The sequence below is a fragment of the Amblyomma mixtum genome, chromosome 9 (assembly GCF_055824585.1).
Source record: "Amblyomma mixtum isolate Tamu chromosome 9, ASM5582458v1, whole genome shotgun sequence".
Classification (NCBI taxonomy): Eukaryota; Metazoa; Arthropoda; class Arachnida; order Ixodida; family Ixodidae; genus Amblyomma; species Amblyomma mixtum.
Genome location: NC_143020.1, coordinates 67,601,812 through 67,744,526, shown reverse-complemented (window position 1 = coordinate 67,744,526; position 142,715 = coordinate 67,601,812). Strand labels below are relative to the sequence as shown.

The window sequence follows — 142,715 nt, the reverse complement described above, 5'->3', positions numbered from 1 at the left end:
TAAGAGTGGCGGAGCAATAAGTACTTCGCTTTGACGCTGTTTCGCACACGCAAAGGCATTGTTCTCCGTGAGAACGGCATATTTGCTACTTCGTGATGAGAACCTATATCAGTATGGGCTGACTAAGTATTCCACTTTTATGGGTCTTTCACAATTATTTGAGCCGCAACGTACAGAAGACTATCAAAACAAAATCGGCAGTGGCTTAGCTCAGCTAGGTCCGGATATACGTAGCGAAAGCAATGTCGTGTAATGACATTTCAGTAGAGACACGCCGTCGTTGTCGTTCAGCACCTTGACGGCGTGTCTTTGCGAGACGTTCTTCGGGCGTCTCGGCCACCCGCTCAGCCTTTCTCTCCTCGGTTTCACGCGGTCGGCCGGCCTTGTACCATGGGACGACTTCTGGATCGGAAGACTCAATTCCACGCAGTCTTTACTGCTGCCGTGAAGAGCACGACCGCTCTCCTTCTCCCATGGTGGGCGTCTGAGGAGCGAGGGCATCGCTTCCGGCTTGTATCCCAGCTACGCGGTGCGACTCTGCACATGCGCAGTGAACCAGAGCGCCTGCGGCGCCACGGCTGCCATAGTACTGGCTGCCATGGTAACGGCGCATGCGCAGTAGTGGCCCTTGGCAGGCACCACAAAATGCGCTCCTGCTAGGCTAGTGTCGTTTCCGCTACAAAAACAAAAGTATTAATAGGTTGAACGTGGCTGCACAAAGCTTAGAAATCATTGTAAGCTGGACAGATGCATTCGTGATGATGACACTTTTTAGTGGTGTATGTGCGCCGGCATCGCCGTATTCGCGTAGGTGTCGCACTGCGTCTGGTGTGGCACCTTGACGTTGCGCAGAGCGTTCAGATCCAACCTAAGGTACGCATTTTAACATCCGAAGGCTCTTTTTGCATAATAGGGACATGGACGAACTTGTCCAGTAGCCACTCCAGCACAAACCAAGGCGGAGAGTTATTGATCCCAAAAGAGGCGATGAACGCATGCATGAATTTAGAGCTTTTAATTCTGGTAAATATATTTATAACATGCTCACAATGTCAAGCCACTTTCCTGTTTCTAATGTATGTCTATTACTCGTCGTCTGGGCTCTCACGGAACACTTTCATTATTAAAGGTTTATGAAATAAGAATTCCTTCTGTGCCAGTACTATTAGTTCAGTGCTGTAGACCCTAACCCATTAATTCCTTCAGGCTTCTGTCACTATCACTGGAGTTAACTCGGCTCCTTCTGCTGCTGTGTGTTCGCGGCTGCCTAACAGAAATAAATACACGTTGATGTGTAACCTCGGTTGTATTTTCAGACTCGGTCGCGGCGGTAGAATTTCGATGGAGGCGAAATTCTAGAGGCCCGTGTACTGTGCGACGTCAGTGCGCATTAAAGAACCCCAGGTGGTCGAAATTTCCGGAGCCCTTCACTACGGCGTGCCTCCCTCATAGCCTGCGTCGCTTTGAGACGAGAAATCCCATAAACCACAAACCACGTTTCACAAATCCACCTTGTTTTAGGGGCTTCGAACCCGGTTGACGAAAAAAGGGGAGTTCCGCCCTTGTACTGATAAAGGTGCAGGCTTCAGACTGTGGTCTCCGGGGCATTTTATCTCCTTCTACAATCATGTCTTCCACACTGTCAGTGAAACAAGGTTGCGGAAGAAACGGGACGACAGAAAGAGGTCACACCACGAGCGCTCGTGGTGTGTCCTCTTTCTTTCATCCCGTTTCTTGCGCTAGCTGTTTGCATGGATAACCAACAGGCCCACATTCACGCGTTCACGTTGTCAGCGTTCAAGCTGTGACAGGCAGCAAGCCCGGGACTATGCTATGAAGATATTTCTCTCACAACATGAGTCAGGCAGGTTCCTTCCTTCGTTCCATCTTCCTTCTTCTTCTGAGTCACCCAGACAATATCGGAGATTGCAGACTACAAAGTGCCGAAATCATTCACAAATATTTGGTTTGGTTTGTTGGTTTATTGGGGTTTAACGTCCCTAAGCAACTCAGGCTATGAGAGACGCCGTAGTGAAGGGCTCCGGAAATATCGACCACCTGGGGTTCTTTAACGTGCACTGACGTCGCACAGCACACGGGCCTCTAGAATTTCACCTTCATCGAAATCCGGCCGCCGCGGCCGGGATCGAACCTGCGTCTTTCGGGTCAGCAGGCGAGCGCCGTAACTACTGAGCCACCCCGGTGGGCATTCCCAAATATTTAGTATGGGGGTGACACAACTTTGCCGTCAGGGCACGGTGTGCAGAACTTTTCTTCCGTCGTCGTATCTGCTTCCTGCAGCATCCTCCGGCGCTTTTTCTTGCCCGCATATCCCGGGACGTGTTCTCGTCATCAGCGGATTAGTGGTTGCTCTGTCCATTCTTCCACCTTTAAGCTGTTGCTGCCCGCCGCATCGGCAGACGCATCCTTCGCACCAGGAAGCCAACGGGCTCTGGCGGTTATTAGAAACGTGGCGCTGTTTTGCAGAGTTGCCCAACTTGGGACACGGACTGGTGGTGCGAAGGAGCTTCGGAGAAGCGACGGACCATCAGTCGCGTTTCGCCCATTTGGTAAACGGCTGCTCCAGTCAGGCTGTGGCTCCTGGTTAGAACCTTGGACTAGGGAGCGCATTTTTCTTTACCAATGAAGTTTCTTGCGTTTGTTTCCTTTCCTTTGTCGTCATATTGCAGCGCTTGGGTGGATGGTGATGAGTGATTACTCCCTGATTAGTAGGATACGAACTGTGACCGCGTTGTCGCCTGTTGCATAGCTGGTTGCGTCTTTCTACAAGGTCACTTCCCTAATCAAAGCTTCGACCTCCACTTTGAGCCTCCGTGTTTTTAATTGACTTTCATTTCTTCTTTTTCCTTACGGTGAAGAATTTTCTTATGTTCTCGCTTATCAGCGACATTTTAATCATTTATGATCGATGCCAAATGCTTCTGGAGGGAATGTCGCATTAGTCAAGGTCACGTGCCAAGGTGGACTGCAGCAACCCCCCAAGCCACATACCGGGCTCGTTATGTATTCTGGCATGGTTAAATGAATATAGAACCAGTCGAATTAAACGTTAAGATCAAAGGGAGGTAACCTAAGTTCAAAAATGCCAGCGGTTCAACTCTGCCGAACCGAGTTTCACGCAGCGAAAGCTCGAAGCGGCTGGCCGCATTGCTCCAAGACGTAGTTCACTATGCGTGCGATCCTCAGCGCGCTGTCCTTCATCCATAGCGCGCAGCTGTCGCTATATATACTCAATACTTGGCGTCACAACTGTGAATTGAATCAAGGGCCACAACTTGATTACCACGTGGCTTTCTTGAAGCCTCTGCGCACTACTTGAAAGGTGATAATTCCATCTCAAAGTTCAAGCTCAAAGTTCAACTTAAAAGTTTAAGATCAAATATCATGGTGAAAGATCAAAGGTTGATGTCAAAGGTCGCGGTAAAAGTTGGAGGTCAATGTTCAAGGTGAAAGGTGGCCCACTAAGCGGACCATGCGTGGTTAGGTATACGTGCATAGCAACACTAGCCATGACTTAACTCGAGGTCGTTTCAACGCCATTCGGTGGCTCACTGAGACATATATAGCTATAGTAGAAGCTATAGCAGTGTAGCTTTCGCTACATAACTTAACATCGGTGTAGCTGGTCTGAAATTTGCAAGGCCCAAAAACTGCTGTCATGAATGCATATGGTCCACGCCGGCATGTCGTTTCAAGCGGCTAGTATTGCTTTACTTTAGGGCTCGCCGTTTACCGGTCTCTCTGTCAGAAAAACTTTATTATTGTTTTACGAATTGGAAAAACAGCGCAATGAAAGACGACACAAGAGAAGGACAAAACACCAGCGCTGGTGTTTTGTCCTTCTCTTGTGTCGTCTTTCATTGCGCTGTTTTTCCAATTCGGAAAACATGTACCAACCAGCCCGTATTTGCCCTCTTCTGGAATTTATTATTGTTACATACTTGAGGTATCCCGGAAATGGCCACCTCTCACAAGCACTAGTTGCGCTCTTCAGTACAGGAGCCCATTGGCGACCGCTGCGGCTCGGGCGCGCTCGACCAGGGCCTTCTCGCTCACCAGGTCGGAGCAGCCGAGCAGGGCTGCCTCCCAGTCCTGCCGGGTGGGGTTGGGTTTTGGGACGAAGTTCGGAGTTGAATGACATGCCCATACCATGTAGAAGATGTCCGAATACTTATCCGCACAGTACGGACACTTTCCTGTACATGCGGGACCAAAGTGCTTTAGAACTGCCGGGCACAGCAGTGTTTTCGTGTGAACACGGAGGAGTTTGCGTTCCTCCGTCATTGCAAGTGCGTTCCTCCGTCATTGCAAGGCCCTTTCAGGGCTTAGGATAAATTGCATGGCCGGATTGGCATAATTCATTAATTTGTCGAAAAGTGAATGCCGGATTGGGTTCAGGATCAGTTTCGCAAGGATCTAAAGGCTTTGCCCGGAGAGTGAGCGTGCGGTCGGCGGCATCTGCCGTTTCATTGCCTTTGAGGCCCATGTGAGCAGGAGCCCATACTATCGTTCGAGACGCGGGGGCCCCGTGGTAGTCGCTATTTTTAAGGATGCGATACGCAAAAAAAGGAATGTATCCCTCTAGAATATTTCTGCAGGCCCCTCTAGAGTCGGTAATGATGACTCGCGAGTCCTGATATGCGGCGTCTAGCGCAATGGTGACCTCCTCCGCATGTGTTATGTCTTGAGCCCGGAACGATAGGCCGTTCACCACGTCGTTTTGGTGGATGACTGCGGCCATGTACCACCCCCCATGGTGAGGGCCGGAGGCGTCCACGTAGAGGATTCCGCGTTTGTTTCTCTGGTGGCGGGTCAGTGCCTCGGTCCGCGCAAGGCACCTGCCACTGTGGTCGTCACGTGTCATGTTGGCTGGAAGAGGACGCACGTGCAGGGTGTTTCTGGAGACTTCGGGGATGCGTACGCGCTCTTCCGTCAGTGTTGGGTGGTGGATGTGTAGTCGGGTGTAATCGGTTCACCCAGTTCGAGTCGGCGAGTTGTGCCGCGTACTCTGCCGCTCATTGGGTGACCTCGGCCATGGAGTTACGATGCCTTTACCATGCGTTTACAATGCCTTTGCTTTCCAGTCATTTCACGCCAAAGGTTCCAGATGTTGCGCTGAACCATCTACGATTTGTTAAAAACATCACGAAAAGTTAGTAGAACGTTTGTAACCTAGGCCTTAAATGTTTTTGCCGAAAAAAATTTATTCATGAGGAGAGCGCAGTTCGGGACATTTAGGAAAGGTGTGACGCTTGGCAACGCACAATAACATATCAAAAATAATTTTTTTTCCACAATGCTTCATATCCATAAATAGCGTAATGACAGAGTTCGGCTTTAGATGTGATATAGGACATGTATGAACGGTCGTTTTTGGTTCAAACCTCACTTTTCTGCTACTTCAGTTGTATTTTATTAGCTCGACGAGCTCAGTTTCATCAGCTGTAACAATTCTCCAGGTAATAGACGTCCGGGGAAACCAAGCGGATGTTTTCTAATTTCTGAGAGCAATTTCATATTAACGAAAAAACGAAATGGTGTAAATTTTACATTTGCATACATTCTAAAAAATATTCAACGCGTATAAAAATACATGACTCGAATCTCAAAGAAAGCCAGAGTCTTTCCAATGCCATTAAAAATAACTATGGACTGTGCTGTAAAATTTTATTTTGTTTTTTTTTCAGTTACTGAGCGGTGCTTTATTTCACGTCATTTCGAAATGTTCAAGCTGCGCTCCCCTCAAGAATGAATTTTTTCCGGCAAAAATACTGCAGACTAACATTGCGCTCGTTGTGGTGAGTTTTCGTGCATTTTCTTTAACAGACAGACGAGGTCAGGCGCAACTTCCGGGTCGTTTTGGCGTGGAGTGATCCTATATTTTGACCATAACGTGAAAAAGAGTATCGGTACATGCACAACTATTAAAAGCTCAACTGTCATATTTTTCTGTGATTATTTATGGAGTTCTCTTTTCGAAAACGTATTGTGCAAAACCAAGCAATAAATATATATCAATAAAGCAATAGTCGTTCCCACTGCGCATGATCGAACTACTTATTAAAAGTTGAACTAGGAGCTGCTCGAGAAAAATGAAGTTGCTGCCAGGATTCGGGGCAACGCGATAAATAAGCTCTCGTGCGGTAGGCTTCTTTTTCTATCAGACCGCAATGAGGCACTGAGCCTTGACCGGAAAATTAAGCGCTCAGTATAACGAGAAGTGCTTTTAAAACTCCACTTCCTGCCAAACTTTTTGAGACACGAATGTTCGTCTCCTCCGAAAAACCGTACACTTGTTCCTGTTATTTCTCCACTGTGACAGGCTCATCCACAAAGGCTAAATCGGGAAAAAAATGAAGCTTGCAACCCCGTCAAATCAAAGCTTTTTATTTATTTTCATCACGACCAAACCGGTTACAAGCGAATGTTTACCTCCTGCTAAATTGCGCTTTCTGGTATACATACGCTGAAATACGTGGTACACTAAAGAAGAAAAACTAAAGAACGAACATAACGTGAATTTACTTTTTATTCTGCACTTTTTTCCTCCAGTTCGTTTCCCAAGTAAAAGGCAGCGTTTTGAAGCATCCCAGCTGTTTATTTTGTTACGCACCATCTATCCTCGTAAGCATTCAGTATCATTTCCGAGAAACATCTGTTTTCGCTGCACTGTGGCTGACGCGGGCCCAATTACAGAAGACTAGTCACCCAGTCAAACACATGAAACAAAAAACACTGCTTAAGAAAATAGCTAGATAAAAATCACTCTGTGCTTAGGACATTGCGTCACACGTTTCACTGGCAATTAATGCGATTTCTTCATATTAGACCTGACTAAAAGAAAAGAAGCGAACTGAACGCATGCACATCGTGAAAGAAATTGAATAGACGGACGAATTAGTCCATGATGGATGCGCTAAATATTAACAACAAACTGCTGAAAGCAAAACCTGTGGAAGGAATGGCTTGCATCAGACGCCTTCTGCCAGCGCGGCTCACGGCAGTACTTCCCACTTAATCGGAAGCTGGTCATCCACCACGAAGCCACTGAGCCTGAGAGTGCTAAGGCTAAACGAAGGATCAAGAAAATAAAACGATGAGTTACTTGGTGTTTCAGGCTTTTGCATGGGTGCAAATTCAAGGGGGGGTGTCTTAATTTCAATGAGACTCTGCCTCTCATCTTGTTGGTGTATTACGCCCAGCCGTACTTTGTGCTGGAATGGCCACTCAACAGCGCCGTCGTTGTCACCCTTATGCAAGGTGAGACCGGCATGCAGGCGGACAGAATCGCCATCCTTTCTCAGGGAGACTCTAGGTGTCATGCAGTAGCCACACATGTACACCGGGTCGGTTTCGTAGTAAGTACGGCCTTCTCTGAGCGCTAGTTCTTCGAGCGATTTGATGCCTCTGACATAGAAGATTGTATGCTCTGGTCGTAGTCTATCGGATCGAAGCAATGTTTTAATGCGGCCCAGAGTCCTCTCGCTATTATCCACAGTTTCAACTTTCATTTCAAGAATTGATGCTAGAATTCGCGAGCAATTGTCATAGCTCTGTCTCCTTGCAGTCGCCAAATCATATTTAATTGTTTTTTCCAGTCTGGTTAGGTTCCTCGAAAGGTCATCAGTACGCGTTATCAAGTGCTCTTTCAACTGCTCGTTACCACTGGCGGGTTCGCGCACACCCCTTGTCACATTCTCCTGGATTTGTCTTCTGGCTTGGGTGCCTTCATCTCTGAGCGCTTCTTTAAAAGTGTTTATCCCTTGTGAAATTTCGTTCAATCTATCGCCATGACATTTAACATCATTAATTAACTGCCCTAGATGCGCTGTTATTTCTCTCGCCTGCTCTTCTGTGATTCGTCTAAAAGCCGTTGAAAACGTTGCATCTTCCGTGTCGCTGGGCTGATCGCTGGGCTGATGCCCAGATTCTGGAGCAAGAGGCGTCGCCGGTGCTGCACACTCCGATCTCAGGTGTGAGCACACATCGCTGCAAAGAACCGAGGCCGAACACTTGCGGCACCGTGCAGAGTGGTGTCGACATTCCCGATGGAAATGCTCGCACACCATGGAAGCAGCCAGCACTGTCTCGCAGCCGTTGTCTTCGTTCCAACATTTAACCTGCAGTGAATAATACAAGGAAATGTAGAAAGTGCAACTTCCCCCGCGGTGCTGTCCCCTCTGCTATTCAACATTGCCATGATGCGCCTACCCGCCCTGCTTGGTGCGGTCGAAGGGGTCCAGCACGCGCTATACGCCGACGACATCACCATCTGGGCTACGCAAGGACGCCTGGGGGATATGGAGACTAGCCTGCAAACGGCCGCCAGCATAGTGGACCGCTATGCTCGAGACTGTGGTCTGCAATGCTCCCTGCAGAAATCGGAATTCGTGCATTTACGTCCCTCGCGCACATGCTCGACCCAAATCAATCTCTCGTTGCAAAGCGGTCCCATTCGCGAATCCAAGGAAATCAGAGTCCTTGGACTCTTCATACACAACCAGCGACGCTGCGACACAACACTCGCCAAGCTCGGGTAGGTGGGGGACCAGGTGGGCCGCATGGTCCGCCGGGTTTCCAACAAGCGCGGTGGGTTACGATGCAAAGACTCCTTGCGGCTGGCGAACACATTCGTGACCAGTCGAATCTTGAATTCGACTCCCTATCTCCACCTGCGGAAACAGGAGGACGATGCCCTCGAGGTCATCCTCCGCAAAATCATGAAACGAGCGCTGGACCTCCCGGTCTCTACCTCTACCAGCCGCCTTTTGGCACTGGGGATGGTTAACACATTTAGAAAGCTTCGGGAGGCCCACCTCAACAACCAATACACTCGTCTCACAAAGACAGGGTCGGGTCGCCGCCTTTTAGCCCGACTTCACATCCAGCACACTCAATTCACAGAGGAGAGATGCCGCCTTCCCGTACACTGGAGACGCGCCCTCCACGTGCGGCCTCTCCCCACCAATAGGTCCAAAGAAGATCATAATGGCAGGCGCCTGGCGCGGGCGGAAGCCTTGGACCGCCATTTTCGGAGCAAACCAGGAGTCTTCTACGTGGACGCGTCCGGCCCGGACCCTAGGGAATGGTACACGGCCGCGGTTGTCCACGAATGTAAAACAGTAGACGCCCTTACTTTCAAGGCCCAGTCAGCAATTCACGCAGAAGAGGTTGCCATCGCTTTGGCAGCCTCTCACACCTCCTCGAAATACATAATCACCAACTCGCGAGGGGCTTGCCGTAACGTCACGCAAGGGTGGGTTACTCCCCTAGCTTATCGCATTTACCAAAATTGTAGCCGAGACTCGGATCCCTCGCACCGATCTCTTGTTTGGGCTCCAGGTCACCAAGGCGTCCACGGAAATGAGGCAGCCGACGCCGCCGCCCGCGCGCTCTCTCTCCGGGCATTTCCCACGGGACCCGACGCCGACCAGGACACTGATTTCAATCCGATTTATACTTTTAAAGAAATATGCGAGTATTACAAATCCACGCACCAAACTCTTCCCACCCCGTGCAAAGGGCTGGGGAAGGTCAACGAGCGGGTACTCCTGCGCCTGCTCACCAACACGATGTTGTGCCCGGCAACTGTGCAACATTTCGATCCTCAATTCGACGGGCGGTGCTCACATTGTGGGGAGGTGTCTGACACTTGCCACATGGTGTGGGCCTGCCAGCAGAACCCATCCCTACCCCTATCCCAAACCCCACCCGAGAGGACTGGGAGGCGACCCTGTCCGGTTGCTGCACCCTCGAGGCCCAAAGGGCCTTAACGCAGCGCGCCCGGGCTGCGGCAAACGACAATGGCGTACCTGTCTAGGCATCCCACCTAGTGGTTGTAAGGGCGTGACCCTTCACGTCACGACCCCCAACACCTCTCCCTATGATTTAATAAATGTTGTCACCACCACCACCGCCCTACCAGCAGCTGATTTCGTTCACTCAAGCCACGGTTGAAAGAAGCACAATCATGGTGAGCAAATGCGCTGGTCACGTGATTTTTTTTATTTCCCGGCCTTTCTTTGCAGCTCGGAAAAAAGATACACGCGAGGCTTTCTTTATCGCAAATAAATGGAATGCGTGTCTCTGAAGGTGGTCTCTAACATTGCTATTCACATCTGCTGTTTCAAGCCCATATTTACGCATTTAAAAAATTATCTTAAGAAACGTGGAGGCTAACAAAGAGGGTTATGCTTAAGTTAAGGACAACGCAGAGAGCTATGGAAAGAAAAATGATGGCTGTAACGTTAAGAGATCGGAAGAGGGCGGAGTGGGTGAGGGAACAAACGCGGGTTAATGACATTGTAATCGAAATCAAGAGGAAGAAATGGACTTGGGCAGGGCATGTAATGCGAAGGCAAGACAACCGCTGGTCCTTAAGGGTAACGGAGTGGATTCCAAGAGAAGGCAAACGTAGCAGGGGACGGCAGTAAGTTAGGTGGGCGGATGAGGTACACAAGTTTGCGGGGATACAGTGGCCGCAACTGTCAAAGAACAGGGTTAATTGGAGAGACATGGGAGAGGCCTTTGCCCTGCATTGGGTGTAGTCAGGCTGATGATCTGAATTGTTAATTAATTACTTACAGAACAGAAATTAGCCTATGATACGCAAGCCGGCTGGTAGCTGTATGTAAGTGGTTTCCCTGGCCTACCTCAAATGTCTTACTTTTTAACCCTTGGTTAAATTCAGCGTGGACCTCCTCTATAAACGTTCGTAACATATCTGCGAGCAATTCAAGCATGATAGCACCAATTTATAACTTGCACTACGCCTGCTCCGCGCGTTGACGGAGCAGCATGTAAAGAGTGTCCCAGCTAACTTGGACCAAGATTTAAGAAAAACCTAAGCGTTCTTCAGAACAGAAACTGCATGGATGTTATAGGGGTTTATCTTAAGTTACAGTACCATTTTTTTAGCTTGTCCGAGTTGAATAATCTGTCGTGATAAACAAAGTAACTTTTTAAATATAGTTTGATACGTTCAGCTGTCAATAGGAAAGCTGTGGAGCTCCACAAATATTGTCCAAGACAGGCACTTCCAACGAGATACACTTACCGCTGCCGCTTTTATTTGGGATAATTGAAAGCCCGCGGAGTCTAAAAAATACCACGTGACAACGCGCTCCTTGCACCCGAATGCGCCGCGATTACAGCGCCCTCATCCGTGCTTTGTAAAAAACATCACTCTCTTCGCGTATTTCGTGCTGCCCAAGAGCTTCGAGTTGTGCTTGGTTTTAAGAAAAGCGCCAGTGGGTTCTGGCGGCAGTTCACAGAAAACGCGACTCCCGTTTCTGCGGCAATAATTGCGCTCTCAGGTTAGCGGAATGGATCAGTAGGAACGATGACAATTTCATGAGTTCGAGTTTGGGACCCCGATCCGAACAAGCAAAGACGCATATAACAAGCTTGATAATGTCGTGTAAATTACGCGGAAAAATGGGAGCCGCGCTTTCTTTCAACTGCCGCCGAACCCACTGGCGCTTAGCTTGGAACCAAGCACAACTTGAAGCTATGTCTTGGGCAGCACGAAACGCGTGAACGAGTAACGTTTTTTACAAAGCACGGATGAGAGCGCTGTAATCGCGACGCATGCGGGCGCACTGAGCGCGCTGTGACGTAGCATTTTTTAAAACTACGTGGTCTTTCGTTTTTCTCCAATCAAAATGGCCACGCTAAGTCCGTCTCGTTGGGAGTGCCTGGGTTGGGTATTATTTGTGGAGCTCCACAACTTTCCTATAGACGCCTGAACGTTTCAAACTATATTTAAAAAAGTTAATTTATTTATCTAGACAAATTATTCAAATAGGAGTAGCGAAAAAAAATGGTACTGTAACATAAGATAAACCGCAACAACATCCTCAAAATTTGAGTTCTGAAGAAAGCTTCGGTTTTGTTTTTAAATCTTTGTCCAAGTAAGTTGGGACACCCTGCATTTCTACAGGGTGTTTCATATACCACGAATAAATGATTAAAAAAAATTGCCACTGGCCTAGCTTAGCTATGCCAGGATATACGTAGCGAGAGCTACCTGGCGTGTCCGCTTCGGAAGACGTTCTTCGGTGCGATGTCAGTGCACGTTAAACAACCCCATTTGGTCGAAATTTCCGGAGCCCTTCACTACGGCGTCTCTCATAGCCTCAGTCGCATTAGGATGTTAAACCCCAATAAACCAAACCAAACCAATCTTTCCTCAGGCGTCTCCGCCGCGCATGCGTAGTCGGGCAGGCGAGGCTCCACGCGCGGCGGCGGTGGCGAAATTTGACGTCACGCGCTCCACACCTGCTACTCCTTCTAGTTTCGCGCATGCGCACTATCGGCTTCCCAGGCTCAGAGCGAAATGCTCGACTTGGTTGCGTTGTGTAGCTCTCACTACAAAAGTGGCTCACCGGAGCTAGGCGAAACCAACAACATATTGTTTCCAGTCATGTGGCGATAGTATATTTCAATTCCACTTAATTTGTTAATTACCTAAAATCAGTTATGCAAATTTTCTATTATTCATTTTAGCGTCCCGTGCGTTCCTTTACGGTGGAGAGGGAGTAAAGAAAAAAAATCGATCCAGTTTTTGCAGCAACGTATCTCCTATATGGTGCTTTTTTTCGTAGTTTAAAGAAAGCCAAGCCTCCGAAATATGAAAAATTGGGGGCTTAGCTTTAGCCTGGTAGGTTGCGAAAGCAAAAGCGCAGCGCCTCCAACTGAAGGAACGTTGTGCGCCGCGTCTACAGGCCGCGCGTGGCTACCGGCCGCCGCTGCGCGACGACTGGATTTGGTAGCCCATCTCTAACCCTAGTATGACGTCAGAGGTCATTCTAAAGGTAAAACGTGCCTACCGGCCGCCGCTATGCAAAGGCCGTTCATGAGCGTAGTATTGCTTTCGCAATAAAACTACAACGTACGTACATTGCTATAAAAAATTGGCAGAGGCTTTGCATGGTTAAGCCCGGTAGGTTGCGAAAGCTCGTTGTTTCTTCCTGGCTTCACACTGGCGAGCTGCCTTCTTCTGTTTGGCAGTAGACGGCATGGCAAACTATCTTTGTACACAGTGAGAAAGATCTACCATGACTACCAGCCTCGCTCTGCGAACGGGTCGAGCTGGGGGCCCTTTTTTATGCAGCTGGTATGACGTCTCCTCGACTGTAGCGCCACTGGTGAAAGGAGCGCGAGGCTCACCGCCGTGACTACCACCGCCCTCCGCCTACAGATCGAGCTGATCCAGATCATGAGAGGGAAATAACTAGAAGAATAAAAATGAGGTGGAGCGCATATGGCAGGTTATCTGAAATCATGAATGGCAGTTTACCAATATCCCTCAAGAGAAAAGTATACAAGAGGTGTATCTTACCGGTACTCACCTATGGGGAAGAAACGTAGAGGCTAACAAAGAGGGTTCAGCTTAAGTTAGGGACAACGCAGCGAGCTATGGAAAGAAAAATGATAGGTGTAACGTTGAGAGATCGGAAGCGGGCGGAGTGGGTGCGAGAACAAAGGCGGGTTAATGATATCCTAGTTGAAATCAAGAGGAAGAAGTGGGCTTGGACAGGGCATGTAATGCGAAGGCAAGATAATCGCTGGTCCTTAAAGGGACACTGAGGAGAAATTAAAGTTGACTTGCATCAACAGAATACCAGCTTCTGATTACAAAAACGCCATTCATACTGGCAACAAAGCTCCTGTAACGTAGAAAAGAGCAAGAACCAAAACACGGGTATCGCCGCCACAGGCCAAACTCGCAAGCTCCAGGACGTCATAGGACCAAACAGTCTTGCTAGAACCAATACTTCTAGCAACACTAGGCCACGAGAAGTTACGAATCACTGAGGCGCAGCAAATGCATGCGCAAATCTCCTTTACGTCGCCAGATGGCGCCACGTATCCGACAGCTACGCGCGCTCCTGCAGCGCCGGGACCAATCAGCGCTTGCTCTCAGCGGTATGGGGGCTCCCGGCATTCCGCTAAAGGCCGACTCACACGACGGACCGTTTGCCCGCGGCCCGCGCACTACGTGTACATGCGTCAGCACTTTGAGAGGCGCGCTGGATGCATGGATGGATGGCGTGTATACACGTTAAAGGCGTGTATTTGCGAGAACTTCGTTGACGACTTCGAGAACGGGATCCATTGTAACGCTGGCAAACGCCGGTGAATGTAATCGAAGCGACGGCCGCAATAGCCGATAGATGCCTTCAACGTGCGGCCGGCGGTAGCTTTCTTTTCAGCTGCTGCTGGGCCGCACCGCTGGCCGCCAGAAATCACGGGGTTGCGTTACGTCATGTGCACGTCATGTTTCACGTCACTTAGACCTGTGTCGTCATAGGAGAATCCCAAGTTTGAATCAGAGCGGCGGGAAAAACTTTTTCAACTTCGAATCCAAATTTCTTAGAAATAAATGCATCTTTCGCTGCCGGCCAACTGGCAACAAAGCCATGAAATGCCGAACTATCGGATGAAATGCCGAACTATCGGCGTAGTCAGGCTGATGATGATGATGATGTCACCTCGACTGTAGCGCCACTTGTGAGAGGAGCGCGAGGCTCACCGCCGTGACTAAGGCTGCCCTCCGCCGACGGATCGAGCTGCGGGCCCTATTTTTTGCAGCCCGTATGACGTCACCTCGACTGTAGCGCCACTGGTGAGAGGAGCGCCAGGCTCACCGCCGTGACTACGGCCGCCCTCCGCCGACGGATCGAGCTGGGAGCCCTTTTTTTCGCAGCTGGTATGACGTCACCTCGACTGTAGCGGCACAGGTGAGAAGAGCGCGAGGCTTACCACCGTGACTACGGCCGCCCACCGCCGACGGATCGAGCTGGGGGCCCATATTTTTCGCAGCTCGTATGACGTCACCTCGACTGTAGCGCCACTGGTGAGAGGAGCGCCCCGTTACTACGGCCGGCCTGCACCGACGGATCGAGCTGGGGGCCCTCTTTTTCGCAGCTGGTATGACGTCACCTCGACTGTAGCGGCACAGGTGAGAAGAGCGCGAGGCTTACCACCGTGACTACGGCCGCCCACCGCCGACGGATCGAGCTGGGGGCCCATATTTTTCGCAGCTCGTATGACGTCACCTCGACTGTAGCGCCACTGGTGAGAGGAGCGCCCCGTTACTACGGCCGGCCTGCACCGACGGATCGAGCTGGGGGCCCTCTTTTTCGCAGCTGGTATGACGTCACCCCGACTGTAGCGCCACTGGTGAGAGGAGCGCGAGGGTCACCGCCGTGACTACGGCCGCCCTCCGCCGACGGATCGAGCTGGGGGCCCTTTTTTCGCAGCTGGTATGACGTCACCTCAACTGTAGCGCCACTGGTGAGAGGAGCCCCCGGTTCCCCGCCGTGACTACGGCCGCCTTCCGCCGACGGATCGAGCTGGGGGCCCTTTCTTTCGCTGCTGGTATGACGTCACCTCGACTGTAGCGCCACTGGTGAGAGGAACGCGAAGCTCACCGCCGTGACTACCGCCGCCCTCCGCCGACGGATCGAGCTGGGGGCCCTTTTTTTCAGCTGGTATGACGTCACCTCAAGTGTAGCGCCACTTGTGAGAGGAGCGCCAGGCTCACCGCCATGACTACCGCCACCCTCCGCCGACGGATCGAGCTGGGGGCCCTTTTTTTCGCAGCTGGTATCACGTCACTCCGCTAAAGGTCACCGTAACTACCGCCGCGCCACGCTGAAGGCTCAAAACTTAGCGTAATATTGCTTTCTCAATAAAAATTTGTACCGGCTTAGCTCTGCCATAGCAGGTTATACGAAACTTGAGTTGAGGGCAAGGTGTCCACATCTCGGTGGACACCTGAATCATAGGGAAGGCGGGTAACTGCCCTCTTGGAACAGTGTACACCTCAAGCGTGCTTTAAGCTAAGTGGCGGTAGTGACAGGTGTGCGCTGCATGCGTTGGCCTTTACAACGTTGTGCCAGGAACGCGACGCTGAAGCCATAGGCCGTCTGCTACCCTCTGGAAAGCGCGCCAGCGCCGGTGCGTCTGCCACGTCTATGAATTTACGGTTCTGAAGTGCGCGGCGGCGCCTCCGGCGCAACAGCTGCTCAGCTGAGACCTCACTCGCTCCTCGCGAATGCGCAGCTTGGCTCATCCACGCTCACGCGAAACTGCTCATCCACGGCCAGTGTAGCTCACACTACAAAAAAAAAACTAATATGTAATGACCAACGCGTTAAACTAGTTCTAACGCCTACACAACCAAGGGCCGTGCATACCCAGAACACCCAGCCTACGCTGACATATTATAATCACGAAAAAACACACATAACTTTTGTTATTTTCATTTTCCGCGTTCAGAATGCTTTCATACGCAGCACGCGCTGATCTTACAGTGATGCTGTGCAATAAGTAACGTCGCAGGACAAATAGAGTAGGGAATAATTGATACACGAATGTAAGGCAAATGCTATGCAGAAGGCAGAGCATGGGAAAAATTTGGAACCGGAAGTAGCTGACAGATGATTTTCCCATGGTTCTTTGTGTTCACTTCGGAAACGCACCTTACCGCACCTGTTGAAAGGTATAAGAGGAAAGAGTGAAAGAACAGACGCGCTTCGCAACAATCGCGACCCCTGAAGCGTCGGCGCTGGATGTAGCAGATACCTCTATGCGACCATTCCCCCATGGCTCATTTATTAAGGCGGAAGCCTATAGTGCCTCATCGTTGTAAGCAGGAGCTGTAGACAGAAATGTCACGCTTTTCAATTGGTCGAAATGGTCGTGACGTCACAGTGCGTGAATTTCAAACGGAGTAAATTGTACTTTGGCTAGTAACCATGCAACCAATTAAAGGTATCGCATAGTGATCCTCCAACTAAGTGGGACTGAGTTTAGTTCATTGCTTAATTAACCAATTATTCTAATTAAGCTTTCTAGCCAGACCAGATCAATAAATAAAACAGAGTACGAAATTGGTCGAGTTGGGGTATCGAACCAGGGTCTCCGGAGTGCGAGACGAGCACGGTAAAAAATCCGCCATGCCAGCTCGATGGTTAGGAATGAACAAAGGCGCGTCTAGTGAATATGGTGTCTTCGTTCACTCCCATCTTCCTCCCTTCCCTTAAGGCGAGGTTCAAGTCTCCACGGAGATATGCGAGACAGATACAATTCCTTTCCTCAAACACTAATTTACCGAAGACGTAGAGCCGAATGGGCGATGTCGTTCTCAGGACTCACTGGCAGGCTGCAGGACGCTATCGAGTTCCATACTCAGAAGCGAAGCTTAACATAGTAACCACACATCAGTGACACTAGCAACAATACCGCGCTTACGGCTTTCGCCTCTCCGCGCTTTAGGCCCACAAAGCGCCCCCCTAAATTTTTCTTCTATAGCGCGCCCGTCCTCATTTTCATGCAAGAGGTGACGTCACAGCTCTGCAGCGCCGCTAGACGGCTTCAGCGAAAAGTAGAAGCTTCTGCACCTTTACAAACGACGTGCGCCGCCTCATGCTATCTTTCGCTCACAGCGTCTACGCCCACTGATCTCCACTAGGTGGCTGGATGCCGCATTCCCGCTTTCCGAGACGAGCGCGAGTGAAGTCACAGGAATTTGGACGGCTTGTCCCGGAAGTCGGGTGTCTTGTGTATTTCAATGCACCAAGGCGCGTCTTTCGCCCTTTCGTTCTCAGTTTTCTGGGTTGTTCCCGTGTAATGTCTGCTGTTATATGAAAGGAACAAGCAAGCTCAACGCGAGAAATGCGAGCATTCTACATAGAACCCTGTAATTTCAGAGAAACCGAAGAAAACAGGCATACAGGTCTCACCCAGCCACGCAAAGGAGTACGTTCATTAAACACTATGTTCGACCAACTATGTTCGTCGCGACCAAACTCCTCTCCGAACTCAAAAAACAAATTGATTTCGCTTTACACACGATTCCCTGGCGACAAATCGTGAACTATTTGAAACAGCGCTGTTCTAGTGAAAGATCTGTTGGGCAAACATTTCGGCTGTTTTCTCTGCTTCGCTTACCTCTCTCCGAAGCAGCTCTTCGGCAGGGAAGTCCACCAGAGCGATGTCCTCCTCCTCGTAGTGGTTGCCGTCCAGCGGACACGCATGCGAACCATCCCGCCCGCACTGCTCGTGGCAGCACTCGCACAACACGTGTGTGCACGGTAGCCAGGCCGTTGTCCTCCTCACCAGGCCGCAGGCACTGCATATCCGATACGGAGGCAGGGGTTCGCCGAACTTCAGGTCAATCCAGTCGAGCTCAGGGGAAAACCCCACTGTTGTGTACTGTGCGCTTGCAGCAGGCATAGTTCTTGACCTACGCTCGTTGCACTGAGTGTCGAAGAAATGCATATTCCGCCACCAAACAGATCGCAGTAACGTCTTTCCTTTATTTCCCTCCCCGGTTGCCAGGGCGACAATCGCAGGCTTATCGGCTGCCGCTTTTGCCGCGTATGCCGGAATGCGCGCAAAACGAAATCTGTCGCCGGTGGAAAGGTGTGTCACTCCTACGTGTTGATCCCGTACGCTGAAAAATATGCCAAAGGCTGATTGTTGTGGGATAGCTTTTGGTGCCGCTATCCGCCAAAACTCTTCCCACGCTGATGTGTCCAGGCACATCGCTAATTTAGAGCGAAAGCTATGCTATGACCTCAGGGGCGTGTTTCATTCGTTTGCGCATTCGCACTGCTTCAAATGATCAGCCCTGCTTAAAAACAGGCATTGGTCTTGATTCTCCTCTCTTGATAACATCACAAGGTTACTTGTTATAAGGAGGCTTTCTCGAATTCTTTTTCCCGTGAGTGACGTCATCACCAGGCAAGGTAGCAAGACCAGTTGTCTGACCAAGAACGCCATGCCTCAAGTAATGGCTGCGAACCCTAAGCTCTCATATGAATGTTAATTTTAGGTTAAATTCAGTTACTTTAACTTCGCCGTACAGAGTGCACCCGAGAGGGCAGGGTTCGAATAGAACAATATAGTATACATAAGTATCCGCTAAAGGAATTAAACTATTTCACACAAAGGATTCAGAACTTCGACTCTACGCCTTATGATGACAACGACGCAATACAAAGTACACGTCGGCGAAATATATGCACCGTTGCTTTTCATTATAACCGCACAGGATCAGTACTCGAGGAAAAAAATTCTTGAGATTAGAGGCATTCCTGAGGACGAAAACGAAAATTTGATGGATGTTCTGGGCAGGCTTGGTGATGCACTTGGTGAATGTATAACACAAGAAGATATTGAAATCTGCCAATGGGTTCCTGTGCGAAACACTGCTGCTGACCAGAAAGATGGCGACGACGATACTGTCGAAAAAAAGGCCGCAGCAAAAAACGAATAGTAACGGCAACATTGCAGTAGCATTCAGCAACCACGCTAAGTGCGATGCCATTCTTCGGGAAGCGCGAAAAATTCGGTGCGGTGCAGATGAACTGGGTTTCTCAGAGAAACAGTCTGTCTTTGTTGATGAGCGTCTGTGCCCAAAATGAGAAAGTTGCTTGGGATGACAGCTGGCAAGAAACGGGAGGTGGCCTGGCGTTACGCATGGGTCGGGAACGGCACGGTTTACGCACGGAAAACGGAAACGTCCCGAGTTATCCGAATTGATTGTGAGTCCGACCTTGATAAGATGCGCAATGTAGCCGCCTCTCCCTGAGTGCCTATGGCGTGCTCTTTTGTACTTGTATGATTATTTTTGATAGCTGCTCCTCACGATGTTACCTGTCCTTCTGGCAACAGTTATATCAGTGTTCTGCATTGCAACGCCCAAAGTGCGCGAAAGAAACACGACGAACTGGTTATGTTTCTTGCCGAATTCCGTTTCAAGTTTCAAGTTATTATGGTTACCGAAACGTGGTAATCTTCTACAGCTGATGTTTTGAATCTCCCGGGATGCGAGAGTGTTTTTTCTAAACAGGTCCCACCGACGTGGTGGCGGTGTACTACAGCTGGTATCAAAACAGTTTGCATGTGCTGTACAGCCAGACTTTACTGAAATTAATGCTGATTACGAGGTTATAACGACTCAAAGTGAAAATAAGTTGTTTGCTGTCATTTACCGACACCTAATGGGAACATAAACCGTTTCTTTTTAGTTTTTAGAAACGTTCTTGAATTTCATAATTACGAATAAGCTGCAAATCATTTTAGGCGGTGACTGTAACATTATTCTGTTGGGTAACACTGGTGCCTCACGTGAATTTCAAATTTTGCTTACTTCTTTATCTTGTGGCAATGTCATAAGAGAGCCAACACGAATCACCCATCATTCAGAGAGCCTTTTAGATTTATTTGTGGCTAGCAATATGAGTGACTGTGTTAAGTCGGCCTGAATAATTACGGGACTAAGTGATCACTTCCCAATCTACATGATCTACAAATGTAATACGTTTCTTAAAAGAAAGGTTAGCCACTCTGATTCGTACACTGTCAGAGATATAAGTTCCAGGACCGTAGAGGTGTTTAGGAATGAAATAAGCAGTTTAAACCGGAGTCGGATTTTTGCGTGCAAAACTGCTCAGCAAGCATATAAAATATTTCTCTCATTATTTAAGTCATGCTATCACATATGTTTTAGGTTAAAAATTATAAACAAATCTATAAAGTTACGCAAGCCTTGGATGACAGATGAGTGCTTTAAATTGATTAAAAGAAAGGAACAACTATACGCAAAGTTCGTGAAGACACGGAGCTTGGATGACCTCTTAGATTTCAAAAAATACAGAAATTTTGTCACAACCACTTTGCGTAAAACAAAAAATACGCATTTTGAAATGTTATTTAACAATTCAACTAGTCAGATTGATGTTCTATGGCGCGAACTTAACAAAATATTGAATACTAGCACACGCAACAATCAAGTACTTCAACTAATAGTAAGTGCTAAAACACTAAAAGGGAAGGACCTCGGGGAAGAGTTTAACAAATACTTTACAAATCTCTCTTCAGGAACACCTACACGAGACAGCGCTGAAAGTAAAATATATTTAGGTGCACCCAATTCTAAATCTGCCTTTTTTGAACCGAGAACTGATGAAGAAATTTACTCTATTTTTATGTTCCTAAAGAACAGTAAAGCCCGGGACATTGATGATCTTGAAATTTAACCCGTTATATACTTCTTAGACCTGCTGACTCCAGCTCTTTGTTAGATTTACAATACGTGTTTACATACTGGTACCTTTCCAGATATTATGCAGTGTGCAAGATAGGAGTTTATATAGATCAGGCGATAAAAATAACTTTTATAATAATCGACCGATCTCAGTGTTGCCCGTTTTTTCCAAAGGTCCAGAAAAAATAATATGCAAGCGAATCACCAGTTTCTGTGATAAGCACAAGCTTTTATGTCCACAGTAATTTGGGTTCCGTCGAGGCATGTCCACTGAATTAGCTTTGTTGACGCAGAAGGAATTAATACTTAGAGGGTTTGAAAATAACAAAATGACCCTAGGTATTCTGATCGATTTCTCGAAAGCATTCGACAGAATTGACCACAAAATTTATCTACAAAGTTAGAACATTATGGGTCTCGAGAAGTTTCTGGTAACCTTCTCAAGTCATATTTACACCACCGTAAGCAATGCGTCGTAATCAACGAAGCTCACTCTTCTCTATTAAATGTCACTTCAGGTGTGCCGCAAGGCAGTGTACTCGGACCGGTTTTATTTAATATTTACAAAAATGATATAGTAAAGACCAGCACACTTCCATCTTATACCATTTATGCAGACGACACAAACATTTTTTTCCAGTCAGCTAATATGGAAGAACTCACTGATTTCGCAAATGTTACACTTGAAAAATTGTCTCAATAGACTCAAATAAATAGTTTACAAGTTAACGTTGCTAAGACAAGAGCCATATTATTTACTCCTGTACAGAAGGTTTTTGGTCTGGATATCGACATAAAACTCGGTTCCGAACAAATAAAAGACGTTAAAAAAATAAAAACATTGGGTGTGACGTTCAGTAAACATCTAAATGCCCACGTTTAATGCGTGGAGGGAAGCCTGGCAAGAGCTTGTGCCGTATTGTGTAAGTTTTGGAAGAATGCTTCCGACTACAATTAAGTTAATTTTTTATAATTAAATTTTCGCTTCTCATATTAACTACTGCAGTCTTGTATGGACGGACACAACTGAATCCAACCATACCAAATTAATGCTATTACAAAAGAAAGCAATTCGTCATGTAGCAAATGCCTCATATGACGCCCAAACAAGAGAACTTTTTGCTTCGTGTATTGTACTACCCATACACCACTTACATAAACTTCCAAGAGAATTTTATTGGACCCCATGGTTACACGATAAGGGACCACAGTCCCTCAGAAAATACAAGAGTACAGTTCGCGACTAGTGTCACTCGATTACGGCAAAGCGATCACTCAAGACACGACGGCGACTCCTGTCGCCCTGCAAACAAAAGTCATTCACTGCACGTAATAATGTCCACAGTGTCCATAATGTCCGGATGCCGCGGGGGAAGCACGCTCCCTAACTAAATAAGAAACGCGCAACAACACCGCGCACTGCACACACTCAATAAGGCAGGAGCCGTATGGTCACGCGGCCCCTGTCGACGGCGATGAAGCGAGTGCTCCAACTTACATAAACTTAACCCTGTTATGAAGTACAAACACAGTGTTCAAACTAACAACGAAGCTGTCCTCAACTTATGTAGTTTACATGGACCTTTAGAAGTGCCCCACATATTCAGGAACAGAGAATACTGGTCTATACCCTCTTCCCGCACTAATCAGGGTCGACACATGCTGCAATACCACATGCCTACACATTTGAAGTTCCTACAAAATATAAATATAGATATAAATAACCTTAGCAAATACAAGTGGCTTATTCTTATTAACTCTTATTCTTTAAGACATATGGGTTTAATTATGTTTCATTTCTCCGACACAAACTGCTTTTGTACTGCGGATGTATTGTATCTTTTTGTCATCGTCTATTTTCCTGCTTCTATTACGTGATATTGTGTACACCCGATTGTATCTGGACCTTTGGAGCTGCTGACGAAATTTTTTTTGCGATTTTTTTTCTTTTTTCAAATTATGCATCTTACGAGGATCCTTAGTGTTATGTACGTTTAATTACACGATTCCATCAAGTTTGACAGAAATCCAACGGTTTTCCAACCATTCTGTGAGAATTTTCACTCTGCCGTGATGACTTCCGGTGGATGTGGCGTTACACCATTCCCGTGGCTATATCGACGTCCGCGCTATTTCGACGCAATTTTAACATTTTTCCAATAATTAATTAACTGACTACTCTAGAGTCATCAAACATGGCTTCGGCGTTCATATTTTCATCCTCTATCTGAAGCAAGAATTGCCTTTCATCTATCTTTTTTAGTTCCCTAGTTAAACGCGTGTGACACGCTTTGTTAGTGGACGGACGACAATATGAGCCATTATAGGCTTTCGCCTTAAAAATAAGCTGGCGTCATCAAGCGGCCGTGTGGCCCACAGAGCAAGACGCACACCCCGACTTCAAACAATGCTGTGCACGTTGTTCGTCTATATATATACCGGATGTCCCAGCTAAATGTAACCAAACTTTAAAAAAAGGCGCAGTGTCCTAGTCCAGTGAAACCAACTCAGGGTTATTCATGTTCGCGTGGCCTAGTCTTGAGTATTTTTTTCGCTCTTCAAGGTTAATTAATTAGATAAGTTTAATTAGCTAACTTTTTAATTATTAACTTCAGGAAGAAAATGTCAATGCAAAAGTTTTAGATGATCTCGAAAAACCGCTAGTAGTGCTGTTTCCGTCAAGTTACGACTTACGTAGCTTCATTTATCGGCTTTAAAAGAACGCTGTCACGTGACCAGCTGCTCGCTCACTCTGCCCCAATATGCACCCAAAGTCTCATCGAGGAGAGGACTTCAGAAAAAATAAATGTTAATCCTTAAGGCGCGTCTTGGGACGTTGAAGTGGCACAGTTGTCATCCGGAAGCTTTTTCTTATTGTGCGGGTTATGGTTAAAGGCGGGTAAAAAAACTACGTTACGTAAATGTTACTTTGCTGAAAATGTCTCAGTAAGCTGTTTCTCAAAGCGATCTACAACGTTTCCGTTGAAACATTGTTCCTCAAGTCAATAATTAAAAAGTTAGCTGATTAACGGTGGGGCTAAGAATTAACATGCAGAAAACCAAAGTAATGTCAAACAGCCTATCAAGGGAACAGCAGTTCGCAATCGCTAGCGAGGTGCTGGAAGTAGCAAGAGAATGTGTCTACTTAGGGCAGGTAGTGACCGCAGATTCGGATCATGAGAGGGAAATAACTAGAAGAATAAGAATGGGGTGGAGCGCATCTAGCAGGTTCTCTCAGATCATGGATGGTAGCTTACCAATATCCCTGAAGAGAAAAGTATACAACAGCTGTATCCTACCGGTACTCACCTATGGGGCAGAAACGTGGAGGCTAACAAAGAGGGTTCAGCTTAAGTTAAGAACAACGCAGCGAGCTATGGAAAAGAAAATGATAGGTGTAACGTTAAGAGATCGGATTAAGAGATTAACGTTAAGAGATTAACAAACGTGGGTTAATGACATCTTAGTTGAAATCAAGAGGAAGAAATGGCCTTGGGCAGGGCATGTAATGCGAAGGCAAGACAATCGCTGGTCCTTAAGGGTAACGGAGTGGATTCGAAGAGAAAGAAAACGTAGCAGGGGACGGAAGAAAGTAAGGTGGGTGAATGAGATTAAGAAGTTTGCGGTGATACAGTGGCGGCAACTGACAAAGGACGTGTTAATTGGAGAGACATGGGAGAGGCCTTTGCCCTACAGTGGGTGTAGTCAGGCTGATGATGATGATGATCAATTAGTCAACCTTGAAGAGCGAAACAAAACTGCAGACTAGGTCACGCGACTCTAAACAACCCTCATTTGGTTTCAGACGGCTAGGACACCCTGTTTTTTAAAAGCTTAGGTACATTTAGCTGGGACTCCTGGAATACTCGACACCAGTTTTCGCGAAATTCGTTCCAAAATTGTGGCGCAACATTTTGTCGTAAAATATTTCAGGTGGTGTCATACGATTTCTCGTTTCGTATATCTTAGATGTGCCTGTCAAGCTAGAGGCCAGCTTGAGGCAGGGATACGAACGTTGACATGTGCACGTTCGTATAAAGATTGTGATGCAACGGTTCGTCTTTTTTACTTATTATTTATTCAAGGACTATTGCAGCGCCCGAAGGCATAGTTGCAGGCGTGATGTACAAGGAAATGAAGCATTGCAAGTGCCATAGTCACATGATGGTACTATTTGAAGGACACATGGAACAGCCGTAGAAACATCAAAAACACGCAAACACACACGTACATTGAATTGTGGAATCTTAGCATAAAATCAGTTTATGAAATGAAACACTTCAACATTCGTGAGGTCAACAAAGTTTTTAGGCAGTTTGTTCCACAAAGATATGTAATGTGGAAAGCAAAAATTCTGAATTCTGATAAGCGTTATTTAGACAACTGCATTCTTGTATCTTAAAAGCGTGGGCACAACGTGCAGATGCAAAATGTGGCAGGAGAACACAGAGCTTTATCAATCCGAGTTTTATCGCACTAGATGGGTAGAACATTTCTAATTCACTGTACAGGTCCCTAGTATACTAAGAAGTTCCCAACCAAAAGATGCTTTCATTGCTGAAACGCTGTGCTGAAAATTGTCGTCACTGGCGACAGAACGAGCTGCACGGCACTGTACGCGTCCTAAAAGACCTTATAATGCAACCATACGCTTATCCCACTCCGCACTGGCATATTCAAGAACGGATCTAATGCACTTCAGGTGCAGCAGTTACTCTACATTTGCTGGGGCCTCCGGATAGAGACCCTTCAATTCCCCTATATCCTTTCCTGGGTCCACTCGGAAGCCTATGCCCCCCCCCCCCCTGCCTACTCTGCGACCCCTTCACTCACATCCTTTTCCAATGGCCGGCGGATCCTCCCCCCCCCCCCCTACCCGGCCCCCACACCGGGGAGCCTGGAACACCCGACCGGCTGGGCGGAGTGGGAGACCCTGTTGCGCTCTGCGGACACGAACACGAGGATTGCGACGGACCGGACCGCTGACGTCACGGACCACCATGAACGTCTGAGTGCAGTGAAGCGGTGCGGCGCCCTGGTGGGGCTTGCGTGTACTAACACCCTCCTCCTCGTTCCGGGTGGTGTCACACGCGAGTGTGTGTGCGTGTGCGTGTGGCTGGGAGAGGGTGCGTCGTACACCTCCGAAGGCAAATGCCGCACAGTCGATCACACGGTTTCATGCTTCCGCTTTCCCACTCGTAAGCAATCATATGTGTATGGGCCGATTTTTTTTTTTTCAGTTTCCAATGCAGTGGGCCTGCCGGGGTCTGGGATCAATGACTGCGCCTCTCAATGCACAGCAGGATGCCAAAGGTACTACAGCAATTAGGCAAGTCATTCAAAATACAGTCATAATCGCAGCAAAGATGCACAGAAAAAAAGTGGACACAATAATTTCCAAACCAGTGACAAAACGAGAATTGTAAGGATAGATCACTTTGGCTGAAGTCACAGCCCTGAAGCCTGTACAATACGTCCAGCATCCACCAGAAGACTTACGAAATATTTCTCCGAGTAGTGCCACTCTTTGCGAAAGCCTTCTTTCGACCTCCTCTCACTGCATCTGGCGGCAGCAGCTCCCACTTGACGTGAAGATTGTCGTTCTCAACGTAGCCCCGACGGAGAAGGTTGTCCAGGTTAAGCCATTCGCCATCTATGTAAGCGCTTGCGTTTTGCGATTCTTGCGGCTTCTCAAACCATTTCCCGTAACTCCCCATGACTTGGAAGCCCACCCTTGAGCAGTCCTTGGGGTGCACAACGCTCAGGCCGACTTTTTGCTTGAACGGCCACGGGACAAGGTCGTCCACGTCTCCTTTGTATAGAGCCAGGACCACATAAAGATTCACAGATCCGCCAACTTTTCTGAGGCAGATTCCAGGACACAGGCAATATCCACGCAGATACACCATATTGTGGTCATACTTAGCAACGCCTCCGAGCAGCGCTTCTTCTCTAAGTGCATTCACACCTGGTACAATAAAGTTGCAGACCGTTACTTGGAGCTGCGTATATCGCAATCCTTCTGTGATTCTATCGAGTGCCGTCTCGCTGTATTCTTTCAATTCGGCTTTAAACGAAGCAGCAATGTTCGTCACAGTTTCTCGGGTAGCTTTTGTCACATAAACCAGTGCGTCTCTCAGCGTTGCACTCGCAGGAAGATTTAGTGCATCAACCTGTGCTTTCAAACCATTCTGCTCTTCCTCATTGCAGACTGTCAGCTCACGAAGAAATGTATTTGAAACCTCTCCGTTTGGCTCGGTTTTAGCGGCCAGTTCCTCTTTCATTGTTTCTTTGAACTTATTTATGCCCTCTGAGATTTCGTTGAATCTATCACTGTGCGTGCGAATGTCAACGGCTATTTGTTCTACGCATCGTCTGATTTCTGCTACCTGATGTTGAAATGCTACTGGGAAAGAAGGCAGAAATTGTTTGTCCTTCTTGCTGCCTGTCCCTACTTGGTCTTCGGATTCAACTGCTTTCATTTGTGTAGAGCAGTCTGATGTCAGATGAGAGCACACGTCCACGCAAAGAACATTGGCTGAACACATGGGGCAAGGAACTGAGTGGTGTCCGCATTCGGTTTGAAAATGGCGGGAGATCTCCGAAGCAGACGTCACAGTCCCGCAGCCACATTCGTTGTTCCAGCAAGCCACCTGCAGGGATAATGGAGTCAGCGTTTTCATAAAAATCATATCTGCTGCTCTATGTGCTAAATTGCGTTCCTCTCGGCGTTTGGGGCTATTTTAAGCTGGGATTTAGGGAGCGGTTCGCCTGGGCGTTTAAAGCACGACGACAGTAGGAAGAGAGACAGGCAATCGCAACTGTGCACTCAGTGTGCACTCGGAGCGTCGTGTGCTGAACAAAGGAGATGCTCATTCATCTCGTTTCGCCAGAGCTTCGCAAGCATTTAGAGCAGCGGGTTCTTTGAGGCTGATAACGCGTTACATTCGCCAGCGTTGTGACAGTAAGAACATACTAACGAAAAAAGAGAATATTTCCTTACTTTTGTCTTTCGCGGAAATGGAAGCCGAGTAATATGGGATTTTTGTTTGTTGCGCACAAATAAAAGTTGGTATTACATTTGCAAGCGCCATATGCCTCACCTATTTGGAGCCCGCATCATGCTTACCTTATCAACGCGCTTGAAGTAGTACAAAACAGAGCAGCCAGATTCGTTCATTCTTCATATTCCTACGACATCAATGTGTCAGGGTTGACAGATAAATCAGGGTTATCACTCCTCTCAGTTCGTCGCCGCATCGCCAGCCTTTGCTTATTCTACAAATTTTACCACAGTTCACGTTCCTGCGCGCCCTACATCGTCCCGCCAACCCGCATATCTCATCGCACTTGTCATCCTTTCCAAGTTTCTCGACCACGTGCCCGCACGGTTACTTTTGCATCCTCATTTTTCCCCCGTACCATTGTGGACTGGAGCGACCTTCCCAGCGACATTGCAGCCATCATGTGCTTCGCGACATTTGCTGATAAACTTCATGCTCATTTGTCATCGTGTTAACACTTGCCGCCAACGAATATTGTACCCACCCCTTATGTAATGCCCACACCGGGCCTTTAAGGACAATAAATGAAATGAAATGAAAACTGACTTCTAGATAGCGTCTTGTGCCCGTGGACGACACCCCTTAATGCGCACCATCCCTTATGTTAGAATACTACTGACGGCTTCGAACAGAAGCATGAACATCGAGGCAGCGAGTAGGCCGAATTGAGCATCCAACTTCACGAAAATTCTGTGCCCCCGATTTAGTTTCAGCGACCTGCATAGTGGCTGATAAATCGTCTCGATCGCTAAAACTCTCAACAGGTTGAAGATTTGTACTCTTCTCCAACATTTACAAGTTTCACGCAGTAGAATGAGGGAGGGGGGGGGGGTGACCAGGCGTCAGCTACGAGGGCCAGAAACGAACTACCTAGCCTTGGGTATTAGTGAAAAAAAAAACCAAACCGTGATACCTGTTTGCCCAAACTCGAATAAACCATGCGACGATAGGCGAACAAAACCTAATTTTTATTCCCGTTCTTTCGCTTCACTACAGCGAGAACACGTAACAATTCACAGCATCGTGCGCTTTTAAACTGCTCGGCTCTCACACGTTTCAACGAGAGAATTCATTTCCTCTGCACGCTCACACTTTTATCCACTGGACACGAGCATCGGCCATGCAAAGCTTTTTATGTGCAAAGATGAAAATTGCAAACGAGAATAAGAAAAAAAAAATGTCAGCCGATTTAGGTAATTAGGCCAAATGCGGATATGTGAGCTAGCGTGATGTGTTTCGGTGCTGCGCCTCTCTGCTAGGTTAAGGTGGTTGTTGGCGTGTGTGTTCTTTCTTAAAAAAGTGAATGAAGCACATGGCAACACCTTCCACAGCACCTGCCTTGTGAAACTGTGCCACTGCTCACCTTCCCACCGGCTACACCTTGACAATTAAGCCCCCAGTGGGCAGGGGAGCAGTGGCACAGTGGCACAGGGCAGGTGCTGTGGAAGAAGTTGCGATCGGTTGGACTTTGGTTTCTTGGGTTGGGTTGCAACCCAGGTCGTCCTTCCCGAGCATCCTATCCCAATTAAATGGGCTGCTCACCTGACCCGGTTGGCAGGTTGTCCACCAGCCGTTAAGCAGGTGAGCATCCTGCTACAAAACCGGCTTCAGACAAACACACGTACAGAAAGACACACAACGCCCATATTCGGGGAATGGCTACTACAAGAGGTAGAGCACTAAAACAAGCCATCTCGGTGCGTCTTTTTCATATTCGCTCACCTCTGTTCTCAGCAGCTGATCGGCAGGGCATTCCTTCCAGTCGACGTCTCCATCCTGGCACTCGTACCCGTCGAGTGGAGGGACGTGCAGGCCGTCCTGGCCGCATCGCTCGTAGCAAGACTCGCACAGCACGTGCATGCAGGGAAGCCAAGCGGTGACCTTTCGCACGAGGCCACAGGTGCTGCATACTCGGTTTGGAGGAATGGGCTTGACGAATTTGAGCGGCTTCCAATCTAGTTCTGGAGAGAACCCAACGAGCGTGTACCAGAAACTTGCAGCATCCATTGCTCTTCACAGGCGCTCGCTGCAAAGTTCGATTAAAGAAATGCTTTTTTCGGTTACATGAAGCGCTGTTATATCGTTCTTTTATTTTTATCAACAGGCATCATGGCGATAATCGCAGTCACTCTGCAAGCTTTTGTCGAACATTTTACAGCGTCTGCGCGAGTGATGTACACAATCTATCTTTAAGGCTGACAGAGCATGCGATTTCGTTGCACGGTAATAATTCTCACGCTGTGACGTTGAAACTTCGCCTTGGAAGTTAGTGTTTGTTGATTGAAAACGAAAAATACGCTACTGAGGTTTGAGTTGACCGGCTCGGTCAATTCTTTGCTTGGTCATAGCCACCGGGGCCAGTATTCAATGGAAGCCGAACTCAAATATGCCTGCGATTGATCGGCTCTCTTGGTACAAGTTGACCGAAACTTGTACTGAGAGCGCAGTGCAATTTCGTCGCGTTCTGAGGTCTGGAATTAACGGATCGACGTCAAGCATGCCAGCGCCCTTGAAACCAATCACTCCCGATTCAGGCGACAGCTATAGGAACCCTGTTACATAGGAAACACACCCGCAAACACAGAGCGGTCTTAAGGCTGCTTTTCGTAACGTTACTGACATCCGTACAAGGTTTTCGCGACGTATCAGACTGCGAGGCGAATGATTCAGAACCCGTGCTTGCGTCTTGGAGTTATCTCCGTCGTCTGTTGTGCACTGTTAGAAAATTCTGTAAATCTACGGAAAAAGCTGAACGGAACTCGCCCCGCACGCCGGCACTATCGCCAAAGTATAGTTCTTGTTTCGAAACGGGAACTGCGACGCAATTTAGAAATGCGTAACTAAAGCGAAAAAGCCTTCGTATCTGCGTGCTATTATGTTCGGCGCTACGCAGAGCGACTGCACGCTTATTGGAGGCGTCACACACATGCAGGCTGTTCGCAGACGGAAATGGCGTTTTATATTATTGGGGACATTATTGTCCTGCGGAGTAATACCACCCCTGGAGCCGCTGTGCGCAGCGCGGAGTGCCACGAACGCGGCTGCTCATACGAAGTATAGTAGGGCGCGGAGAGGACATTGTCTGGAGGCGACTGCTAATACAAGCGCGCTGCAACTGTTTAGCAAGCAACGCAGCATCATTTGGCCGGACGACGGAGGTGCCGCTCGTTTTCAAGGTATGTATACATTCATCTCTTATCGGCGGTGCCATTATCGAGACGGCACTTTCAGTTTTGGCGGGAAACTCACTGTACGCATTGGCTGCGGCCACGGTGTAAGAATTGCGGCGAAAAGAAAACTAGTGCGCCAAAACCGTCCTCGCGTCGGCTTGTCGGTAACATGGCCAGCTCGGAATATCAAGGCTCTTTAGCGTACAGGCGCGGACAGAAGTAAACGGAGCACGCAACTGTCTTCGAATATTTTTCACGCGTCACCTAATTGAAATTTCCAGCAGTGGTGCGCGCATGCTGGTAGCGGAGGTTGGTGGGCTTTCTTGTAGATAGACAACGCTTCTTCATTGCCGATGGAGAAAGCGTGATTGCACTTCGAACGCAATAGCGTGCTCCGCTTACTTATGGCCGCGCCTGTACTACATGCGAGGCGCGGGCGCACGTGGTTTCGATTCGCGGCATTGAATTGTTAAGGTGATGGGCAGGTGGTAGACATATATTGTCGTCATGGTTTGTCGTCATGTATTGTCGTCACGGACGACATATATTGTCGTCTTCGCGCCTGGGAGGTAATCTGCTCCCTATCCAGTCTTTGACAGATAAGGCATCATCAACGTATTTTTGTTTTGTCTGTGCTTAATTTCGTGGATCCATCCACAAGTGAAACGAATTGACTAGTGAACTCAGCGAATTGAATATATGAACATGTCATTAAGTGCATCAAATAGCTGAAGCGAATTCATTATTTCAGTGATAAATTAATGCATTAAGAGAAGCACGTACTCGTCTCGGAGCAAAATGAATGCAAATATTGCCAGTAGCACTGAATTTATTCGCTGAGACTATCTTTCTTGTCTAAGCGCTATTTTTATTGTACTAGCCTAGTACCTTCATTGTACGTTGCGTATTTTTTATAGCAAGGTGTGATGTGTATGTCATTTGCCTCTTAATCCTGTATGATATGATGTTGCAATAATTTAATATATAGTCGGGTACAACTTAAGAAGGCAGCGGCTTTTCCCCGTCATAGGATCCCCCTTCCAGCCAATGGCGTCGGCTGATTCTAATGACCCTGCTAGCATCACAATGCAGGGAGCGGTGCCACAATGGAGAGAGGGGTCTATCCCCTTTCATCTGCCACTCCCTGCATTGTCACCCTAGCAGGACAATGAGAATCGGCCGACGCCATTGGCTGGAAGGGGGATCCTATGACGGGGAAAAGCCGCTGCCTTCTTAAGTTGTATCTGACTATACATGTGTTCATGATTACTGAGGAAACCTGTTCAGCATTGTTCTTGTGTATCACTTTGCAACCGCTCACTCCCCTCTCACTGCCTCTGCATGAGCCCCGAGGAAACTTGATAAATAAATTTTCATAGCTAATGCAGATTTTAACGAAATAGTTTAATCTGGTTCTATCTCATTAATTAAAATTAATGAATGAGGGTTGCCACATTTGTGTTACTGATTTATTGCCACTCAGAATTTCCAAGTGCTCAATTGTTTTGTGTTTGGAGCACTATACACTCAAGTTTCGATGACAGCCTCTACCACTGTTCTCGCCAGCAGAAGAAAACTTTAATGAGTACACATTTGAATTGTGTGTCCTGGACCCAAGTTCTCACTAAACATGTTCAAAACAAGTGGTCATCAGTTTATTTTAGCATGTAGCAGAGGCGCCAAAATGTATCCCCTTTATATGCCTCTTTATATATGATAGCACTGTCTGAACATTTTTGGTAGTGTAATTCTTCTGATGCACAAAGCGCACACCACCATGTTTTAGACATTTATGGTTCTGCAGGTGTAACATCATATTGTTCTTTTGTTTGGCAGATGTTAGTTAAAGTCTGGAGCCAAGATCGCAAAATTAAGAAACTTGTGGCCGTTGAGAGCTTTGAAGATATGAAGGAGAAGGCCACAAAGGAAGGAATATGCCCTGGCGTCCCAAGCAGCAATCTCAAGGCAAGTTTAAGTTTGTCTACTTTTGCTCAAGCATACAGCTTAAATCATAGCAGATAAAAGACGAGAAAAAAGCGTATGAAGTGCGGTGTTTCTTATTCGCACATCTAAAATGTGGCCAAACAAACCAGAACAGAAATTTGCATTGCAAGCAACACAGTGAGAAATGTAGATGCATTTTATGGATATCTTGTTTGATTATATTAGGGAAGTTCCATTTTGCATGAGACTGCTGAGAGTGCACTGGCACTTATCACTGGGCCTGCCACTTTCATGTGTCTTTTTGGTTATCTGAACTGATATATTTTCTTCCCTCAGCATGAAGTGTGTATAGAAGGTTCTGCTTAGTTTGAACATAATTTCAGTCCCGTTCAAGGTAAAATTACCGAGAGTAAGCATTGTCTCAGTTCACATGTGGGTGGTTTTTAATGACCTTCCTTGAAATTTGGTTGCATTAGGTGTTATGTACCAGAACTAAAAGATCTTGACTTGCTGACATGCCAAGGTAGCCATATTATTATTTTGATGCACATCATTTTTTCTACTTCTGTAGATCAGCTTGAAGCAAGTTTTTAAACTAGAATGTGGGCTAATCTGCATTGAGTATGTTTGAATTAATAGTCTACCTTGCTTCCCTGTTGAGTCTCAGAACAATAACTTTTACTCTCTCTCTCTCTCTTCAGTCTTGGGATGTGCCTTCTAATGCGTTAGTGAGTTCCAATATGCCCCTGGAGCAAGTTCATGGGGCATTCCTTTAGCCTGTTGCCTACAGAACTCCTGATCTGCTTGGAATGCAACCTGTTTCTGGGACATGGGATTGGTGACGTATAGTAATTCCCTCTCTATATTTTGTGCTATATAAAATACGGCACCCACACTTGTGAAGATATGCAATTGATGGGCTTTAGGAACATTGGTTTCACACTGGGAAAGTGGTTTTAGAAAATATTAGAGCCCATAGCAACAACTGATGGTGTGTTTCAGGCAGGCGTTAAAATGCAGGGTATTACAAAAAAGTAACAACGATATGAAAGATTTGCAGGCTTTATTAATATAAGTGTAGGCTGTACATTAACAATGCATCAGTGTGACATTTTATCGTAAGGCTGTTCTGTAATTTTTCCCCTATGTAGCATAGTTTCAGTCTTGTTTCATATCTTGTTGGTCACTTTAGAGGCTTGTCTGTTCGGCACATGACTTTTTTTAATGGTAGTTTCAGGAGTTGTCAAATAGCATCGTATTTTTTTCATCTACTCTTGCTATACTTTAACTTTAGACGCTGTCATTGAAATGATGAAAAAGATGCGAAAATTTCAATTTCTCAAAAATGGCTTATTCGGGTTCAATATACTTAAAGTACCTACCTACCAGGTCTCAAGATCTAATTTGACCTTTGCTAAGATGGGTGGACGGGCTTGTTGGTAATTCATCATGACAAAACAGCACAGACAAGACAAGACCAGCACCGACTTTCAGCAACGTTTATTTGAAAGCAAATCAAAATATATACATTGTGCCCTAAAAAAACAATGCACAAAGGATGCCTTGTCACATTCACAACTGGATGTGTTGAAATCAAAACAAAAATTGATTATGAAGCATTTAACAGCACGAACTAATACAGAAGTTGTGCTACCACAATGATTGTAGTTTCTGTGGCCTCTATTATCTCGCGCACCAACTTTTCCCTGTCCGTCTAGCACAATGCAGCGCATGAATCCTGGCAAACAGTGTTCAGGATCTAGCAGATGATAGCAATCGTGACAGCGAATTATTAAATTCCCCCTCACAACTTTGTTCACATGCTCTTTTAACCTCTCACCTGCATACCTGCATGTTTGAGCAATGTAAAAATATCCACATTTCAAGGTGGTTGAGTACACTATACCTTCTGTGCAATCTCCGAAGCGATTCTGATGGTTGATTGTAGAACCTTCGTTGCCTTGGTTATCTCGGCTGACATGCTTACACTGGGGCTGAAGCTTCTGAGGTGCGGAGAAAACAACCGTTTTCTTCGGATCACTCGAGGCTGGTGAACAGAGATTGCTAAACTTTGCTTCTAAAATGCCTTGATGAAATCCTGTGTACATGCCATGGCACCCAGTTTTGCCCAGCAAATATTATTAGCTGTTTTTCTACTGCTGGATACTCAGAACCTTTGTTGGTGTCTGTAGCCAAGTGCCTTAAGCACAAGTTGAAACAGGCATGTTACGCCCCCATTGAGACTGTAACTCTCAAAAGGAAGGTTGTGCCTGTCACCTACATCCACAATTTATCGCACCAATTAAATAAAATAGGCAGTTGAGTCGGCATTGATGTTCTTTTCTCCGCACCTCAGAAGCTTCAGCACCTGTGTGTGTCAACCAAGGTCGGCAAGACAATGAAGGTTCCATATTCAACCATCAGAATCGCGTTATTGAGTGCACTGAAGGCATAATGTACTCGATTCCTTTGAAATGTGGCTATATTTACATTGGCAAAACTGGCAGGTGAGCCAATGAAAGGTTAAAAGAGCACCCTTACGATGTAAACAAAGCTGTGAGGGGGGAATTTGATGATTAACTGCCGCGATTGCGATCATTTGATAGATCCTGAATGCTGTGTGCCAGAATTCATGTGCCGCATTGTGCTAGACAGACACTGGGAAAAGGTGGTGCTTGAGGTAATGGATGGCGCATAAATTTATGAAAACCAGAATCATTGTGTCAGTGCACCATCTGTATTGCTCTCTAAGAAAGAGGTCGTGCTGTTAAATGCTTCATAATGAATTTTCGTTTTGTTTTCAACACACCCAATGTGAATGTGACAAGGCATCCTTTGTTTGTTGTTTTTTTCAGGTCGTGATGTGTATATTTTGACGTGCTTTCCAGTAAACCGTGTCGAAAGTCAGTGCTTGTACCGGCGTATTCCTTTCTCATCCTTGTTTTGTCTGCGCTGTGTTGTCATGATAATTTGGCCTCTAGCTATCAAACTAAAAATGATATATTTGATGCCTCCAAAACACTGAAATGGCGATTTCGGAGCAAATTGAGGTAAAACCACATATCCAGTGGCCACCATTTTGCTCTTGTTTGAACATTGGTGCTCTTCCCTAATCTGGGTATTACTCACTATCATGAAGTTCTCCCGGAATTTCTGCATTGCGCCATTTTCTGAGGACTCAGATGGTTGGCATGTGCACACCTCAAATGCTGTTTTCTCCAATCCATGTTTTTTGCCAGTACCCTAGCAGAAGTTTTCATTACTTTTTTATTGGGCAATTTCAATTAAACTTATATTGTTGAGTTCAGAAATAACTGAACCATGGAGCTGTGCTATTTTTTTCTAGCTCGGTCGAACATATCAAATTCGTGAACAATACTGTCATCTAATAATTATATCGTAATTATGGTGTTTTGACAAAACTGATCATTATTATGCGATGTTGTACTCAATAACAATATATATAGCATTGCTCCGCATGGCAGGTATTTGGCTATAGCTGCACTCCAGTCGGAACCAAGAACTGTTGAGGGAAATTGAACAACCGTAAAAAAATTACCTAGTTAGGCTTCAGTTATTTTTCCATGATATGAGTACTGATTGAGATATACTGAAACTAATTATATTTTTGAAAAGAGAACGAAGTAATACATATCCACATCTAATTTCATTACGTTATTGTATTAAACATTTTCATTTTTAAGACCTACATCTTCCCTGGTGCCTCGAGGTGTTTGTTTAACCAGCTTGCTAGACTATAATGATCCTTGATTTAAAAATTCACATTCTAGAATGTCTTCTCTGCCCTAGGTATTTCTTGAAGACGGCACAGAGGTTGATGAGGAATGCTTTAAGTTCATGCAACAGAACTTTGGTGGCAGTTTGGGCTGCACATTCATACTTGGCTCCAATTTTTCCACTGCAGATGCTTCCAGTGCAGGTACGATGCTTTCAGTACATTAAATGCGTTGTTGATGTTTAGGCTATTGGTATGCGTGATACGTGCTCACCGAAATGCATGGAACACTCCGTCGCTATTCATAAGGAGATGCACCACCTATCTTGTGGCCAATATAAATTTCAAACCCTGATACTCAGAGGATGCCGTAGATGAGGCTGGCAACAACATTTCTAGAGTGTGCATTGAAATGTGTTATGACACAGTGCTTTACATTCATCAGGCTGATATGGCTTGTCATCCCGAAGCTGCACATGGGTTAAAGAAGATGCCATAGTGCAGGGCTCCTAGTTAATTTTAACCATTTGGGATTCTTTAACATGCAGGCACTGGCATCGCACAGCAGACAGGCCTTCTGCATCAGTAGAGTGATGCAAAGTTATGGGTCTGACCTGACTAATGTGCATATGTGCATTCTTATTATAACCTAATGTAGACAAAGAACAGGCATGTCAATTCTGAAGGAATTTAGATTTGCTATCATTAATTTAAAACTTGAAGCAGGCATTTATTTGCCTGAGCATAAAGTTCAGTCTAGGCTAACGATGGGGTCAAGTGATCAGCTGCATCTGTTAAGTGTGACTACAGTGGCTTGAATATTTACCATACTATGCCTACAAAGTGTTCTGCTTTAATAATTCTCTTCTCGTGACTGATAAATCTTGAAGCACACAAGTTGCATGCTAAAGATGCATTGCATTGCTCTATGCATTATTGTAGCCACTGCATGTAGTTATATTGGGTGATAAGATGCATGAGTTTTGATTAACAGTCCTGCTACTGTATTGTGGCACCAGGGCTCCCATGTGATGGTTGTACAGTCATGGACAAAAGTTTGCAGGATGCAGATTGGCCTAAAAAAAGTTTTCTGCATTAGCTCGCTAGAAAGTCAGATATTCATTCCAGCGAATGGAGCACGCATGTGTCATCATGCATCTGTACTTTTCATTGGCATCCTTTGCCTGACCATGCAGAAATACATTTTTTTTCATGAATATGCAACCCACACTCTTTTGTCTATTACTGTACGTGTGAACAAATAGTGCAAGCAAAACCACTAAAATTATAACAGCGCTAAAGTCAGGATACTTTTCTCTGGACCTAGACGTCTCTCGTTAGAAAAGATTTACAGGTGAAAAAAAAAGGAAAGACACTACAGTTTGATATATTGTCATCGGAAACTTGATTGTATCCTTTTTCATTTCGAAGAAATGGAAGTGCTGCAGAAATGACTGGAAGGCAGGCCGAATGTAACTAGAAATGCTTGTGTAGTCATGATCTGAAAAAGAGCTGGAGCAACTTCTGTCAACCAAAACTGGTACTCTAGCCGCCGCGGTGGCTCAGCGGTTATGGTGCTCGGCTGCTGTCCCGAAAGACGCGGGTTCGATCCCGGCCGTGGCGGCTAGAATTTTTCCTTCAAAGAAATTCTAGAGGCCCCTGTGCTGTGCGATGTCAGTGCACGTTAAAGAACCCCAGGTGGTCGAAATTATCCGGAGCCCTTCACTACGGCGTCTCTCATAGCCTTAGTCGCTTTGGGACGTTAAACCCCATAAACCAAACCAAACCAAAACTGGTACTAGCACGATATTATTTTGGTGTGGCTGTTGTTATTAGTGTTTTTCAAATGGCTGCACCTACTTGACATAAGACACAGTAAAGCAAAAGCAGCTACAAAAGGTAGAGAAGCCACATCCTTCACATGTTATTGATTTCTGTTGCCACTATGTTGGACGCAGCAAATCGCATGTCCTTGCTGCAGCAGCTGTTCATTACAAATATTTAAAGGCACCAAAATACACACACCCAAGAGAAGACAATGGGACGGAGCGCCACTCACAACTGTGTGAGTGGTTGTGAGTTGAGTGGCACTCCGTCCCATTGTCTTCTCTTGGGTGTGTGTGTGTGTTTTATCCCACCTTTAAATATTTACAATGAACAGCTACCATCTCGCGCAACAAGAAGTTCTCATAAGCAGCAGCTGTTGGCTGACAAAAATTCCAGTGTGAACAGTATATTTTTTCTTCAAACCTGCACTGATGTTGCCACCACTATGCACTTCTGGGGTGGCTGCTAACCTCCATTTCATACATGAGGTGCAAGTCTGCATGAGAAAATACAGAGAAGCATGTTATTCGTGCTAGTTTTCTGGTCGAGTGTTCAAAGGCACGAAGAAAGTGATAGCGTATGTCATCAGGAATAATAGCGCATTTGACCGAGCTCATGACAAATGCGTCATGCAATAAGGTTGCAGGCAAAGCATTTATTTTGCGCTCCACGAGGAACGCAGTACTTTTTTATCGCAGTTGCATGCAGTGCAAACAAGACCACTAGCTTTGACAGAGTTGCACCTGATGCATGAAACACAGTATATTGTCGTTTATTTCTATATTCACATTGATTTATGGCTTTTAACAAATTAAATTGTTTGCTAACCTCATCTTGCAGTTTTTTTCTTCACACGTCACTGTCCTATGCAAAAGTCATTTTTCTTTTGTTTACCAATGTAAAAATATATATTACTTGCCGTGGCAGTGCAGTGGCTATAGCATTTTGTTACTGAGAATGAGGTCAGAGGTTTGATTCCTGGCCATAGCTGTCAAATTTGAAAAGGGCAAAATAGAAAACCACCTGTTTACTGGACGATGCCAATAGACATTGAGGTTCCTTAGGTGGTCAGAAATGATGTGAAGCTCTCCACCACAATTTTTCTCATAGTTCAAGTGTAGGTTTGGAACAGTAAGGCCAAAAAGGCAGCATTATGGCTCAAAATAATATTTGCACCACATTAAGGTTAACTTGGCTACACACACAATTCTCAGGGTTATGTTCTGTTAAAATGCACAAATGCATATAGTATTGCTCCCTCTTGGCTAAAAGCATTTTTGTTTAAATTTGCAAGCATAGGTCAGAGTAACCCATCTTGTTCAAAGTGAAACACTTAGACTTGCCCAATTGTACATCCTGCTGCCACCCTGATAAACTGCCCATCTTGTATATGCAGTGTCTCGCAACCATTAGTGTATCAGATCTTGGAAGAACACTATTATCACCTTACTTCATAAGGAAGGGGCTATCAAGGAATTGAAGAATTGCAGACCAATCAGCCTACTATCTGTTTGCAAGGTATTGACTAAGGTCATCACTAATGGAATTAGATCAATCTTAGACCTAAGTCAACCAAAAGACAAAGCTGGTTTTTGTAAATGGTACTCTATAATGGACCATATTAACACTATGAATCAGACAACAGAGAATAGTGTAAAATATAACCAACTCCTATATTTAATCAACAAGAAAGCATTTGACCCAGTCAAAACCTCAGCAGTCATGCAGGCATCAGAGAACCAGCATGTAAGAGAGGCATATAAGCATACTGAAAAAATCTACAGCGGTTGCACAGCGACCATATTCCTTCACAGAGAAAGTGACAGAACACCATTAGTACGGGTGTGAGGCAGGGAGTGACACGATCTCTCTGGTACCATTCAACATATGTTTACAGATGATATTCAGAGATCCAGACTAAGAATAACTTAGTGTAGGAGTAATGGAGAATACGTTAGTAATTTGCGATTCGCTGATGACATCGCTTTACTAAGTAAACTCGGGGGTTGAATTACAGAGCATGATCAATGACCTAGACAGGCAAAGCAGAATAGTGGGTATAAAAATTAATATGCAGAATTGTGGCAAGGATTGGAGCTGTAAGGAATACACCCACATGGGACAGGTAATGACTACAGACCTGGATTACTAGAGTAAAATAACTGTGAGATTAAGAATGGGGTGGAGTGCATTTGGCAGGTGCTCTTAGGTGATGATTGGCAGTCTACAAGTACAGGTATGGCAGTGTACAAGTATATAACAGCTATATCTCTACTCACCTATGGGGAAGAAACATGGAGGCTAACAATAAAGGTTGAACTTATATTGAGAGCAATGCTGCAAGCTATGGAAAGGAAAACGATAGCTGAAACGTTAGGAGACAGAAAGAAAGCAGAGTGGATCTAGGAATAAATGCTAGTTAATGATACTTTAACCTAAATAAAAAAATAATGAGCATGAACAGGACATCTAATGGGAAGGGAAGATAACTTGCGTTTGTTAAGGGTAATGCTACAAGAGCAAGCATAGCAGGGGACGTCTTAGTCAGGAGGGCGGATGACATTAGGAAGTTTGCAGGGATGAAGTGTCCGCAGATGGCACAAGACAGGGTTAATTGGAGAGATGCGGGAGAGGCCTTTGTCCTGCAGTGGGCGTAGGTAGGCTGATGATGATGCATCATGCTAAAGACTATGTTACTTGATTAAAAATCTGTGGTGGCTCAGTGGATATGGCTCTTGAGTGCTTACCTGAAAGACAAGTTTGATCTCGGCTGCAGTGGTTGAATTTTTATGGAGGTGAAATTATAGAGGCCTATGTACTGTGCAATGTCATTGCACATTGTTCTCAATTTAAGATCAACCTTTATTTTTAGCCTCCATGTTTGTGCCTCAAAGAACTTCTTTTGGTCTAAATTTCTGGAGCCCTTCACTATGGTATCCCTCATAGCCTGAGTCAAGTTGGGACGTTCAAACCCCATAAACCCAAATATATGGGGCACAGGTTTAAATGACTGTAAATGCTATGCAATGAAACTCATCTCATAATTTTCTCAGCTGCTGTAAGTGCTAGTGTTGTTACCACTTTTCAACTCCTTTGCCAAGCTTGATTGCATTTGAATGTTGTTTACAGAAGAGCCTTCAACGTCGTCCTCCCAGCCATCACTGGAAGATTTTCAGTCATTATTGATTCCATGGAACTCCGTCTCATGAAGCTCTAGCACATCTGAGAGCATCAAACCCACTTGACCGAAGTAAATATCAAGAACTCTTGATGCGTGCCTATGCAGCAATTCAAGTGACTATCAACACCCAAGGCAAGCGAGCTTGTGATGTGCAGAAAGAGTGGCCCTTGCTGTCCACAGCAGCACTTCCTGGCCCATTTCAGAAGGTATGTATGCAACCTTACTTGAAAACGGCATTGTCAGTAAATTGAAATGCTGTTTGAGGTTTCACGAAAAATAACTGTTACTCAGTGTGGCTGCCGTATGTGCAAAGGTAAGCAATGTATTTGATTAAGGCACTTTTAGTGCCATGTTCTATGTCAAAGTTTTACTTCCCCAGGTGAAAATTCAAAGTGGTATTGCAAGTGGTACCACTTGCAACAAAGTGGTTCCACTTGGGAACCACTTTAATGTAAGTGGTACCAGTTGGCCTATTAAGTGGTTCCACTTAGGAACCACTTCAGTACAAGTGGTCACATCTGGTCTTCAAAGTGGTTTCACTTGAAAACCACTTTGGAGTGAGTGGTGCACAAGTGGTTCTAACTGCCCCTCAAGTGGTCAGTAGGAAACCACTTGGAAATTCCACTAGCCCCTTAAGTGGTCCTAGTCAGAAAACCACTTTGGGCCAAGTCAAGCTTTCTTGAGTAATATTGCACATACAGACTCATGTTGAGCTCACGCGACAACTTGACTGAGGCAGACCCACTGTTCTTAACAAAAAAAACAACGGCATGGGGGATCGGTGGTTGAATGGGTAAGTGCAAGAAGCACCTGAAGCAAAAGCATTGCTCTGGTGATCCTCCAGACTTGTAATTAAAATCACCACTCCTGCATACTTCTATTTTAATTTGGATGAGCGTTGTACAAGCTGTACCTGTGTTGTCACAACCAGTAATGCATGCCACACTAGAAGTTAGTGGTGGCTCTGCACTGGCTAAATTGCACATCTCTAAGGGACCCATTTTTTGACTTCTGATGACAATGATTATGAATTTTTGTGGTGCAAGGGCATCTATGGCCAAAAAGCGCCATGGCACAAGGTATTTTCGACTACTCAAGGTGGGGCGACTCCTGTTACCAGCAAAGAAAAAGTGTGCCCCTTTTCAGATCTAGAGGCTAGTTTATTTCCTGTGGTCAGAAAACTGGCGTGTGGTCCTGTCCGATTTCGATTTCCTTGTATTGCTGTGTGAATTAAGGTTTTCCAAGGATTCTGCCAACTTTTCCCGCACAGTTTCATCCGCGAGAACTGAGGCTAACTGAGTCGTCAGCGGCAGACCAACGAAATAGCTGCCTTCTGACGTTAAATCCCTTCGAGAATATTGTTCTCCACACACAGAACACGCCGGCGAGATGCCCTGTCTTGCTTGCAGGTTGCCTGTTGTAGTTTCGAGCAGTGTTTGACATGTTGGGCAATGGAAATGGAAAGCAATGTAATCGGGAAAAGCGCCTGCGAATTTCCGGAAAAGACATTTGCTGTCTGGAAGACTGCTTGTTCCCAAAAGCTTGTTTTGTAGTCTCAGCAATTTTTCTATGCTTGTCCATGATAGGCCTTCTTCAATAGCATAATACATTATTAAAACGAGAGAGTCTCCGACGGTGAGCGAAGTTCCGTTCCCTAGCGGGGTTGCAAATTCAATGAACTGTCTGCCAGAACCTGTTTGCGAACGGCCGGATCCAGAATTTCCAGTGTTATGGTGCTCGTCATGTGCACAGTCTAGAACGTGATCTGTATAGTCCACAGAATCCTCCGGTTCACTGAAGAGATCATGGTACGAATCGGCAGTACCACGAGTACCAGAAGCCGAAGCCTGCGTGCTCGAGGCTGTCGCACTGGTGCACTCTTCCGTCATAATCCTATGCGCCGTCGACCTCGGAATGGCCTCGTAATCCGCGGCGTTCGGCTCTAGGTACCGCTTCCGAGCCTTGTGTTTTTTTGCGCGGATCATTCTAAATAGCCTTCACAAAACCACGAGACAACAACAAAAGAAACTCCGAAGACAAATTTAGGCCCCAAAATACCCAAAATGCCACAAAAATACGTTCAAAAGAAGTCTGGATTGGATTGGATTGATGTAGCCTGATGAAAGATTGTAGTAGTTCGAGACTGATACGAGTATTTATTTTTTTTCAATTAAATCACTTTAGATTTTGTTTTTAAAACATAGTAAGTTACATTATGTGATCACATTTTAAAATATGAACAACAAAATCAAGCATTTGGTATTTTGAGTTAAATTGGCTGAATATCTGAAACGGCAGCCAAGACAAGACAAGCATTTGTTGTGAACACGCTTTTCTGTGCCCGCAGCGGCGTGCTCGCAGTTATATTGCAGCCTTGCTGTGCTTGCAGCCTTTCAACCGTTGTTGGAAATGTATGCCCTGGTGCGTTTTTTAAATGATCATGACGGTAAGGTGCACCGTGTCCCCGTCGTTGACATCAAGGAGTTCGAGCCAGCGGATGACGCGGACTTCGATCCGAAGTTCGTCTATTCAGCCTATTGGCATGACCCAGAAAAAGAAAACTCCGGCCACTATCCGGCACAAGTTTTGATGTTGGCAGGTTAGTGGATTTGTTTCCGTAAAATCGTTTCTGCTTATTTTACCACCTGAAGGTCGACACCAACTGCGGCATCGATTTTTTGCAGAGACTGAAGAAGGACTGCAGAAAAAGCAGCAATCAAAACGAGTTCGAAAAGCAAGAATTCCAGTATCGGAGTACGAAGTGGACAGTGACAGCGATCACGCGCCCCACTTGCGGAAGGAGAAGCGGGTATGTTTTAAACGCAATTTAGATAGCGGAAATATCTAATAGGGATTCACCGTGCTTCAGGAACAAAAGAATCAAAGAGTTGCAGCAGGCTGCTAAGAGCCAGGCCTATGCACACATTCTAAAGGAACAGCTTCAAAATGCGAAAAGGAAAAATAATGAAGCATCCAGCTGTCCTGCCGTAAGTACACCCGGCTACAAATGTCTTATGTTCTGTTCATAACAGCTTTTTTTTTTTTTCAGGCTCGAAAGAAACGCCGAGAATCGACATCCGGCAGCGATAGTGATGAATGTGTTGTGGCGGAGTCAGAGCTTGTGCTTGCTAAGCAGGATGCAACGCACTGGCGCCAGCGCTACAGGGATAAGTGTGAAGAGAATGCGAAGCTCCACAGCATAATTAGGTCGCTGAAAGAATGCATTGATGGAAAGCTTCTTGCAAGTAGGTTGGCATTAACTTGCTCACTTAACTGTGTTAGTTTGCTCTGAAGTGGCTTCTGGTTTTGTTTCTGTGGTGATAACCTGTGTGTGCACTTCAGTAGTGGAAGTTTATTGAGGCTTTTTTGGGGGGGATTCATCTTTCAATAAGTGTTTAGTTAAGCTGACTGTTATGTTTTAGTGCACAAGCTACTTGAGGAGCAAGCGCTGGGCAAGAAGCAATTGTGTGAGACTCGGGCAGTGAGTGCCCTGCCGTCGACCGGGGCTTGTTTCGACAGTGGTAAGTTGGTTCATCGATTTAGTTGCAAAATAAATATTAAACTAGTGGTACACATTTTATTAAAGCCTTGTTACTAACATGACCACCATGAAGGTACCTTTAACATCGCTGCTCTCCTTAAATGGTGACTTTTGCTCTTGCTACACCAGCAAGTTTTTAAAGAACTCCAGGAGGTCGAAATTTGCGGAGCCCTTCACTACGGCGTTCCTCATAGCCCGAGTCACTTTGGGATCATTAAAACGCCCATAAACCATAAAGCTCTTCGCTTAATTCAAGTTAAATAAAGTTTGCAAACTTCTGCTAAAGAAAAGGCTAAATAATTGTGCTAGGAGGAATGACGAGGCATTTGCTTCAGGAAGCTCAGTTGTATTAAAGTAATATAAGGGACAAAAACTGCTTAGCTACCCTGGACAGATATATTATGGCAGCTTAGGTATAGGTAGCCAGCCCCAATTCATTGATTCCTTCCTTATCACAGTGATGGAGTTAGTTTAAAATCAAAACATGCAAAGGCTTAGTAAATTTGCACATGATTTAAGAGCAAGCAACAGCAGTCAGCTAAAAGATACTGGTTCTGATTTGGAGCTAACAGTGCATTACATTTCAGATGTCATATCTGATTACGACAATGAGCGTGATTCGCCAGGAGGCTCGGATGTTGCCCAGAATGTTGGACCACTGCCCAGTGAGACAAAGCTCTTTCAAGAATGACTGTGCAGATTTAGTTTACTTTTAGTTTTTCCATGTGATGTTTAATATATATGTTGACATATGCAGGCGCTTCAAACGAAGTGCCAAGGGTTGCCCAGACTCCAGTGGCCAGAGACAACAACACGCTGTCGCAACAACAGCAGCCTCGTGCTCTTGGTAAGCGTAATACTTTGTTGGAGATAAAGGTTGAAGTGCTGCATGACACTTGTTGCTTGTTCCTCTAGATTTTAAATAGCCTTTTATTAAGTTCAAACGCTTTGAGAGAAACTTGTTGTGCCAGTCTGATTTAGTACCCTGTGCTACATCTAAGAACAAAGAAAACCTTGTACTAGAAATTACTTTCCCATGTTTGCAGTGTGCAGTCCTGAAAGGCCAATTTTTACTGAGTGTGGCAACGGAAGGGTAAGCGTACATTTTACTCTGCTTTACATTTTTTGGGGCAGTGGTGGAGTTTCGCTATTTTTGCAGTTTCACCTGAAGAGGGGAATCACCATAAGTGAGGCCCAAGGGAAGAAGATCTTCCAATCAAAAAACTTGAAGCCAAAGCTTGTCGTTAAGGACACGGCTCAGGCACTATGGGGCTCTGAAGGGCTGGCCTGTCGCACATATAGTGGCAGGGTGGCCCCCAAGGACAGAAAGAACCTTGGTGTTCAGCCCCGAAAGGAACTGACTCCAGAAAAAGTCAGCCTTGTGGTTGGTAAGTCGAGTTCAGGCCATGTCAGCCACAGTGCTGCTGGAGTTCTAATTCAGCAATTACTGCTTTTCAGAAACACTCACCCATTGGGGAAGGCAGAAACAAATTGATGTGGCAAGCACCATTGCAAATCTCTCAACGGTGCTGTCGGAGAAAATACAAGACACTCGACGGAGCATGAAGCGAAGGGCCGTGGAGATTTAAGCCTAAGCCAATAAATCATGAATGTGGCCAGCATTCTTATTGTTTACATTTCAAAGACCTGAAGTGTTATTTTTCCATTCAATTGACAAAATAAATCAAACCATTTGCAAGTGGTTTATGTACAAGTGGAACCAGTTGCAAGTGGAACCAGTAGCAAGTCGGACCACTTGCAAGTGGGACCACTTGAAAGTGGTTTATGGAACAGGTACCACTTGCAAGTGGAACCACTTGTAAGTGGTTCCACTTGTAAATGGTACCTGTTCCATAAACCACTTTCAAGTGGGCCCACTTTGAATTTTCACCTGGGTCCAACAACACTTAAATAGTATGAAGCCCATGAAATACAGGCCAGTGAACATTTGTTATCTTGTCAAAAAAGTAAGCAAAATTCAAAAATTGGTTCGAAATTTTATTTAATTTGAAACTCATGGCACATTCTGTTGTCAGAACTGGAGCAGAACCAACGAGCAGTGAGGAGCAGAGCAGTAGCACTGCGAGAGTGCAACTGAGTGCTCTCCCATTGAAACCTTCCGTGCTCGCCGAGAGCAGGCGTGAGGGCGAAGGTGTATTGCATGATCGGATCGTTTACCTTCCCAGCATCCTGTGCGGTGAACGCGCTTGCAATGTGCAGCTGGTACGGCGGTCAGAGTTGACGCATTTGACGTTTCCTGCCATAACCAGCCAAAAACTGCACGTATTGGTGCAAAAATAGCCTCTTTAGACATTGTACATCGTAAATAACCCCTTTAGACATTACACATCGTTAACGCGATTGTGACATGGCTGAAACGCTGTCATTGCACCTGTCAGCAAGCGTCACTGCTGTTGTCTCACGTACTTCCGCAGTTCAACGAGGTTAGGTTCGTTTAACTAATTTCTGATGACTTAAACTGTTACAGTTAGCGCCTGGTTACAATTAGAGATTTGTAGTTTTCAGAATTTTCAAAACAAGGTTACCCTTGATGCCTTAACTCAAAAAGTTTGGCTATTTTGAGTAGTTATGTGCACTGGAAGGATTGCTTTGCCTGCATGGATTTCAAAAATGCGTGTATTTTGGCACGATGTAGCTAAAATTTGCAGGGCCATAGCATCAGAGTAATCGTGTTTTCGAAACTCTAGAAATTGATATGGCTATTATTAATGACCGGCCACAAATGTTTAATCGAAACCAGTTGCCTAAACGCCATAGTTATAAAGTTAATTATGAGAAATTATTTAACCGGCTTTTGAGCCGACTTTATTTAACCTATTTGTGTTGTCTGCATACACTGGTATTATTCTGCTGCAGAACCAGTCTCCATAACCCAGAAAGCTCATTTTTCAAAATTAGTGGCAGACTTCCCTGAAACACATTGTATTTGACCATCAATTTCGCTTTAAGACGGCAGAGCAAAAAGTGAAGTTTCGCGGTAACGTATGATGCACAGTTGAGAGGGCATACTCTCTAGGTGTTGATGAATTGGTTAGCACTGGATTGTTATTCTCAAAAGGTTAAAAGTCTTGTGCAAGCACACAAATTACCTTTCATTGATTGTTATGTGCGTTTGCAGTGATGTCAAGCAGTCTTTACAGCCAAATGTCTAATTTTTCAGGCTGACTGACACGCAGCTGGAAGGATTATTTGTAAATTAAGAAATTGCAGACCTGGAGGTCTTCTACGCATTCCTGTGGCACAGCCTGAAGGGAGACGAGGCACTTCAATGGCTCCTTATGACAGACAAGGCAGCACAGGACATTGGCCGCCCGAAAGCACTGCTGATTGGGTATTCCCATTGCTGTGCATTTTCTTCAAGGAAAAGACAGAGCTCCTTTTTGGTGTTTTTGAGGTGAGATTATTGTGGAAATGGATACTCAGTTAGTAGCCTCTCAGCACTGCCAAAACTTCTGCTTTATGACCGTAGATGAAACTTGCACACTCCAGGGCAGTTGCTCACAGAGATTGTAGCCAGTGGCAAAGAAAAAGTGAATTAATCTACAATTAACATCCGTCAGTGTTTCAGTAAAATTTCCTGGGCACTACCTCAAGGTTTACCGAAATGTAGAAGGCTGTGAACTTTCATTTTTGTAGTCCTGCTGCTGCAGTTCGGTAGATGTTCATTATTCCTGCGATTCTTCAGCACACTTGTTACCTGTGTGCCCTTATACATCTGCTTATGATAACGGCTTCTTACCTCCACAGACATCAGCCTGTGTTGCTGAACTGAATAGCAACCTGCCCCCCACCCCAACGGTGGTTGTACTTGGTAAGATTTTTATGATTTTCTGGATGCTTTGAGCAGTAGTATAACTTTCTAAAAAGCATATTTATAAAATATGAAACCTCATCAATAACAAAGAACTAGAATAACAACAGGAGAAGGGGTTTGAACTACCCTCTAAGTCAGACTCAATGCAGCTCGATGGGGCATGCCCAGCAAGCTAAATTTACCATGCACATGCTGCAGTCTTCTCTTAGAGATGGTAGCTGGCAGCATAATTTGCTGCTTGAACCCTGCTAGTGCAGATGTAGAATTCTGGTTTGTGGCCTATAAAATTAACTTCAGAGTTATATTTAGAAAATATCACATGCATTGCCATTCATTCATCTGCTCTTGTCCATTACTTTATAAATAGCTTGAGCATCTAGCGTTAGCATGCTACATATAGAGGTGATGACAATGTTTTTTGTGAGCTGTGCTGACATGACTAGCTATGTGCAAAAAATTTGTATGCCTCATGTTCATATTATAATGCCAAAAATTATTCTTCCGAGCTGTAGCATTTAAAACAAAATTGCTCCACAATTAACATCTATAATCTGAACTCAGTTTTTGGCACTAAAGGAGATTTCTTTTCAGGCACAAGCATCTTTGATCTTACTTGCATTGTGACGCTCGATGGAGCGAGGTGCTTTGAAGGCCTGAGCTTTCTGGCTGCCATGGAGATCCTTTTTGCTGCATACTTTTGCCTCAACATCAAATACAGTCAAGAAGTGCAAGCCACATTGGAATTCATTCAGAGGTAAGCACATAAATTTTTCTCTTGTGTATCGCAAGTTTTTACCATATCTATCTCTCTGACTGTTGCAGTAGCCTTATACTCAGTGCGACGTGAGAAAAAGCTGCATGCAAACTCCATAAGCCTGGCATCTCTCCCACAACATCTGACATTGTTACGATTAAATGTGCATGTGCATTTTGTGCGTGGTTTGACAACCTTAATAATACTAACTGATGGGCGAGTAGGTCGAACATTACGGTAAAACAGCGCTTTGGCACATGGACAAAGAAAGGACGCAACTACTTATCTCAACTATGTGGCTCAAGCATGTGTGAAGCTGCTAGGAGGTGGATGGCTTGTGTCAGAAATTGGGAGTCCGCTGTGCTTTCCAGTGCATGCAACCATGGCTTTCATTCTTTTGTTACAGTTTCTTTATGCCATTCTCGGGTGGCAACTGCTGTTGTATCAAAGAAATAAGAAATATGAATGCATGAAATGCAAGAAATCCTTGGTGAACCCTGCAGTTTCAGGGAAGGCCAAGAAAATAGTAGGCAGGATTTAATTAAGCTTCCATTCTAGCAAGGCAGCTAGTAAAGAATATTTATTTTCATATGCTAAACATCTTGAGCCCTCCTCTAGAGATGAGTTGCAATTGAATGTGCTGTAGTTGCAAAGTAAGCCCCGTGAAAGATGCTAGTCTCTTTCTATTCTCCAAAACCACGAAGAGTTGTGCTAAAGGACGACATGCACACGTGCGCTCAACCTGTCTGCTTACTGTGTATTGTTCTTTTGGGCTGTTCTTCATGGCTTTATAGAAGTTTTGAAGGCTAGCTTTTATGTGAGTATGGCTCGGTTAATAATTTTCTTCAGCTCTTTCAGTCATTTGGTAGAGTAATAAAATCAGAGCTTGACTGTATTGTCTAGTCATGTGTAAGATCCCTAGTTCACAAAAACCTATGATTTGAGCATTTTTGCGCAATGGTGTGCTAGCAGCCACATTATCTTTTTTTGGACGATGATGTGTCTGTAGAAACCAGTACAATGACAGAACGACAGGAATGTGATTGTTTTTCATGTGAATTTTTAGGAAGGGTACAACCTGGTAATGAACAAAGTTCTGCTGATGCCTTGATATGTTTGCTACTCTTCTGCTCATGCAAGCCAGCACAACAAGTGCTGTGGCTCTGGCAGCAACACTCTCGCATATTTGTATCAGAAATTTACAGTACGGGCACCTGCCAAAAGCAGCGCTACCATATATGCATGAATCTAGAACGAGTTTTTTTTTTTTCAAAATCATATGCTTCAGAAAGCACCTCGCGTTATATTGGAGCCAAGGTACGAATAGAGCGCAATTTTTTTTTCTCACTTTGATACACCCACAGCGAGCTCACACGACAGGCTCATGAGCTGTGAACTTTTTGATGACCAGAAACGCGGAAAGAAAACAGTGCAGACTACTGAGAAAGAAGAGAAGGGACAGAAAGAGCCTTGAGTACTAGGGAAGCGAAAAAATTCTGAATAAGCACAGAACTGTGCTGTACGGGCCGCGAAGCATTAAGACAGGAAGTGATGGCATGCGAGCCATTGCTGTGTGTGAGGCTGTGTACGGGAATGTGTGGGAGCCTTCCTCCAGAATATTGCAGATTCTTCATTTGCAAGTCACAGAATTTAAAATTTTTTGCCAAAATTAGAAGCTGAGGCATATGGTAGTAACTGCACTGTGGCTTATGCCCAAGGCATATCTCTCGGGACAAGAATTGGTTGTATAAAGAATTCCAAATCAGAATGCACTGAGTAACTACAGTGTCTGGAACAAGTTACTGTTGCCTTCCTAATACTGGAGTCATTTGCTCTCTTGGCATCACAGCATGCCTTACTTGGTGTTGCTTGTTTGCTTGGTGTTTGCTTTAATGCTTGGTGTTGCTTTGTTTTGCTTGAAAAACTGGTATAACCATGTAAATGATGTTGATATGTACCGTTATTTCCACAGAAGTGGCGCTAAGAGAGCATTGGACTGTTGGGAATCAAACTCATCCTAACGGCAGTACTAAAAGAGACAGCTATGCATTTAGACTAGCCCTAAAATTCTGCAGGTCTAAGCAGGATGATCTAGCTTCTAAATGTGTCTTTCTTTTCAGGCAATTGGTGGGGATGAACCCAGAGGAAAGGAGCCGGCAGGTGTCCCGGAGGATAACCTCAGTCCACCCAAAAGTGCACAGTGCCCTTCAGCAGCTTGAAAAGTTCAAAAAAAAGTGGCAGGATTGCATGGCTCAGATTTAGTGTGCTTATTAACTCTGATATCAGAGCTTAGATATTGAATTATTGTGTAGCGCAAAATTGGTGTGTTCATGAACTCTGATATCAGATTAGATATTGGATTTAGTAGCTTTTGGAAATAACTGTTTTATTTATATCATTCAATGTAGATTCTCTGTATAGCTTGCTTTTGCTATTTTTGTACCTCTGTGTTCTTAATTAAAACTTTCTAAAGCTATTTCATTTCTATGCAATATTTATTCCTAGATTGCGTCTCTGCTTGAAAATTTTTGAAGGAGATGCAAAAAGTACTGCATATAGACACATGTATATGTACAAATTTTGTGGCGTTTCTAGGTTTGTACACACAGATGTGTTATTGCATCGACTACCAGTGACAGGCTACAGACATGACATATCTACCATGCGTAGCATGCCTCTGACCTGAAAGTGGGCCTGGCCCCGATCAGAAAATACGGGAGTGTAACATTCAAGGAGAGGGCTGAGTCGGGCTGGTTGGTTCATGTTGAATGGTACGGCAAAACAGCGCTGACAGATGGGACGGAAGAAGATGAGACAAACACATGCGCTGTTTTCATCAGCGCATGTGTTTGTCTCAACTTCTTCCGTCCCGTCCGTCAGCGCTGTTTTGCCGTACCATTCAAAGTGTAACATTGCGTATTATGTGCCGTAAAGCATTGAACAGCATGTGTTCAGTCAACTTTCAAAACTAGCCATGGACTGCTGATAAATGCTACGGGACATGCATATGTTAGCACCTTTGCTGTGTAATGTACAGTGCAGCATGAGAACTGAACATGGGGTGTAGTCGTATAAACAGATCATGTCATGTTAATTCATTTGCAGCACATATGCTGTACATTATTATGACGGTTGATGTAACGTCAGCATAAGAACAGCACATACACCGTGGTATACAGAACATTTGACGTCATAACAGAGTACATAGCATGTGTGCGTTAGCCTTGTTGCCGCTCAATGCACCGCACTACTTCACCACGGAGCACGTGCACAACGGAGTGGTACAGCACATGTTGCGGCAACAAGGTTAGCGCCCACATGTTACGTACTTTTGCGGGATTTTTTCTTACAGTGTGGGCCATTTTAATAACTAAATCCGTTGCATTCCTGGCTGCGTAGGCCGAACTGCACTGCTCATGTTTCGAAGGTAATTGACCATTGAGGGTTCAAAATAGCGCTCCTCGAGAAAGCGCATTAATACGTCACCAGCCGCAGTTGTACGAATCCAAGAGTGGCCGAAGCATAAGTGCTTTGCTTTTACGCAGTTTCGCGCCTATACAAGCGTTGCTTTCTGTGAGAACGGGATATTTGCTACTTCGTGATGAGAGCCTGTCAGTATGGACTGACAAAAAAATTGAGGGGGCACTTTCACTGTCTGAAGTGCGTAGAGGCGAAAGCGTTTTCCGCACCACTTTCAGTGCTTCTGTGGCAGTGGTGGCGTCACATGTAATTGAGTACTAATTACTAAGTGATGATGAAAAATCACTAATTAATGGTTAATTACTGATTAATGCCTGAATACTAATTAACTGTTAATTAAGCTTAAGCTTCGCCTTTAGGAGTGGAACGCGACAGCGTGTTGTAGCGCTGCCAGGGAGTCCACGGAACCCCACCACCCGTTCGGCGCGATGCCTTGCCGTTTTAACGCAACGGTTTTTGAGGAAAGGAAATGGCGCAGTAAATCTCTGTCATCTCGGTGGACACCTGAACCGCACCGTAGAAGAACGGAGGAAGTGGGAGTGAAAGAAGAAAGACGAAGATGGCCCGTAATGAAGAAAATGAAAATTGTATTTGAGGAAAGAAAATTACACAGTAACTGTCTCACATATCTCGGTGGACACCCGTCAAAATTCACGGGGGGGGGGGTGCACTTTTTTGACCTAAAGTGTGGTCACTGATGTGTGGTTAAGATGTTAAGCTTCGCCTCTAAGAGTGGAACGCGAGAGCGTCTTGCAACGCTGCCAGGGAGTCCATAGAACGCCATCTCCCATTCGGTTCTACGCCTCGCTCGTCGGTAAATTAGTTTTCGAGGAAAGGAAATGTATTTCTCTCTCTCATATCTCGGTGGACACCTAAACCTCGCCGGAAAGGAAGGAAGGAGGATGGCAGTGAGCGAAGACACCGTATTCACTGGACGTGCCTTTGTTCGAGCTGGCATCGAGCTGGCATGGCGGAGTGGATAGCATGCTCGTCTCGCACTCCGAAGACCGGGGTTCGATTCCCGAGCTCGACCAATTGCTTACTAGGTTTAATTTATTTATATGGCCTGGCTAGATAAGTTAATTAGGCTAATTGGGTAATTAAACAATTAACTAAGCTCAGTCCCACTTACTTGGAGCATCACTATATGGTCCCTTCAATTGGTTGCATGGTTACTAGCGAAAGTACAATTGGCCCCGTTTGAAATTGGCGCACTGTGACGTCACGACCGTTTCGACCAACTGACAAGCGTGACATTCTCTGTGGACAACTGCTGCTTACAACGATGAGACATTAAAGGCTTTCGCCTTAATATTCCACTTTTATGTATCTTTAACCGCAACATAACCACTACGTAACCGCAACGTGTTAGCCGACGTAAATAACACTATAAAAATATGCAGTGGCAGCTCAGCTAGGCCAGGATATACGTAGCGAAAGATATTTCATCTAATGACATTTCTGTAGTGACACGCCGTCGATGTCGTTCAGCTGCTCGGCGGTGGCGTCTCTTCGCGAGACGTTCCTGTCGTTCTTGGGCCGTCTCGGCCACCCGCGTAGGCTTTCTCGCCTCGGCTTCATGCTGTCGGCCGGCCTAGTACCATAAGACGACATTTGGATCGGGAGACTCAATTACGCTCAGCCTGTACCAACGTTTCTAGATAAAGACAGTTGGAAAACTTGCTCCGGGTATGCGGCCCCTTTCTGTCGCCGATTTCATCTCAAAGAGATGCCAGCGCCATCTCTCGGGTAGTAGGAGTACCGCGTTTGTTTTCCCATGGCCTCCGTGACCAGCTCGAGCATCATCGCGGTTGATCTCAGAGGCCACGATTTCTCTTTACCGCCGCGGCGCCCATTGGCTGCGCTTGGTCACAGTTTGCTGCGCGAATGATTACCGTTAGCTCGCGCCTCGCATCGTCAGCGCCGGGGGGGGGGGGGGGGGGCGGCTGCTTCTAGACGCTCATCTACGAATTGCGAAGTCCGCGTGCGCTCTACGTCTGGGGTATGTGAGGGCAGGATGTTTGAGGTTGAGCTTCTGGCTGTAAATATCGGAAAAAACTGGAAGCCCTTCTTTCCGCGGTTTAGAGAAACATGGCGTGCCGTTTGCCTCCTCGTAGTTTATGCTGATAATATTGTCTAAAAACGTTGAGCTGGGAGTAGCAGACGACGCGCTCATCCTAAAGCGACCGCAGCGCCACCGCCTAGACGGCGATCGCGTGGGGCCGCTCTGCTCTCTGGCTCGCCGGCACAGTTTCCCAACTGTCTTTATCTAAAAACGTTGGCCTGTACTGCGGCCGTGACGAGCACGACCGCTCTCTTCTTTCCATGGTGCGGGTCTGAGGAGCGAGCGCATCGCTTCCGGCTTGTGTCCCAGGTCTGCGGCGCGACTCTGCGCATGCGCAGTGCGGCGCAGCGCCTGCGGCGCCATGGTTGCCATGGTAATGGTTGTTGTGGTAATGGCGCATGCGCAGTAGTAGTCTTTGGTAGGCACCACGAAATGCGCATTTGGTAGCGTAGTGTAGCTTTCGCTGCAAAAACAAAATTGCTGATGGGTTGAGCGTGGCTGCACAAAGCTTAGAAGTCAGTGAAAGCGGGACAGATGGAATCGTGATGATGAAGCTTTTGAGCGGCATATGTGCGCCAGCCTCGCCGTATTCGCGTAGGTGAATTCATCTGGTATTCATGCCGTATTCATCTGGTATGGCACCTTGACGTTCGTTCAGATCCGCCCTGAGGTAGGTATTTTAACATCCGAGGTTCTCTTTGCATAATAGGGACTAGTACGAACTTGTTCAATAGCCACTCCAGCACAAACTAAGGCAGAGAATCACCGATCATAAAAGAAGCGACGAACGCGTGCATGAATTTAGAGCTTTTAATTCTGGTAATAATGTTTTTAACATACACGTCCAGCTAGTTACCTCTTTCTAATGTATGTGCATTACTCGACGTCATTGTTCTCATGAAACACTTTCATTATTAAAGGTTTATAAAATAAGATTTCGCTCTTAAAATTCCTTCTGTGCAAGTACTATTAGTTCAGTGCTGTAGACCTTAACGCATTAATTCATTGAGGCTTTTATCACTATGACTGGCGTTAACTGGGCTCCTTCTGCTGCTTTGTTTTCACGGCTGCGCCTAACAGAAATAAATACATGTTGACGTGTAACCTCGGTTGTATTTTCACACCCGGCCAAGGCGATGCAATTTCGATGGAGGCGAAATTCTAAATGCCCGTGTATTGTGCGATGTCAGTGCACGTTAAAGAACCACAGGTGGTCGAAATTTCCGGAGCTCTTCACTACGGCGTCCATCATAGCCTGAGTCGCTTTGAGACGTTCAAACCCATACACCACAAACACTATTTTCAGAAATTCATCTGGTATTAGGGGCTTCGAACCCAGTTGGTGAAAAAAGGGGAGTTCCGCCTTTGTACTGATAAAGGTGCAGTCCTTAGCCAGCCATTCCTGAAAAAAAATGAAGGTGTCTGGATACTTTCTAGACCAGAACGTTCAAGCGCCACAGGTAACACTGCGGTCTGCCGGATATTTTAGCTCCTGCTACAATCATCTCTTACTCTGTCAGTGAAACCAGTTAGCGCAAGAAACGGGATGACAGAAAGAGGACCCACCAAGTGCGCTCGTGGTGTGCCCTCTTTCTGCCGTCCCGTTTCTAGCGCTAACTGTTTTCATGGATAACCAACAGGAACAAATTAACGCGTTCACACTGTCAGTGTTGAAGATGTGACAGGCAGCAAGTGCAGGACCAAGCTTTGAAGATGTTCGACTCATAGCATGAGTCAGGCAGGTTTTTTTCCTCCATTCTATGTTCCTTCTTCTTCTGAGTCAGCCAGACGACATCGAAGATTTCAGACTACACTGCGCCGAAATCATTTCCAAATATTTAGAAGGGGGGCGACACAACTTTGCCGTCAGGGTGCGCCCTTTCTGCACGGTGTCCAAAACCTTTCTTCCCACGTTGTATCTGCTTCCTGCAGCATCCTCCGAAGCCTTTTCTTCCCCGCATACCCCGGGCCGTATCCTCTTCATCAGCGGACTCGTGGTTGCTTTCTCCATTCTTCTGCTCCTGCTGCCTGTCGCACCCGCAGACGCTTCCTTCGCACCAGGAAGCCAACGCGCTCTGTCGGTTATTGGAAACGTGGTGCTGTTGCGCAGTTGCCCCACTTGGCACATGGTCTGCTGCAGCAGCGACGGAGTGGAGCGACGGAGCGGAGGCGCTTCGGAGCAGTGACGGACCTCCAGTCGTGTTTCGCTCATTTCGTAAACGGCTGCCCCGGTCAGGCGGTGGTCCCTGGTTCGAACCCCGGGACAGGGGGCATTTTTTTTATCAATGAATTTTCTTGCGCTTGTTTCCTTTTCTTTGTCGTCATATGACAGCGCTTGGGAGGATGCTGAGGAATAATTACTCCCTTAATAGTGGCATATGATGTTGTTACCACGTTGTCGTCTGTACCATAGCACTTTGCGTTTTTCTACAAGGTTCCTCGCATAACCAATGTTTCGACCTCCACTTCTAAGCCTTCGTGTTTTTGATGAACTCTCATTTCTTGTTTCTCCTTACGGCTAAGTATTTTCTTGCGTTCACGCTTATAAGCAACATCTTAATCAGTTATAATTGATGTCAAATGCTTCTGGAGGGAATGCCGCAGTCGTCAAGGTCACGTGCAATGCTGGACTGCAGCAACCCCCGCAAGCCACATACCGGGCTCGTTATGTACGCTTCCACGGTGAATTGAATACAGAACGAGTGAAGTGAAACGCAAAGATCCAAAGGAGGTAAACTAATTTCCAAAATGCCCGTGGTTCAACTCTGCCGAACCGAGTTTCACGTAGCGAAAGCTTCAAGCAACTTGCCGCATTGTTCCAAGATGTACTTTTTTTTTAATCGAGGTGTTTGCCATTAGGCATAATGTAAAAAAGAAAGTTATAAGAAGAAGTGTACATCACTACACGTGCGCGCCTCAGCGCGCTCTCCTTCCTCCATAGCACACAGCTCTGGTTATATATACCCCGTACCTTATGTCACAACTGTGAATTGTATCACGTGACACATTGTGATTACCATGTGACTTTCTTACTGCCTGTGCCGATAACTTCCAGTGTAAGAATTCAATGTCAAAGTTTAATATCAAAGTTTAGTGTCAAACGTCACTGTCAAAGATGAAATGTCAATGTCAAAGGTCGTGGTCGAAGTTTAAGGGCCAAGGTGGCCCACTAAGTGGACCGCACGTGGTTAGGTATACGTGCATAGCAAGACTAGCCATGACTCATCTGAAGGTCGTCTCAAGGTCATTCGGAGGCTCACGGAGAAAAGCATCCCAGCGATAGTAATGTAGCTTGCGTTACAAAGCTTAACAACGGTGTAGCTGATATGCAATTTGCAAGGCCCGAAAGCTGCTGATATGAAATGTATACGGTCGACGCCGGCATGTCGTTTCAAGCGGCTACTATTGCTTTCCTTTTGTGCTTGCCTTTCACCAGTCGAGTTACCATGCCTTTGCTTTCAGGTCATTTCACGACAAATGTTCCAGATGTTTCGCTGAACCATCTCCGATTCGTTAAAGGTGCACTGAAGAGGAATCTGAACTTGTCTTTTTGCCGCGAGAACTCGATCTACACGTTCCGAGCATTCTTAGAAACTTCGATTTATTGCCCTGTGTGGCCGATTTCTGTAATTAAATCAAATTAACGTCGGGCTCCCGCCTTCTTTTTTTTTTTGAATTCTCCCGCGTACGGCGGGCGGAGTCGACCAACGCGTGGAGCGCCTTTCACCCAGTCCCGAGGCGGCTTGCCGCTCTGCCATTGCCGGAGTAATACGTAGTAGTCCGTAGTAGCAGACAGTCCGCGCGTATTTTTATTTCTGCGGGCTTATTTTGAGGCTATATTATCTGCGAATGAAACTATTTATTCATGGAAACATAAAAAACAAAATAAAGCGAAAGCAAAGGCTCCACTGAGCTGGTTGAAAGGCACTTCACGCGTTAGTCGACTCCGCCCACCGTACGCGGAGAATTAAAAAAAAATAAAGGCGGGAGCCGGACGTTAATTCGATTTAATTAGGGAAATCGGCCACAGAGGGCAATAAGTCGCAGTTTCTAAGAATGCTAGGAACGTGTAGATCGAGTTCCCGCGGCAAAAAGACAAGTTCAGAATTCTCTTCAGTGCACCTTTAAAAAAAAAACGCCCAAACTTACTGGAAAGTCGTAAACTAAGCCTTAAATGTTTTTGCCGAAAATAGTTTACTCGTGATGTGAGCGCAGTTGGGAAGAATTCGAAAACCTGTGACGCTTAGCAGCGCTCAATAACTTATCAGAAATCTAATTTTTTTCTACAACACTCCAAAAACAGTTCAGTGACAGATTTTGGCTTTTTATGTGATTCAGGCCAAGTATTTTTGTGCGGCATAAATATTTTTTGAAATGTAAATGAGATGTAAAAATTCTGCCATTTTCTCATATCTTTATGAAAATATATAAACTTGCTATCCGGAATTAAAAATTAACGTTTTGTTTCCATACATGACAATTAACTACACCAAATGTTGCAGCAGACTAAACTGAATGCGTCGAATAAAATTACCCTGAAGTTAGGAAAAAGTGCGTTTTCAACCGTAACTTAGGAGGGTAGATGTGTAGGCCAGTTGGTGAGACATGATGGAGCTAGACACCGCAGCGGACACGGGACGCCCTGTGTCGTCTTCTTTCTCTGTCCCGTGTCCGCTGCGGTGTCTAGCTCCTTTATGTTTCAACCGTAAGCATCCGCTTATTTCCCCCTGAAGTCGTTCAAGTAAAGATACAAGGAACAGCTGCGTCAGTGCAATAGTTTACTGCCTTTCATTTCTAAAGTTTAAGTCGAAATGATTTTTGTTTCAAGCGAGAGGAGGAGGAGAAAATCTTTATTGCTTTTAAAAACGTAACCTGAGGTGGACGCTAGGCAGTCAGAGGACACTCGCGATGACCTCGGTGGCTCGCTCATTGTCCTTGCGTTGGCCAGCCGGCTAAAAGCTGAGCAGTGCAGTATCCCTCTGCTCGAAAGTACTTAGCGATAGCGCTGGCTTAGGGACGTCAACGGAGAAGCCCAGAAGATGTGGACTGTAGCTGCAACTGCGCTTTCTGCGCAGTCGGTACTACAGCTACAGAGAAACATTTCAGCTGTTTTTCGAGTGTTTGCACGCGTTCTCCTGGCGATTCTTCGGCGCCTTGCCGTCGGCTGGTAGCATTTCGGCATTCCTGAGCAGTCAGGTGTTAAGAACCATCTGTGACCGATGACGTGGAACCACTCCGCGAGGTAGAAGAACATTGTCGCCGAGCTGCATCCTTAGCACAACGGTTTGCAAGACGTTTTTCCTTCTGTTCTGGCGTCTCTTGTGCACGTTGTCGCTTTCTCGCGTCTTCCTGCCGTTGTCACTTCTCCTTACAAACTCAGCCGCATGACACTGCCACCACCCCACAGCACCTTGTCGCCCTTATCCAGCGCCACATGGCCACAGTTACAGACAGGCTGCTTCATTTCTCCCCGCCGTCTCTCATGCTTTGGTTTGGTTTATGGGTTTTAACGTCCCAAACCGACTAAGGCTATGAAAGACGCCGTAGTGGAGGACTCCGGAAATTTCGACCACCTGTGGTTTTTTAACATGCACTGACGTCGCACAGTACACGGGCCTCTAGAATTTCTCCTACAAAGAAATTCAACTGCCGCGGCCGGGATCGAACCCGCGTTTTTCGGGTCAGCAGCCGAGCACCATAACCACTGAGCCACCGCGGCGGCCACTCTCTCATGCTTTCACCCCACCTTTTCTCCTCCTTGTAGCACCTGTGGCGTGCCCAGATCCACACTTTTCCACTACCTTTGGGAATGTCCTTTCCCAAAGGCAGTACCCCCCATCCCCGATCCCACTCATTCTTCCTGGGAGGCTGCTTTACGGACCGCTCAGCCCGCCGGCCAGAAATGGCTGGTGGATCGGGCTTTACGTGAAGCATAAGCCCGTGGACTCCTGGACCAGTAGGGGACCACCCTGGAAGAATTTTTTTGTGTAATAAAGTTGTTTCCATCCATCCATGCACTTCTCCTTAGAGGATTGCATAGCAGAGCTTTCACGACAAGGCAAGCGCGCATTTATAGACGCTTAACAGGGCAGGAGCATGGGCGCCGCCGTATTTCGTCCCGTGACCATTCCGCCACGCTGCCAGGAAGTCGCCAGAACGCCATCGCCCGTTCGGCTCTACACCTTGGTCGTCGGTAAATTGGTTCTTGAGGAAAGGAAATGTACCAGTCTCGCATATCTCGGTGGACACCTGTACCTCGCCGTAACGAGAAGGAAGGAAGATGCGAGGGAACGAAGACACCGTATTCACTAGACGCGCCTGTGTTTATTTCAAACTATCGAGCTGGCATGGCGGAGTGGTTAGTGGGCTCGTCTCTCACTGCGGTGCCCTGGTTCGATTCCATAACTCGACCAATTTCCTATTCGGTTTTATTTTTATGCGAAGCATATTGCTAGAGCTACCACTCACGCCGTCGCCGTGGGACCCCTAGCCGTGACACCACGTGACACCGTGACGTCACACCAAGTGACATCGGATGAGAGAGCCGGCCTCCACCTCGCGCCGTCGCCGTGGGACCCCTAGCCGTCAAACCCGCGCATTTCGAACGCGCGTTCACACTCGGTGTAGGTGAAACGCTCGCTACACCGGGCAGGCAGACGCGGCTTCCGTGGCAATCCAGGCGCTCACCCAACGCGCGTCTCGGGGTTAGTCGGCGTTCCGCTGTAGCCATGCCGTTGTCTTCCCCCACGACGAAGGCTTCTAGTGGTTGTATTAAAATGACCAAGTATTCAACCAAGGAAAGCCATGTATTACCAAGCCTAGCCACTAATATGCTTCGCATTCCCCAGGCTTAGCCAAGCTGAGCCTCAGCAATTTTTTGCTTATGTGGTCTGAGTAGAAATGAGGCTAATTGGTTAACCGATATCATTCGAATGCCGTCGATGCACTGCGCTCCAGTGCTGCTAACGTCAGCTTCGAAGCCCAGAAGTGGCGGGCATCGAGGCACCCTATGGCGGACCTCCTAGTGGCGCCATCTGTCGTAGACAAAGCAAACTGCTCGACCCCGCTGCCGCGCGTCGCGCCGACGGCGCTACCTTCTGTCGGAGCGCGGCTGAAGCAACGCTGTTCAAGGTCAACCGTGGCCACTGCCGGGGCCCACGCGACGGCTCGAAACCTGGCGCAGTATTGCTTACGGAATAACATGATTTCCTCACTCGCTCACATCAGAATCCACAGAAACGGCAGACTGACTTACATTTAAAGAGGATCATCGTTCATCCATGGGATCGAAAACTGAACTGGCCGTCGCCACCAGCGTGTTTGGCGTCGCCTCCCGCAGAGGTTCTGACTGCATTTTGTCACGTGCGCTCCGAGGGACACCATCTATGCGATATTATGCGGACATATACACGGTGTGTTACCTATAACTCTACACAATTTTTCAATATAGCCATCTTGAGTTACAAGAGCGCTTTTTTCGCCAGAGCACTGTCAGCAGTGTAGTGCATTAGAATAAAAGTAAAACGTGCTAATTACGAGGCTTCTTAACTAATATTAAATAGTTGGCTCTTTAATTATTACATTTAGGCTTCTTATTTATTCAGGGGCATGTAGCCCCTGAATAGCACTGTCAGCAGTGTAGTGCATTAGAATAAAACTAAAACGTGCTAACTACGAGGCTTCTTAACTAATATTGAATAGTTGTCTCTTTAACTATTACGTTTAGGCTTCTTATTTATTCAGGGGCATGTAGCCCACCGTAATTTATATCCGCAACAGTTTATAAAATTTCGAAAGCGCGGTTACCCTCGACGTTTTGGCCTGACAAATTTTTGCTACATCGCGTCAAAATAGTGCGTTTTCGAGAAGCTTGCAGGCAAAGCAACCTCTCCAGTGCACGTAGCTCGTCGCAAGAGCCAAAATTTGTTGGGTCGCAGCGCCTTGGGTAACCACGTTTTCGAAATTCCAAGAACTGATCTGAAGATTACGGTGGGCTACACGCTTCTATACAATCAAGGAGCGTGACAGTAACAGTTAGAAAGTTAACTATTCAATATTAGGCTGCCTGATAGTTAGCACATATTAGGTCCATTCTGATGCACTCCACCGCTGACAATGCTATGCCGAAAAAAGCGCTCTTCAGACTCAAAAGCCCATTTTTCAAACCTGTGTAAGGTCTTAGTTTAAACACCCTGTATAAAGCATTGGTGTTATGGATGCCGTGCCGGCTACTCCACCTTAGTCGGGGTCCACGTGACTCAGCGCGTTGAATTTCCTCGTTTTCTGCTTTTGGCTCCTAAGTTCCAAAGTTGGTAATTCAATCTTCAAAAGAAAAAACGACCTCGCCTATCGCATTTCTTCACTTGGAACAGGTCCCAGTCAGATGGTAGCAACATCTACGGTTTCTTTAGCTTCACCTTTAAAGATGCAAGACTGCGAGAGACGGCGAACTAAAGTGGTTTTGTTTCTCACTTTAAATGTTTCTCGCTTTAAAAATTTCTTTTGAAACCGCCACGTTTCTTTTTAACCTGGACCACCTCAGCTTAAAATATAAGGGTGTTCTTGGTTCAAAGCTCACTTTTCTGCTATTAGAGTATGAATTTTTTACTTCGACGTACTCAGTTTCATCAGTTGTAATAAATTTTACAGGTAACAGACGTCCAGGGAAGCAAAGCGCATGTTTTCTAATTTCAGAGAGCTATTTCATAATAACAAAAGAACGAGATGGTACAGATTTTACATTTGCATATATTCTAAAAAATATTTAATGTGTATAAAGATGCATGACTCGATTCACGAAGAAAGCCAGAATCTTTGCAATGTCATTAAAAAAATTTAAGACGGTGCTGTAAAATTTTATTTTTTCTCAATTACTGAGCAGTGCTTTGTTTCGCGCCATTTTAAAATGTTCAAACAGCGCTCCCCTCACGAATAAAGTTTTTTTCCGGCAAATATACAGCAGGACAACATTGCGCATGTCGTGCTGACTTCTCATGTATTTCCTTAAAATCGGAAAGGCAGGGCGCAACTTCCTGATCGTTTTGGCATGGAGTGATCCTTATATCTTGACCATAACGTCAAAAGAGTAACGATATCTGCGCAACTATTAAGAGAACAACTGTCATTTTTTTCTGAGATTAATTATGTCGTATTCTTTTCGAAAACATTGTACAAACCCAAGCAATATCTATAAAGCAATAAAGCGTTTTTCGTTCCCACTGGGCATGATCGAACTACTTGTTGAAAGTTGAACTAAGAGCTGCTCGAAAAAAAATCAAGGTGCCGCCAGGATTCGGGGCAACGCTAAAAATAAGCTCCCTTGCTGTAGGCGCCTTGGTCCATCGGACCACCATGACAAACTGAACATTGACCGGAATATTAGGCGCTCACTATAAAGAGAAGTGCTTTTAAAGCTCCACTTCCGGCAAATTTTTTGAGACACGAATGTTCGCATCCTTCGATAAATCATACACGTGTCAATGTTATATCTCCACTGTGACAGGCTCATCCACAAAGACTAGATCGGGAAAAAAATGAAGATTGCAACACGTCAAATCAATGCTTTTTATTATTTTCGTCACCCGAACAGGTAACCAGCGGTTGTTTACCTCCTGCTAAGTTGCGCTTTCCAGAATACCGAGGCTTAAACACGTAGTAAACCAAAGACCAAGCTCTAAAGAATGAATTCACAACGTGAATTTACTTTTTATTCTGAACTCATTTCCTCAAGATCATTGCCCAAGTAAAACGCAGTGTTTTGAAGCATTGCAGCTGTTTATTTCGTTATGCACCATCTATCCTCATAAGCATTCAGTACCATTTCGGAGTAACATTTTCTGTTTTCGGTCCTGTGTGGCTGACGCGGGCCCAATTACAGAAGATTAGTTACCCAGTCAAACACAAAGCGAAAAAGTGTGCTTAACAAAATAACTAGATAAACATTCTGCGCTTAGGACAATGCGCCACAAGTTTTAGTTGCAACTAATGCGATTTCTTCAGATTAGACCTGACCAAAAGAAAAGAAGAGAACTGAACGCATGCACTTCAGGGACGAAATCGAATAGACGGAGGAAGTTGTCCACGCCGGATGCGCTACGCATTGACATCAAACTGCTGAAAGCAATGCCCGTGGAATGGAATGGCTTGCATCGCACGACTTTCTCCAGCGGAACTCACGGCAGGACTTCCCACTTAATCTGAAGCTGGTCATCGACCAGGAAGCCGTTGAGCCTTAGAGTGCGAACATTGAACGACGGATCATTGAAAAAAAATGCTTGGTTGCTTCGTGTTGTAGGCTTTTGTATGGATGGATATCCACGGGGTGGCTTAATTTCAACGAGATACTGCCTCTTATCTTGTGGGTTTATTACGCCCAGCCGTACTTTGTGCTGGAATGGCCACTCAACAGCGTCGTCGTTGTCACCCTTCTGCAAGCGGAGACCGGCATGCAGGCGCACAGATTCGCCATCCTTTATCAAATAGACTGCAGGTGACATGCAGTAGCCACACTTGTACATCGGGTCGCTCTCGTAGAAAGCAAGACCTTCTCTCAGCGCTCGTTCATCGAGCGAGTTCACTCCTTGGACATAGAAGATTCTATGCGCTCCTCGTGGTTCATCCCTTGCAAGCAATGTCTTCATGCGGTCCAGAGTCCTCTCGCTATTATCCAGAGTTTGAACTTTCATTTGATGAACTGATGCCAGAATTCGCGAGCAATTGCCACAGCTCAGTTTCTTTGCAGTCGTCAGCTCATCTTTAACCATTTTTTCCAGTTTGTTTAGGTTGCTCGAAAGATTATCAGTACGCGTTATCAAGTGCTCTTTCAACTGCTCGTTACCACTGGCGGATTCGTGCACACTCCTTTTCACATTCTCCTGGATTTTTCTCGTTGCTTGGGCAAATTCATCTCTGAGCGCTTCTTTAAAGGTGTTTATCCCGTGAGACATTTCGTTCAGTCTATCACCTTGGCCTAGAACCTCAGCAATCAGCTGCCCAAGATGCTCTCTCATTTGCTCCGCTAGCTCCTGAATGACTTGTTGGAATGATGTCGAAAGTGATGTATCTTCCGTGTCGCTGGGCTGATGGCCAGGTTCTGGAGCAAGAGGCGTCGCCGGTGCTGCACACTCCGATCTCAGGTGTGAGCACACATCGCTGCAAAGAACCGAGGCCGAACACTTGGGGCAACGCGCAGGGTGGTGTCGACATTCCCGCTGGAAATGCTCGGAGAGCGTGGAAGCAGCCAGCACTGCCTCACAGCCGTTGTCTTCGTTCCAGCACTTGACCTGCAATGAAAAAGTGAAGGAAATGTAGAAAGTGCAAATTCCCCCGCCCCGCTAGCACACTTGCTCGCGCGTGCGCAGCAACCACCATCGACATATCGGCCTTCAAGAACAATGAGGTCGTCGCGCCGTACCAGCAGCTGATTTCGTTCTTTCAAGCCACGGTTGAGAAAACCGCAATCGTGGTGAGCGAATGCAATAGTCACGCGACTTTTTTTTTATTTCGCGGCCTTTCTTTGCAGCTCGGAAAAAAGATACACGTGAGGCTTTATTTATCGCAAATAAATGGAATGGGTGTTTCTGAAGGTGCTCTCCAACTTTGCTATTCACATCTGCTGTATAAAGTCCATATTTACGCATTTAGCAAAATTATCTTAATCTTAAGAAAAATTACCTTAAGAAACGTGGAGGCTAACAAAGAGGGTTCAGCTTAAGTTAAGGACAACGCAGCGAGCTATGGAAAGAAAAGTGATAGGTTTAACGTTAAGAGATCAGAAGATGGCGTAGTGGGTGAGAGAGCAAACGCGGGTTAAGGACATTGTAATCGAAATCAAGAGGAAGAAATGGACTTGGGCAGGGCATGTAATACGAAGGCAAGACAACCGCTGGTCCTTTAGGGTAACGGAGTAAATTCGAAGAGAAGGCAAACGTAGCAGGGGACGGCAGTAAGTTAGGTGGGCGGATGAGATAAAGAAGTTTGCGGGGATGCAGTGGCCGCAACTGGCAAGGAACAGGGTTAATTGGAGACACATGGGAGAGGCCTTTGCCCTGCAGTGGGTGTAGTCAGCCTGATGGTTAATTAATTGCTTACAGAACAGAAAATGGCTTAGGATACGCAAGCCGGCTGGTAGCTGTATGTAAGCGGTTTCCCTGGCCTACCTCAAATGTCTTATTTTTTAACCCTTGGCTAAATTTACACTGGACCTCCTCTATAAACATTCGTAACATATCTGCGAGCAATTCAAGCAAGCTAGCACCAATTTATAACTTTCACTACGCCTGTTCCACGCGTTGACGGAGCAGCATATAAAGAGTGTCCCAGCTAACTTGGACCAAGATTTCAGAAAAAACTAAGTGTTCTTCAGAACTAAAACTGCATGGATGTTATAGGGGTTTATCTTAGGCTACAGTACCACTTTTTTAGCTCGTCCGATTTGAATAATTTGTCGTGATAAACAAATTAACTTTTTCAAAACACATCAAATCAAATTTATTTTCAACACTGATACAATGTTGACGGCTTCCGTGACAAAAAGCTGTGAGGACAGCTTGACTAGATCAGGGAACCATTTTGGCAGCAGCGACTTCATATACACTACAATAATTCAAATACAAATGAAATGTGCAACACAACACAACACATCATATGCACTACAATAATTCAAATACGAATGAAATATGACACAGAATACATACAGTGTCCTACTTACTGAGTACAATAGTTAAAATGCAAGTGAATATTGTAATGGAATACACGGACTTCATTTATCAACTTAACTACGCCACAAAAGAACAATGTGCACTACAATAAAACTACGCAATAAACGAATAAAGTTAGTACCATAAAGCGTTTTACACGTGAGATCCCCATGAGAAGGCAAACACACACTCACTCTGTGTGGCCAATTTCACAATTACCACTCAAAATCATAACGCAGTCTTAGAAAATTGCCCAGAAACAAACATGCTACGCAAAGCTGTGCGCGTTAGGGCAATGGAACCTGAAAATTGTGTTTTAATCTTGTTTAATAGAAATGGTACGTTGTACGTTAATGTTTGCAGAAGGTAATTAGTGCGTGGGCGCGGTACAAACCATTCCTCAGACGACCTGGTTCGATAGGTGCGAGTTTGCAAAGTAAGAGTACACAGCTCCTTCAGGAACTGCTGGTAAGATAAACTAGAGAAGTACAGCAGGTACAGTAGACGGTAATCGTAAATCTGTTGTATACTGACCAACTTGAACTGATTAAAGAGGTCATGAGTGTGGTGAAAGTATGAAACATTAGCAATGCAATGAACAGCTTTCTTTTCGAGCCTGTGTAGTAGAGTTATGTTTTTTTTTTAGTAGTCGTGGCCCAAATTAATGTGCAACCGAAAGACGGAGTGAAAAACTTGAAGTTTAATGTTAGTCGGAAAAATATCTCGAGATCGACGTACTAAGCCAACGGCGGAAGAGAGGTTTTTCACCAGTTGCTGTATATGCGCATCCCAAGTCATAAGTGCGATAGTACCACTCCTAAAACCTTGTGCTCTTTTACTATATCGATTGTAGAGCTGCCCAAGCGAAGCCCGCCAATCAAACTTACTGGTTTGTTTTTTGAAGCAAACAGAATGGCTTCTGATTTTTGAGGATTTATTCTACATATGAAAAATTGAAAAATTTGCGGGGGCTTAGCTCTAGCCCGGTAGGTTGCGAAAGCAAAAGTGCAGCGCCTACAACTGAAGGAACGCTGTGCGCCGCGTCTACAGGTCTGTAAGGAGCCAGCGCCACACTGCGGCGACACAAGACGCACGGGAGGCGGACGGTGAAGAAAAGGTAGGGAATATGTGGCAGAGAGAACGTGCGGGCGAGAAGAGGAAGACGGCGGTCGGCGACAGAGGTGGACGTGTTCTGCTGGGTCCCCGAGTTCCCAGGCTTGGGCCCCGGCTGCAGACGTGCGGGTGACCAGACCCGGACAGCCGTAGTCGGGTGCCTCAGCCATGAGACCTAGGCGCATCTCTCCCCTCCCAGCCGACAGCTTCTCAGGACTGGTCGCCTCTGACATCTGCGCTGCATACCCGAGCTACCTGACCTGGGGGCCATGCCGGAGCACACAGACGCTGACTATTTTCTACGGCAGCGTTGAGGCCGCCGTAGAGAACGCCTCCAAACGGGTGTCAACGAAGGGAACCCGAAACGTGCCTAAACACTGCCCCGTCGCCCAGCCACGCTTCCTCGCTCGACGCACCAGGCTCATCACTGGGAGACAAATAAATTTAAGTGTGATTCTCCTTTTTTGACTCTCTTCTCGCCAGAGTTTTGTTTTCCTTTTCTTTTGCCTCCTTGTTCTCTTGTTTTCTTTTTCCCGTTTCGTTTCAATGCTTAAAATTAAAGTTTCCTTTCCTGCAAATGCCGCCTCGTTTATTTCTTTTCTTTAAATAATGAATTTTGATGCGGAAATTCCACCTGCAGTGTTACTTCCTCACAAGGTCACGCGTGGCTACCGGCCGCCGCTGCGCAAAGGCCGTTCATGAGCGTAGTATTGCTTTCGCAATAAAACGACTACGTACGTACGTTGCTACAAAAAATTGGCAGAGGCTTACTTTGGTTAAGCCCGGTAGGTTGCGAAAGCTCGTTCTTTCTTCCTGGCTTCACACTGGCGAGCTGCCTTCTTCTGATTGGCAGTAGACGGCATGGCAAAGTATCTTTGTACACAGTGAGAAAGATCCACTGTGACTACCCGCCCCGCTCCGCCGACGGATCTAGCTGGGGGCCCTTTTTTATGCAGCTCATATGACGTCACCTCGACCGTAGCGCCACTGGTGAGAGGAGCGCGAGGCTCACTGCCGTGACTACCGCCGCGCTCCGCCGACGGATCGAGCTGGGGGCCCTTTTTTATGCAGCTCGTATGACGTCACCTCGACCGTAGCGCCACTGGTGAGAGTAGCGCGAGGCTCACCGCCGTGACTACCGCCAGCTTGGAGGAAGGAAAATTTAGAGGAGAGGCCATCACGGGACATTTTGTGAAGCCGGAAACAAGCTCGGCGCCATCTTGTCCCGACGGGCTCGTGTTTACATTTCGTCGCCGCGCCGATTGCGCGCGCGTTTCAGAGCCAACGAAGGAGCGTGCTACCGCATGGGAACAGGCCCCCGCGCTAGTGGTCCTCGGCTACTCTTCGGTCCAGGGTGCCCTATGCTGGTGTTCGTAAGCGGAAAAGGTAAAGCGGAAATCTCCGTGTGAGACAGGCGGCTACTTCCAGTGACTGCTTCGTACTTCGTCGTATTCGTGCCGTCTCCAACTGCTCGACCCTGGTCACAATTAGTAGCAGCCGGGAAAAAATCTCAACTCCTGCAAGCGCAGGAAGTGCCCTTGGCTTTCAATTACTGCGGTGACCCATCTTGACATGCATTATCCCTCGCCACTTTTTTCTATGTTTTTTGTTTTCTGATGGCACAGACTATAAGGCAGTGGTGTAGCCAGAAATTTTGTTTGGGGGGGGGGGGGGGGGGGGGGGGGGGGGGGGGGGGCTCGTGTTGCAGCGCGGCCTCCTCAGAATTTGCGGAGGGATCAAACGCAAGAATAACTGCATTGCCATTGAGAATGCCATTGTGCATTGTATAAAGTTCACTGTCTAGAACAGTGAAATATGTATTCTTTAAAATGAAAAAATGTATATTCGTATGTCTTAAAAATCATGTTAACTGATACCAATGCTTCCATGTTTTTGCGTATTTACTAAGTAAACAAAATAATACGCGAAGTCTACAACTAAATCAGTCCGAAACCAGCAAAGCAGTGCATGCCACTGATATGAAAAACGTAAAGGCCATGAAATGAGCTAGCAGCTAAGACAAATATTTTAATGAATCTTTGTCGCTGAATTGTGCACGTGTCTGCTTTCGATTCAGCAGTGAACAATGCTGACATGCATGGCCACGCGCCCCACCTAAGTGTTGAACCTGCCTTTTATTGCAGCTCTTGTTGCTGAATGTTGCAATCTGCCTCCATTGCATGCCTTTTGGAAGCTGGCAGTGTCAACAGTGCATTCTGCTGCAGCAGTTAGGGTAAGAAAAATTCTGCACTATTTTGTTGTTGGTGTTGAATACCATACTTGTCTTCATAGCATGTTTTTGTGCGGCTGGAAAAGCAAGGAATGCTTTCTCATACAGCAGTGAGGAGGGGCAAATATACTAAAAAGTTTGAGTTCTTGACCCTGAAAACAAAATGTATCATAACGTGTTGTAATGGTGGCTGTGCCAACAATGACTTTTGATTCAACAATTCAAAAGCCACTCATAGAGGCGACAGAAATGGAGAGGGCCAAAGTGCACATAGTAGACGGGAGGGGAGGATTTATGGACGAGGGGGGGGCGGGGGGGGGGGGGGGTCGCTTTTTTCCAAAAGACTTAAATATTACATAGGACAAGCATTCTGAACACCTTTTTCTCAATGAAAAAATTTCAAGAAATATGCGCTTAAAATGTCACTGTCCCCTCTGTAAATGCGCCCTTTGTAGTATGGCAGCATAGCATATGTTTCACACCCACAGATCTATATAGTATTGTGCATAATATACCAGGTGTCCCATCTAAATGTAACCAAGCTTTTAAAAAACACGGGGTGTCCTAGCTGTCTGAAACCAAATGAGGGTTGTTTTGAGTCGCGTGACCTAGTCTGCAGTATTTTTTTCGTTCTTCAAGGTTGATTAATTAGTTAAGCTTAATTAGCTAACTTTTTAATTATTGACTTGAGGAACAAAGTGTGAATGGAAAAGTTGTAGATTACTTTGAGAAACAGCTTACGGAGACATTTGCAGCAAAGTAATATTTACGTAAAGTAGTTTTTTACCGGCCTTTACCCATAACCCGCACAATAAGAAAAAGCTTCCACATGACAACTGTGCGACTTCAACGTCCCAAGACGCGCCTTAAAGAATAAAATCCATTTATTCTGATTTCCTCTCCTCGATGAGACTTTGGGTGCACATTGGGGCAGAGAAGTAAGCGAGCAGCTGGTCACGTGACTTTTTTCTAAGGCCAATAAGTGAAGCTACGTAAATGGTAACTTGACGGAAACAGCACTACTAGCGGTTTTTCGAGGTCATCTAGAACTTTTGCATTGACACTTTCTTCCTGAAGTTAATAATTAAATAGTTAGCTAATTAAACATAACTAATTAAGTAACTTTGAAAAGCGAAAAAATACTCAAAAGTAGGCCATGCGACTATGAACAACCCTGAGTCTTTCACTTGACTAGGACACTTCGCCATTTTTAAAAGTTTGGTTACATTTAGCTTGGACACCCGGTATATGACCGTAGCTTTTCAGACTGCTAGAAGTTTAGGAGTACCCAGTGGCTGCAGTATAAGTTTCATGGTGTTGTGCCTCAATTCAATGCTATGTTTGATATTTAATGTGCAGAGCTGCAGCTGTACGCTCCGCTTTTCTGTACTTGGTGGAATACTAGCTTGTAATGTCATGGCATAGTAGCACACTTTACTTGTGATGGACAATACAGGCAATGAATGTCGATCTATCGCCCGTAATGAATGCATCAAATTATTATTCTTCAATATAACCACGGGCCCTTTTCCTGGCCTAGTTGGTGTGACATTGTGTTCAGGAAAGTAAAAACAGGACTATATTCTACACAAACCACACAGAAAGACTGACAGGAGGGGCGCAGTCCGTCATTCTGTGTGGTTTGTGTAAAATTTAGTGCTGTTTTTACTTTCCTGAACACAATTACCACAGGCAACAATGAAATTCAGTGCACATGTGGATCCTCATTTCACTAAGTACTTTTTACGAAAAATAACACTATTACAGGACATGGGCACAAAAACACATGTGCGAAAAGGCCTCGAAATTCAGTTAGAGCTTCGCCTTTTTCGCACTTCTTGGCCTTGACATCAGCTAGAAAAGTAATTGCAAACCTGCTACAGGAAACCGGTCTAAACATAGTGCGCAACCAGAAACACAGAATTGGCCACGATATGAACGAACACACTTGAGCCCGGCACGTCCCTGAAGCAAATAGCTCGCTAGACGCTTCAAACGTTACACGCTTCAAACGTTACACGCTTCAAACGTTACACGCTTCAAACGTTACACGCTTCAAACGTTACACGCTTCAAACGTTACACGCTTCAAACGTTACACGCTTCAAACGTTACACGCTTCAAACGTTACACGCTTCAAACGTTACACGCTTCAAACGTTACACGCTTCAAACGTTACACGCTTCAAATAGGCATGTAACAAAGTTTCTGTATACTAAGAGTAAAGCGAGAGCAACTGCTTCCTTTACAATATCGCTCTCCGCCCATGTCATGGCCACCGCCGCTCTAACAAGCTCAATCACCGAAAAACGAAAATGACAGTTATACCAACTTCAGTGACATTCGATGGAGCGTTGCAAGAACACGCATAGGTAGCAACGAGGTTTCACTGCCAATGTAAACGGGAGCGCGAATGGCACACACACACTGCACGTACAGTGGTGAGCAGCCTGTACAGCGGTGAACAGGACGCGAAACGTCCGCACAATGCGCCGACGACCGCTCTAGCGCACGCCGTATTGAATCACTGGTGAACGAACAGCGCGTATGCAGCGGCGGTCTCCCGACGGCTCCGAGAAGTGACTGAGTAGACGAAATGCCCGTGCGATCATTGTCGCCGAGCGCGTTGAAATCAATGCACGCAACTACGAGAGTTTTGCAGCGAATTCAACCTGAGATATGAGTGAACGGCGCCAACGTCAGCCTGTGAGCACGAAAAAAAACTAACTCGAGCAGTTGAGGAAAGTACGAATACGCCGCACCGCAAATGCTACGCCGCGGCCGTCTGCTATCGCCCGGTTTGTAAACAGCAACTACGACGCCATCGCCAAGCTGCAGGGACAAGATGGCCTCCCAATCGAGAAAAAAACCACGTGATTTCCTTCACACTTTTCTCCCAGGGTATTGAGTGGAAAGGGCCTCTCCCCCTTTTTTTACCTTCCTCCATGACCGCCGCCCTCCGCCGACAGATCGAGCTGGGGGCCCATTTTTTCGCAGCTGGTATGACGTCACCTCGACTGCAGCGCCACTGGTGAGAGGAGCGCGAGGCTCACCGCCGTGACTACCGCCGCCCTCCACCGACAGATCGAGCAGGTCGAGATCATGAGAGGGAAATAACTAGAAGAATAAGAATGGGGTGGAGCGCATATGGCAGGTTATCTCAGATCATGAATGGCAGTTTACCAATATCCCTCAGAGAAAAGTATACAAGTGTATATTACCGGTACTCACATATGTGGCAGAAACGTGGAGGCTAACAAAGAGGGTTCAGCTGAAGTTAAGGACAACGCAGCGAGGTATGAAAAAAAAATGATAGGTGTAACGTTAAGAGATCGGAAGCGGGCGGAGTGGGTAAGTGAAAAAACGCCGGTTAATGATATTGTGGCAGTGGAAACCCCAGTAGACGAGGAACACGATGCCGCCCACATTTGGACTTTGGTATCTCAACGAAAAAACTGTCTGGAACCACCGATCCGCCGAACATTTGCCTGGGGAGGCGTGCAGCTTAGCATGGAAGTCGATAATGGGTCGCCCGTTTGTGTCATTCCGCGTCAGCTGTACGATAAGCATCGCGAGCAATGGCCGAAACTCAAACTGTCCAGCCTGAATTTATCGTCCTACACAGGACGCCTTCCAATAGTTGGGGAGCTTGCGCTCCAGGTTTGCCATAAAGGGGCGACAGTAAAGTGTGCGCTGACCGTGTTGGACTGTGCGGGACCAAGCCTCTGTGGTCGTGAATTAATCCAGCAGCTGAACAGCGCAGGCGTTCCTGTGGTTCGATTTGTCGAGGACTCCGTGTCAACAAAAGAAGCAAGCGAAGCCAGCGTGAACAACATATTCCATGACTACCACGACGTGTTCTCCGAGGAACTGGGGCTTATCAAGGGTCCTCCAGCCAGCTTGCACCTGAAGGAAGGCGCCGTACCCAAGTTCTGTAAGGCCAGACCCATTCCATACGCGTTACGCGAGCGAGTGTCACTTGAACTAGACCGCTTAGTTTCTCTGGGCGTACTGTCCCCGGTTGCTCATTCTGAATGGGCAACGCCAATAGTCACAGTGCTTAAGAAAGACGGTGCAGTAAGAATCTGCGGCGATTTCAAGGCCACGGTAAATCCAGCGTGTGCAACAGAGCAATACCCATTGCCAATCATTGAGGATATGTTTGCCCAACTTCATGATGGGGACTATTTCAGCACTCTTGATTTACGGGATGCATACAGCCAAGTGGCTTTAGACGATAACGCGAAGAAAGTTTGCGTCATTAACTCTTTCGTTACCACGTTAATACGCCAAAAGGGCTATTTTGCTACAATAGGCTTCCTTTCGGGATAGCCTCTGCACCCGCAATATTCCAAAGAAAAATGGATGAAGTTTTGGCTGGCCTTCCAGGAGCGCAGGCTTATCTTGACGATGTGCTCATTTCCGAGAGAGCGAGTGACAGCGGTGAGAGGCTCAAAAACGTCTTGGAGCGCTTCCGAGAGTGCGGTGTAAAGCTAAGGATCGATAAGTGCAAGTTGCGTACCCCACCGGTAACTTATCTTGGTCATCGCATCCATCGTGATGGCCTTCATCCCACAGAAAAACCTTGACGCTATCATGCAGGCGCCGAGCCCCTGTAATGTCAGCGAGCTACGTGCATTTTTGGGTATGGTTACGTTTTACGCGAGGTTTCTGCCGAACATGTCAACCACACTTGGTCCATTGTATCAGCTGCTTGAAAAAAATGCACGTTGGCAATGGAAACAGCCTCAAGAGCTCGCGTTTGAACGTGCCAAGGACAGCCTTAAAACAGCCAAGGTTCTCGTTCATTTCGACCCTTCGAAGGAACTTAAGCTTGAATGTGATGCATCTTCGTACGGTGTGGGAGCTGTCTTGTTTCACACGACTGGTAACATTCACAGGCCAATCGGGTTCCGCTCGCGAACATTGACCCAGGCGGAGCGCAAGTATTCACAGCTCGAGCGAGAGGCACTGGCTCTGGTATTCGGCGTCACGAAATTCCGTGACTACCTTCTAGGTCGGGAATTTACCGTGGTGACGGACCATCAGCCACTGCTCGGCCTGCTGAGATCGGACAAGCAAACGCCCACAATGGCCGCCGCACGGATACAACGGCGGGCGCTTCACCTGGGGGCCTACCGATACCGGCTACAGTACGCACCAGGACGACAGATGCTGAATGCGGACGCCCTGAGCCGACTTCCGCAGCGGTCTCCGGAATCTGGCGACGACGGTGAGCCGCCCGAATATGTGCTGTCGCTGAACCAGCTGAACAATGGCGCCGTAACAACGCGTGAGCTGAAGGCATTGACGTCTTCTGACCCTGTCCTGGTCGAGGTCAAACGGTACATACTACATGGGTGGCCCAGGAACACAAACGGAATGACTCGGGCTGTGCTGCCGTTTTTTGACCGTAAACTAGAACTATCCGTAGCACATGAACTGGTGTACTGGGGTAATAGGGTCATAATACCGACCGAAGCTAGGGAGCGAGTGCTGCATATCCTTCACGAAACGCACCAGGGTTCACCGGCAATGAAATCCGTCGCACGTTCGCTGTTCTGGTGGCCAGGCCTCGACAGAAACATTGAAGAGGTGTCTGCTCAGTGCCAGCACTGTGTGCAAAATCTGTCCATGCCAGCCGCGGCCCCCGTCGTTAACTGGCCTGAAACAGGCGAAAGGTGGTCCCGTATTCACATTGACTACGCGGGTCCGATCTGTGGAAAAATGATACTCGTAGTAGTCGACGCACATACCAAGTGGCTCGAAGCACTGCCTTTGGCGCATGCTTCTACGCAGACTACAATTAACGGTCTGCGTGACATTTTCAGCAGGTTTGGAATACCTCGCACAGTCGTTTCTGACAACGGTACCCAGTTTACCAGTGAAGACTTCGCGTCGTTCATGGCAAACAACAACATTGTGCACCTTCGATGCGCTCCATACCATCCCCAGTCTAATGGTGCGGCGGAAAGGGCCGTGCGAACTGTGAAAAATGGCCTTCGAAAAATGAGTAAAGGGAACCTGGAAGAGAACCTAGCAAGGTTGCTTTTTAACTACCGGAGGACTCCGCAAAAGTCGGGTAAATCCCCAGCAGAGCTGCTTTTGGGCTATCAAACACGCTCACGCTTGGACACATGTTTTCCTCCAGCCCTTGCGGGACCAAAAGAGAGCAACGATGACTGGCTGCCACTACCTGGAAGTGAGGTATATGCCCGCAATTACGGTGCGGGGAGCAAGTGGACACCCGGCCATGTGAAGGCGACGTCTGGATCAAGAATGGTGACAGTGGAAACATGTGACGGAGTCGTCCAGCGGCACGTAGACCAGGTCCGCCCGCGGCAAGAAGCACCAGGGGTTACCCCGGCAGTAACTACAACCACCACACATCCCAGTGAGCCAGACGAAGCAACACAACTACAGCATCCAAAAACTGTGAGCCCGGATGAAGACACCAATGCGCGGCGCATCCCAAATGGCAACGATTCTCCACATTTTCCAGCACCAGATATTCCGGTGGCCCCGTTGAATACGGGTGTCGCCCAGCAAGCTCTAAGACGCTCGACAAGAGAACGCAAGCCAGTGCAACGCTTTCATTTCTGAGGAGGAAGGAATGTGGCATCTTCACGTGTGTTTCCGATGTGCGCGCACCTTTTATCGCCTTATCTGGCGACCCTTCATAGCTTAGAGCTATCGCTATGTAAACGTGCTCCTTCCTAGCTTCCGGCCACTAGGCTGCTTATAAATACGTCCTACACTTTTGAATAAACGTTAATTTTTCTGGTTCTACTGGCTGTGCGGCTGCTTCCCTGGTTCGGCGTTCTGCGGGCACGCTATGGATATGCAACAGATATCCTAGTTGAAATCAAGAGGAAGAAGTGGGCTTGTGCAGGGCATGTAATGCCAAGGGAAGATAATCGCTGGTCCTTCAGGGTAACGGAGTGGATTTGTATCCAAGAGAAGGCAAACGTAGCAGGGGGCGGCAGAAAATTAGGTGGGCGGATGAGATTAAGAAATTTGCGGCAATATGGTGGCCGCGGCTGGCGCAGGACAGAGTTAATTGGAGAGACATGGGAGAAGCCTTTGTCCTGCAGTGGGCGTAGTCAGGCTGCTGATGATGATGATGACGTCACCTCGGCTCTAGCGCCAATGGAGAGACGAACGCGAGGCTCACCGCCGTGACAACCGCCGCCCTCCGCCGACAGATCGAGCTGGGGGTCCTTTTTTTCGCAGGTGGTATGACGTCACGTCGACTGTAGCGCCACTGGTGAGAGGAGCGCGAGGCTCACCGCCGCCCTCCGCCGACGGATCGAGCTGGGGGCCCTTTTTTCGCAGCTGGTATGACGTCACCGACTGTAGCGCCATTGTTGAGAGGAGCGCGAGGCTCACCGCCGTGACTACGGCCGCCCTCCTTAGACGGATCGAGCTGGGGGCCCTTTTTTTCGCAGCTGGTGTCACGTCACTCCGCGAAAGGTCAAATGTAAGTACCGCCGCGCCACGCTGAAGGCTCAAAGCTTAGCGTAGTATTGTTTTCGCAATCGAAATTTCCACTGGCTTAGCTCTGCTATACCAGGATATACGTAGCTTGAGGTGAGGGCGAGGTGTCCACATCTCGGTGGAAACCTGAACCATAGGGAAGGCGGATAACTGCCCTCTTGGAACAGTGTACACATCAAACGTGCTTTAAGCTAAGTGGCGGTAGTGATAGGTGTGCGCTGCATGCGTTGGCATTTACAACGTTGTGCCAGAAACGCGACGCTGAAGCCATAGGCCGTCTGCTACCCTCTGCCGTGCGGTGCTTACGCAGAACAGCCAGCCTACGCTGACATAATATAACCACGAAAAAACATAACTTTTGTTATTTTCATTTTCCGCGTTCAGGACGATTTCATACGCAGCACGCGCTGATCTTACAGTGATGCTGTGCAATACGCAATGTCGCAGAACAAATAGAGTAGCGCATAATCGATACACGAATGTATGGCAATTGCTATGCAGAAGGCAGAGCGTGGGAAAAATTTGGAACCGGAAGTAGCTGACAGACGATTTTCCCATGGTTCTTTGCGTTCACTTCGGAAACGCACCTCACTGTACCTGTTGAAAGGTATAAGAGGAAAGAGTGAAAGTACAGACGCGCGTCGCAACAATCGCGTACCCTGAAGCGTCGACGCTGGCTGTAGCAGATACCTCTATGCCACCATTCCCTCATGGCGGATTTATTAAGCCGGAAGCCTTTAGTGCCTCATCGTTGTAAGCAGGTGTTGTAGACAGAAACGTCACGCTTTTTAATTGGTAGAAATGGTCGTGACGTCAAAGTGCGCGAATTTCAAACGGCGCAAATTATACTTTGGCTAGTAAGCATGCAACCAATTAAAGGTATCGCATAGTCATCCTCCAACTAAGTGGGACGGAGTTTAGTTCATTGCTTAATTAACCAATTATTCTAATTAAGCTTTCTAGCCAGACCACATCCATAAATAAAACCGAGTAGGAAATTGGTCGAGTTGGGGAATCGAACCAGGGTTTCCCGAGTGCGAGACGAGCGCGGTAAAAAATACGCCATGCCAGCTCGATGGTTTGGAATGAACAAATGCGCGTCTAGTGAATACGGTGTCTTCGTTTACTCCCATCTTCCTCCCTTCCCTTAAGGCGAGGTTCAAGTCTCCACGCAGGTATGCGAGACATACATTTCCTTTCCTCAAACACTAATTTACCGAAGACGTAGAGCCGAATGGGCGATGTCGTTCTGAGGACTCACTGGCAGGCTGCAAGACGCTATCGAGTTCCATACTCGGAGGCGAAGCTTAACGTAGTAACCACACATCAGTGACACCAGCAGCAACACCGCGCTTACGGCTTTCGCCTCTCCGCGCTTTAGGCCCACAAAGCGCCCCCCTGAATTTTTCTGCTCTCGCGCGCCCCTCCTCATTTTCATGCAAGAGGTGACGTCACAGCTCTGCAGCGACGCTAGACGGCTTCAGCGAAATGTAGAAGCTTCTGCACCATTACAAAGGTTCGTGCGCCGCCTCATGCTATCTTTCGCTCACAGCGTCTACGCCCACTGATCTCCACTAGGTGGCTGGATGCCGCATTCCCGCTTTCTGAGACGAGCGCGAGTGAAGTCACAGGAAGTTGGACGGCTTGTCCCGGAAGTCGGGTGTCTTGTGTATTTCAATGCACCAAGGCGCGTCTTTCGCCCTTTCGTTCTCAGTTTTTTGGGTTGTTCCCGTGTAATGTCTGCTGTTATATGAGAGGAACAAGCAAGCTGAACGCGAGAAATACGAGAATTCTACAAAGAACCCTGTAATTTCAGAGAAACCGCAGAAAACAGGCATACAGGTCTCAATCAGCCGCGGCAAAGGAGTACGTTCATTAAACACTATGTTCGACCAACTATGTTCGTCGCAACCAAACTCCTCTTCGAACTCAAAAAACAAATTGATTTCGCTTTACACACGATTCTCTGGCGAGAAATCATGAACTATTTGAAAAAGCGCTGTTCTAGTGAAAAGTTCCTTTGGATAAACATTTCGGCTGTTTTCTCTGCTTCGCTTACCTCTCTCCGAAGCAGCTCTTCCGCAGGGAAGTCCGCCAGAGCGACGTCCTCCTCCTCGTAGTGGTTGCCGTCCAGCGGACACGCATGCGAACCATCCCGCCCGCACTGCTCGTAGCAGCACTCGCATAACACGTGTGTGCACGGTAGCCAGACCGTTCTCTTCCTCACCAGGCCGCAGGCACTGCATATCCGATGCGGAGGCAGGGGTTCGACGAACTTCAGTGCCCTCCAGTCGAGCTCAGGGGAAAATACCACTGTCGCATACTGCGCGCTTGCAGCAGGCATCGTTCTTGACCTATGCTCGTTGCACGGAGTGTCGAAGAAATGCGTATTCCGCCGGCACACAGATCGCAGTAACGTCTTTCCTCTTTTTCACTCCCCGGTTGCCAGCGCGACAATCGCAGGCTTATCTGCTGCCGCTTTTGCCGCGTATGCCGGAATGCGCGAAAAACGAAATCTGTCGCCGGTGGAAAGGTGTGTCACTCCTACGTGTTGATCCTGTACGCTGAAAAATATGCCAAAGGCTGATTGTTGTGTGATAGCTTTTGGTGCCGCTATCCGCCAAAACTCTTCCCCAGCTGATGAGTCCAGGCACATTGCTAATTTAGAGCGAAAGCTATGCTACGACCTCAGGGGCGTGTTTCATTCGTTTGCGCATTCGCACTGATTCAAATGATAAGCCCTGCTGAAAAACAGGCATTGGTCTTGATTCTCCTCCCTTGATAACATCACAAGGTTACTTGCTATCAGGAGGCTTTCTCGAATACTTTTTCTCGTGAGTGACGCCACCACGAGGCAAGGTAGCAAGACCAGTCGTCTGATCAAGAACGTCATGCGTCAAGCTATGGCAAGATGGGCTGCGAACCATAAGCTCTCATATCAAAGTTAATTTTAGGTTAAATTCAGTGACTTTAACTTCGCTGTAGAGAGTGCAACCGAGAGGGCAGGGTTCGAATAGAATAATATAGTATACATCAGTATCCGCTATAAGTATTAAACTATGTCACACAAAGGATTCAGAACTTCGACTCTACGCCTTATGATGACAACGGCGCAATACAAAGTACACGTCGGCGAAATATATGCACCGTTGCTTTTGGTTATAACGAAGTCGATGTGGCACCACGACCTCTTTGTTGAATCTTAGCTTAATTATATTTATAGGTTGCCTTGACCGCATACGTGGCACTGGAACAGGCCTGCGTAATACCACCTTGATAGAGGAAAACCTATAAAGTTTTCAGTGCGCCGTCGATGTGTGCCGAGGGAGACCAACACTTGTACCGAGTGCTCTCGAGGCTGCCCAAAAAATGTATACACTGACCCAATATGTCAGCCTATATGCAAAGCACCCATTTCTACCCCTGCCCGCATGAGGTTCAGTGCCAGAAACAGGGCCTTGCAGGAGTAATGTCGTTGATGAGAGGAGAGGACAGTGGAGAATAGCGTCCATTTCTAAGACATGGCTCCTATACGAGTTGCTGTGATGCTAATAAGGGCACGCTCTGGGGATTTCGTCGCGACTATCCACTTCGGTTGGCTTCCCCGTGTTATTTACGAGTACTTTGGCCTGAACGCTTCACCACATGACAGTGACGCACAGCACAGCGACCTCTAACATTTCGCCTCCATCTAAATTCGATCCCCGTGGCGTGAATAGGAACAAGACAAAAGGCTTGCACATACGTATTCCTTTCCTCCTTTTCTGCATTGGTTCTGACACTTCGCAGCGAACGCAACGGACCGAACACACGCTCATTTTCTGCTTGTTTCGCAGGTTGGAATTCTCGCAACTTGGTTGCATTACTACTCCTAAGTCTTTCCCGTTGCTTGGGCCGCCGCGGTGGCTCAGTGGCTATTGTGCTCGGCTGCTGGCCCAAAAGACGCGGGTTCGATCCCGGCCGCGGCGGCTAGAATTTCTTTGGAGGAGAAATTCTAGAGGCCCGTGTGCTGTGCGATGTCAGTGCACGTTAAAGAACCCCAGGTGGTCGAAATTTCCGGAGCCCTTCACAACGGCGTCTCTCATAGCCTTAGTCGCTTTGGGACGTTAAACCCCACAAAACCAAACCAAACCAAAACCAAACCCGTTGCTTGTGCTGCCAGTCTGTTCCAAGTTGCTATTACCTACGACCAGTGTAAACGTGTTTGTTGTTCATCATGGGATCTGAGATAGCTGACTTGAAGCGTGAAATGCGCAAAGAAATAAGGGAACTGAAGGCTAGTTTTGAGCACATGAACAAAGATGCCGAGGAGTTTCGGAGAGACTGTGCTGATCTGAAAAATAGAAAGCCGCTCTGAAAGTGACATATGACGAGCTGATCAAAGAACTTGCACAACTAAAAAAAATTACCGACGATTACGTTACTTCCTAATGCGAAATTTGAGCGCAGCAAATAAGCTGTTTCACCTTTTCGATAGATTGAGGCAAAGAAATCGAGCAACACATGTATGCGCTATCACAGAATTTTTTTTTTATTTTTCACACGTATTCCTTTAACAAACACTCCACTAACAGTTCTTGACAGTCATGAAGGAAGCTTTGTGGTCGGAGAAATAGACTGATATATGTTTGACTTGGTACACCAATGCTTGATTCTCAAAAACGAGATCTATACAAGTGCCTCGCGAGGTTGTCACAGCCGTGGGACGCGTTACGAGCGAGAGGAACGGGATGTTCTCCCGCATAAGTGTTAGGAAATTGCTGTTTGTCTTTATGTCAACATTAAAGTCCCCCACTACTAACATCGGTGTGGATCGATGGACGGTAAATGCGAGTTGCAGGAATTGCACGACGTCTTTCGTGAGTGCGGTAGGGGCGAAGTAGGCAGCTACTACCAGCAAGCCGTTGGGCAACTTTGCGGCGCACTGTTCGCCAACATCATGTGACGTGCCAAACATTTCGACTGGTATTGCAGAGAGACCTGTGCGCAAGTAGATAGCGACTCCCGCCGCTCTGTTGTGGTCTCTGCGAGCACCACAGCAGTATAGGAAATCTATGATTTCGAGAGGCTCTTCGGGATCCATCCAGGTTTCAGCAAAGCAAAGTACAGAGGAATGGCGCAGAATGTGATCGTGGTGTACGTCCTTGGCATGTGCGGCAAGGGAGCGTACGTTAAGAATGTGGTTGTGAATGATGAATCAAGTGCTGCCAGCGAATGACGCGTCCATTGGCTTTCTGCGTGTGTTACTGATGTGTGGTTAACATGTTAAGCTTCGCCTGTAAGAGTGGAACGCGACAGCGTCTTGCAACGCTGCCAGGGAGTCCACAGAACGCCATCGCCAATTCGGCTGTACGCCTTGCTGGACGGTAAATTTATTTTTTGAGGAAAGGAAATGTATCTCTCTCGCATATCTGGGTGGACACCTGCACCTCGCCGTAGGGGAAAGGGGGAAGATGGGAGTGAACGAAGACGCCGTATTAGCTAGACGCGCCTTTGTTCATTCCAAACCATTCAGCTGGCATTACGGAGTGGCTAGCGTGCTCGTATCGCACTCCGGAGACCCTGGTTCGATTCCCCAACTCGACCAATTTCGTTCTCGGTTTTATTGATTTATGCGGTCTAACTAGAAAGGTTAATTAGGCTATTTCATATTTATATTATTGTATCCATCGTGTTCTCTCATTAACCTGTCAATTGTTGGAACTGTCTAGGATGTTCGACACAACGTATATGAAACGAGCAACGTCTTACTGAGTGGGGAAGTGCGTGGTGGTGGAGGGAACGCGGCTTCGTACTTATCTGTTTTTTTTTTCAGCAGCGTCTCCTTCCGCGGACGCTGTTGTCGCTGCGGCGCGCGTCTTTCTTTTCTTTTCTTCTGACCTCTTCATTCTCCTCTATATTAATTAGGCTAATTGATTAATTAAGCAATTAACTAAACTCAGTCCAACTTAGTTGCAGCATCACTATACGATCCCTTTGATTGGTTGCATGGTTACTAGCCAAAGTACAATTGGCCCCATTTGAAATTCGCGCACTGTGACGTCACGAGCATTTCGACCAATTGAAAAGCGTGACATTGGGGGCGGAGCTGGTTACGAGGCCGACGACGACGCGAAACCCAGGAACGGACGCCAAAGAGCTGCGCTCTAAAAACATGGCAAATGAAAACTCGATGCGGATCACCGCACAGGATCAGTACTCGAGGAAAAAAAATTGCTGAGGCTTAGCTAAGGTTAAGCCCAGTCAGATGCGAAGCATATTCATGGCTAGGCTTGGTAATACATGCTTTCCTTGGTTGAATACTTGGCCATTTAAATACAACCACTAGAAGCCTTCGTCGTGGGGGAAGACAACGGCATGGCTACAGCGGAACGCCGACTAACCCCGAGACGCGCGTTGGGTGAGCGTTTGGATTGCCACGGAAGCCGCGTCCGCCTGCCCGGTGGAGCGAGCGTTTCACCTACACCGAGTGTGAACGCGCGTTCGAAATGCGCGGGAGTGTGACGTCACCATACCACGTGATTCACACGGCGTGCAACCGCAGCGACGGCACAAGTTGGAGCCCCGTCTCTCATCTGTCGTGACGTCATTGTATCACGTGGTGTGACGTCACCATACCACGTGGTCTGCCCGGCGTGCAACCGCAGCGACGGCACGAGTTGGAGCCCCGTCTCTCATCTGTCGTGACGTAATTGTGTCACGTGGTGTGCACGGCGTGTAACCGTCACGAAGGGCTTGGGTTACCTATTGTAATATGCTTCGCATAAAAACCTTGAGATTAATCGCATTCCTGAGGACGAAAACGAAAATTTGATGGATGTTCTTGGCAGGCTTGGTGACGCACTTGGTGAATCTATTACACAAGACGATATTGAAATATGCCACCGGTTTCCTGTGCGAAGCACTGCTGCTGACCAGAAAGATGGCGACGACGATACTGTCGAAAAAAAGGCCGCAGCAAAAACGAATAGTAACGGCGACATTGCAGTGGCATTCAACAACCGCGCTAAGCGCGCTGCCATTCTTCAGGAAGCACGGAAAACTCGGTGCGGTGCAGATAAACTAGGTTTCTCAGAGAAACAGTCTGTTTTTGTTAATGAGCATCTGTGCCCAAAAATGAGAAAGTTGCTTGGGATGACAATTGGCAAGAAACGGGAGGTGGGCTGGCGTTACGCATGGGTCAGGAACGGCAGGCTTTACGCACGGAAAACGGAAACGTCCCGAGTTATCCGAATTGATAGTGAGTCCGACCTTGATAAGATGCGCAATGTAACCGCCTCTCCCTGAGTGCCTATGGCCTGCTTTTTTGTACTTGTATATTATTTTTGATAGTGAGTGAGTGAGTGTAGAAACTTTATTTTTATAGCGTATTGTTGTATGCTAAGGTCGGCAGTTCTGAGTATGCTCTCCCATTCCTCTGCATTATTGATTCTGCCATATCCTGGGGCACTGGGGCATCTCCATAGTATGTGTTCGAGTGTAGCGGTATGCCCGCAGAACTCGCACACCTCCGCATCCTCCCTCGTGTCACCTCCTGTCCAGCTCCTCCAGAGCGCGGATGCGAAGTTTCTAGCTTGGAGTCTTCTCCAGTCATAGGCCTCAGCCGAGCTAAGCGATCTATCCGGAGGAGGATAGATCCTTTTGTTCTTTTTCTGAATGTGTCTGATGCTATTAAAGGTATTGGTTTCCTCTTTAGTGCTGAATTCGTATGAGGTGTCCACGGCTCCCCGGGGTAAAGAGGAGCGGGCGAGCCTGTGGGCGGCCTCGTTTCCAACCAGATCCGAGTGGGATGGGGTCCAGATAATTAGAATATTGTGGGCTGGGATAAAGTCTTTTAGATATTTAGCCGCCATTTCGTGGATGCGTCCCTTGCTGTAATTTCTAATTGCGGCTTTGCAGTCGCTTACTACGTATTTGGTACCTGGCTGAGTTAGAGCGATCGCTATTGCAACCTCCTCCGCCCCAAGGGGTTTTAAGTCAAGGTGTCTTACAACGCGTAACGTTCTGCCTGAGTCCCGGAAGGCTACGGAGACGGTGTCTCCTAGCGTGCCTACCGCGGCATCAGTGTAGGCCACGGTTCCCTGTGGCATCTTGCCTATCTTAGCAGTCAACTGTGCGACCCTGCTTTTCCTTCTGCCTTTGTCGTAGATGGGATGCATGTTTCTAGGTATGGGAGCAATAATAAGATGCTCTCTTATTTCTCTTCCCAGATCTGTTCTGGTGTTCACTGTGCTATCTACGGTTGCCCATTTCGCTAGCTCTAGGTATTTCCTTCCTGCGGGTGTGGATGTTAGCCTTTCGATTTGCGATGTTCTAACCGCTTCAGTCAGTTCTCTCCAATTGTTATGCAGGCCCATTTTCTCCAGTATATCATTGGAGGTGGAAATGGGCAGCCCTAGCGCTCGTTTGACACATTTTCTGATGATTGTGTCTAATGCCTTTTCTTCGGTTTAGTTTATTTTCAGGAATGGGGTTGCGTAGCATATCCTGCTAACGATGAAGGCCTGCGTGAGTCTTAGTTTGCTGGACTCTGAGAGTCCTTCCCCCCTTCTAGATACCTTTCTGAAGGCTCTGACAGCTGCTCCTAACGATGTTACCTGTCCTTCTGGCAACAGTTATATCAGTGTTGTGCATTGCAACGCCCAAAGTGCGCGAAAGAAAAACGACGAACTGGTTGTTTCTTACCGAATTCCGTTTCAGGTTTCAAGTTATTATGGTTATGGTTCAACTAGTCAGAATGATATTCTATAGCGCGATGTTAACAAAATATTGAATACTGGCACACGAAACAATCAAGTACTTCAACTAATAGCAAATGCCAAAACACAGAAAGGGAAGGACCTCGCGGTCGAGTTTAACAAATACTTTACAAATCTCTCTTCAGGAACACCTATACAAGACAGCGCTGAAATTAAAAAAATATTTAGGTGCACAAGCCCAGGACATTGATGATCTTGAAATTAAACCCGTCAAATACGTCTTAGACCTGCTGACTGCATCTCTTTGTTAAATTTACAATACGTGTTTACATACTGGTGCCTTTCCAGATATTATCCAGTGTGCAAGAGTAGGAGTTATATATAAATCAGGCGATAAAAATAACTTTTCAAATTATCGACCGATCTCAGTGTTGCCCGTTTCTTCCAAAGGTCCAGAAAAAATAATATGCAAGCGAATCACCAGTTTCTGTGATAAGCACAAGCTTTTATCTGTACAGTAATTTGGGTTCCGTCGAGGCATGTCCACTGAGTTACCTTTGTTGACGCAGAAGGAATTAATACTTAGAGGGTTTGAAAATAACAAAATGACCCTAGGTATTCTGATCGATTTCTCGAAAGCATTCGACAGAATGGACCGCAAAATTTTATCCACAAAGTTAGAGCATTATGGGTTTCGAGGAGTTTCTGGTAACCTTCTCAAGTCATATTTAAACCACCGTAAGCAATGCGTCGTAATCAACGAAGCGTACTCTTCCCTATTAAATGTCACTTCAGGTGTGCCGCAAGGCAGTGTACTCCGACCAGTTTTATTTAATATTTACATAAATGATATAGTAAACACCAGCACACTTGCATCTTACACCATTTATGCGAAGACAGAAGCATTTTTTTCCAGTCAGCTAGTATCGAAGAACTCACTGATTTCGCAAATGTTACACTTAAAAAATTCTCTCAATAGACTCAATAGTTTACAAATTAACGTTCCTAAACCAAGAGCCATATTATTTACTCCTGTACAGAAGGTTATTAGTCGGGATATCGACATAAAACTCGGTTCCGAACAAATAATAGTCGTTAAACAATAAACACACTGGGTGTGACGTTCAGTCAACATCTAAATTGGAATGCCCACGTGCAACGCGTCGCGTGAAACCTGGCAAGAGCTTCCGACTAAAATTAAGTTAGTTATTTATAATTCAATTTTCGCTCACATATTAACTACTGCAGTCTTGTATGGACGGACACAACTCAATCCAAACTTACCAAATTAATGCTATTACAAAAGAAAGCAATTCTTCATGTGGCAAATGCCTCATATGACGCCCATACAAGAGAACTTTTTGCTTTGTTTAATGTACTCCCCATAAACCACTTACATAAACTTAACCTCGTTATAAAGTACAAACACATGGTGTCTTCGGCTGTGACGCACTGCCTCCGTGCCGGTGCGCAGGAAGTGACGTCAAATACTACCCGAGTGGCACGTCTCCTTGCACATCAGCTGAACGTGCGAAACACTCGCAGAGTGCCGTTGCTCTTTCTGCCGTCTGTTAACCGAGGCCTCCGAGACCCTGGACGATCTCAGAGGCTATTCCTACGAGCGGCCGACGCCAACGAGCGCAGTCAACAGTTTGTAGAATTAGCAACAGCCTTTTCAGAACAGTGCAGTACCGCGCTTGTAACAGGCGTTGATAGAATCGGCGGGAAACGCGGCATCCACGAGCCTTCTTGTGAGATACTGCGATTAATTATTTGGGCGCAGTTTTGTAAGACACCACACCAAGGCGTTGTGCTTGCCGGTTTCGGTGCATACGCCTTTAGAGTTTCAGCTAGAGTAATTTCCGAAAATATCACCAGGTGATTCTCAATCCACTAAGCGCCCCACACTGCCGCTTTAATGATAAGCTTTAACCTGCGCATACGTTTGCAAAAAGCACGATGTTATAAAATGCAGCCATGCCGGATGAACAGCATATGCCGTTCGCTGCAAGAGCTAAGGCAGAACCTGCTTTGTATTTATGCGCCTGCGCATTCCAATTTGGTAAACGCATTCTTTAAAGATTTAGATGTGTATTTTCTTGGAGGGCGTAATGTTGTGATGTTGGGCGATTTCAACTGCGTGCTCGATACGGTCGCCGATGTGCAAGGCCCTGGTAGGGGTAGGCCAGGCTGGAATGCGCGTGAGTTGCGCCGCTTAGTGAATCATTTCATGCTCACGGACGCGTATGAGCTCCTCTATGGCAACGTCTTTGTGTGGACTTGGCGTCGCGGGTTATCGTCGAGTAGGCTAGACAGGGCGTACGTTCCGGCGAGCCTTTCGCGGTCAGTTTGTGTAGCTAATGTACTGACGCTGCCATCCTCGCCGGTGCACATATCAGACCACCGCCCTTTTCTTCTATCACTCACGGTTCCGGCGCCTGCAGTATCACCCCATAGACCATGGCGGTTGGATGTACGCATACTTCACGACGCCAGCACTAAAGAGGGGCTCACACGGGTCTTGCGTTTTTCGGTTGTTGGGGCGGTGCCTGGTGACTGGGACCGTCTGAAGGAGCAGTGGCGTCACCATTGCGCCGCATCTGGTCGAGCCCTTAGGGCTCGCGTGTCAGATGAGGTGCGTCTGGTGACGGCGAAGCTACGTATTGCTCAACGCACCCCGTCGCCTTCGTCGCTTATGTGCGCATGGAAAGAGGAGCTTTCGGAGCGCCTACAGCGTCTTTTACGTGCCTCCTCTTTGACAGCGGCTGCATGGCGTTGTCGACGCAGTCCAACTGCTCATCCTGAGGTGCTTCGGTTGGCCCGCCAAGAGCTGTTGTACACTCAAGGTGCCCCTGCGTTTACATCTTCCGCCGGGGCTACGTCCCAACCAGGTGGCAGGAATTTCAGTGCGTTTTTTAGCCATTTCAGGGGTATTGCTCAGTCGGTCATTCTAGTTGATCGCAATGTCGTTTCCGCAGCCCCATTTTTAGCAGGCTTGCCGCAGGTTTCAACTGAACTCCATGACGGCCTTATGGCTGTGCCAACAACTGATGAAATCAAGGAGGCGTTGGACTCCATGAAACGAGGCTCAGCGCCTGGTCCAGACGGCCTTCCTGTGGAGTTCTATTTAGAATTTTGGGATATTGTGGGCCCTATTTTATCGGAAATATTAAAAATATGCTTTACTGAGCACGTATTTCCTGAATCATTCAAAAGAGGCCGCATTGTCCTTATTCCTAAAAAGTCTCCTATGTCGACATGCCCGGCAGATTGGCGCCCTATCACCCTGCTAAATTCAGATTACAAAGTATTAGCAAAATTACTCGTTCGTCGTCTACGAGCTCTCCTCCCGTCACTTATTTCCTGCCACCAGGTTTGCTCCATCCCAGGCCGTGAAATACACAGTTTATCTTCTGTAACGCGAGACATCCTAGCGTATACTTTACGACGGCGCGCACAGGGTCTTCTTGTTTCCCTTGATCAGGAAAAGGCGTTCGACTTCTTAGAGCACGAGTACATTTACGGGATGCTGGATGCTTTCGGCTTCCCACCTTCATTCGTGCTTCTCATTAAAGAGATGTACAGAGATATTTCAAGCACTCTGTTCCTCGATGGCCGGGAAAGTACCGCATTTGATGTTCGCCGCGGCGTCCGTCAAGGTTGTCCGCTCTCCCCCCTTTTGTTTGTCTTAGCATTAGAGCCTTTCCTCTTGGCAGTCAATCGCCACTCCTTTATTAGAGGTCTGGCTTTGCCAGGCAGCGAAGCGGTACGCGTCACTGCTTATGCAGACGACATGACTCTGTACTTAGCTGATGAACGCAGCCTACTTGAAACTTTAAATGTTTTCCGTGAGTACGGCTCCTTGTCTGGGGCTGCTCTTAATTACTCGAAGAGTTGTTACTTTTTTGTGGGGTCTTCCCAGACTCGTATTACATCTTCAAAACCTTTGCAGTGGTGCGCGCAGATGCGCATTTTAGGTGTGACCTACGACTGTGCTGGAATATGGAATGGTGTGTGGTCTTCGGTCGTCGAAGACATTACAGCTCGTGTGCGAAGGGCGCAGACATTCGAGTTGCCTCTGCTTGAGAGGCGCTACCTGGTTCAGTCCGTCATACTTGGTGCCTTCTGGTACCTCTGCTACACTGTTAAACCACCCCTCCGTGTCATAAGGCGAGTGCAGACTACAGTTTTTTCGTTCTTTTGGTCAGGCGGAACCGAGCTTGTAGCCCGTGCTGTTCTTGGACAACCACGGGAGAGAGGAGGGTTTGCCTTTCCAAATTTGTCCGTCACGTCCTCGCTGTTAGCGTTGAAGAGTATTTTGCGTATCCTGCTAGGAAACGCGTCTCCGGCGCGAATCCTGGCTCGGTACTTTTTGGGCCCTTCTTTACGCTTTTTGGATCCGGCGGCCCCTGTTAATCATGGACCCCAGTCAGACCAACCTACCGCTTTCTACGCTTCATCAGTGGCCTTTTACAGGCATGTAAGAGCAGTAGCACCTGCTGTCAACATCGTTGCAGACCGTGTGGTGGACATTATGGGCACACTATTGTTACCTGTTGTGCCGGCGTCTCGCCGCTCACCTATGCGCCGCGTTCAGTGGGCGCGTTTAGCGTCGACACCTCTCCCAGATCATCTACGTGACTTTGTCTGGAAACTTGGCTGGGCAGTGCTCCCTACTTGTGACCGGTTAGAGCGGTGGGGTGTGTTACGCTCCAGTACCTGTCCGAATTGCCCGCTCCCGGAATCTAATCGCCACGCTACAGTCACCTGTGTTGTAGCGCGTGTCTTTTGGCGCGCGGTTCATGCGGGATTTCGTGGGCAGGGCATTTCGTGCTTCGTCTCCCGCGGCCGCTTCCCCAGTGGCCGTTTTGCTCGCCTGTTAATGGTTGCAGGTCTTTTTAGTTTATGGCGCAGTCGATGCGCCGCGGTCGCTAGTGGCTTTCGACGCCGCGCTGTGTGGCCAATTCTCGGCCGTCTCCGACGGGAGCTGATTAGTTTTTTGTCCGAGGAACTCTTTTTCTTGGGTGAGGAAGAGTTTCTCCGACAATGGTCATGCCCATTTATTTCTGTTAATAACGGTCGTCTTGTCTTGGTTTTTAGGCCAAACTGGCGCTAAGGTCTCCTTTTCAATGTTTCAATGACTAATTATCGACTTTTCGCTCTTCTGTCAATCGGTATATGTGCATTCTTATTTTACATTGCCCATTCCTGTTAGTTACTTAGAAATGTTTACGGTACCTGTTTAATTGGCTCACCTTACATGCTTAATGTCATGTGTTTTTGTTAATGTGAATGTATCTTGTAACCTTGGCATGTGTACATATGTAAATAAATTTTTTCTAAACAACACAAACAGCTTGGCAGTGCTCCTTACTTGTGATCGGTTAGAGCGGTGGGGTGTGTTACGCTCCAGTACCTGTCCGAATTGCCCGCTCCCGGAATCTAATCGCCACGCTACAGTCACCTGTGTTGTAGCGCGTGTCTTTTGGCGCGCGTTTCATGCGGGATTTCGTGGGCAGGGCATTTCGTGCTTCGTCTACCGCGGCCGCTTCCCCACCGGCCGTTTTGCTCGCCTGTTAATAGTTGCAGGTCTTTTTAGTTTATGGCGCAGTCGATGCGCCGCGGTCGCTAGTGGCTTTCGACGCCGCGCTGTGTGGCCAATTCTCGGACGTCTTTGACGGGAGGTGATCAGTTTTTTGTCCGAGGAAGTCTTTTTCTTGGGTGAGGAAGAGTTTCTCCGACAATGGTCATGCCCATTTATTTCTGTAAATAACGGTCGTCTTGTCTTGGTTTTTAGGCCAAACTGGCGCTAAGGTCTCCTTTTCAATGTTTCAGTGTCTAATTATAGACTTTTCGCTCTTCTCTCAATCGGTATATATGCATTCCTATTTTACATTGCCCATTCCTGTTAGTTACTTAGAAATGTTTATGGTACCTCTTTAATTGGCTCGCCTTACATGCTTAATGTCATGTGCTTTTGTAAATATGAACGTATCTTGTAACCTTGGCATGTGTACATATGTAAATAATTTTTTTGTAAACACGCTTGCAAGACTAAAAATATTGACGAACTTTTAATTTCCTCATAACGGAAGGCACATGACTGGCCGGCCGGTGGCTGCGTGATTGCAGCGTGAATAAATGCATTGCAGCTGTTATAATATTCAACATTTCTTTAAGATGTGCCCGCTTGTAATGCTTCGTCCTTTTTTCCTCTTCGTCGATCTAGTAACGTTGGTCGATGCTACGTCAACCAACGAGCGTGAACAGCGTCGTCTGCTAGTGCTAGGGCGCGCTGCACGACGGGATTGCACCGCGCTCCACCGTCGGTCTCCACGGTTGCGCGGTGGCGCGCACGCGTGTCGTGCTCGTCCCACGCGAACGTACGGCACTGCACGAGTGGCATCCAGCCGAACGTGGGGCACCGCACGAGTGCGTAGAAAACTCCACGAGTGCCGTCAGCCGAAGACACCAACAGTGTTCAAACTAACAACGAAGCTTTCCTCAACTTATGCAGTTTACATCGACCTTTAGAAGTGCCCTACATATTCAGAAACAGAGAATACTGGTCCATACCCTCTTCCCGCACTAATGAGGATCGACACATGCTGCAATACCACATGCCTACACATTTGAATTTCCTACAAAATAAAAATATAGATATAAATAACCTTAGCAAATACAGGTGGTAGAAATACCTTATTCTTGAAGACATATGGGTTTAATTATGTTTCATTTCTCCGACACAAACTGCTTTTGTACTGCGGATGTATTGTATCTTTTTGTCATCGTCCATTTTCCTGCCCCAATTACGTAAACTTGTGTACACCCTATTGTATCTGGCCATTTGGAGCTGCTGACGCGATTTTTTAAGGCGAAAGCCTTTAATGTCTCATCGTTGTAAGCAGCAGTTGCGACAGAAATGTCACGCTTTTCAGTTGGTCGAAACGGTCGTGACGTCACAGTGCGCCAATTTCAAACGCGGCCAATTGTACTTTGGCTAGTAACCATGCAACCAATAGAAGGGACCATACAGTGATGCTCCAAGTAAGTGGGACTAAGCTTAGTTAATTGCTTAATTACCCAAGTAGCCTAAATAACTTTTCTAGTAAGGCCATATAAATAAATAAAACCGAGTAGGAAATTGGTCGAGCTAGGGAATCGAACCCCGGTCTTCGGAGTGCGAGACGAGCATGCTATCCACGCCGCCATGCCAGCTCGATGGTTTGGAATGAACAAAGGCGCGTCTAGTGAATGCGGTGTCTTCGCTCACTCCCATCCTCCTCCCTTCCCTTCCGGTGAGGTTTAGGTGTCCACCGAGATATGAGAGACACATACATTTCCTTTCTTCAAAAACCAATTTACCGACGAGCGAGGCGTAGAACCGAATGGGCGATGGCGTTCCATGGACTCCCTGGCAGCGTTGCAAGACGCTGTCGCGTTCCACTCTTACAGGCTAAGCTTAACATCTTAACCACACATAAGTGACCGCACTTTAGGTCAAAAAAGTGCACCCCCCCCCCCTGAATTTTGACGGGTTTTCACCGAGATATGTGAGACAATTACTGCGTAATTTCCTTTCCTCAAATACAATTTTCATTTTCTTCATTACGGGCCATCTTTGTCTTTCTTCTTTCACTCCTACTTCCTCCCTTCCTCTACGGTGCGGTTCAAGTGTCCACCGAGATGAGATGACAGAGAATTACTGCGCGATTTCCTTCCCTCAAAAAGCGTTGCGTTCAAACGGCACGGCATCGCGCCGGACGTGTGGTGGCGTTCCGTGGACTCCCTGCCAGCGCTACAACACGCTGTCGCGTTCCACTCCTAAAGGCGAAGCTTAAGCGTAATTAATTAGCAGTTAATTAGAATTCAGGCATTAATCAGTAATTAACCATTAATTAATGATTTGTCATCACTTAGTAATTAGTACTCAATTACATGTGACGCCACCAGTGCCACAGAAGCAGTCAAAGTGGTGCGGAAAACGCTTTCGCCTCTACGCACTTTAGACAGTCAAAGTGCCCCTGACTTTTTCTTTCGTTTTCTGAGCGTTGAATTGTGATCCTAATATCTATAAATAGTCAGCGACGGGTTAACACAGACACATGTTCCTTTTCTCACATCAAAACTATTTCAGATATAGCACCTGTCTTATTGTACATTCCTCTGCATACTTTTTTTTCGCTGGTTCTAAGTTCTGCATGTATGTATATATATATATATATATATATATATATATATATATATATATATATATATATATATATATATATATGTGTGTGTGTGTGTGTAATAACGTGACAGTCTGTTGGCGTCAAGATACTGCATTTTGTTGAGACGCGGGCTCTCAGTTGTCGTCGGGACGCGGGTCCGCTGTCGCCGACCAGCCGGAGCAATGAAGAGACGGGGGGTTAAGGAGAAGCGTGAAAAAAAAGGTATATGTATTTACATATTTACAAGTAGCGAGAAGCACGATACATGACACGATGTATCTCAACAGGAAAAAGACACAGACACAGGAGACGGGAGCCCTTAAATAGAGTCGGCACAGACTCCCGCCCCTTTTCGTCCAATCAGGAGCGTCCTGTTGGCTGATTGGCCGGCAAGGCTTGAACGCCAGCCCGGGTAGCGTTCCCGTAGCTGTCCGGCCCGAACGCACAACGCGCTCCACGATGACGACGCGCAGGCTCGGAGAGACGCCGGCTTGGACGCCGTCCTTGGGGAGCGTCTCTGTAGCTCACCGGCCGAACGCGCAACAGTGGGAGCGTTCCGGTGTCAGAAATTCACGTCCACAACAGCTCGACCCCGCCCGGAAAATCGTGCACGAAGGGAAGAGGTCCGCAGCCACTTCGCGAAGTGCCGAGGTCGGGGCTTAGTCTTTGTCCGCCGGCCGTCATCTGCTCGCCAACCGGTCTCTTCAGGTCTGGAAGGGAGGTGGTCTGGACCGGACACAACAGCAACCAGCAAATGCCCTTCCATCTCCCCAGGGATCTGCCAGGCTTCTATACTACCAATACTTTCGCTGACAGGCGACAGGTTCAATCGCGAGTGCACCGTCGCATCACAGACTATTTTATTCGCGAGTAGAAAAAAAAAAGAAACAGAAGATCACAAAACAGCAAAAGAAAGTAGCAGCCCGTCCAAATCCCTTCTATACCTTTCTCTTTTCAGAAGCATCGGCTTAAGCCATCTGCGTTGGCGTTTGCCTTTCCTTTTTTGTACTGAACCTCGAACCTGAATTGCTGCAGAGCAAGGCTCCAGCGCAGGAGGCGACCATTTTTGCCCGACATGCGTTCTAGCCAGGTTAGAGGACAGTGGTCCGTTTGTACGATGAACTTCGTACCAGACACGTAGCAGGCAAGTTTTTGTATCGCCCACACCACGCACGCGCATTCCTTTTCAGAAGCGCTGTATGCTTCTTCCCTGGCAGTGAGCTTCCTGCTTACATAAATGATTGGGTGTTCGTTCCCTTGATCATCAGTCTGGCAAAGCACAGCACCCATTCCCCTGTTGCTCGCGTCACACTGGATTATGAACTGTTTTGTATAATCCGGGGACTTTAACACGGGATCCTTCCTCAGGGATTCCTTTAGAGTTAGAAAGGACTTTTCTTTCACGCAGTTCCAGGCGACGCGCTCTGGTTCAGTTTTGCGTAAAGCGTTGGTGAGAGCGCTAGCGATGTCCGAGTACCGCGGGATGTATTGCGGGTAGTACCCTACAAGACTGAGAAAGGCTCTCATATCTTCCTTTGTTTTCGGTGGAGGGCACGTTGAAATGGCGAGCAGCTTTACCTCAGAGCTACGCATGTCTGTCTCCCTGCGATTCTCTCTCCATTTGCTACGGGAAGAACAAGACGAGAACGATTTGCTTTCGCTTGCTGTCTTGTCCCTTTCCTTACGCCTTGCGCGCCAGACGCGACTTTCCATTTCGCGTGGGTAACGCTTCCGGTGGAACCGTCCTTTCTTTTCCTTTGTTCGTGGTGGCAAGTGACACCTTTCAGAAGTGTTTAATTTCTTGCGCACCCTTCCTTTTCGCTCGGTGTGAGGTTCGCACCTATCCGGTCTTTTGATTTTGCGTCTACTAAATGGAGCTATCTTAGCTCGGGGCTTTCTATCGCGATACCTATGCTTGTCCTGATAGCGACAAAACAACAGCCCCTTTCTTTTTAGCAGCGTGACACTCTTCAGCCGCGCCCTGCGCGGTCGCAGACCGACAGTAGCTTTAGCAAAACCGAAGGTCTTAAGTGCGCGTTGACCCCTGCGAGCTCCAGACGCCGCGCAACAATGATTCGTACCGCCCTCGGCCGCGCGTCTCCGACACCTGAGCAGTACTTTAAAAGTTGAATGCGAAGGGGGAAAGATCGAATACGAAAAAAATGCCTGGGTGCCTTCCTTTCTTAGTTCCTGAACACCCTTCCTTTCCTTTTTTCCCCAGGCGCGCGTTCTGCTGCGTTCTTTCACGCGGTGGCAGTGCGCGCTTGTTTGTGGCCCACTACGCGTTTCACTCCTCCTGCAAAAACTTCTGCAGTGTCGCCACAATGGGGCAGGTGGCTTTCGCGTTCTTTGAAACCATCTAGTCAATTTGGCCTGCGTGCGGTGCCTATCGCATCTGGAGTGCCGTGGGGAAAGTCTTGCACGATTACATTGTCGACGTGCCTTCACCCTTATGACGTTTTTGGCCCGTCCTTTGTCCTTTGTCCTTTCTCTGTGGACTACCCCTTGGCTTGGCTCTCCTTGCGCGAGGCCGCTTTTCGGAAGCTGCCCTAGAAGTTCTTTCTTGCACACCTCCCTTTCTCGTGGTGCCCTCACCCTTCACATCCGCTTTTTGACTCAGCACCGAGCCACCTTTCCCATTTGGATTTGAACTATCGGCTCGCGCTTTCGATGAGTCACGGCACGTCGTAACCTCAAATTGTTCTGACTGCACTTTACTTTCCGCTGAGTCTAGCAATCTGCTCTCCTGAGGATTGCTATCCGACCCCATGAAACTAACTACCTGGCCCGCAACTCTATCTAAACCACTCCCTTTGGGTAACGTTGCGTTCTGGCCTGGCGTTTCAGCGACGCCCTCAGGTGACTCACAGTCACTCTGATTACAGCAAAGCGCCTCCAATAATTGGCTACTGTTGCTCACCAGCCGCATCGAAGGAGCGTCTCCTTTGAATCCTTCACTGCGCTGGCCTGTGAGCTCACTACTCTCTTCCTGAGAGATAACTGACTCACTGTAAAAAGCAGCATCTGCTTCTGGGTTTAAACCTTCCCTGCCGTTACTTCCCTGAGCAACGGTTGTGTCCTCAGCTGACCAAGCGGGGTTCCTAGGCTGGTCGCTGACACACAGATGGGAGCGCTGCCCCCTTTTATCACTTCGGACTTTAGCGTCCGCCTCTCCTTTTGGACGGTCGTCCCCTTTTACTGCTCCGGCATTCTTAAAAACTGGCTTCGCGCCTGTTTCGTCTGCTCAATGCCTAGCGGGGTACCGTTGCTTGTACCTGTTGCTTGTACCACGACTTTCAAGCAACACGCGGCGTGACGCATACTCTTCCGCGAGTTCAGCAGCCTTCTCAACAGTGTTTACCTCGGCCCTGTCGAGAATCCACCTACGCATTCAATCCGGAATTGTGTCATAAAACTGCTCTAGACACATGCATTCCACGATCTTCCTTGCGTCCGCGTGAACGCCTGCGCTCTTTAACCACTCCACTAAGTTTGTTTTCAAGTTATAACCAAACTCGAGGTAAGACTCTTCTTTACACTTAGTGGCGTTTCTGAAACGCTGGCGAAAAGCCTCGGCAGACAGGCGGTATTTCTTTAGGAGGCTTGCCTTCACGGTCTCATAGTCCTCCGATTCTTCCGCACTCAGTCTCCCGATCGCGTCCGCTACCTTACACGGCAACAGGCTCAATAGTTGCTGTGGCCACCCATCTTTCCCAAGATTGTTTTTTTGGCATGTCCTTTCAAAGTTCACCAAAAAAATACCAATGTCCTCGCCTAGCTGGAAGGGTTGCATGAAATCTTTAATTTTGATTGTTTCCCTTCCTCCTGGGCTGGGGAATGGTGGCTGAGCGACGCCGGCTTCGGCTCTTTTCGACTCCGCGTCCAGTTTCTTTAGGTCAATTTCCTGCTGTCGGCGTGCTAACTCGAGCTCCTTCTCTCGAAGCTGAAGCTCTCGATCGCGTTGCTTCTGTTCTAGCTCGCGCTGTTCTTTCTCAGCCGCTTCCCTTTCCTTGATCAATTCCCATGTCTCGATAAGCTCTTCATCGTCCGCTCCGCAAGATATTATTGCGTCTATGATTTGAGATTTCCGCATGGCCTTCCCCAGTTTAACCCCTAATTCTTTGCTGATCAAAATTAGATCCGGCTTTTGCAAAGATTTCAGGTCCATAATGCGCTCAGTCACTCGACCGGTCCCCTATCTCTTCTTAGCAATGCGTACAACAATCAGTACTCAGAGCACTGCCAAAGAAAGCCTGCCAGCATTGACGCTAAATTCAAAAGCCTGGCAAAATACCTCAGGGAAGAAAGGTCGGACACTCACCGAGCCACGATCATGGGGTCCACCAACGTGGGAGCTCTTGCAACTGCGAACGCTGCTAGGCGATGCGAAGAGCTGACTTCGATCCCAGCGCTGCCATCCAGTTGTTGAGACGCGGGCTCTCAGTTGTCGTCGGGACGCGGGTCCGCTGTCGCCGACCAGCCGGAGCAATGAAGAGACGGGGGGTTAAGGAGAAGCGTGAAAAAAAAGGTATATGTATTTACATATTTACAAGTAGCGAGAAGCACGATACATGACACGATGTATCTCAACAGGAAAAAGACACAGACACAGGAGACGGGAGCCCTTAAATAGAGTCGGCACAGACTCCCGCCCCTTTTCGTCCAATCAGGAGCGTCCTGTTGGCTGATTGGCCGGCAAGGCTTGAACGCCAGCCCGGGTAGCGTTCCCGTAGCTGTCCGGCCCGAACGCACAACGCGCTCCACGATGACGACGCGCAGGCTCGGAGAGACGCCGGCTTGGACGCCGTCCTTGGGGAGCGTCTCTGTAGCTCACCGGCCGAACGCGCAACACTGGGAGCGTTCCGGTGTCAGAAATTCACGTTCACAACAATTTGTAGCTTTTTGCTGCTACCCTAGCATTTGTTTTCTGTTCTTCAGGACAAAAAATGCTTTATAAAGTTGATTTGAAAGCTGATTTGATAAATGATTAAACTTACGAATCGACAGCGAATGTATTACAAACATGTTGTACTGAAATGCTGCATAATAACCTTTAGCACAGCCTGCATTCTATACGTGGGGAAAAATTTCATTGAACGTTTTTGTTTAATGCGAAAGCTTTACTAGTCCCATTACGAGAAGCCCGGCGGCGTGTGTACTCGCAGATTGTGCAGCAAATCCGGGCGATAGCTTGAATAAAGTCCGAGGACACTTCGGCAACTAAAGTGTTGAGAGGCGAAAGCCGAGGTCACATATGTTCTGACGACTTCCGGTGGATGTGACGTCACACCATTCCCGTGGCTATATCGATACCGAAATTATACATATTTCGGGGATCATAAGTGTTAATTACCTTTAATTACACTTTTTCCATCTAATTTGACTCAAATCCAACGTTATTCCAACCATTATGTGAAAACATTTACTCTGCCGTGACGACTTCCGGTGGATGTGACGTCCCACCATTCCCGTAGCCATATCGACGTCCGCGCTATTTAGACGCAATTTCGACATTTTTGCCTATAATTTATATACGAACTAATCTAGAGTCATCATACTTGGCTTCTGCGTTCATATTTTCATCCTCTTTCTGAAGCAAGAATTGGCTTTCTTCTATCTTTTTTAGTTCCCGAGTTAAACGCGTGTGACATGCTTTGTTAGTGGACGGACGACAATATGAGCCACTATAGGCTTTTGCCTTAAAAATAAGGTGGCGTTATACAGCTGCCGTGTGGCCCACAGAGCAAGATGCACACCCCGACTTCAAACAATGCTATGCACGTTGTTCGTCTATATATATACCGGGTGTCCCACCTAAATGTAACCAAACTTTAAAAAAATGCGTAGTGTCCTAGTCCAGTCAAACCAACCATAGCCTCCTTTATACTATAAAGGAGGCTATGAACCAACTCAGGGTTATTTATATGCGCGTGGCCTTGTCTTGAGTATTTTTTTCGCTCTTCAAAGTTAATTAATTAGTTAAATTTAATTAGCTAGCTTTTTAATTATTAACTGCAGGAAGAAAGTGTCAATGCAAGAGTTCTAGATGACCTCGAAAAACCGCTAGTAGTGCTGCTTCCGTCAAGTTACGATTTACGTAGCTTCATTTATCGGCCTTAAAAGAAAGTTGTCACGTGACCTGCTGCTCGCTCACTTCTCTGCCCCAATGTGCACCCAAAGTCTCATCGAGGGGAAGACTTCAGAAAAACTAAATTTTATTCTTTAAGGCGCGTCTTGGGACGTTGAAGTGGCACAGTTGTCATCTGGAAGCTTTTTCTTATTGTGCGGGTTATAGTTAAAGGCGGGTAAAAAAACTTCGTTACGTAAACATTACTTTGCTGCAAATGCCTCAGTAAGCTGTTTCTCAAAGCGATCTACAACTTTTCCGTTGACACTTTGTTCCTCAAGTCAGTAATTAAAAAGTTAGTTGAATAAGCTTAACTAATTAGTCAACCTTGAAGAGCGAAAAAAATACTGCAGAGTCGGTCACGCAACTCTAAACAACCTTCACTTGGTTTCAGACGGCTAGGACACCCCGTGTTTTTAAAAGCTTGGTTGCATTTAGCTGGGAGACCTGGTATACTCGCCACTAGTTTTCGCGAAATTCGTTCCAAAATTGTGGCGCAACATTTTGTCGTAAAAAATTTCAGGTAGTGTCGTACAATTTCTCGTTTCGTATATCTTAGATGTGCCTGTCAAGCTAGAGGCCAGCTTGATGCAGGGATACGAACGATGACATGTGCACGTTCGTATAAAGATTGTGATGCAACCGTTCGTCTTTTTTCTTTATTATTTATTCGTGGACTACTGCAGCGCCCGAAGGCATAGTTGCAGGGGTGATGTACAAGGAAATGAAGCATTGCAAGTGCCATAGGCAGATGATGGTACTATTCGAAGGACACATGGAACAGCCATAAAAACATCAAAAACACCCAAACACACACGTACATTGAATTGTGGAATCTTAGCATAAAATCAGTTTATGAATAAATGCATGAAACACTTCAACATTTGTGAAGTCAACGATGTTTTTAGCCACTTTGTTCCACACTGATATGCCATGTGGAAAAAAAATTGTGAATTCTGATAAGCGTTACATTGACAACTGCATTCTTGTATCTTAAAAGCGTGGCCTCAACGTGCAGATTCAAAATGAGGCAGGAGAACACAGCTTTATCAATCCGAGTTTTATCGAACTATATGGGTAGAACATTTCTAATTCACTGCACAGGTGCCTAGTACTAAGAAGTTCCCAACCAAAAGATGCTTTCATGGCTCAAACGCTGTTTTGAAAATTGTTGTCACTGGCGACAGAACGAGCTGCACGGCACTGTACGCCTCCTAAAAGACCTAATAATGCAACCATACACGTATCCCACTCATCACTGGCATATTCAAGAACGGGTCTAATGTGTTTCAGGTGCAGCAGTTATTCTACACTTGCTGGGGCCTCCGGATAGTGACCATCCCATTCCCCTATATCCTTTCCTGGATCCCCCCAAAAGCCTATACCCCCCCCCCTCGTGCTCTCTCGACATCCACCTACACGACCCCCTCGCTCATATCCGTCTCCAATGCCCGGAGGATCCTGCACCGCGGAGCCTGGAGTACCTGACCGGCTGGGCGGAATGGGAGACCTTGTTGCGCTCTGCGGACACGAACACGAAGAAGGTTGCGACGGACCGGGCCGCTGATGTCACGGACCATCACGGACGTCTCTGTACAGTGCGGCAGTGCGGAGCCCTGGTGGGGATTACGTGTACTAACACCCTGTTCCTCCTTCCGGGTGGTGTCACACGAGTGTGTGTGTGTGGGGGGGGGGGGGGGGGGCGGGGTCTGACATCGGCCAACGGAAACGCCGCACAGCCTCATGCTTCCACTCTCCCACATGTAAGCAATCATAAGTGCATGACCGATCTTTTTTTTCAATTTCCATTCCAGTGGGCCTGCCGGTGTTTGGATTCAAACACTGCGCCTCTCAAAACACAGCAGGATGCCAAAGATACTGTAGCAATGAGGCAAGTCATTCAAGATCCAGTCAAAATCGCAGCGAAGCACAGAAAAGAAGTGGACAATGATTTCAAATTCGGTGACAAAACGAGAATGGTAAGGACAGACAAGTTAAGTCACAGCCAAGAAGCCTGTGCAATACGTCCAGCATCAAGCGGAAGATTCACGAAATATTTCTCCGAGCAGTGCCACTCTTTGAGGAAGCCTTCTTTCGCCCTCCTCTCACTGCATCTGGCGGCAGCAGCTCCCACTTGACGTGGAGGTTGTCGTTAGCAACGTAGCCCCGAGTGATGAGGTTGTCCAGGTTAAGCCATCCGCCATCTATGTAAGCACTTGCGTTTTGCGATTCTTGGGGCCTTTCAAACCACTTGCCGTAACTCCCCATAACTTGGAAGCCCGCTCTTGAGCAGTCCTTGGGATGCACAACGCTTAGGCTCATTTTATGCCGGAACGGCCATGGAACAAGGTCGTCCATATCCCCCTTGTATAGAGCCAAGACCACATAAAGATTCTCAGATCCGCCAACTTTTCTGAGGCAGATTCCGGGGCACAGGCAATATCCACGCAGATACACCAGATTGTGGTCATACTTTTCAACGCCTTCGTGAAGCGCCTCTTCTCTAAGTGCATTCACGCCTGGTACAATAAAGTTGCCGACCGTTACTTGGAGGTGCGTATATCTCAATCCTTCTGTGATTCTCTCGAGTGTCGTCTCGCTATATTCTTTCAGTTCGGCGTTAAACGAAGCAGCGATGCTTTTCATATGTTCTCGAGTAGAGTTTGTCACATAAACCAGTGCGTCTGTCAGCGTTACACTCCCAGGAAGATTATTTACTGTATCAAGCTCAGCTGTCAAACCATTCTGTTCGTCTTCATTACGGACGTTCAGCTCACGAAGAAATTTACTTGAAACCTCTCCATTTCGCTCGGTTTTAGGGGTCAGTTAATCTTTCATTGTTTCTTTGAACTTATTTATGCCTTGTGAAATTTCGCTGAAGCTATCACTGTGCGTGCGAATGTCAACAGCTATTTGTTCTACGCATCGTCTAATTTCTACTACCTGGTGGTGAAATGCTACTGGGAAAGAAGGGAGAATTGGTTTTTCCTCCTTGTTGCCTGCCCTTCTTGGTCTTCGGATTCAACTGCTTTCCTTCGCGTAGAGCAGTCTGATGTCAGATGAGAGCACACGTCCACGCAAAGAACCTTGGCTGAACACATGGGACAAGTAACCGAGTGGTGTCCGCATTCGGTGTGAAAATGGCGGGAGATATCCGAAGCAGACGTCACAGTCTCGCAGCCACTCGCTTTGTTCCAGCAAGTCACCTGCAGGGATAATGGAAACGGTGTGTACAAAGCAATTATATCTGCTGTTCTATGAACTAATCTGTGGTGCTCTCGAAGTTTTGAGCTATCTTAAGGTGGGTTTTTAGCAGCATTTAAAGCACTACGACAGCAGGAGGAGACAGGAAATCGCACCTGTGCAATCGGTGTGCACTCGGAGTGCACTCGGAGCGTCGTGTGCTGAACAAAGGAGATGCTGATTCATATCGTCTCGTCAGAGCTTCGCAAGCAATTGCAGCAGCGGGTTCGTTGAGGCTGACAAGGCATTGCATTCGCCAGCCTTGTGCGCAAGATTATACTAACGAAATAAGAGAATATTTCCTAACTTTTGCCTTTCGCGAAAATGGAAGCCGTGTAATATGGTATTCTTGCGTGTTGCGCTCAAATGAAAGTTGGTACTAGATTTTCAAGCACTATGACATTACAAAACTAATTTCTAGATAGTCTTTTATGCACGTGGACGAAACCTGTCAAAGCACACCATCCCTAAGGTTAGAATAATTCTGGCGGCTTCCAACAGAAACATGAACATCGAAGCACTGAGTAGGCTGCATTGAGCATCCAACTTCCAGAAAATTCCACGCCCCTGGTTTAGTTTCAGCGACTGCATAGTGGCTGATAAATCGTCTCGATCGCTGGAACTCTCATAAGGTGTAACAGTTGTGCCCTTTTCCGACGTTTAGAAGTTTCATGCAGTAGAATGAGGGGGGTGACCAGGCGTGAGCTACGCGGGCCACAAATGAATTACCTGGCATTGCGTGTTTTCGTAAAAAAACAAACAACCCCTGATACCTAATTGCCCAAACTCGAATAAACCATGCGACGCTGAGCGAACAAAACCGAATTTTGATTGCCGTGTTTTTGGCTTCACTACAGACAGAACACGTAATTCACAGCATCGTGTGCGTTTAAACTGCTCGGCTCTCACACTTTTTAACGAGAGAATTCATCTCCTCTGCACACTCAGACTTTTATCCACTGGACACGAGCAGCGGCCGTGCAAAGCTTTCTGTGTGCAACGATGAGAATTGGAAACGAGAATAAGAAAAAAAAATGTCAGTCGATTTCGGTAATTAGGTCAAATGCTGATATGTGAGCTAGCGTGACGTGTTTCGGGGCTGCGCCTCTCTGCTAGGTTAAGGTGGTTGTTGACGTGTGTGTTCTTTCATGAAAAAGTAAAAGAAGCACATGGAAACACCTTCCACAGCACCTGCCTTGTGAAACTGTGCCACTGCTCACCTTCCCGCCGGCTACACATTGGCAATTAAGCCCCCAGTGGCGCAGTGGCACAGGGCAGGTGCTCTGGAAGGTGCTGCCATCGGTTGGGCTTGGGATGTTTTGGTTGCGTTGCGCCCCAAGTTCCTCTTCCCGAGCAGCCTCTCACGAATAAAAGGGCTACCGCCTGACACGGTTGGCGGGTTGCCCACCACCAGGTATGCAGGCGAGCAACCTGCCAAAAAACCGACTTCAAACAAGCAGAGAGATAGACAAACAAACAACGCCTATATGCGGGGAATGGCCACTAAATGAGCTAGAGCACTAAAACATGCGAGCTCGATGCCTCTTAATCATATCAGCTCACCTCTCTTCTCAGCAGCTGGTCAGCAGGGAATTCCTTCCAGTCGACGTCTCCATCCTGGCACTCGTAGCCGTCGAGTGGACAGACGTGCAGGCCGTCCTGGCCGCATCGCTCGTAGCAAGATTCGCACAGCACGTGCATGCAGGGCAGCCAAGCGGTGACCTTTCGCACGAGGCCACAGGTGCTGCAAACCCGGTTTGGTGGTATAGGCTTGACGAAGTTGAGCGGCTTCCAGTCGAGTTCCGGAGAGAACCCAACGAGTGTGCACCGAAAACTTGCAGCATCCATTGCTCTTCTGAGGCGCTCACTGCAAAGATCCATTCAAGAAATGGTTTTTTTTGTCGGCACATGAAGCGCTGTTTTATCGTTCTTTTCTTTATCAAGAGTGGACATGGCGTTAATTGCACCCACTCTGCAGTCTCTTGTCGAACGTTTTACAGAGTCTGCGCGAATGATGTACACAATCTTTCTGTAAGGCTGCCAGCGCATGCGATTTCGTTGAGAGATAATAATTCTCACGCTGCGACGTTGAAACTTCGCCTTGGAAAGCAGTGTTTGTTTATTAAAAACGAAAAATACGCTACTGATGTTTGAGTTGACCGGCTCGGTCAGTGCTTTGCTTGGTCATAGACACCGGGACCAGTATTCAATGGAAGCTGAACTCAAAAATGTCTGCGATTGCTCGGCGCTCTTGGTACAAGTTGACCGCAACTTCTACTGAGAGCGCAGTGCAATTTTGTCGCATTCTGCGGTCTGGGATCAACGCATCGACGTCAAGCATATCGAGGCCCTTGAATCCAATCACTGCCCATTCGTGCGACAGATATAGGAACCCCATGATATAGAAAACACACCCGCAAACACACAGCGGTCTCAAGGCTGCTTTCTATATGCTTACTGACATTCCTACAAGGTTTTCGTGGCGCCTCAAAGTCCGGCCTTCATTGTCCTGTGCACACTCGTTCATCGCCCCTCAAAGTAATTGCTTCGGTCCGGAGTCGGATGGACATGCTCAGTATGCTGACGTTGCACTGAAACTTCCGAAGGCTGCTTCCTCCAGGCCCCGCGCCTTTTCATGCTTAATGATGATAACATGTCCACCAATTAGACCCTCTTCTGGTTATTAGTATAGCAGCAGTGCATGAGGCCTACGATGGAAGCTAAGGGCAGCGGCAGACTCCAAAACAAACTACTGATCACGCTCACGCACGTAACATAGGCGTAGGTGACACGGCCGTGTGGGATTTCATGTGTTATGTCCTGTCATGGAGCGTAATACAAAAATCTGTCGCAGCGCGAAAAAAACAGGGACAAGAAGAGAGAACAAACACGACAGGACGAGCCCTGTCGTGTTTGTTCTCTATTCTTGTCCCTGTTTCATTCGCGCTGCGACAGATTTTTGTATTATGCATCAACATCAACTAGCCCAAACTTCAGTACTCCTTCACATCATGCAGCGTACACGAAAGCTTCGAGTTATCCTCAAAAGTATGCGAGCAGCAGTCGCAGCAGTCGCAGTTGCAATTTGGAATTCAACGCCACATCTGAGTGAAAAAAAGGGCACGCACATTTATCATCTAACGGCGCACTGAGCTATCGGTTATCGCATGCTTTTGACTAAGTACGCAGTAATTATGAACGCAGACAAACCTTGTGATTAACTCTGTGATTAACAGTCTCTATGATCGTGAATCGCTTCCTGCGGGTAGCAAGCTGAAATTAGTTAGGGTACGATCCGCCTCAGTGTAGTCCGCCGCCTGCCGGCCACAGCTGTGGGCAGGGGATGCGCACATATCTTTGATGAACGGCGGTAGGACGCTTTGTGCCAGAAGAACCTTTCTCGCGTGCCGGGGCTTCACATACTGCGTGTATGATGACCCGTGCTGGGAAACATTTTTCTTTATTGAGCCAAATGAGAGGTGATGGCGCATGCGTGTGGTACTCCTCAGATATTTTTGAGCATTTATTAAAGTATATCGGCCTTTTCACTGCTCTGAAGACAAGCAAGACCACGAGCTCGCATCACGCTTCATATAGCTATTAAGAGTATGCGTGCGCGTGTATGCTTGACCGACCAGTAAAAATAATGAAACAGGCCTTTTGCAATTCCTTACCGGCCGCAGCCTGCACAAAGTAGCCGTTTAAACGACTCAAGTAAGAAGGAAACCGCGTCACCGGCCACCTAACGAGCCCAACAGAGCGTCAATGCTTTTGAGAGCTCGTGCTTTTTGCTGCGTACAATGACCACGCGCAGCTTGGGTGCACGGAATGCGATGCGAATGATTCAGAACCCGTGCTTGCGTCTTAAGGTTCTCTCCGTCGTCTGGTGTGGCTCGTTGGCTCCTTGGCCAAGCTGCATTGCTCATGTTTGGAACGTAAGTGACCATTGACGGCGATATAGTGCTCCTCGAGAAAGCACATAAATACGTCACCAGCCACAATTCTATAAATCTAAGAGTGGCGGAGCAATAAGTACTTCGCTTTGACGCTGTTTCGCACACGCAAAGGCATTGTTCTCCGTGAGAACGGCATATTTGCTACTTCGTGATGAGAACCTATATCAGTATGGGCTGACAAAGTATTCCTCTTTTATGGGTCTTTCACAATTATTTGAGCCGCAACGTACAGAAGACTATCAAAACAAAATCGGCAGTGGCTTAGCTCAGCTAGGTCCGGATATACGTAGCGAAAGCAATGTCGTGTATTGAGATTTCAGTAGCGACACGCCGTCGTTGTCGTTCAGCAGCTTGACGGCGTGTCTTTGCGAGACGTTCTTCGGGCGTCTCGGCCACCCGCTCAGCCTTTCTCTCCTCGGTTTCACGCGGTCGGCCGGCCTTGTACCATGGGACGACTTCTGGATCGGAAGACTCAATTCCACGCAGTCTTTACTGCTGCCGTGAAGAGCACGACCGCTCTCCTTCTCCCATGGTGGGCGTCTGAGGAGCGAGGGCATCGCTTCCGGCTTGTATCCCAGCTACGCGGTGCGACTCTGCACATGCGCAGTGAACCAGAGCGCCTGCGGCGCCACGGCTGCCATAGTACTGGCTGCCATGGTAACGGCGCATGCGCAGTAGTGGCCCTTGGCAGGCACCACAAAATGCGCTCCTGCTAGGCTAGTGTAGCTTTCGCTACAAAAAACAAAAGTATTAATAGGTTGAACGTGGCTGCACAAAGCTTAGAAATCATTGTAAGCTGGACAGATGCATTCGTGATGATGACCCTTTTTAGTGGTGTATGTGCGCCGGCATCGCCGTATTCGCGTAGGTGTCGCACTGCGTCTGGTGTGGCACCTTGACGTTGCGCAGAGCGTTCAGATCCACCCTAAGGTACGCATTTTAACATCCGAAGGCTCTTTTTGCATAATTGGGACATGGACGAACTTGTCCAGTAGCCACTCCAGCACAAACCAAGGCGGAGAGTTATTGATCCCAAAAGAGGCGATGAACGCATGCATGAATTTAGAGCTTTTAATTCTGGTAAATATATTTATAACATGCTCACACTGTCAAGCCACTTTCCTGTTTCTAATGTATGTCTATTACTCGTCGTCTGGGCTCTCACGGAACACTTTCATTATTAAAGGTTTATGAAATAAGAATTCCTTCTGTGCCAGTACTATTAGTTCAGTGCTGTAGACCCTAAGCCATTAATTCCTTCAGGCTTCTGTCACTATCACTGGAGTTAACTCGGCTCCTTCTGCTGCTGTGTGTTCGCGGCTGCCTAACAGAAATAAATACACGTTGATGTGTAACCTCGGTTGTATTTTCAGACTCGGTCGCGGCGGTAGAATTTCGATGGAGGCGAAATTCTAGAGGCCCGTGTACTGTGCGACGTCAGTGCGCATTAAAGAACCCCAGGTGGTCGAAATTTCCGGAGCCCTTCACTACGGCGTGCCTCCCTCATAGCCTGCGTCGCTTTGAGACGAGAAATTCCATAAACCACAAACCACGTTTCACAAATCCACCTTGTTTTAGGGGCTTCGAACCCGGTTGACGAAAAAAGGGGGGTTCCGCCCTTGTACTGATAAAGGTGCAGGCTTCAGACTGTGGTCTCCGGGGCATTTTATCTCCTTCTACAATCATGTCTTCCACACTGTCAGTGAAACAAGGTTGCGGAAGAAACGGGACGACAGAAAGAGGTCACACCACGAGCGCTCGTGGTGTGTCCTCTTTCTTTCATCCCGTTTCTTGCGCTAGCTGTTTGCATGGATAACCAACAGGCCCACATTCACGCGTTCACGTTGTCAGCGTTCAAGCTGTGACAGGCAGCAAGCCCGGGACTATGCTATGAAGATATTTCTCTCACAACATGAGTCAGGCAGGTTCCTTCCTTCGTTCCATCTTCCTTCTTCTCCTGAGTCACCCAGACAATATCGGAGATTGCAGACTACTAAGTGCCGAAATCATTCCCAAATATTTGGTTTGGTTTGTTGGTTTATTGGGGTTTAACGTCCCTAAGCAACTCAGGCTATGAGAGACGCCGTAGTGAAGGGCTCCGGAAATATCGACCACCTGGGGTTCTTTAACGTGCACTGACGTCGCACAGTACACGGGCCTCTAGAATTTCACCTTCATCGAAATCCGGCCGCCGCGGCCGGGATCGAACCTGCGTCTTTCGGGTCAGCAGGCGAGCGCCGTAACTACTGAGCCACCGCGGTGGGCATTCCCAAATATTTAGTATGGGGGTGACACAACTTTGCCGTCAGGGCACGGTGTGCAGAACTTTTCTTCCGTCGTCGTATCTGCTTCCTGCAGCATCCTCCGGCGCTTTTTCTTGCCCGCTTATCCCGGGACGTGTTCTCGTCATCAGCGGATTAGTGGTTGCTCTGTCCATTCCACCTTTAAGCTGTTGCTGCCCGCCGCATCGGCAGACGCATCCTTCGCACCAGGAAGCCAACGGGCTCTGGCGGTTATTAGAAACGTGGCGCTGTTTTGCAGAGTTGCCCAACTTGGGACACGGACTGGTGGTGCGAAGGAGCTTCGGAGAAGCGACGGACCATCAGTCGCGTTTCGCCCATTTGGTAAACGGCTGCTCCAGTCAGGCTGTGGCTCCTGGTTAGAACCTTGGACTAGGGAGGGCATTTTTCTTTACCAATGAAGTTTCTTGCGTTTGTTTCCTTTCCTTTGTCGTCATATTGCAGCGCTTGGGTGGATGGTGATGAGTGATTACTCCCTAAATAGTAGGATACGAACTGTGACCGCGTTGTGGCCTGTTGCATAGCTGGCTGCGTCTTTCTACAAGGTCACTTCCCTAATCAAAGCTTCGACCTCCACTTTGAGCCTCCGTGTTTTTAATTGACTTTCATTTCTTCTTTTTCCTTACGGCGAAGAATTTTCTTACGTTCTCGCTTATCAGCGACATTTTAATCATTTATGATCGATGCCAAATGCTTCTGGAGGGAATGTCGCATTAGTCAAGGTCACGTGCCAAGGTGGACTGCAGCAACCCCCCAAGCCACATACCTGGCTCGTTATGTATTCTGGCATGGTTAAATGAATATAGAACCAGTCGAATTAAACATTAAGATCAAAGGGAGGTAACCTAAGTTCAAAAATGCCAGCGGTTCAACTCTGCCGAACCGAGTTTCACGCAGCGAAAGCTCGAAGCGGCTGGCCGCATTGCTCCAAGACGTAGTTCACTATGCGTGCGATCCTCAGCGCGCTCTCCTTCATCCAGAGCGCGCAGCTGTCGTTATATATACTCAATACATGGCGTCATAACTGTGAATTGAATCACGGGCCACAACGTGATTACCACGTGGCTTTCTTGAAGCCTCTGCGCACTACTTGAAAGGTGATAATTCCATGTCAAAGTTAAAGCTCAAAGTTCAACTTAAAAGTTCAAATATCATGGTCAAAGATCAAAGGTTGATGTCAAAGGTCCCGGTCAAAGTTGGAGGTCAAAGTTCAAGGTGAAAGGTGGCCCACTAAGTGGACCATGCGTGGTTAGGTATATGTGCTTAGCAACACTAGCCATGACTTATCTCGAGGTCGTTTCAACGCCATTCGGTGGCTCACTGAGAAATATATAGCTATAGTAGAAGCTATAGCAGTTTAGCTTTCGCTACATAACTTAACATCGGTGTAGCTGGTCTGAAATTTGCAAGGCCCAAAAACTGCTGTCATGAATGCATATGGTCCACGCCGGCATGTCGTTTCAAGCTACTAGTATTGCTTTACTTTAGTGCTCGCCGTTTAGCAGTCTCTCTGTCTGAAAAACTTTATTATTGTTTTACGAATTGGAAAAACAGCGTAATAAAAGACGACACAAGAGAAGGACAAAACACCAGCGCTGGTGTTTTGTCCTTCTCTTGTGTCGTCTTTCATTCCGCTGTTTTTCCAATTCGGAAAACATGTACCAACGAGCCCGTATTTGCCCTCTTCTGGAATTTATTATTGTTACATACTTGAGGTATCCCGGAAAGGGCCACCTCTCACAAGCACTAGTTGCGCTCCTCAGTACAGGAGCCCATTGGCGACCGCTGCGGCTCGGGCGCGCTCGACCAGGGCCTTCTGGCTCACCAGGTCGGAGCAGCCGAGCAGGGCTGCCTCCCAGTCCTGCCGGGTGGGGTTGGGTTTTGGGACGAAGCTCGGAGTTGAATGACATGCCCATACCATGTAGATGTCCGATGACTTATCCGCACAGTACGGACACTTTCCTGTACATGCGGGACCAAAGTGCTTTAGAACTGCCGGGCACAGCAGTGTTTTCGTGTAAAGACGGAGGAGTTTGCGTTCCTCCGTCTTTGCAAGGCCCTTTCAGGGCTTAGGATAAATTGCATGGCCGGATTGGCATAATTCAGTAATTTGTCGAAAAGTGAAGGCCGGATTGGGTTCAAGATCAGTTTCACAAGGATCTAAAGGCTTTGCCCGGAGAGTGAGCGTGCGGTCGGCGGCATCTGCCGTTTCATTGCCTTTGAGGCCCATGTGAGCAGGAGCCCATACTATCGTTCAAGGCGCGGGGGCCCTGTGGTAGTCGCTATATTTAAGGATGCGATACGCAAAGAAAGGAATGTATCCCTCTTGAATATTTCTGTAGGCCCCTCTAGAGTCGGTAATGATGACTCGCGAGTCCTGGTATGCGGCGTCTAGCGCAATGGTGACCTCCTCCGCATGTGTTATGTCTTGAGCCCGGAACGATAGGCCGTTCACCACGACGTTTTGGTGGATGACTGCGGCCATGTACCACCCCCCCATGGTGAGGACCGGAGGCGTCCACGTAGAAGATTCCGCGTTTGTTTCTCTAGTGGCGGGTCAGTGCCTCGGTCCGCGCAAGGCACCTGCCACTGTGATCATCACGTGTCATGTTGGCTGGAAGAGGACGCACGTGCAGGGTGTTTCTGGAGACTTCGGGGATGCGTACGCGCTCTTCCGTCAGTGTTGGGTGGTGGATGTGTAGTCGGGTTTATAGGCGGCGTCCCGACGGCGTCTTTGAAAGTCTTGTGTATTGATTGGTCAAGTGTGCCTCCCGGAGCTCCGCTAAAGTGTTTACGATCCCCAGGCCCTTAAGGCGCTGATTGCACGTGTTCACCGGGAGATCGAGGGCACGCTTGTACATCTTTCTGAGAATCACCTCGAGGGCGTTCTCGTCAACCTTACGCAGGTGAAGGTAAGGAGTCGAGTAGAGTACTCGACTGGTCACGAAAGTATGCGCTAGCCGCAAGGCGTCTTTGCTCCGTAGTAGTAGCAGTAGTAGAAAACTTTTATTGAGATCTTTTAAGAGATTCGCGGATTCGAAGCCTCCGTCGTCTTTCGTGGCGCCGGCGACTTGAGGCTTCTCTTCAGCAAGGTTGGGCCCCTATTCCAGGGCTCCACTGAGTCGCGCTGCATCAGTAGCGTGCCGCACTAAGGCCCTTTGGGCCGCGAGCTCGCTGCTGGTGAGCCGGCTCTCCCATTGCTCCGCACTCGGGAATTCGTGTTGGTGGAATGCTTTATTTCGTTCGCACTCCCATGTGATATGGTATAGTGTAGGTGTGTCGCCGCACCAGGGGCAGTTTGCTCTGTATTGTGTTGGTGACATCTTGTTATAGATGTACAAGTTGGAGAAGGAGTTTGTTTGTAGCCTACGCCAGCCGACTGCTTCCTCCCTCGTGAGGGCTTTGTGTGGTGGTGGGTACTTGAATCTAGTCCCCCTGTATAGTTGTAATGTCTCTGTGTATCCCCCCTCGCATGCTAGTAGCTGAAGCTCCAGAACATCTGACATGCCTGCTCGGTATGTAAGCCCTCGAGCTAGGCTGTCTGCTCTTTCGTTCCCCGCTACGCCTGCGTGGCCTGGGACCCACATTATGTGTTGTATGGGTGTCTTCTCAGCAGAGGCTGCTGCCCCACTGATTATCCTGAGGGCCATGCCACTAATTCTGCCCTTCGCATAGTTTTTACACGTGTCTTTCGAGTCTGTTAAGATGTTTAGGGATCGGCCTTTCCTATAGCCTTCTGCTACCGCCAGCGCGACGGCAATTTCCTCCTCCTCCGTTATGACCACGACCTCCACTGAGGCGCATGTGGCCATGTCTCTTGTGCTATTAACTACCACCGTAGCGGCTAAGCGCTTCCCTGCATGTACGTACATGGAGGCATCCATATAGACTGTGTTCTCTGATCGGCCTAGCCTCCTTTCTATCTGCTCGGCCCTTGCTTTTCGTCTGTCCTCGTGTAGGTTAGGATCCATGTTTTTAGGCAGGGGTCCTACATTAAAGGTCTTTCTAAGGTCGTCCGGTACGTCCGCGTATCTGTCTACCAGTCCGCACGTGCTCCGACCCAACCTTCTCAGGAGCGCCCTTCCCGTAGAGGAGCCTCTGAGTCTGATGAGTTGTGCCCCCAATTGAGCCTCGGCAAGCTCATTGAAGGTATTGCTGATTCCGAGTTGGAGTAGCTTCTCGTTTGATGCGTTTCTGGGCAGGTGTAGAGCAATCTTGTATGCCTTCCTGAGAATACAGTCGGCTTGCTCTCGCTCCGCCTTTGTTGTTGCGTGGTAGGGCAAGGAGTACATAACTCTGCTAACGATTAGGCTGTTGACGAGTTTGAGGGTATCTTCTTCTTTCATCCCGTACCTTCTCTGAGAGACTCTACTGATCATTCTGCCAACCTGCTCCGCGGCTCTTCTCAGCAGGCTGATGGTATGGCTGCATTTTCGGCTGCTCTGCAGCCACATGCCTAGGATTCGTACCATGTTCTGTTCTTGGATCAGTTGCCCCTCTAGAACTACTTCCAGCGAGGCTTTGGTAGGATTTCTTCCGATCCTGATGATTTCCGACTTCTCCGCCGAACATCTGAGGCCTCTCTCCCTGACGTAGGTCTCTACGCAGGTCGCAGCTTCTTGTAGTCTGTCTTGCTTCTCCCCTAACGATCCTTGGGTGACCCACACCGTGATGTCGTCGGCATACATCGCGTGTTGGATGCCCGGGATTTCCTTGAGCCGTCTTGCTAGCCCGATCATCGCCATATTGAACAGGACGGGCGATATCACGGAGCCTTGGGGTGTTCCTTTGCAAGGCGTGGTGAAGACGTCGCTTCTCAGCTCGCCTAGTCCCACGGTCGCTGTTCTGTCGCTCAGGAAGGCCCTGATGTAGTCGTGGGTTCTTCCCCCGCAGTTGGTGTTGTTGATGCCTTCCATGATGGCGGCGTGGCTCACGTTGTCGAAGGCTCCCTTTATGTCGAGGGCCATGACAACGTTTTCGCCACTTCTCGGCATTTTCTCGAGTACTTCCTCCTTGAGTTGGAGTAGTACGTCCTGCGTAGACAGGTGGGCTCTGAACCCGTACATGCTGTCTGGGTACAGTTGGTTCTTCTCTAGGTGCGACTGGATCCTTTTTGTGATTACTTTCTCGTACATCTTGCCCAGGCACGACGTGAGGGAGATCGGCCTGAGGTTCTCGACCTGGAGTTTCTTGCCTGGCTTCGGGATCATTACCACTACCGCGTGTTTCCACTCGGCCGGCACTGTTCCTTCTTGCCAGAGCTTGTTGAAGTAGGCTGTGAGCTGATCTATGGCTCCATTGCTGAGGTTTCTTATGAGCGAGTTCTTGATTTTGTCCGCCCCCGCTGCTGTGTTTTTTGTTGCCGACCTGATCGCCTCGACGACTTCCTCTCTCGTTATGGGCCGATCCATGGTTGGATTCTCTTTGCCCTGGTACTCTTCTTGGTAGCTTTCGACCTGGTCTCTGCCGTAGCATTTGACCCGGACTTCCTCGAGTAGCTGTTCGTCCGTGCCAGTGTACTGGTGCACCAGCCTCTGAATCGATTTGCCGCTTTCTGATTTGTTCTTGCTCGGGTCCATGAGGGACTTGAGGATCTGCCACGTCCTGGCCGTGCTGAGGGTGCCGTTCAGCGCGTTGCTGAATTGCTGCCATCCTTGCCTAGCCAGCTGCGTTGCATACTCCTCCGCTTGTTTAGTTATTGCGGCTATTTTAATCTTTAGCTTCCTATTGAACTTCTGTCTTTTCCAATGCTTGGTGAGCCCGCGTCTCGCCTCCCATAGCTTGAGGAGCCCCTTGTCCACCTCCGGAGTTTGTTCGGTTCTATCCACCTCTTTAGTATAGAGTTCTTGGATCTGTCTGAGTTGCTGGCTCCACTCCTCCGCAGATACAAAGTCGCCCTTGATCTGCTTGCAGTGTGCTCTGAAGGCGTCCCAGTCCGTTAGGCGGACTTTGCCTATTTTCCGCTTGATATTGTTTGCGGTTGTGCTGATCCTTATTATGTGGTGGTCGCTTCCAAGGTTCTCGAGCAGGTTCTCCCATTCTGCTTGTCTGGCGCCCCTTACGAAGGTTAAGTCAGGGCACGTGTCTGGACTGACGCTGTTCCCCTGACTAGTTGGGTGGTGTTCGTCGGTTAGCAATTCGCACTCTGCCTGTTCTGCTGCAGGGCAAATGCCACGTCCCTTCTTGTCGTCTTTATTGTAGCCCCACCTCGGGCTCTTGGCGTTGAAATCACCTGCTATTACTAGGGTGTTGTTCCCCGCTAACTTTTTCGCCTCCGTAAAGTGCCTAATAAAGTCCCCATCTTTCTGTCTGGGTGGGCTGTATAGGTTTATAATATAAGTGCTTTTAGATCGTGCTTTCTTTTTGGGGATTATCTCCGTGATCACGTGTTCGATCCGGGTGTCCTCTATTTCGTTATGTGCTATGGCTACTACTTGTTTGCTAATGAGAGTTGCCGTACGGCCACTTTTCTGACACGTGTAGCCCCTAAGCGTAGGGGTGCAGCTTGTTTCCTGTAGCATAATTACGTCTGGTGGGGTTCCTCTGGCATAGATGAATTGCTGCAGGAGGCCTTGTTTTTGCCTGTACCCCCTACAGTTCCACTGCCACATCTCTAATTGTTGGAGGCGTTCTGCCATGATGGGTTACCATTATTTGCGTTGGGGGTTTCTGTGCCGAACCTGCGTTCGTTAAGTAGTCTGTCTCTAGCATCATTGGTTATTCTCTGTGTGTTTTGCCTCTTGATGTGCGTCCTGACATTCTGTTCTAACAGGGCAAACTTTTGTTGTCCCTGCTGCATTTCGCTTTTTAACTGCTGCATCTGCTCTTGCATCTGCCTCTGCATGTTCATCATGAAGGAGATTAAGCTCATCGTTGGAGGTCCCTCCCTCGTGGTGTTGTTGCTCCGTCTCCATCGCCCTAGGCGGTGGGGTCTGAGTCCTAGGCGGTGCATAGCCTGTCCTCGATTCACGTAGTTCTCTGATAACCTCGCTTAGCTGCTTCCTAAGCTGCTCAAGTTCACGTTTAAGTGTCTTATTTTCCTCCCCTAGCTGTTTCTCGCGTGCGGTTTGTGTGTTGTTTGTGTTCGAGTGCGGAGCAAAGAGTGATTTGGGAGGGCCGTCTCCCCAGCTCACCTTAACGCCGCCGCTCTTCTTCTTTTGCTGTTGCTGCCCTTGCGTCTGCTTCTGCTGTTGCTTGCCGTTGCCGCCCAAGGGTGGGAAGGACTCGTCCCTTTCGGATCCCCGGCTCTGGCTCCCGTTCCGGCTGCCCCCGCTGCTGCTCCGGCCCGACTCCTGACTCTCGTCACGGAACCATCTTGGTTTTCTTCCCCGGCTGCGGCCCCGGCTACGGCGTTGCTGCTGCAGGGGGCCCCACCGCAGCTCGCTCGCCGACTTGAGTCGCTGTTTGCAGTCTCTCGTGCCCGCCACGTGGTCGCCGCCACACAGCAGGCATTTGGGTGTGCATTGGTGGTCTGCCGCCGGGTTCTGGAGTCCGCACTGTCTGCAGGCCCTAGTCTCCGGATTCGGGCAGACGTTCATTCGGTGCCCCTGTTGGCCGCAGATGTAGCATACCTGCCTCGTGGGCCGGTACGGGTAGCACCAAAATTCTCCGCTGTGGTAGAGTACTTGCTTCGGGAGGGTGGCGCCGTCGAAGGTGATGATGGCCGTGCTGGATCTCCCGAGCATTCTGGCTGTTAGGATCTTCACGCCTTGCGTGCGAACTCTGAGGCTTGCCTTGAGTTCCTCGGGCGAAGTCTCCGGATCCACTCCGTGGATCACCCCACGTAGCGTGCCTTCCGGCGCCGCCACGTGTGCGTTTACGGCGTAGTTCTTGCCTCCGAAGCTCAGCTGCTTGATGCGCATAATCTTCTTGGCCGCTTCTTCGTTGCTGGTGCTCACAATTATGATGTTCGATCCATTGCGCAGCCGGATGATCAGGTCTTCTTCCTTACATCCCCGCTCGGTAGCCGCGACTACCGCCCGCGCCACGTGGTGCTGGTGCAAGTCTCTGACTGCGAGTCCTCTCGGCCGGAGGACGATTTTAAAGTCGTCTCTGGGGAGCGGAGGCAGGCGTCGCCTCGGCGCTCCCTCCCTCTCTTTCTTCTCCGCCGCAGCTGGCGCGCCAGCTGCGTTCTTCGTCGCCCCTGAAAAAGGCGCGCAATCTAGGCCGTTTCCCGCCAAAACTTGCTGCTTGCCGCCGCCATCTTGGCGTTTCCTTTGTTTCTTCGACATGGCGACTATCCAGTCGTCTTCTTTTTCTCTGTCGATTCCGCTTACTTGTGAGCGTTGGATCGGTGAGGTGCTGCTTCCCGGGGCTTGGATCCCTGCTGCAGCGAGGCCGTCTCGGTCTTGCTGCATGTGGGCCACTTCGATGGTGTCGTGGAAGTCTTCTTCCATGTTTTTCTGGGATTCAGCCAAAAATCTTGTCGGTCCTAAGGTCACGGGTTGGTCGTAGCTCGGATTTCTCGTTCGGGACATCGCTCCGATGCGTCTTCACCGCGGGCCGAAGCCGGGAAGGCCGCGGAGCCCCGTACTTAACGCCTTGCCGACCACGTGGGAACTTCAAATGCCGATAAAATCCGAAAAAATGGACCCACCGGCTTGAAATTGGTATCCTCGTGGTCCTCTTCACTTCCGACGTCGATTCCGACCAAAATTTTGGTAGTCCGATGGGATTAACCGGGTCAAAGGACACCAAAATCACGGAGCGCATGTGAGGCACGTCCGCACTCTTCGGCGAACGCAGCGTTCCTCCTTGCACCGTAACCCCCCGCGTTTGTTGGAAACCCGGCGGACCATCCAACCAACCTGGTTCCGCACCTTGCGCAGTTTGGCTAGTGTTGTATCAACCCGTCGATGTTTGTGGATAAAAAGACCAAGAACTCTAATCTCATCGTGTTTGGGTATCGGGCCACTGGCCAGAGATAGTTCAATTTTGTTGGTGCACTTAGGCGACGGCCGAATGTGCAAAAATTGGGATTTGGACGGGGAGCATTGAAGGCCACAGCATACAGCTGAACCTGCATACGACTACGCGGGCCCTCGGGGGTCCTGTTGAGTGCAAAGATACTGGTCGCGAAGTTTGCACGCTAATTTAGAGGTATTTCCTTCGAAGCTATGAATAGATCATTGGAGAAGTTTTTGTGTTTCGGCACGAGTTTGAGTCAGGTCAATTAGGGCGCGGAAGAGGCGCCATGCGCCCCGGGTAGACATTTGCCTGGCCGCCGTGTTACAGCGGTTCACCCAGTTCGAGTCGGCGAGTTGTGCCGCGTACTCTGCCGCTCATTGGGTGACCTCGGCCATGGAGTTACGATGCCTTTACCATGCGTTTACAATGCCTTTGCTTTCTAGTCAATTCACGCCAAAGGTTCCAGATGTTGCGCTGAACCATCTCCAATCTGTTAAAAAAATCACGCAAAGTTAGTAGAACTTTGGTAACCTAGGCCTTAAATGTTTCTGCCGAAAAAAATATATTGATGAGAAGATCGCAGTTCGGGACATTTCGAAAAGGTGTGACGCTTGGTAACGCACAATAACATATCAAAAATAAATTTTTCCCACAATGCTTCATATCCATAAATAGTGTAATGACAGAGTTCGGCTTTAGATGTGATTCAGGACATGTATAAACGGTCGTTTTTGGTTCAAACCTTACTTATCTGCCACTTCAGTATTACTTTTTTACCTCGACGAGCTCAATTTCATCAACTGTAACAATTTTCCAGGTAATACACGTCCAGGGAAACCAAGCGGATGTTTTCTAATTTCAGAGAGCATTTTCATATTAACGAAAAAACGAAATGGTGTAAATTTTACATTTGCATACATTCTAAAAATATTCAATGCGTATAAAAATACATGACTCGAATCACGAACAAAGCCAGAGTCTTTGCAATGCCATTAAAAAAAACTATGGACTGTGCTGTAAAATTTTATTTTTTTCTCAATTACTGAGCGGTGCTTTATTTCACGCCATGTTCAAACTGCGCTTCCATCAAGAATGAATTTTTTCCGGCAAAAATACTGCACGCTAACATTGCGCTCGTTGTGCTGAGTTTTCGTGCATTTTCTTTAACAGACAGACGAGGTCAGGCGCAACTTCCGGGTCGTTTTGGCATGGAGTGATTTTATATTTTGACAATAACGTGAAAAAGAGTATCGGTACATGCACAACTATTAAAAGCTCAACTGTCATATTTTTCTGTGATTATTTATGGAGTTCTCTTTTCGAAAACGTATTGTGCAAAACCAAGCAATCAATATATATCAATAAAGCAATAGTCGTTCCCACTGCGCATGATCGAACTACTTATTAAAAGTTGAGCTAGGAGCTGCTCGAGAAAAATGAAGTTGCTGCCAGGATTCGGGGCAACGCGATAAATAAGCTCTCGTGCGGTAGGCTTCTTTATCTATCAGACCGCAATGAGGCACTGAGCCTTGACCGGAAAATTAAGCGCTCAGTATAACGAGAAGTGCTTTTAAAACTCCACTTCCTGCCAAACTTTTTGAGACACGAATGTTCGTCTCCTCCGAAAAACCGTACACTTGTTCCTGTTATTTCTCCACTGTGACAGGCTCATCCACAAAGGAAAATCGGGAAAAAAATGAAGCTTGCAACCCCGTCAAATCAAAGCTTTTTATTTATTTTCATCACGACCAAACCGGTCACAAGCGAATGTTTACCTCCTGCTAAATTGCGCTTTCTGGTATACGTACGCTGAAATACGTGGTACACTAAAGAAGAAAAACTAAAGAACGAACATAACGTGAATTTACTTTTTATTCTGCACTTTTTTCCTCCAGTTCGTTTCCCAAGTAAAAGGCAGCGTTTTGAAGCATCCCAGCTGTTTATTTTGTTACGCACCATCTATCATCGTAAGCATTCAGTATCATTTCCGAGAAACATCTGTTTTCGCTGCACTGTGGCTGACGCGGGCCCAATTACAGAAGACTATAGTCGGATACAACTTAAGTCTGCAGTGAAGCTCCGCCCATATTCAGCCTTCGCGCACAGAATTCCTTCACGACGAAAAAGTAGTCCGCTGGTTAAACGCTTCTTTTTACGTTAACAAGAAGCTTATGACAAGAAAAAAATTATGACCTCTAGAATTTTTATTCGCAAATTGTTTGATATAGTGAAACAGTAAAAATCTGATTTCGTTTACAGTTGCGATTGGCCAGCGGAGTAATACAAGACGCCGCGGACCGCGGCCCAGTGTTAGCAACTGCTGTTTTTTTAAGTTGTATCCTACTATAGTCACCCAGTCAAACACATGAAACAAAAAACACTGCTTAAGAAAATAACTAGATAAAGACTCTGTGCTTAGGACATTGCGTCACACGTTTCACTGGCAATTAATGCGATTTCTGCATATTAGACCAGAATAAAAGAAAAGAAGCGAACTGAACGCATGCACATCGTGAAAGAAATTGAATAGACGGACGAATTAGTCCGTGATGGATGCGCTAAATATTAACAACAAACTGCTGAAAGCAAAACCTGTGGGAAGAATGGCTTCCATCCAACGCCTTCCGCCAGCGCGGCTCACGGCAGCACTTCCCACTTAATCTGAAGCTGGTCCTCCACCACGACGCCACTGAGCCTGAGAGTGCTAAGCCTAAACGAAGGATCAGAAAAACAAAATGCTGAGTTACTTGGTGTTGTAGGCTTTTGTATGCATGGATATTCACGGGGTGACTTAATTTCAACGAGATACTGCCTCTTATCTTGCGGGTGTATTACGCCCAGCCGTATTCTGTGCTGGAATGGCCACTCAACAGCGCCGTCGTTGTCACCCTTATGCAAGCGGAGACTGGCGTGCAGGCGCACTGATTCGCCATCCTTTATCAAGTAGACTCCAGGTGACATGCAGTATCCACACATGTACACCTGGTCGCTCTCGTAGTAAGCATGGCCTTCTCTAAGCACTTTTTCTTCGAGCGATTCGATGCCTCTGACATAGAAGACTGTATGCTCTGGTCGTGGTTCATGCCTTCCAAGCACTGCCTTAATGCGGTCCAGAGTCCTCTCGCTATTATCCACAGTTTCAACTTTCATTTCATGAATTGATTCTAGAATTCGCGAGCAATTATCACAGCTCTCTTTCTTTGCAGTCGCCAACTCATCTTTAACTATTTTTTCCAGTTTGTTTAGGTTGCTCGAAAGGTTATCAGTACGCGTTATCAACTGCTCTTTCAACTGCTCGTTACCACTGGCGGATTCGCGCACACCCCTTGTCACACTCTCCTGGATTTGTCTCGTTGCTTGGGTCAGTTCATCTCTGAGCGCTTCTTTAAAAGTGTTTCTCCCGTGAGACGTTTCGTTTAGTCTATCACCGCGGCATTGAACATCAGCAACCAGCTGCCCAAGATGCTCTCTCATTTCCACCGCCTTCTCCTGAATGACTCGTTGGAAGGAGTTTGGAAGTGCTGCGTCTTCCGTGTCGCTGGTCTGATGGCCAGATTCTGGAGCAAAAGGCGTCGACGGTGCTGCACACTCCGATCTTAGGTGTGAGCACACATCGCTGCAAAGAACCGAGGCCGAACACTTGGAGCACCGTGCAGAGTGGTGTCTACATTCCAGCTGGAAATGCTGGGGGAGCTGGGAAGCAGCCACCACGGTCTCGCAGCCGTTGTCTTCGTTCCAGCACCTAACCTGCAATGAATAATTGAAGGAAATGTAGAAAGTGCAACTTCCGCCATCGCGCTTCCAGACTGGCGCGCGCGGGCGCCGCAACCACCGCCGACATATCGGTATTCCCGAAAAATGAGGTCGTCGCGCCATACCAGCAGCTGACTTCATTCACTCAAGCCACGGTTGACATCAGCACAATCGTGACGCGCGAATGCGCTAGTCACGTGTTTTTTTGTTTTGTTTTTTTTTGCATTTCGCGTGCTTTCTTTGCAGCTCGGAAAAAAGATACACGTGAGGCTTTCTTTATCCCAAATAAATGCAATGGGTGTTTCTGAAGGTGCTCTCCAACTGTGCTATTCACATCTGCTGTATAATATCAATATTTAGGGGTTGAGAAAAGTCATCTTAATAGCTAATTAATTATTTACAAAATAAAAATTGCCTTGGATGCGCAAGCTGGCTGGTAGCTGTATGTAAGTGGTTTCCCTGGCCTATCTCAAATGTCTTATTTTTTAACCCTTGGCTAAAGTTAGGCTTGACACCCTGTATAAAGGTTCGTAACATATCTGCGAGCAATTCAAGCATGCTAGCACCAATTTACAACCTTCACTATGCCTGCTCCGCGCGTTCACGGAGCAGCATATACAGAGTGTCCCAGCTAACGTGGACCAAGTTTTAAGAGAATAAGAGAAAACCTAAGCGTTCTTCAGAATTGAAATTGCATGGATGTTGGTGGGGTTTATCTGATGTTACGATACCATTTTTTTAGCTCCTCCTATTTGAATAATTAGTTGAGATAAATAAATTAACTTTTTAAACTTGATACGTTCAGGCGTCAATAGGAAAGTTGTGGAGTTCCACAAATATTGTCCAACCCAGGCACTTACAACGAGATACGCTTAGCGTGGCCGTTTTTAATTGGGGTAAACGAAAGCCCGCGGAGTATAAAAAATACCACGTGGCAACGAGCCCCTAGCGCCCGAATGCGCCGCGATTATAGTGCTCTCATGCGTGCTTTGTAAAAATGCATCACTCGCTTCGCGCGTTTCGTGCTATATTAAAAAAGTTAATTTATTTATCTAGACAAATTATTCAAATAGGACGAGCGAAAAAAATGGTACTGTAACTTAAGATAAACACCAACAACATCATCGCAATATCAGTTCTGAAGAAAGCTTCGGTTTTGTTTTTAAATATTTGTCCAAGTAAGTTGGGACACCCTGCATACCTGCAAATTGTTTCAAGTACCACGAATAAATGACAAAAAAAGTTGCCACTGGCTTAGCGCAGCTATGCCAGGATATAACGTAGCGAGAGCTACCTGGCGTCTGCGCCTCTCAAGACGTTCTTCTCTTTCCACAGGCGTCTCCGCCGCTCATTCTCGCGTGGCGGCGGCGGCGAACTGTGACGTCATGCGCCGCGCACCTGCTGCTCCTCTATGGTTGCGCGCATGCGCACTATCAGCCTCGCAGGCTCGCGGCAAAATGCTTGATTTGGTTGCGTGGTGTAGCTCTCGCTACAAAATTGGCTCACCGGAGCTGGGCGAAACCAACAACATATTGTTTCCCGTCATGTGGGGATCCTCATAGTAATTTTCAAATGCGCTCTATTTGTTAATTACCTAAGATCACTTATGCAAATTTTCTATTTATTTCAGCGTCACGTGCGTTCCCTTACGTTGGAGAGGGAGTAAACCAAGAAACCGATCCTGTTTTTGCAGCAACGTATCTTCTACATGGTGCTTTTTTTCGTAGTTTAAAGAAAGCCTATGAAATATGAAAAATTGGCGGGGGCTTAGCTTTAGCCTGGTAGGTTGCGAAAGCCCCCAAGGGTTCCTGTAGTGAGCAGGGGAGTGAAGGGATCAAAAGGAAGACTCCTGTCCAGGTAATACCATATTATCATAGGTTTTCACATAATTTCAAGAAGCTGGCTGCGCGTTATAATGTACAAGTAGTTTTCTCTGCCTCATGTAAGCTTTGCAAGATCTGCACTAAGAAAATGGTAAAACGAGATGACTGCACGACGAAACATAAACGAAGTTTACGGTATGTCAGGCGAACGTTCTGTACAGAATTCCTATCAGTTGCGGGCGTCACATTGGGCAGACAGGAAGATGCTTCAATGAGAGGGCAAGAGAACAAAGATTATGCGTACGCAACAAATCAGGAAGCAACCTAGCCGACCATTGCAAAGCATGTGAAACAGAGCGAGAGAACGGAGGCTATCCAAATATAGATAAAACAGAATTCTTAACATCAGCTAAAGGAAAAACAGAGCGTGAAGTCATGGTGGCGCATTTTATAAGAAAAGCTGGGAAAAACTGCTTTAGCGCACCTTGTATTCAATTACTGGACAGTGAAGCTGAATTCCTTGTTGGCTATCTGTAGGTGTGAACCATGTCTCAAGACTGCTTACCGTAAGCACCCTTTCTTCTTGTGAACTAGAACGGTCCCGCTTTTCCTTTGCGTTTTCTTACTACTTTTATTCCTTGCCATTTTATTGGCTTTTACTTCATTTGTCTTTGCCATTTCTCATATTTGCATATCCCCCCCCCCCTCGTTGTTTTCTCGTGGAGCCCTCTACACTCCTGTTTTATACTTCTCGTTTTATCCTTTTCTGTATCGGTCTTTCTGTATTTTTTCATGCACATATTCTTCATCGTTTCCTAGTTTTTAATTTTTTTCCATTTTATTATGTACAGTATCACATCCTTTTCCTGTTTCCGGCCTAATTGTCTGCTATCTTTTACTTCCATTGCCAATCCCATAAATGTAGTTTCCTCATTGTCATTCTGTCTTCACCACGTGCTTGTCTTAGTGTAGGGCCTTGTACAATCCTTTCATCTTTTAGTCGATATATTTTTATCTCCCCGTTTTGCGGCGTTATTTGTTTGGCTGTTAACTTTGACAAGCTTGAAAAGCGCTTTTTGCAGTAAGTTTCAGTACACGATGTCTCATTTCTCTCGGTGTTCCCCCGGCACCGTGTTTTCATTTTCTTACTTTATCGTATTTTTTTGCTTATTGTCCACACGCTATTGTGCTCTTCTTTGCACATGCTCATCGCTTGATGTTGGTGATTGGCTCCTATATATTAGACGTGGTGGCATTCCGAAAATAAAGTTGCAAGTTAGCGCCTGTCCTCTCCTCTTCTGTGTCGTCCGTTTCCTTTTTGCGCTATGTTTTCGAAGCGAGATACTTGGCCGCCTTTTTAAAAACGAAAGACGCCGAAATCATTTCCAGGAGAGCTAGAAACCACGGCTTTGGATAGTGAACTTCACGATTCTGTTGAGTACGCCGAAGTAAGTGCAGAGGACTGCTAGTGTTGTTCGTCTTCACAAGCACGCTAGCAAGGCACGCGAAGCATGAGGCACGCGCATAAATGACATCACGTGGAAAACCTTTCGTACACGCGTTTAAGTACAGCGTCACAGCAGGACACCATATGCGCAGCTTCACTTCACAAGTTTCTGAAACGAATATCCATGAAAAGTCCGTTGCAGAAAACTTGCTGAGAAACGTGACCCTGCAAGCAAGACGCGCAGAGCATGAGACACATCGCAATCCTTTCGTTGACGAGCTAAACACAGCGACAAAACCAACACGTGAAAAAATGGGCCCGTGCGCGCCGACTGCTCAAAACTGGCTCTGGGGCAGCCGCAGGACGGGTTAGGGTGCCTCGATTCCAGCGCCGGGTCGGGTTGGACGGGTTACGGGTCGGCTCACAGCGCCCTCTCGCGGACATCAGCGGTGGTGCAGCACAGAAAAAATGCTTTGTTCTCTCGGCGCCTGCTCAGGCCGTTAGGAGAGAGCGAGAAAGCGCGCGCGTCGAGACCGGCCGTGCCGTGACTACCGCCGCCCTCCGCCGACAGATCGAGCTAATCCAGATCATGAGAGGGAAATAACTAGAAGAATAAGAATGGGGTGAAGCGCATATGGCAGGTTATCTCAGATCATCCATGGCAGTTTACCAATATCCCTCAAGAGAAAAGTATACAACAGGTGTATCTTACAGGTACTCTCCTATGGGGCAGAAACGTGGAGGCTAACAAAGAGGGTTCAGCTTAAGGACAACGCAGCGAGCTATGGAAAGAAAAATGATAGGTGTAACGTTAAGAGATCGGAAGCGGGCGGAGTGGGTGAGAGAACAAACGCGGGGTAATGATATCCTAGTTGAAATCAAGAGGAAGAAGTGGGCTTGGGCAGGGCATGTAATGCGAGGGGAAGATAATCGCTGGTCCTTTAGGGTAACGGAGTGGGTTCCAAGAGAAGGCAAACGTAGGAGGGGGCGGCTGAAAATTAGTTGGGCGGATGAGATTAAGAAATTTGCGGCAATAAGGTGGCCGCGGCTGGCGCAGGACAGTGTTAATTGGTAAGACATTGGAGAGGCCTTTGTCCTGCAGTGGGCGTAGTCACGCTGATGATGATGATCATGACGTCACCTTGACTGTAGCGCCACTGGTGAGAGAAGCGCGACACTCACCGCCGTGACTACCACCGCCCTCCGCCGACAGATCGAGCTGGGGGCCCTTTTTTTCGCAGCTGGTTTGACGTCACCTCGACTGTAGCGCCACTGGTGAGAGGAGCACGAGGCTCACCGCCGTGACTACCGCCGCCCTCCGCCGACAGATCGAGCTGGGGCCCTTTTTTTCGCAGCTGGTATGACGTCACCTCGACTGTAGCGCCACTGGTGAGAGGAGAGCGAGGATCACCGCCGTGACTACGGCCGCCCTCCGCCGACGGGTCGAGCTGGGGGCCCTTTTTTTCGCAGCTGGTATGACGTCACCTCGACTGTAGCGCCACTGGTGAGAGGAGCGCGAGGCTCACAGCCGTGACTACCGCCGTCCTCCGCCGACAGATCAAGCTGGGAGCCCTTTTTTTCGCAGCTGGTATGACGTCACCTCGACTGTAGCGCCACTGGTGAGAGGAGCGCGAGGCTCACCGCCGTGACTACCGCCGCCCTCCGCCGACAGATCAAGCTGGGGGCCCTTTTTTTCGCAGCTGGTATGACGTCACCTCGACTGTAGCGCCACTGGTGAGAGGAGCGCGAGGCTCACCGCCGTGACTACCGCCGTCCTCCGCCGACAGATCAAGCCGGGGGCCCTTTTTTCGCAGCTGGTATGACGTCACCTCGACTGTAGCGCCACTGGTTAGAGGAGAGCGAGGCTCACCGCCGTGACCACGGCCGCCCTCCGCCGACGGGTCGAGCTGGGGGCCCTTTTTTTCGCAGCTGGTATGACGTCACCTCGACTGTAGCGCCACTGGTGAGAGGAGCGCGAGGGTCACCGCCGTGACCAAAATGAAGAATGGTCTGGCAAGAAGTTAGCAGATGCATTTAATGATTTTTGTGGAACTGAAAAGAATTGATTATGATGAAATGGCTTTGAATTACATAAAGTGCACCGTGGATCACACCTGTTTCTTAAGTCCTGTTACAGAGGCTGAAGTAGTGTCAGTATTTCTGGCATTAAATAACAGCGGAAGTAGCGATGCTGACGGTGTTAAGATTAAACCTGTGAAACATGTCCTAGACAGAATTGCACCCTATATCACACACATATTTAACCTTTGTCTAGCAAATGGCGTGTTTCCACAGAAGATGCAGACTGCAAAGGTAACAGTTGTCTACAAAAAGGGAGACAAAAATGACTTTCCAAACTATAGGCCATTGTCAATATTGCCTGTTTTCTCCAAAGGGTTTGAAAAAATAATTTTGTCCCGGATGAATAACTTCTGTAGTAAGCATAATATAGTAACACCTTCACAGTTTGGATTTCGGAAAAATCTGTCTACGGAACTTGCTTTTTTAGAACAAAAAAAATTCATTTTAAACTTTTTTGATGACAAATGTTTAGCTTTAGGAATATATGTAGATTTTTCAAAGGCCTTTGATCATCTTAACCACATGTTACTGCTTAAAAAGCTTCAAGTATAAGGTTTCCGTGGACAATCCTTGTTACTTTTGAGCAGTTATCTTAAGCATCGACAGCAGTATGTAGAATTAAACGGTCACCGATCAGATGTCAAAGCTATCTTATCTGGTGTGGCCCAAGGCAGCATCTTGGGCCTATTCCTTTTCAATATATATGTGAATGACATAACAGAAACAGACATTGAAACAAAAATTGTAATATATGCAGACGACACCACCTTGCTTTTTTCCGGGTCATGCCCCTCATCTATGATTGCAAAAGCAAACACAACGCTTACTCAACTTGAAAAGTGGGCAAGATTTAACGCCCTCAAGATTAATACCTCAAAAACTAAAGCCATTATTTTCCGCCCCGAGAACAAGAACATCCAAAATAATGATGGTATATTTCTTGATAATTTGAAAATAGATGTTGTTAGCTCTCAAAATACTAGGTGTATTTTTCAATGAGAAAATGACTTGGGACGAGCACACAAATTACATAGCATCTAAACTATCCCGTGTCATAGGAACAGTTTACGCTCACAAAAACATTCTCCCTGTAAATGTAAAAATGCTCCTGTATAATTCATTGTTCTGCTCGCATCTAAATTACTGTCACTTGGTATGGGGAAATACATCTTTCACAAACCTCCAAAGATTATTTACCCAAAAAAAAAGAATTCTTAGAATAGTATATAATGTAGCATATGACCACCCATCCAAACCATTTTTTGAGAAAGGCGACATAATGCCAATTAATGATTTATATGCATACTGCTTACTCTCTAAATACAAAACCGAAAATAAAAGCAATACTCCTTTCATTGCCACACTGGCTTCATTATGCAAAAAACACGCATCGTACAAAACAAGAAGCAACGAAATATGGCACATTTATGCATACGGAACAGGTTATGGCAAACAGATGCTTAGGTATAGTCTGCTGCACTATCTTAACCTCTCCCATAGCCACAACATGACTGTTGAGCACTCGAAAAAAAAACAGTTGCAAAACTTTGTTTCAAATATATTGTAACCGTGTGTAACTTTTGAATCGTAATTTCTGTAATTTTGTATAATTTTTTGTGGTTGTGATTTTGTAACTTCTGAATGGTAATTCCTGTAATTGTGTTTAAATTTATGTGATTACAATTTTGCAATTTGTCATTTATGTAATTTTGTCTTTACGTTTGATTTTTACGCGCTACAAAGTGTTACAGTTGTGTCAAAAAATAGGTTCTGTTCATGCTTCCTTTATTTCTTTAGTATTACTGCGGGGTTTTTCTTTCTTTTTTTTAATCTTTGCTGGTATGCTGTTATGCTGTCTGCATATTTTTCCTGTACAACTTCTATCTATTTTTGGGGAGGCGAGAGCTCGTCAAGCTACATCCCTAGCTTTTTCTCTCTGCCTCCCTCATCCTTGTGATGGAAAATAAAGGCATTATTATTATTATTATGACTACGGCCGCCCTCCGCCGACGGATCGAGCTGGGGGCCTTTTTTTCGCAGCTGGTATGACGTCACCTCGACTGTAGCGCCACTGGTGCGAGTAGCGCGAGGGTCACCGCCGTGACTACGGCCGCCCTCCACCGAGGGATCGAGTTGGGGGCCCTTTTTTCGCAGCTGGTGTGACGTCACCTCGACTGTAGCGCCACTGGTGAGAGGAGCGCGAGGCTCTCCGCCGTGACTACCACCGCCCTCCGCCGACGGATCGAGCTGGGGGCCCTTTTTTTCGCAGCTGGTATCACGTCACTCAGCGAAAGGTCCACCGTAACTACCGTCGCTCCGCGCTGAAGGCTCAAAACTTAGCGTAGTATTGCTTTCGCAATAAAAATTTGCGCTGGCTTAGCTCTGCTATACCAGGATATACGCAGCTTGAAGTGAGGGCGAGGTGTCCACATCTCGGTGGACACCTGAACCACAGGGAAGGCGGAAAACCACTCTCTTGGAACAGTGGACACCTCAAAACGTGCTTTAAGCTAAGTGGCGGTAGTGACAGGTGTGCGCTGCATGCGACGGCATTTACAACGTTGTGCCAGAAACGCGACGCTGAAGCCATAGGGCGTCTGCTACCCTCTTGAAAGCGCGCCGGCGCCGGTGCGTCTGCCAGGTCTATGAATCTACGGTTCTGAAGTGCGCGGCGGCGCCTCCGGCGCAACAGCTGCTCAGCTGTGACGTCACTCGCTCCTCGCGCATGCGCAGCTTCGCTCATCCGCGCTCTCGCGAAACTGCTCATCCACGCCAAGTATAGCTCGCACGAGAAAAAAACAAAACTAATATGTAATGACCAGCGCGTTAAACTAGTTTAACCGCCTACTCAACCAAGTGCCGTGCTTACGCAGAACAGCCAGCCTACGCTGACATATTATAACCACGAATAAACACACAACTTTTGTTATTTGCATTTTCCGCGTTCAGGATGCTTTCATACGCAGCACGCGCTGATCTTAAAGTGATGCTGTGCAATAAGCAATGTCGCAGGACAAATAGAGTAGGGAATAATTGATACACGAATGTACGGCAATTGCTATGCACAAGGCAGAGCCTGGGAAAAATTTATAACCGGCAGTAGCTGACAGACGATTTTCCCATGGTTCTTTGCGTTCGCTTCGGAAACGCACGTTTCCGCACCTGTTGAAAGGTATGAGAGGAAAGCGTAAAAGAACAGACGCGCGTCGCAACAATCGCGTCCCCTGAAGCGTCGACGCTGGCTGTAGCAGATACCTCTGTGCCACCATTCCCCCATGGTTCATTTATTAAGGCGGAAGCCTTTAGTGCCTCATCGTTGTAAGCAGGAGTTGTAGACAGAAATGTCACGCTTTTCAATTGGTCGAAATGGTTGTGACGTCACAGTGCGCGAATTTCAAACGGGTCAAATTGTACTTTGGCTATTAACCATGCAACAAATTAAAGGTATCGCATAGTGATCCTCCAACTAAGTGGGACTGAGTTTAGCTCATTGCTTAATCAACCAATTCTAATTAAGCTTTCTAGCCAGACCACATCAATAAATAAAACAGAGTAGGAAATTGGTCGAGTTGGGGTATCGAACCAGGGTCTCCGGAGTGCGAGACGAGCACGGTAAAAAATCCGGCATGCCAGCTCCATGGTTCGGAATGAACGAAAGCGCGTCTAGTGAATACGGTGTCTTCGTTCACTCCCATCTTCCTCCCTTCCATTAGGGCGAGGTTCAAGTCTCCAGGGAGATATGCGAGACATACATTTCCTTACCTCTCCTCAAAAACTAATTTACCGAAGACGTAGAGCCGAATGGGCGATGTCGTTCTGAGGACTCCCTAGAAGGTTGCATGGCGCTACGAGTTCCATACTCAGAGGCGAAGCTTAACATAGTAACCACACATCAATGACACTAGCAACAACACCGCGCTTACGGCTTTCGCCTCTCCGCGCTTTAGGCCCACCGAGCGCCCGCCCTGAATTATTCTTGTTGTTGTTGTTGTGACTGAGAGAAGGGTGAAGAGGAAATTGCACGGGCCTGCTACTGGCTCGAGCCAAGCCACCACCGCTGCCACGTGCAGATAGAGGAGAGTTAAAAGATCAGAGGAAAGAGAAAAAGGAAAGAAAATACGCGCGTCGCAGCAACAACTGCGTCCACCGGAGCGAACGCTGCGCAAAAAGAAGCGGTCGAAGCCGCGCTCGCCGAAACGAGAACAGATGAATTATTCTTCTCTCGCGCGCCCCTATTTATTTTCATGCAAGAGGTGACGTCACAGCTCTGCAGCGCCGCTAGATGGCTTCAGCAAAAAGTAGAAGCTTCTGCACCTTTACAAAGCACGTGCGCCGCCTCATGCTATCTTTCGCTCACAGCGTCTACGCCCACAGATCTCCACTAGGCGGCAGGATGCCGCATTCCCGCTTTCCAAGACGAGCGCCAGTGAGGCCACCGGAAGTTGGACGGCTTGTCCCGCAAGTCAGGTGTCTTGTGTATTTCAATGCACCAAGTCGCGCCTTTTGCCCTTTCGTTCTCAGTTTTTGCGTTGTTCTCGCGTAATGTCTGCTGTTATATGAAATTAAGAAGAGAGCTGAACGCGAGAAATGTGAGCATTGCACGTACAACCCTGTAATTTCAGAGAAACCGAAGAAAACAGGCATGCAGGTCTCACTCTGCCGCGGCAAAGGAGTACGAGCATTAAACACTATGTTCGACCAACTATGTTCGTCGCGACCAAACTCCTCTTCCAACTCAAAAAACAAATTGATTTCGCTTTACACACGATTCTCTGGCGACAAATCATGACCTATTTGATACAGCGCTCTTCTAATGAAAAGTTCTTTTGAGCACACATTTCGGCTGCTTTCTCTGCTTCGCTTACCTCTCTCCGAAGCAGCTCTTCCGCAGGGAAGTCCACCAGAGCGACGTCCTCATCCTCGTAGTGGTTGCCGTCCAGCGGACACGCATGCGATGCATCCCGCCCGCACTGCTCGTAGCAGCACTCGCATAACACGTGTGTGCATGGTAGCCAGGCCGTTCTCTTCCTCACCAGGCCGCAGGCACTGCATATCCGATGTGGAGGCAGGGGTTCGACGAACTTCAGATCCCTCCAGTCGAGCTCAGGGGAAAACCCAACTGCAGTATACTGCGCGCTTGCAGCAGGCATCGTTCTTGACCTACGCTCGTTGCACTGAGCGTCGCAGAAATGCGTATTCCGCCGCCACACAGACCGCAGTAACGTCTTTCCTTTTTTTCCCTCCCCGTTTGCCAGGGCGACAATCGCAGGGTTATCGGCTGCCGCTTTTGCTGCGTATGCCGGACTGCGCGCCGAGCGAAATCTGTCGCCGGTGGAAAGCTGTGTCACTCACACGTGTTGATCCCGTACGCTAAAAAATATGCGAAATAATGATTGTTTGTTAATTGGTTTTTGACGAAGGAAATTGGCGAAGTATTTGTCTCACATATCTCGGCGGACACCTGAAACGCGCCGCAAGGGAAGGGAGGAAGGTAGGAGTGAAAGAAGAATGATTGTTGTGGGATAGCTTTTGGTGCCGCTATCCGCCAAAACTCTTCCCCAGCTGATGAGTCCAGGCACATCGCTAATTTAGAGCAAAAGCTATGCTATAACCTCAGGGGCGTGTTTCATTCGTTTGCGCATTCGCACTGCTTCAAATGATATGCCCTGCTGAAAAACAGGCATTGGTCTTGATTCTCCTCCCTTGATAACATCGCAAGGTTACTTGTTATCAGGAGGCTTTCTCGAATTCTTTTTCCCGTGAGTGACGTCATCACGAGGCAAGGTAGCAAGACCAGTTGTCTGACCAAGAAAGCCATGCCTCAAGCAATGGCTGCGAACCCTAAGCTTTCATATGAAAGTTAATTTTAGGTTAAATTCAGTTACTTTAACTTCGCCGTACAGAGTGCACCCGAGAGGGCAGGGTTCGAATAGAATTATATAGTATACATCAGTATCCGCTAAAAGAATTAAACTATTCAACACAAAGAATTCAGAACTTCGACTATACGCCTTATGATGACAACGACGCAATACAAAGTACACGTCGGCGAAATATATGCACCGTTGCTTTTCATTATAACGAAGTCGAAGTGGCCCCACGACCTCTTTGTTAAATCGTTGCTTAATTGTATTGATAGGTTGCCTTGATCGCATACGTCGCATTAGAGCAGGCCTGCGTAATACCGCCTTGATAGAGGAAAACCTATAAAGCTTTCAGTGCGCCGTCGCTGTGTGCCTAGGGAGACCAACACTTGTACCGAATGCTCTCGAGGCGGCCCGAAAAGTGTATACACTGACCCAATACGTTAGCCTATATGCAAAGCGCCCATTTCTACCCCAGCCTGCATGAGGTTCAGTGCCAGAAACAGGGCCTTGCAAGAGTAAAGTCGTTGATGAGAGGAAGAGGAGGGTGGAGAATAGCGTCCATTTCTAAGACATGGTTCCTATAACGCCTGCTGTGATGCTAATAAGGGCACGCTCTGGGGATTTCGTCGCGACTATGCACTTCGGTTGGCTTCCCCGTGGTATTTACTAGTACCCTGGCCTGAACGCTTCACCACATGACAGTGACGCACAGCACAGCGACCTCGCAATTTCGCCTCCATCGAAATTCGACCCCCCCGGATCGTGAATATGAACAAGACAAAAGGCATCCACATACGTATTCCTTTCCTGCTTGTCTGCATTGGTTCAGACACTTGGCAGCGGACGCAACGGACCGAGCACACGCTCATTTTCTTCTTGTTTCGCAGGTTGGTATTCTCGCAACTTTGTTGCATTACTATTTATAAATCTTTCTCGTTGCTTCTGCTGGCAGTTACTATTACCATTTGCTATTACCTACGACCAGTGTAAACGTGTTTCTTGTTCATCATCGGAACTGAGATAGCTGACTTGAAGCGTGAAATGCGCTAAGAAATAAGGGAACTGAAGGCTAGTCTAGAGCACATGAACAAAGATGTCGAGGACTTTCGGAGAGACTGTGGCTCTGAAAGTCACAAATGAGGAGCTTATCAAAGAAGTTGCACAACTAAAAAAGATGGCAAACGAAAACTCGATGCGGATCACCGCACAGGATCAGTACTTGAGGAAAAAAATTCTTGAGATTAGAGGCATTCCTGAGGACGAAAACGAAAATTTGATGGATGTTCTGGGCAGGCTTGGTGACGCACTTGGTGAATGTATAACACAAGAAGATATTGAAATCTGCCACAGGGTTCCAGTGCGAAACACTGCTGCTGACCAGAAAGATGGCGACGACGATACTGTCGAAAAAAAGGCCGCAGCAAAAAACGAATAGTAACGGCGACATTGCAGTAGCATTCAGCAACCGCGCTAAGTGCGATGCCATTCTTCGGGAAGCACGAAAAATTCGGTGCGGTGCAGATGAACTGGGTTTCTCAGAGAAACAGTCTGTCTTTGTTGATGAGCGTCTGTGCCCAAAAATGAGAACGTTGCTTGGGATGACAACTGGCAAGAAACGGGAGGTGGCCTGGCGTTACGCATGGGTCGGGAACGGCAGGTTTTACGCACGGAAAACGGAAACGTCCCGAGTTATCCGAATTGATTGTGAGTCCGACCTGGATAAGATGCGCAATGTAGCCGCCTCTCCCTGAGTGCCTATGGCGTGCTCTTTTGTACTTGTATGATTATTTTTGATAGCTGCTCCTCACGATGTTACCTGTCCTTCTGGCAACAGTTATATCAGTGTTCTGCATTGCAACGCCCAAAGTGCGCGAAAGAAACACGACGAACTGGTTATGTTTCTTGCCGAATTCCGTTTCAAGATTCAAGTTATTATGGTTACCGAAACGTGGTAATCTTCTACAGCTGATGTTTTGAATCTCCCGGGATGCGAGAGTGTTTTTTCTAAACAGGTCCCACCGACGTGGTGGCGGTGTACTACAGCTGGTATCAAAACAGTTTACATGTGCTGTACAGCCAGACTTTACTGAAGTTAATGCTGATTACGAGGTTATAACGACTCAAAGTGAAAACAAGTTGTTTGCTGTCATTTACCGACACCTAATGGGAACATAAACCGTTTTTTTTTAAGTTTTTAGAAACGTTCTTGAATTTCATAATTACGAATAAGCTGCAAATCATTTTAGGCGGTGACTGTGACATTATTCTGTTGGGTAACACTGCTGCCTCACGTGAATTTCAAATTTTGCTTACTTCTTTATCTTGTGGCAATGTCATAACAGAGCCAACACGAATCACCCATCATTCAGAGAGCCTTTTAGATTTATTTGTGGCTAGCAATATGAGTGACTGTGTTAAGTCGGCCTGAATAATTACGGGACTAAGTGATCACTTCCCAATCTACATGATCTACAAATGTAATACGTTTCTTAAAAGAAAGGTTAGCCACTCTGATTCGTACACTGTCAGAGATATAAGTTCCAGGACCCTAGAGGTGTTTAGGAATGAAATAAGCAGTTTAAACAGGAGTCGGATTTTTGCGTGCAAAACTGCTCAGCAAGCATATGAAATATTTCTCTCATTATTTAAGTCATGCTATCACATATGTTTTAGGTTAAAAATTATAAACAAATCTAAAAAGTTACGCAAGCCTTGGATGACAGATGAGTGCTTTAAATTGATTAAAAGAAAGGAACAACTATACGCAAAGTTCGTGAAGACACGGAGCTTGGATGACCTCTCAGATTTCAAAAAATACAGAAATTTTGTCACAACCACTTTGCGTAAAACAAAAAATACGCATTTTGAAATTTTATTTAACAATTCAACTAGTCAGATTGATGTTCTATGGCGCGAACTTAACAAAATATTGAATACTAGCACACGCAACAATCAAGTACTTCAACTAATAGTAAGTGCTAAAACACTTTAAGGGAAGGACCTCGGGGACGATTTTAACAAATACTTTACAAATCTCTCTTCAGGAACACCTATACGAGACAGCGCTGAAAGTAAAATATATTTAGGTGCACCCAATTCTAAATCTGCCTTTTTTGAACCGAGAACTGATGAAGAAATTTACTCTATTTTTATGTTCCTAAAGAACTGTAAAGCCCGGGACATTGATGATCTTGAAATTAAACCCGTTAAATACTTCTTAGACCTGCTGACTCCAGCTCTTTTTTAGATTTACAATACGTGTTTACATACTGGTACCTTTCCAGATATTATGCAGTGTGCAAGATAGGAGTTTATATAGATCAGGCGATAAAAATAACTTTTAAAATAATCGACCGATCTCAGTGTTGCCCGTTTTTTCCAAAGGTCCAGAAAAAATAATATGCAAGCGAATCACCAGTTTCTGTGATAAGCACAAGCTTTTATGTCCACAGTAATTTGGGTTCCGTCGAGGCATGTCCACTGAATTAGCTTTGCTGACGCAGAAGGAATTAATACTTAGAGGGTTTGAAAATAACAAAATGACCCTAGGTATTCTGATCGATTTCTCGAAAGCATTCGACAGAATTGACCACAAAATTTTATTTACAAAGTTAGAGCATTATGGGTTTCGAGAAGTTTCTGGTAACCTTCTCAAGTCATATTTACACCACCGTAAGCAATGCGTCGTAATCAACGAAGCTCACTCTTCTCTATTAAATGTCACTTCAGGTGTGCCGCAAGGCAGTGTACTCGGACCGGTTTTATTTAATATTTACAAAAATGATATAGTAAAGACCAGCACACTTCCATCTTACACCATTTATGCAGACGACACAAGCATTTTTTTCCAGTCAGCTAATGTGGAAGAACTCACTGATTTCGCAAATGTTACACTTGAAAAATTGTCTCAATAGACTCAAATAAATAGTTTACAAGTTAACGTTGCTAAGACAATAGCCATATTATTTACTCCTGTACAGTAGGTTTTTGGTCTGGATATCGACATAAAACTCGGTTCCGAACAAATAAAAGATGTTAAAAAATAAAAACATTGGGTGTGAGGTTCAGTAAACATCTAAAAGCCCACGTTTAACGCGTGGAGGGAAGCCTGGCAAGAGCTTGTGGCGTATTGTGTAAGTTTAGAACGATGCTTCCGACTAAAATTAAGTTAATTTTTTATAATTCAATTTTCGCTTCTCATATTAACTACTGCAGTCTTGTATGGACGGACACAACTGAATCCAACCATACCAAATTAATGCTATTACAAAAGAAAGCAATTCGTCATGTAGCAAATGCCTCATATGACGCCCAAACAAGAGAACTTTTTGCTTCGTGTATTGTACTCCCCATACACCACTTACATAAACTTCCAAGAGAATTTTATTGGACCCCATGGTTACACGATAAGGGACCACAGTCCCTCAAAAAATACAAGAGTACAGTTCGCGACTAGTGTCGCTCGATTACAGAAAAGCGATCACTCAAGACACGACGGCGACTCCTGTCGCCCTGCAAACAAAAGTCATTCACTGCACGTAATAATGTCCACAGTGTCCATAATGTCCGGATGCCGCGGGGGAAGCACGCTCTCTAACTAAATAAGAAACGCGCAACAACACCGCGCACTGCACACACTCAATAAGGCAGGAGCCGTACGGTCACGCGGCCCCTGTCGACGGCGATGAAGCGAGTGCTCCAACTTACATAAACTTAACCCTGTTATGAAGTACAAACACAGTGTTCAAACTAACAACGAAGCTTTCCTCAACTTATGTAGTTTACATTGACCTTTAGAAGCGCCCCACATATTCAGAAACAGAGAACACTGGTGTATACCCTCTTCCCGCACTAATCAGGGTCGACACATGCTGCAATACCACATGCCTACACATTTGAAGTTCCTACAAAATAAAAATATAGATATAAAAAACCTTAGCAAATACAGGTGGCTTATTCTTATTAACTTTTATTCTTTAAGACATATGGGTTTAATTATGTTTCATTTCTCCGACACAAACTGCTTTTGTACTGCGGATGTATTGTATCTTTTTGTTATCGTCTATTTTCCTGCTTCTATTACGTGATATTGTGTACACCCGATTGTATCTGGACCTTTGGAGCTGCTGACGCGATTTTTTTTCGATTTTTTTTCTTTTTTCAAATTATACATCTTACGAGGATCCTTAGTGTTATGGACGTTTAATTACACGATTCCATCAAGTTTGACAGAAATCCAACGGTTTTCCAACCATTCTGTGAGAATTTTCACTCTGCCGTGATGACCTCCGGTGGATGTGGCGTTACACCATTCCCGTGGCTATATCGACGTCCGCGCTATTTCGACGCAATTTTGACATTTTTCCAATAATTAATTAACTGACTACTCTAGAGTCATCAAACTTGGCTTCGGCGTTCATATTTTCATCCTCTATCTGAAGCAAGAATTGGCTTTCATCTATCTTTTTTAGTTCCCGAGTTAAACGCGTGTGACACGCTTTGTTAGTGGACGGACGACAATATGAGCCATTATAGGCTTTCGCCTTAAAAATAACCTGGCGTCATCAAGCGGCCGTGTGGCCCACAGAGCAAGACGCACACCCCGACTTCAAACAATGCAGTGCACGTTGTTCGTCTATATATATACCGGGTGTCCCAGCTAAATGTAACCAAACTTTAAAAAAAGGCGCCGTGTCCTAGTCCAGTGAAACCGACTCAGGGTTATTCATGTTCGCGTGGCCTAGTCATGAGTATTTTTTTCGCTCTTCAAGGTTAATTAATTAGTTAAGTTTAATTAGCTAACTTTTTAATTATTAACTTCAGGAAGAAAATGTCAATGCACAAGTTTTAGATGATCTCGAAAAACCGCTAGTAGTGCTGTTTCCGTCAAGTTACGACTTACGTAGCTTCATTTATCGGCTTTAAAAGAAAGCTGTCACGTGACCAGCTGCTCGCTCACTTCTCTGCCCCAATGTGCACCCAAAGTCTCATCGAGGAGAGGACTTCAGAATAAATAGATGTTATTCCTTAAGGTGCGTCTTGGGACGTTGAAGTGGCACGGATGTCATCCGGAAGCTTTTTCTTATTGTGCGGGTTATGGTTAAAGGCGGGTAAAAAAACTACGTTACGTAAATGTTACTTTGCTGAAAATGTCTCAGTAAGCTGTTTCTCAAAGCGATCTACAACTTTTCCGTTGAAACATTGTTCCTCAAGTCAATAATTGAAAAGTTAGCTGATTAACGGTGGGGCTAAGAATTAACATGCAGAAAACCAAAGTAATGTTCAACAGCCTATCAAGGGAACAGCAGTTCGCAATCGCTAGCGAGGTGCTGGAAGTAGCAAGAGAATGTGTCTACTTAGGGCAGGTAGTGACCGCAGATTCGGATCATGAGAGGGAAGTAACTAGAAGAATAAGAATGGGGTGGAGCGCATCTAGCAGGTTCTCTCAGATCATGGATGGTAGCTTACCAATATCCCTGAAGAGAAAAGTATACAACAGCTGTATCCTCCCGCTACTCACCTATGGGGCAGAAACGTGGAGGCTAACAAAGAGGGTTCAGCTTAAGTTAAGAACAACGCAGCGAGCTATGGAAAGGAAAATGATAGGTGTAACGTTAAGAGATCGGAAGAGGGCGGAGTAGGTGAGGGAACAAACGCGGGTTAATGACATCTTAGTTGAAATCAAGAGGAAGAAATGTGCTTGGGCAGGGCATGTAATGCGAAGGCAAGACAATCGCTGGTCCTTAAGGGAACTGAGTGGATTCGAAGAGAAAGAAAACGTAGCAGGGGACGGAAGAAAGTAAGGTGGGTGAATGAGATTAAGAAGTTTGCGGTGATACAGTGGCGGCAACTGACAAAGGACGTGTTAATTGGAGAGACATGGGAGAGGCCTTTGCCCTGCAGTGGGTGTAGTCAGGCTGATGATGATGATGATGATGATCAATTAGTCAACTTTGACGAGCAAAAAAAAAACTGCAGACTAGGTCACGCGACTCTAAACAACCCTCATTTGGTTTCAGACGGCTAGGACACCTGGTGTTTTTTAAAAGCTTAGTTACATTTAGCTGGGACTCCTGGAA

At 47.1% G+C, this 142,715-nt stretch overlaps 4 protein-coding genes, 1 long non-coding RNA gene and 2 pseudogenes across 5 annotated transcripts; 4 read left to right on the top strand and 3 right to left on the bottom strand.

The window, feature by feature from the left end:
* Positions 1-4,011: 4,011 nt before the first annotated feature.
* LOC149329500 (uncharacterized) lies at positions 4,012-4,885 on the bottom strand (annotated as a pseudogene).
* Positions 4,886-37,121: 32,236 nt separating this feature from the next.
* LOC149329497 (uncharacterized) lies at positions 37,122-65,203 on the top strand (annotated as a pseudogene).
* LOC149329499 (uncharacterized) lies at positions 44,890-45,515 on the top strand. Its single transcript, XR_016285863.1, has 3 exons — positions 44,890-44,994; positions 45,057-45,252; positions 45,430-45,515. It is a non-coding gene; the product is annotated as an uncharacterized LOC149329499 (long non-coding RNA).
* Positions 45,717-47,159, top strand: LOC149329498 (uncharacterized). The gene is made up of 4 exons (XM_089562266.1): positions 45,717-46,213; positions 46,306-46,395; positions 46,595-46,936; positions 47,007-47,159. Exons 1-4 carry the CDS (start codon positions 46,033-46,035, stop codon positions 47,135-47,137), a joined length of 744 nt encoding a protein of 247 aa, XP_089418392.1. The 5' UTR covers positions 45,717-46,032; the 3' UTR covers positions 47,138-47,159.
* A 466-nt stretch (positions 65,204-65,669) lies between the features above and the next one.
* Positions 65,670-104,616, bottom strand: LOC149329495 (uncharacterized). Its single transcript, XM_089559256.1, has 3 exons — positions 104,368-104,616; positions 100,453-100,620; positions 65,670-66,964 (listed from the first exon to the last, which is right to left on the bottom strand). Exons 1-3 carry the CDS (start codon positions 104,614-104,616, stop codon positions 65,855-65,857), a joined length of 1,527 nt encoding a protein of 508 aa, XP_089415382.1. The 3' UTR covers positions 65,670-65,854.
* Positions 76,814-78,375, top strand: LOC149329496 (uncharacterized). The gene is made up of 2 exons (XM_089562265.1): positions 76,814-76,955; positions 77,874-78,375. Exons 1-2 carry the CDS (start codon positions 76,814-76,816, stop codon positions 78,323-78,325), a joined length of 594 nt encoding a protein of 197 aa, XP_089418391.1. The 3' UTR covers positions 78,326-78,375.
* Positions 104,617-123,270: 18,654 nt separating the features above from the next.
* On the bottom strand, positions 123,271-134,919 carry LOC149329494 (TNF receptor-associated factor 6-like). The gene is made up of 3 exons (XM_089562262.1): positions 134,635-134,919; positions 123,970-124,411; positions 123,271-123,888 (listed from the first exon to the last, which is right to left on the bottom strand). The coding sequence occupies exons 1-3, from the start codon at positions 134,917-134,919 to the stop codon at positions 123,302-123,304; spliced, it is 1,314 nt and encodes a 437-aa protein (XP_089418388.1). The 3' UTR covers positions 123,271-123,301.
* Between the last annotated feature and the right edge of the window lie 7,796 nt (positions 134,920-142,715).

Bases quoted from the DNA above. Each gene is read 5' to 3' on its own strand.
- LOC149329496 (XM_089562265.1), top strand. From the start codon at position 76,814: ATGGCCGCCGCACGGATACAACGGCGGGCGCTTCACCTGGGGGCCTAC. The intron at 76,956-77,873 runs GTGAGCCGCCCG...GTTTTCCTCCAG, and splicing joins TCCGGAATCTGGCGACGACG to CCCTTGCGGGACCAAAAGAG.
- LOC149329494 (XM_089562262.1), bottom strand. From the start codon at position 134,919: ATGCCTGCTGCAAGCGCGCAGTATACTGCAGTTGGGTTTTCCCCTGAG. The intron at 124,412-134,634 runs GTAAGCGAAGCA...TATTCATTGCAG, and splicing joins AAGAGCTGCTTCGGAGAGAG to GTTAGGTGCTGGAACGAAGA. The intron at 123,889-123,969 runs GTGGTAACGAGC...TGGAAAAAATAG, and splicing joins GGGTGTGCGCGAATCCGCCA to TTAAAGATGAGTTGGCGACT.
- LOC149329495 (XM_089559256.1), bottom strand. From the start codon at position 104,616: ATGGACGACCTTGTTCCATGGCCGTTCCGGCATAAAATGAGCCTAAGC. The intron at 100,621-104,367 runs GTGAGAGGAGGG...CCCGTCTCTTCA, and splicing joins AGCTGCTGCCGCCAGATGCA to TTGCTCCGGCTGGTCGGCGA. The intron at 66,965-100,452 runs GTGAGTGTCCGA...TTTTCATTGCAG, and splicing joins GACCCCATGATCGTGGCTCG to GTCAAGTGCTGGAACGAAGA.
- LOC149329498 (XM_089562266.1), top strand. From the start codon at position 46,033: ATGCAAAGGCTTAGTAAATTTGCACATGATTTAAGAGCAAGCAACAGC. The intron at 46,214-46,305 runs GTGAGACAAAGC...TGACATATGCAG, and splicing joins GAATGTTGGACCACTGCCCA to GCGCTTCAAACGAAGTGCCA. The intron at 46,937-47,006 runs GTAAGTCGAGTT...ACTGCTTTTCAG, and splicing joins AAAAGTCAGCCTTGTGGTTG to AAACACTCACCCATTGGGGA.